Source organism: Myxocyprinus asiaticus, chromosome 7, assembly GCF_019703515.2.
Source record: "Myxocyprinus asiaticus isolate MX2 ecotype Aquarium Trade chromosome 7, UBuf_Myxa_2, whole genome shotgun sequence".
Lineage (NCBI taxonomy): Eukaryota > Metazoa > Chordata > Actinopteri > Cypriniformes > Catostomidae > Myxocyprinus > Myxocyprinus asiaticus.
This window is the reverse complement of record NC_059350.1, coordinates 10,286,819-10,399,281: the sequence shown is the minus strand read 5'-3', so window position 1 is coordinate 10,399,281 and position 112,463 is coordinate 10,286,819. Positions and strand designations below refer to the sequence as shown.

At 38.4% G+C, this 112,463-nt stretch overlaps 5 protein-coding genes and 1 long non-coding RNA gene across 12 annotated transcripts; 2 read left to right on the top strand and 4 right to left on the bottom strand.

Annotated features, from left to right (window-relative positions):
• Window positions 1-24,975: 24,975 nt before the first annotated feature.
• On the bottom strand, window positions 24,976-40,601 carry septin3 (septin 3). Of its 2 annotated transcripts, none has more exons than XM_051702435.1 (10): window positions 40,466-40,601; window positions 36,502-36,741; window positions 36,279-36,407; window positions 32,547-32,628; window positions 31,835-31,972; window positions 29,974-30,091; window positions 29,678-29,773; window positions 28,982-29,078; window positions 26,564-26,615; window positions 24,976-26,349 (listed from the first exon to the last, which is right to left on the bottom strand). In XM_051702435.1, the coding sequence occupies exons 2-10, from the start codon at window positions 36,737-36,739 to the stop codon at window positions 26,214-26,216; spliced, it is 1,086 nt and encodes a 361-aa protein (XP_051558395.1). In that variant the 5' UTR covers window positions 36,740-36,741; window positions 40,466-40,601; the 3' UTR covers window positions 24,976-26,213. The 2 variants fall into 2 exon arrangements, with proteins under 2 accessions (XP_051558395.1, XP_051558396.1); XM_051702436.1 differs by lacking the exon at window positions 40,466-40,601 and adding an exon at window positions 37,287-37,535.
• A 1,084-nt stretch (window positions 40,602-41,685) lies between these two features.
• On the bottom strand, window positions 41,686-45,092 carry LOC127444289 (uncharacterized). The gene is made up of 3 exons (XM_051703559.1): window positions 45,045-45,092; window positions 41,977-44,444; window positions 41,686-41,723 (listed from the first exon to the last, which is right to left on the bottom strand). Exons 2-3 carry the CDS (start codon window positions 43,748-43,750, stop codon window positions 41,686-41,688), a joined length of 1,812 nt encoding a protein of 603 aa, XP_051559519.1. The 5' UTR covers window positions 43,751-44,444; window positions 45,045-45,092.
• Window positions 45,093-46,652: 1,560 nt separating this feature from the next.
• On the bottom strand, window positions 46,653-48,530 carry LOC127443677 (uncharacterized). The gene is made up of 2 exons (XR_007897688.1): window positions 48,327-48,530; window positions 46,653-48,015 (listed from the first exon to the last, which is right to left on the bottom strand). It is a non-coding gene; the product is annotated as an uncharacterized LOC127443677 (long non-coding RNA).
• A 3,069-nt stretch (window positions 48,531-51,599) lies between these two features.
• LOC127444042 (serine hydrolase-like protein) lies at window positions 51,600-52,946 on the bottom strand. Of its 2 annotated transcripts, none has more exons than XR_007897756.1 (3): window positions 52,526-52,946; window positions 52,300-52,381; window positions 51,600-52,190 (listed from the first exon to the last, which is right to left on the bottom strand). XR_007897756.1 is itself a non-coding variant. In XM_051703185.1 (3 exons), the coding sequence occupies exons 1-3, from the start codon at window positions 52,730-52,732 to the stop codon at window positions 52,044-52,046; spliced, it is 339 nt and encodes a 112-aa protein (XP_051559145.1). In that variant the 5' UTR covers window positions 52,733-52,941; the 3' UTR covers window positions 51,600-52,043. The 2 variants fall into 2 exon arrangements, 1 of the variants encoding a protein (XP_051559145.1); XM_051703185.1 differs by having other exon boundaries at window positions 52,623-52,941.
• Window positions 52,947-53,493: 547 nt separating this feature from the next.
• LOC127443974 (trafficking protein particle complex subunit 5-like) lies at window positions 53,494-55,682 on the top strand. Of its 2 annotated transcripts, none has more exons than XM_051703066.1 (3): window positions 53,494-53,608; window positions 53,955-54,240; window positions 54,329-55,682. In XM_051703066.1, the coding sequence occupies exons 2-3, from the start codon at window positions 53,971-53,973 to the stop codon at window positions 54,623-54,625; spliced, it is 567 nt and encodes a 188-aa protein (XP_051559026.1). In that variant the 5' UTR covers window positions 53,494-53,608; window positions 53,955-53,970; the 3' UTR covers window positions 54,626-55,682. The 2 variants fall into 2 exon arrangements, with proteins under 2 accessions (XP_051559026.1, XP_051559027.1); XM_051703067.1 differs by having other exon boundaries at window positions 53,527-53,608; window positions 53,970-54,240.
• A 3,885-nt stretch (window positions 55,683-59,567) lies between these two features.
• LOC127443863 (mucolipin-1-like) lies at window positions 59,568-107,540 on the top strand. 4 transcript variants are annotated; one of them, XM_051702853.1, is made up of 15 exons: window positions 59,568-59,796; window positions 77,352-77,590; window positions 77,911-78,075; window positions 78,559-78,715; window positions 79,135-79,216; window positions 79,313-79,409; window positions 80,541-80,640; window positions 82,732-82,838; window positions 82,942-83,091; window positions 83,192-83,293; window positions 97,341-97,463; window positions 100,101-100,217; window positions 100,293-100,382; window positions 100,800-100,930; window positions 103,896-107,540. In XM_051702853.1, the coding sequence occupies exons 1-15, from the start codon at window positions 59,754-59,756 to the stop codon at window positions 103,930-103,932; spliced, it is 1,740 nt and encodes a 579-aa protein (XP_051558813.1). In that variant the 5' UTR covers window positions 59,568-59,753; the 3' UTR covers window positions 103,933-107,540. The 4 variants fall into 4 exon arrangements, with proteins under 4 accessions (XP_051558813.1, XP_051558812.1, XP_051558814.1 ...); XM_051702852.1 differs by having other exon boundaries at window positions 77,349-77,590; XM_051702854.1 differs by lacking the exon at window positions 59,568-59,796 and adding an exon at window positions 74,100-74,213 and having other exon boundaries at window positions 77,349-77,590.
• The last annotated feature ends 4,923 nt before the right edge of the window (window positions 107,541-112,463 follow it).

Below are 112,463 nucleotides of genomic sequence, written 5' to 3'. Positions count from 1 at the left end.
TCTGCTAATTTTTACTTTTTAATTATACAACAGCCACAAAAATATTAATGGGGAAGGCTCGCGTGATGGAGGGGGATGGGAGCTGTGAGCAGTGGGAGGAGTTTTTTGGCTCTTAGAAATTCCTTTCCTAATCGCTCTTAGAACAAACCAGTCAAAAATGTTTTTTTAAAAAAAATACAAAAAAACGTCAGGAAACCCGGAAGAGAATTTGCCATTCCTATGGGTTTTATAATGGGGTTCCCTATCGATTCAGTTCTCTTGATGGGAAATTCCTTTTCCACGATCTGGTTGAACCCCAATCTTATGATTGGCAATCATAAGATTGATTGCCCCTTTAGGTGTGCATTTGCCCTAGATAAGTGGGCCCTCAACCATAATTTCTTCAGAATTTTCTTCCTGCAAGACCGGCATCGTCTCATCTTGACTACGCATCTGGATCAGCCCTCTCTTCGCCGTCGACGGACACCCATCAGTGGATGGGATTCCCTGCAGCTGCATCAGGACGTTCTTCGTCTGACTCTCAGCGCCTACAGTGAAAGATTCACGCACCCCCTCTAGTGTTCCGGCAAAGAAGTCTCTCCGCTTCGCAGCAGCATCCAGACAGGAGCTGTATTCTTTGATATATATATATACATATATATGTATGTATACATGTAATATTCCGTCCAAGTGACGTAAAACACTATAAAAGAGCCGCTTGTGTGTACGTGTCTTTTTAAAGATGTTGTATCGCAAGTGTTACTTTGAGCAACTCGTCACTCTGTCAGACCAACATGAAAGCTGTGTTCACTGTGTTGGGTGCTTCATTCAGGAGCGGGTTTGGTTATTAGCAATAATTAATAATTAACAAAGATAATTATTAATTATTAAAATCAATAGAATATTGATTAGAATCAACATTAGCTTTTTAATCCTTTAAATCAACAATCGTCAAAGATAACTATCAAAGGGGAGTCACGTGACACCATGCAAGGAACGGACGTTTGAACGCCGAGCTCTGCGCACTTTGCTAGTTTTAATACTTTTTATGACATAAACCGGTGAGATTCAATACACTCTGTTCCATAACTGTTCTAGGAGGACAAAATGTCAAAGAATTCAAAATCCTCGGGCTCTGTAAACATTAAAATACACTTACGTGCTCAAGCTGACGCCCCCGAGCAGGCCGCAGGCCAGGGAGTCGACTTGGTCGGGGAGGTGCGGGAAATGCGGCGAGAGATGCTGAACATGTCGGCAATGCTGACGAAGGTCGTTGCTGACTTGGAGGATCTTGCTGTGATATGTCAATCGATCATCGCCATGGAGGCGAAGTTCACTGATGCGGTTACAAGAGTGGAGGTCAAGAAACGGATCGATTACCTGGAGTCATTGGAGAGGGAATTATCTGCTAATCCACTAGCAACCACTGGAGCATGTCTGGGAGAAGTTGGAGGACGTGGAAAACCGTAGCCAGTGGAATAACGTCCATATCGTTGGAATCCCGGAGGGAGTGGAGGGATAGGATATGGTGAAATTCCTGGATGGGCTCTTTCCGAATCTGCTCGATATAGCAGGCCATAAGCTGGAAATCGAGCGAGCTCACAGGGTTCCTGCTCGGCGATCTGCGGAGGGAGACAGGCCCCAATCAATTCTGGCCAAATTTCTGAGATTACCCGATAAATATCTTGTGTTATGCGAGGCAAGTAGTAAAGGAATGCTTTCTTGGAAAAACCACAGCATTTTCTTGTTCCTAGACTTTGCAAACTCGACGAGAGAAACATGATCGATTCAAGGAATGCAAGAAACTTTTACATCAACGGAAGGTCGCTTTTGCCCTGATATTCCCGGCCAAATTGAGAATAGATGCTAAGGATCTATGATGCTCATCTTGTACTCACATTGTAGCCAAGTGGACCGGCTCACTGAACATTTGCTTGACTATTTGAGGAAACTGCGTGTTTTTTTTTTTTTGTTGTGCTGGTTCCACCTAGTGGCTGGAGTTTATTTTGTAGAGTAACACACCTTCAGCACAGTTTGATGGATGAATCTACATGCTCTTTATGCTTAGTCCGCCTATCGGCTGGAGTTTATTTTGTAGAGTAACACACCTTCAGGACAGTTTTATGGATGAATCTATACGCTCTTTGTGCTTATTCCGCCTATTGGCTGGAGTTTGTTTTGTGGAGTATTTCCTGCAAAGTCATAGGTGTAAGTCATTTGCTTGTACTGACGTTGCAGCCGAGTGGGCCGGCTCACTGAACATTGGCTTGACTATTTGAAGAATCTGCATGCTTTTTTTCTGCTGGTTCCGCCTATCGGCTGGAGTTTATCTTTTAGAGTAAATAGATTATATTTGCTGTGTAATTCTGTCTCAAAAAATTTGTATAGAAACATCGGACTTGAGCAATCCGATGGCAAGGTTGTTGCGGGGGCTCTCATAGGCGTGCATGGACTGTTTGAGTTTGGAGGGATGGACGTCAGTTGGAGCTGTCGTGTGCGGGGTTAATGCGCACGTTTTTCTTTTTTCTGTTTGTTTTGTTTCGGGGGATGTTCGGGTTTTGATGGTTGCACTAATGTTGGAATGTGGTCTTTATAATCGTATTTTTGACACATGATCTATTTTTTCTTATATGTCAAAATGTCAGATGTTAATATGAGTGGATTGTCTCTGTCCACATGGAATGTGAATGGGTTGGGGCACCCCATAAAAAGAAGGAAGGTTATTTCTTTTCTTAAACGTAAGAAATATGATATAGTATTTCTTCAAGAAACACATCTCTCCCCGCAGGAAACTGAAAAATTTGGGAAGATATGGGGTGGACATGTTTTTTTTAGTGCTGGCTCAAGTAAGAGCAAGGGAGTCATTATATTGGTAAATAAACATCTACAGTTCAAATGTCTCAAACAGACTAAAGATACATTAGGAAGAGTCATTATTGTGTTGGTTGAAATTCAAGGGCAAAGGTTGATTTTGGCTAATCTTTACACACCTAACACTGATGATCAGGGCTTTTTTATAGATCTTGAAGGGATGTTGCAAGCCGTTGGCACCCCTTATGATATAATATTGGGAGGAGACTTTAATTTTTTGATGGACTCAGTCCTTGATCATAGTGAAGCAAAAGTCTGTAAACCCCCTAGAGCAACATTGATGCTTCACAGGATGTGTAAAAATCTTGGTCTTACAGATATTTGGAGACTTTTGAACCCATCTGGTAGGGACTATAAATTTTTTCATCAGTCCATAAGATTTATTCTAGAATATATATTTTTTTATATCCAAATCCCTCATTTCATCTGTTGCTGATTGCTCAATTGGAAATATCTTAGTCTCAGATCATACCCTGGTGAGTTTAGAGGTGTTGCCATACACAGAGAAAAAGAAATCATATAGTTGGCGCCTTAATGTGTCCCTTTTGCAAAATCCTGATTTCCAACAAATGTTAAAGACTGAAATCAGTGTTTCTATGGAGACCAACTGGTCCTCAGTATCCTCTGTGGGCGTGGCTTGGGAGGCACTTGAGGCAGTTCTTAGGGGTCAGTTCATACACTATGCCTCATTCATTAAAAAATCCAAAGCACAAGAACTTGTGGAGTTGGAAGGGAATATTAAAAGTGCCGAGGAAGAGCTGAAGTGCCGAATGTCGTCTGATGGCCTCAGAGAACTGACTCAATTGAAATACAGATATAATACTATTTTGTCACGGAAAGTGGAGTTTTGGTTATTCAGGGCAAGACAGTCATACTTTGAGTCAGGGGACAAAGCAGGAAAACTTTTGGCTGGATATATAAAGCAGAGAGAGTCTTTTTCTATCATTCCCTCAGTGAAATCTGCTTGTGGTGAAATATTTACCTCAGCTATTGATATTATTAATACCTTTAAAAAATTCTATCTTGATCCCTATAGTTCCACGTCTTCATCCACTGATGAAGGTATTAGGAACTTTGTGGAACCATTAGATCTCCCTAAACAAAGGAAGAAAAAAATTCTCTTGATTCTGAGATAAGCTTGGAGGAGCTTGATGAGGTAATTAAAGCCTTGCCTACTGGCAAGGCTCCCGGGCCTGAGTTTTTCAAATCTTTTGCTACAGAACTGGCTCCACTTTTGTTAGAAGTTTATACGGAATCATTAAAGAACGGAAAGCTTCCGCCAACCATGACACAAGCCCGGATCAGTCCGATTTAAAAAAAGGATAAAGATCCAAGTGAGTGTAAAAGTTACCGCCCAATTTCCCTGATCCAGTTAGATGTAAAAATTTTGTCCAAAATTCTGGCTAATCGATTAAGTAAAGTTATGACATCACTTATACATATAGATCAGGTGGGGTTTATTCGAGGCCGTAGCTCTTCTGATAACATCAGGTGGCTCATCAATATCATGTGGTCAGTGGCGAATGATCAGAATCGGGTCGCTGCCATTTCACTTGACGCTGAAAAGGCGTTTGATATGGTAGAATGGGATTATCTTTTTAAGATTTTGGAAATATACGGGTTCAGGAATACTTTTATTGGATGGATTAAGTTACTTTATAGACACCCGGTAGCAGCGGTACAAACAAATTAATTAAATTCAGATTATTTTACTCTGGATAGCGGCACCCGGCAGGGTTGCCCTCTTTCCCCATTATTGTTCTGTTTTGCCCTGGAACCATTAGCAGCTGTGATAAGAAAGGAGGATGATTATCCATGGGTGATGTCGGGAGGTGTGGCGCATAAGCTTTTGCTTTACACAGATGATATTTTATTATTCGTCTCCGACCCTACTAGATATATGCCTTGCCTCCACAGAATTATTCATTCTTTTTCTGAGTTCTCAGGATACAGAGTTAATTGGTCTAAATCCACAGCTTTGGCTCTGACAGCGTACTGCCCGGTAATGGCTTTTCAGCCAGATGCCTTCCAGTGGCCCAAACAGGGCATTAAGTATTTGGGTATTTTATTCCCAGCAACTTTGTGTGATTTAGTTAGAGTTAATATTGACCCTTTAATAAAAAGGTTTTCGAGCAATGTGGGCAGGTGGGCTTTATTACATTTATCTTTGATTGTGAAGGTTAATGTTATTAAAATGAATTGTATTCCAAAATTCAACTACCTGCTACAATCTCTCCCTATAGATGTCCTCCTCTCTTATTTCAAGCAATTTGATAGCACAGCGAAGTCCTTCAAGTTCAAGTTCTTTTATTTATATAGCACATTTAAAACAGCATCAAGGCTGACCAAAGTGCTGTACAATAAAAGTCCTTCATTTGGAATTGTAAACGTCCCAGATTACACTTCAGTAAGTTACATAGGCTGATTGACAAAGGTGGGCTAGGCCTACCCACGATTTTGTTTTATTATTATGCATTCGGTCTCAGACATTTGGCTCATTGGTCTCTTCCACATGAGAGAGCCCCTCCCTGGTTTTGTATTGCACAGGAATTCTTGCCCCTATTTCGCCATTGCTAAACCTGTCAAACTAACCAGAGAAGTTAAGTTACATCCCATTATCTCGCATTTGCATGCGGTATGAACAAAAATGTCCAGGGTGTTTAATTCAGACATTTATTTAAATGGTGCTTCAAGCATATGGCTGAACCTAAAATTATGTATTAATAAGTCCCCTTTCTGCTGGACAGAGTGGATTGTGAGGGAGGTTAATATGCTCAGTGACCTATATGAGAGTGGAGTGTTGAGATCCTTTGAAAATATGGTTTAACATTTTGGGATTCCCAGGTCTCAATTCTGTAGGTATTTACAACTGCGCCACCTGCTCTGTACTATTTTTGGGAGTAGCATAGCGCCAGATACTCTGGGAGTGGTGATTAATGCTTTTGGAAAAGATCATGAGGCATCAGTGTATTACTCCCTGCTAATTCAGAGTCTGGGGGATGGAGCTTCAACTTCTCTCAAGAGATTATGGGAGAAAGATTTAAACTTGTTATTGGAGAAGGGAGTGTGGGCTAAGATTCTATAAAACGACAAGTCTACATCTAGAGATGCAAGGGTGCGCCTTATGCAATTTAAGATCTTACATCGATTCTATTGGACCCCCTCTAGATTGTATAGGCTTGGTCTTAAAGACACACCTATCTGCTGGCGATGCCAATCAGAAGATGGGGACACAACCCATGTTTTTTGGTGGTGTTAAGATCCAAGAATTTTGGTTGAGGGTTCAGAGTTTTATGTGTGATGTATTGGGCACTGAAATGTCATTTTGCCCCAGACTCTGTATTTTAAGCGATGAGGCTGTCATTGATATAGGGGATAAATGCATAAAAAATTGGGTCCTAGCCAGTGTTATGATCGGCAGACAGGTCATCCTTAGGGGATGGAAGTCAGCTGGAGCACCCTCATTTCAGGAGTGGTGCACAGATATGGGCAGGGTAGCGACATTTGAGGAAATGTCATATAGAAGGTTAGGCAACTGGGATTTATTTAATAAGAAATGGGGCAGCTATTTGGCCTTTTTGGAAGGCTCTCGGGGAGGGGCAGTGGAAAGAGATTTATAGTTTTAAATGTGTGTGATTATTATTATTATTCTTTTTTATATATACTGTATGTGTATATACACTACTGGTCAAAAGTTTTGAAACACTTGACTGAAATGTTTCTCATGATCTTCAAAATCTTTTGATCTGAAGGCGTATGCTTAAATGTTTGAAATTATTTTTGTAGACAAAAATATAATTGTGCCACCATATCATTTTATTTCATTATAAAACTAAAATGTAATAAAAAAATAAAAATAAAAAACATTTTTTGAAATTGATGACTTGGACCAAATAATAAAGAAAAGCAGCCAATAAATGCCCAACATAGATGGGAACTCCTTCAATACTGATAAATAAAAAGCATCCCAGGGTGATACCTCAAGAAGTTGGTTGAGAAAATGTCAAGAGTACATTTCTGCAAATTCTAGGCAAAAGGTGACTACTTTGAAGATGCTAAAATATAACACAGTTTTGACTTATTTTGGATTTTGTTTAGTCACAACATAATTCCCATAGTTCCATTTATGTTATTCCATTCAGTTTTGATGGCTTTACTATTATTCTAAAATGTGAGAAAAAAATTATAATAAAGAATGAGTGTTTCAAAACTTTTGACCAGTAGTGTGTGTGTGTGTGTGTGTGTGTGTATATATATATATATATATATATATATATATATATATATATATATATATATATATATATATTGTTTTTGTGTGTGTGTGTGTGTGTGTGTGTGTTTCATTTGTTAGAATCAATAAAAATTGTTAATTGGGTACTTTAAAGTATAACAAAGTTTATTGTTGCAGTAATATCAATTAATAATCAATGCAATGCAGTTGATAAACTTCCGACTTCCAACTACAAACTAAACAGTAACATGATTAGATATGGTAACAGATAAGCCTATAATACATGAGGAAAGTATGTGTGTGTGTGCATGTGTGTGTGTGTGTTTGTGTGTGTGTGTGTGTGTGTGTGTAAGGAGAGAAGGAGGGAACAAATGACGGGCGTGGCTCTCGTGGAGAGTGCATCACGCAAGGTTTCCGGCCAGAGAATGTGGCCGGCGAATGTGGGCGGAGAGACTGGTTAATGGTGTCAGCCTGTTTAACGTGTGTCTCCGCTGGTACGATAAGTTAGGGACAAAGCTGGGCTCTATCGCCAAGTTATCTGCTCACGAAATATGTGTGTGTGGGTACGTTTGTGAGGGGTTGTGTGTGTGTGCGGTTGGTACGAGAGAGAGAGAACAGAATGACTGCACCGAAGCAATCGTGGGTGAGAAGGCAACCGTTATTTTATCACATGACACGGAATCCGTCCGCTGCAGTGGTTGGTTCTTTAATGGATAAACTCAGTGTGCCGGACTCACCTGCGATGGAGGAAATGCACAAACAGCCCAACGTGGTTGGACGACAACACAGCAAATCTCATTTGTGGTAACAGTAAGTTACATTAATACCTTGAGTATTATTAGCAGAAATGAGCGGACTCGGCGGTCCATAAACTGTACAAGCAATAGCCTTGATACACAAGAATTACACACTATAATAATCTATCTCTGCCCAGACGTAAACCTCTTACTTGAGTCGCGTGCGGACATGGGTAGGACGTGTGTTCATCTGTTGTTGGTTCCTCGAAGCTCTGGTGATGACGGGAGGCCGTTTCCTCGCTCTGTCGGTGGGCGGTACGGTGGCTGATTCTCGGATATCAGCGAAGTCAACTCGGTTGAAGAAGGAAGAGAAATGTTCTTTCTTCACTTCTGCAGGCAAATGGGTGAGACACGAATTGCTTAGTGATCTCCTTTGGATCCATTAAAGTGTTCGGTGGAACACGGAGAATTGTCGGCTCGTCCAGTGAGATGGAGATTGTATGGTCAAAGTTCAGGTACGGTATGTTACTTCCTTAGGCAATGAGGCTACACCTGGAGCAGCAGGGCTGCAACTAGATGTGGCATCATTCTGTCGCTGGAAGCAAAGCTTATAAGGATCTCCGAGGTTTCTATATTCTTGATGGCATCATGGTTGGGGGACACGTTCTGTCGTGCGTTTCATCCAATAGGAGTTGAGAGTTCAATCCTTCAGAATTTCACACATAGGTGTAAAGTGAGCAAGGCTTGATGAGATCTGTAGTCTGTTTTGTACTCCCTTTGTTTGATTTTGGTGCCATTTGTGTTATCAGGCTTCTAGTGTCCCCACAGGCCACAGTCAGGCTTTATGACTGTATGTAGGCCTGCCTTTGTCTCCTGTCTGAGTACATGAGGCCCAACATTCCCCCCTTTGGTCTGAAGAGTTGGTTGTTGTCCAGTGTCTTTAGAGCAACTGATGGGTCGAAGAGTTCCTGTAGGTTCACAGTAACCTGTGGGTTACACCATCCGTGTCTTCCTGATAGAAAAGGAAACGGTTGCACAGTCCATATAGTTCATAGATTTCACAGAGGCATAGAACTTCTAGCTAAGTCTAAATCTACATTCATCACACATAAAGACATACATTCCAAGTTATAGGTAGGCACAGCATTAACTCTAACACAATCCCTTGCTGTTTTTTTGGTCATAACACAAAATCATAGTAGAACCAGACAATGGATACTAGGACCAAAATGTTAGAGAAAAGGAAAGGAGGGTTAGAGGTTAAAAGGCTTATCCTTGGAAATGATTGGGGTTAACCTGTGGGATGGGCTCACACTAGTGTGTAAAACGTGGCTGTACGAGAAGGAGGGAGTCCAGTCTGGCCTGTAGGTTTTGAATGTACCCGTACATGGCGTGTGCAATAATTGCCGTGATGATCCAACCACTAAGGAGGAGCCAGAGGATGATCAGACTGATAGGATGTTTTTGGTAAGATGAAGATCTGCTTATGTTACTAGGAAATATAGTGGTCAAACTTGTTGGTTTAAGACTGAACTTCACTCATTTCGTCCCTTCTGCCTGAAGCTGCTGTTGAACGGTGTCATCAATGGTGAGGTTGTGACCTCTAAATGCGTCCATGATCTCAGTTTCCATCTCATGCTTGTTGATGCTGAGATGATGGAGGACAATATCATTAATGTGCACAGTGGCTCCTTGGGGAACCATTAAGAACACCGTCTTGTTTGGTAGCGTTAGTTTAGTGGCTGTATCATGGTGGACGTATGACATTTGAACTTCGGTGGCTGTTGTGTTAATGAGCCAGCAATTGCCTGCTTGCTCTACCTTTGTCTCTGTTCCTTCATCTTTGACAGACATGCTACCTTGACACTTTTGTTCAGGGGATTCAGCTGTTAGGCCGCAGAGGTAGTTAGTCACCTCTCTAACAAAGGGGTTGCTTGGACAAACCCAATGAATGTCCTTTGTCTTTGTACACATGCTTAGGTTAAGGATAAGGTAGAGTGAGGGGTCCTCATCGTGGTAGGCAAGTGTTGGTGGTGTTTTAAGGTGAATGTGTGTTTTACCTCTCTGAAAACCAACATTTCAGTACGGACTTTAGTCAGTATATATTCTGCCGTTCTATGATGGGTAGATTAAGGATGAATCCTATTCCGAGGTTCTAAGGATTTACATAGATTGGAATTGCACTGCCAATACTATATGCCAGGTGTATCTCTGAAGGTTTCACAACGGAGGTTGTAGCAGATTTAAGGATTTGTTTGACAAGGTGTAGGGAGACCAGGTAAGCTGTAATCCTTCCACCACTTGGAGTGTATGGTGACAGGATGGGTTGAGGCATGCAGCTATCCTTATGGTGCTACTGTGGTGCATCTTCTCCCCTTTGGAGTGAAAACAGCTTGAAGAGCTTAATCTGATTCCCATATGTATGGTGGTGTTTGGCTTGGTTTTGAGACCCTGATGCGGTAGGCTACTGATGAGAGCTTTCCCACTATCTCAAAGGGGCCTGACCAACTTGGTAGGAACTTTTTAGAGATTGCTGCTGGTTGGTGAACCTGAAATAGAGTACCGTTTCACCTACTTGATACTCACGGTGAGACGCTTTCCTGTCATAGTAGGCTTTGGATCCCTTGATGCTGGCTTCCACGTTCTTTTGGGCCTACATGAATGTGGTCTGAAGATGGCCAATAAACGACTTGCTTGAGGGTCTTGAGGGTGGCCTTGTAACCCCGGTGGCCTCCGACAGGGGAGTCGTGGGCTAGCATCACCCCCCTATGATCGTTGGGACAACCCAGCGAGCTGGTCCCAGGTCAGTTTGGGTATAGACCAACAAACCTTTCTCCAGTTTAAGACGCGGCTGGTCACAAAGGAGAGCATGTAGCTCCTCTGACTCACACGGTGGGGTTTGAGAGGCAGGGCTCAAAGCTAAGGATTTTTTCTACTGGCCCATTCGGGCCAGTGCTTCAGATTTTTACTGGCCCTGCCAAAATTTTCACTGGCCCCAACACAAAAATGATAAGTAGCTGTTTTTACCATCATGGCTTTAAAAATGTGTCCGAAGATAAGTATTTTTTTACATATATTATGTTTTTAAGGCAATGTCCCACAAAATTGAATCACATTTATAATTTGCAAGATATGATTTATGCCTTATGTAATCCCATATAAGTACTTTACAGATATAAATTCATAAATACATCATATTAACCTCAGCCATACTGCCATTTGCACATGAGGTTTTAAGTGAAGAGTTTTGTTGTGCAGATGATGGGTTTTCGGTCATCCGTTTAGTCATGCAACTTTTGGCCATGTGTAGTGTATTCACACACAGGATCAAAGATTTAATCACTGAGTTAAAGATGTGATTATTGGCTGAATGTAATAAACATATGAATCCCTGAGAAGAGACTTGCTACCAAATCAGTTGTGACATGTAATATACATTAGGGAGATATTAGGCCTAATCTGTGAATTAAGAGTGTGTATATAACATGAAATCAGGCAACCCAAACAAGACCAACACTGACTGATATACAAAGAACAAAAACAAAAATACCTGTACGGTCCAAAAATGAGAAATGCAACTGGTGTTTCATGAGGATGATATGAAGTAGACAGTTTTGAATATTCATCTTCACCCTGCAGCTTAACAGCTCTGATAATAATAGCCTAATAGCCATAGTGATCTTGCTTCTTTTCATATCAAACGCCATTATCATGTGGAATTATTGTTTACATTTTGAAACTAACCTAATTAAATCTATACTTACATTTTGGATATTGAGCAGCTCATGATTTCCAGGCACGTGTATAACTGGGGTTTAACAAAGTTTATTATGTTTCATTTGGCACTTCATCTCTAAAGGCAAATTAATGAGAGAAAATTAGCTTTTTTTTTACAGTGGGAATAAAACTAGCGCTCTGTCCCTTTATGAGAGCACATGCATGTTAAACAGTCTACGCTGCATGAAGAGAGATGATGATGAGACATATGCATGTAGAGACATGGATTTTCAGTCCTATAGAAAGAAACTGTTGATTTCTTGTGTTCCAATGTGTGGATTACTGCTTTTCACCAACATGTAAAAACAAAAAATGTGGGGATTTCGCACACTGTGAACACGGAATGTGCGGGGATACTTAAAATGTTGCAATAGCTGCTGCTAAGGCACTTGGAAAAGAGCAAGGACAGTGCTAGGAGAGTGCGCTCGGTGTCTGTATGCGACTGTGGCGCGTCCAGTATATTATGCGCTTGCGCACTTTTGTGAGCTAAATAGAATCGTGCTCGCTCCTCGGTTAGAATACTTGGTTCGCTTAGTGTAATTTTTGTGCTCTCTCACTTGTTGTTTTCTTGCACTAATGTTATAAATGCAGCACTGGCCCAATCGGGCAAGTGACAGTTCTAGCAACTGGCCCAAATCTCTCTCACACTGGCCCCGGGCCATCGGGCAGTCCTTATTGTCGAGCCCTGTTGAGAGGCCCCTTGTGTTGCAGGGTTTGCTACCCGCTGCTGGACGGTTTGGATGGCCGGGTCTTGCTCCTGCATGGTGATCAGATCTGCAATGCCGGGTCTCCGTCCCAGGTGCAGAGTCTGTGGGCAGGTCTGCGGGTCTTCTCGCCTTTTTTTTTTGCCTGCTGATGGGTAATTGTGTTTACCGCACATTTTTGGGTGATTGGAAGCCACTGGTCTCGGAACTCCCAGCCCATGCCCTGTTCCGCGCCTAGCTTGGCTAGGCGGTCGGCTTCGTCATTATCATCTTTGTCAGGACCGGAAGTTTGGGAATGACCTTTGACCTTGTTCCAGTACACTGTCATTTCTAAGTCGGTCACAAGTCGGTCGCAAGCCAGGAAGAGTTCAGAGTGCTTGACTTCCTTGTTTTTCGCATTCCTCATGGCGTTCTCTTTCCATGTGGGAAAGTGAGAGATAAAACTATGACGAGCATAGTTTGAGTCAGAACAGATCGTCAGTTGCTCAACAGTCAACTTGGCGGCTTGCTGGAGCGTGATGAGCACTGCTGCAATCTCCATGTACTGGCTTATCTTGTTGCCCAGTCGGTAGTTATTTTGTTAGTTGACATTGCGGTTGAACCAAACAATACCGGCTCCTGCCCGAGTCTGACTTTCTTGGTGGAATGAACAGCCATCCACATATACTCTTGGGAGGTTTGCGCAGGTATTCTAATCATAGTAACGATAATTTGATGAGAGCAGCAGAGTGGTTATAAATAAGGATTCTGGGCTCGGTTGCCCTTCGCAGTCACAGTGTTGGCATTCAGTCAGGCCCTGGCCCAAGGCCATTTTATGGTTCTGGGCGTACTTGACCTCAGTATCGTAGCCTTGCAGTGCCATCATCCAAGTGACAGTGCGGCTATTGGATACCCGCCCCTCCCTCAGCCGTTGGTTGTTAAGAAGGTGACAAATTGGTGACAAGTCCCAATGACTTCTGACCCACAATGTAGCTACAGAAGTGTTCCACAGCCCAAACGGTGGCCAGGAGGGCCTTCTCGCAATCAGAGAACTTCATCTCAACAACACTAAGAGGTTGGCTTGTGTAGGTGACGACACATTTGTCTGTGTCTTGTTTCTGTGTCAGGGCGGCTCTGAAATAGTGGGACGAGAAGCTTGCCTCGAGGTGGAACTCTTTATCCTTGTCTGGGTAGGCCAGACAGGGCACAAAGCTGAGCATGTCTTTCATCTGGTGTAAAGACTTCCTGGGGCTCTCCCCATTCTAATGTTTTTGTATTACAAAGTAGTTCCATGAGGGGTCTGGCTATCTCCACATAGTCCTCGATGAACTGTCAGGAGTAGTTGCAGACACCTGGGAAGCTTCTGAGTTCTGACAAACCTGTCGGAGCTTTGATGTCGCAGATGGCTCGAACTCTCCCAGCTTGGGGTTCGATGCCATCTGCACTCACTGTTAGACCCACGTACTCAACCTTGGTGTGGCACCACTGGCCCTTGGCTAGTCCATGTCAGATTTCGGTCAAGTGTTCCACAAAGGTCTGGTTTCTCATGAGGATGTCATCCACATAGATGAGGTTACCGTGGGCAGTGGTGTTACTCATGGCCTTTTGGAGAAAGATATTGAACTCGGCTGGGGAGTCTGAATATCCGAATGGACAATGGTTCCAGGTGTACTGGTGGTTACCAAGAGAGAAAGCCAGCTTGTACTGGTCAGCTGTGTTGACTCTCATTGTACAGAAGCCATTAGCTTGAGCGGCCACATCCACAGTAGAGAAGAAGCAGGCCCCTTTGACCTTGGCCAGTTCTTGGTCAAATGGATCATGGGCCAGTGGGAAAGTGGTACCTGCTTATTCAGAGGGCTATAGTCAATGGTGAGACACCACTTGCCGGTCGGCTTTAACACTGGCCAGAAAGGCGAGTTGTAGGTTGAGTTGCATTCCTGAATGAGTTGCTCTTGCAAAAGCTTGTCAAGGATCCCTTGGATCGACTCATAGGCAGCCTTGGGGATTTTGTACTGGGGTACAAATGTGGGTGGCACATTTGGATCAGTGGGAATGCGAATGGTGTGGAGGTCAGTGACCCCACAGTCATGGGAATCTCTCAAGAGTTTCCGAAGCACATTTCTCTGATCCTCTGTCGTTAAAGCATCTGCTTTGGCAAGCTGGTCATTGACCTCGGCCTCAAAGCTAACGTAGGGTTCCTCTGGTGAGGAACAGGTTCTGTCATCACCAGGGGTTGTGTCTCCGGGTTGAGTCACAAGAGAGTATATGACCATGTCACCTCTGGTGCCCAGGGTAGCACTGCAGATTGGTTTGCCTTGTAGCGCTTCCCATGCAGCGTCTTCACCAGTGCAGTATGCACGTGACGACCCCCGGCCCTCTATGAATGAGAGCGGTGTTGTCGTATTTGGCGGGTCTGATGATGATAATGATGCCGTGTCCCTCACAGCATCTGAGAATGGTCCATGGAGGATGTTGCAGCCTCTCCCCCCAGCGAGGGTGAGGAGCGCACACTGGCCATTGATACGAGTTACTCCGCATCATTGCGCGGGCGGTTGAGGAGCTCGGCCTTGAGTGGTCGCCTCCTGTTGAGCAGGAAAATTCTCATCTGAATGAATGATTCCTGCACACCATCCGCCGTCAAAAGACCATGGTTCGGAAAGCAGTATTGTTCTTCCCTGAGGTTCACACGGAGCTTAATGAGACCTCGCCTGTTATCCGTGCCCACTCGCATGTTTAGCGATCGCGTGGTGCGCTTCTGGGCATCTCAGAGAAAAATCAACCCACACTCCACACAAAATGCTCCTGTCTTATAAACGGTAGCTCAACACATGCGTGAAACTCGGTGCCCACCCGCACATTACGCAGTCGCGTGGCACGCATTACCGAGCATTTCTCAGTGTGTTAAAAAACGGTAGTGTGCGGTTATACATTCTGGTTCGCGGCCGCCTCGCTTCAACAGCGTTCTATCCTCCACATTACAGTGCAGGACACGTCCATTCTGCACTCTGAGGTAGTAAATCTCCTTGTGAGAGACACAATAGGGGTCATGCCCCGTATGGTGGACAGAAAGAATTTCATTCAGAGCATCTGTGACATTTGAATTGAGCCCTCTTTGGGTTCTGTACATAATGATCACGTTCCAACAGTTCTCTCTCTTATGTTTGCACCCTCATAAATCATACCTTAGTGTACTTATTAACTTTAGCTCAGGCCATTCTTGAGAATTTGCCTTGCTTCCCCATTTCACACACTGTGCACAACCGCTTCCCAATGGTGAGTGGCGCGCTATCACAATTAGTGTCAAATATAAAACGCCCTCTATCCCGTTATGTGAATGTGTGGCAAGCGCTCATGGGCATGTCAGATTGAGTGCTAAAAATTATCGAACATAGATATTCAATCCAATTCGCATGCAGACCACCTCGCTTCAACAGTGTTTTGTCCTTGACGATTCCGTCATGGGACGTGCCTGTATTATGTGCAGAAATTCACAGTCTCGCAAATGATGCAATAGAGATTGTTCCTAGCTGCCATGCCCGCAAAGGGTTTTACAGAGTCTACTCTTTCTTTCCGAAGAAAGGTGGCGAGCCTCAGCCAATTTTAAATCTGAGACACTTGAACAGCGCAATTGCAAAATGCCCAATCAGATGTTAACTCAGAAACTCAATCTTATCGCAAATCCACCCACAGGTCTGGTTTGCATCAATAGATCTAAAGGATGCGTACTTTCATATCCAAATTGTACCACATCACAGGCTGTTCTGGAGACTCGCGTTCGAAGGGATAACATATCAATTCAAAGTCCTTCCCTTCGGATTGTCTCTGGCCCCGCGCACGTTCATGAAATGTGTCAATGCGGCGCTCACCCCCTTGAAGATGAACGGCATGCACATTCTGAATTACTTCAATGATTGGCTATTACTGGCCCAATCAGAGGCACTGCTATGCGAGCAGAGGGACTTGATACTTCACCATTTGAACAGTCTGGGTCTCAGTATCAACTGGGTGAAAAGCACTTTCTCCCAGCCAACAAATCCCCTTTTGGGGGGTTTGACTCGACTCCATGAGCATGCGTGCGCACCTCACGAGCGAGTGTGTCCAGACCATTCACCAATGTCTGTCTCAGTTCAAACTGGGGAAAGCATTTCCACTGAAGTTTTTTCAGAACACCATGTACCGAGTTACGCCTGGCGTCGGGGGCACAAGGACAGCTCCAAACCTTTATCAGAAGGTTGTGATGCTGGGTCAGAATTTCAGACAAAAATGCTGACCACGGATGCGTCCAACACAGGTTGGGGCACGCTGTGCGATGGACGCCTGGCTTTCGGCACTTGGACAGTTGCAAAATGGGCATGGCACATCAACTACTTGGAAATGCTAGCCGTCTTCTTAGCAGTGAAAGCTTTCCATTCTGACATAGTGAATCATCACATTTTGATTTGGTCAGACATTATGTCAGTGCTAGCGTACATAAATCCCCAGGGCGGCACTCGATCGCTACCAATGATGAGCCTGGCGCAACACCTCCTCGTATGGAGTGCGCATCATCTCCTCTCCCTGCGCACAACTTATGTTCCAGGCCGTCTGAACTGCGGAGTGGACATGCTGTCGCACCAGGGACCAATGGGGGGGTAATGGATACTTCATCCTCAGATGGTTCTGAGGATTTGGGAATGTTCAGCAAAGCGGTAATCGACCTATTTGCCTCCGTGGAGACAGCCCACTGCTCTCTTTGATACTTTATGTCCCAAGCCCCGCTGGGAGTGGATGCCTTGGCCCACAAGTGGCTGACAAAACGCAAATATGCATTTTCTCTGGTACATCTCCACCACTCTGTCATCAGCAAAGTCCGAGAGGACAAGGAAATGGTTCTGATGGTTGTGCCAAAATGGCCCAACCGGCCATGGTTTCCGGAAATGATTAGGCAGCCCTCCATGGGAAATACTGCTGAGAAGGGATCTGCTCTCTCAAGCGCAGGGTATGATTTGGCATCCCCAGCTGGAGCTGTGGAACCTGCACCTATGGCCCATGAACAGAGCACAGTGAATGAGCCCAAACTGGCTCAGTCTGTAATGAACACCATTTTGCAGGCTAGAGCGCCGTCTACAAGACGCCTCTATGCACTAAAATGGCATGTGTTTGCGGATTGGTGCTCTTCACACAGCAAAGACCCAGTGAATTGCTCCATAACGGAGATCCTTACATTCCTTAAAGAGTGGTTGGGTGCTGGTCTTACTCCATCAACGCATAAGGTCTATGTAGCAGCCATATCGGCATTTCACGCCATAGAGGCTGGTTCCTCTATAGGCAGACATGATCTGATCATAAAGTTCCTAAGGGGAGCAAGGCGCATGAACCCCCCTCGTCCTGCTACGGTTCCAATATGGGAGTTAAATCTGGTGCTGAGGGCGCTCATGAGCCCCCTGTTCAAACCATTGGAATCCATTGAGTTATATGTGCTCGCTTTAGAGACCGCACTGCTGTTGGCCCTGGCCTCAGTCAAACGGGTTGGTGATATACAGGCACTGTCGGTTGACAGTTCATGTCTGGAATTCGGTCCGGGGCTTTCAAAAGCCACCATCAAACCCAAAAAAGGCTATGTGCCTAAGGTGTTTTCCACGCCCTTCAGGGCTCAGATAGTGCACCTACAAGCTTTCTCTTCTCCACCATCTAATTCGGATGAGGAGCAGTTAGTGCAGTTATTATGCCCTGTGCAGGCATTGCACACGTTTGTGGAATGCACTCGCCAGTTTAGACTGTCAGATTAGCTCTTCGTTTGTTATGGAGAATGCACTAAATGCATGTCCGTCTCCAAACAAAGGCTCTCTCACTGGATCGTTGATGCGATCGCCATCGCGTATGAGTCACAGGGTGTTAGATGCCATATTGGCGTAAAGGTGCATTCAACTAAAGGCATGGCTTCCTCATGGGCATGGACAAATGGTATATCCCTACAGGATATATGCTTTTTAGGAGGATGGTCTTCGCAGGACATGTCCGCAAGGCTTTATAACCTAGACGAATCCCAGCTGCTAGAAGTCACAAGTACTTCCAATAGAATATAACCTCCCTACCTCTGGTTATAAAGGGGTTCATTATTCTGCATGTATTATATGACTCATATAGATCCTCAGATTAAGATTAACTTTCTATCTGGTTTTCACCATGTGAGGTTATTCATTTTCATACACACTTGAAGACATATAAATCACCGCCTGAATGGCCCGTGACATCATATACATATTCTTCTTAGTGTTTCTAATCTGGTACATCTTAAGGTATAATGCTACATAGTGCAGCATGACGGGACTCTGTTCCCCATAGTGTTCATTGCAATGTCAAGTGAACTGAAGCAATAGGGAACATCTCCGGTTACTCATGTTCCCTGAAATGAAGGGAACAAGACATTGCAAAACATGGCCGCACTACTACTTCAGAGTTTCGAGGAACGAGTGACGCGTTCTTGTCCCTCAGAAATTATGTTTGAGCGCCCGCTTATATAGGGCAAATACGCGCCTAAAGATGCAGGGCTCAAACATCATTGCCAATCATAAGATTGGCGTTATGATACAAAGGGTTCAACTAGGTCGTGGAAAAGGAATTTCTCATAGCATTCATTGCAATATCTCGTTCCCTTCATCTCAGGGATCCGAGGTTACATGAGTAACCAGAGACGTTTTTCAACTTATGAGTAAAATAAGGTCTCGAGTAAACATTAGCTGATGATACATGGACATTTAGTTCTACAACATAAATTACACACTTTCATACCTCAAACGTGAATTTTGAAGCTGTAGTGAATTGCAAACTTTTTTTAAAAAAACACAGCGGCTTCGAAATTCTCATTTGATGTATAAAAGTGTGTAATTTATGTTGTAGAACAAAACGTCCATGTATCATCAAGTAATGTTTACTACAGACCTTATTTTTCTCATAAGTTGAAAAACCCAAGTCTAATTCGCCACGGGTTCCCTCTGGATTTTCCTATGGGTTTTTAATGTTTATGCTGTGTGAGCATAAAGCTATTAGTCTCTTGTTTTGAATAGATAAGCATATTTCCCAGATCAGTATATGGTTAACCCTCATGATTTTTCAGGAACATTTTACTAGGGCACTACAGCACTTTTAAAGGGGTCTATTGGCACCCATGGTACACACATGACCCTTTGTTCATTATGTTTTCATAATCAAAATCAGTTAAAATCAGTTGTTTTACTTTATTTATTTTTTTATTTTTCCCGACAGCAAACAATTCGAGAAGTAACTGCAATGAGTACATGTTAAAAGAGTACCCTTCCAAAAAATCTAGAGTTCTGACAAACTTGCCACAAATGTGCCACTAATTATTTTCACATGCAAATGAGCTTGCTAATTGCTGCAAATATCCACCAGAAGTTTGCAGCTCTTCACCGGTAGTGGTGAACCTGCAACAAACCTTTAGCAACAATGAAGAGTTTGCCGCAAAGCTCACTGCAGATGTGGAAAATAATGAATGGCAATTGTGCAGCAAGTTTGCCAGAACTCTAGTTTTTTATAAGAGTATACACACACAAGTTCGAATCCAGGGCATTCTGAGTGACTCCAGTCAGGCTTCCTAAGCAACCAATTGGCTCGGTTGCTAGAGTGGGTTGAGTCACGTTGGGTTAACCTCCTCGTGGTCGTTATAATGTGGTTCTCACTCTTGGTGTGGCGCATGGTGAGATGTGCGTGGATGCCACGGAGAATAGCGTGAGTCTCCACACGCGCTACGTCTCTGTGGTAACACGCTCAACAAGCCACGTGATAAGATGCACAGATTGACGGTCTCAGGCAACTGAGATTCGTCCTCCACCACCCGGATTGAGGCGAGTCACTACGCCACCACGAGGACTTAGAGTGCATTGGGAAGTGGGCATTCCAAAAATTGGGGAGAAAAGGGGAGAAAAAAAACCCAAAACCCAAAACACACACAACCCCTTGCTTCTTATGTTTTGTATAACCAGTAATCAAAATCAGTTTTAAACCATCAATATTTTGTGTAAACAGATATTGTGTTTTTTTTTCTCCCAGACAGCGAACAATAGAAGGGGAAATGGGATGACTATATAAAATGTAAGGTCAGCCATTTTGTTAACTAGTTGCATGTGAAGCATATGGTTTCCCTTGTTTGAAATGTCTTCTATCTGCAGTACCGCCATGAACTGATGGGGTTCTCCTTCAAAGATCAGAGAGACAGATGTTGGATTTTACTTACACTGGATATAAATCAATATATGAAACCAATAAATGGATATTTGCATGAACAAATAATTAAAGAATGCTATTAACCCCATATAAGAAAACTCAGAGCTCTCTTTTCGCTTAAACTCTAGAACACAACAGTTTTCACTGAACTAAGAACCTGACTTCAGAAGTGAGAGGAAGTAAAATGTGGTCTGACAAATCTGAAGGGAGAAAAAAGCTAAAATCTGATCCAAAAGTGTGGTCATTCAAGTAGACTAACTAGACCAGAGCGTAAACTAAAGAAATGTATTGTGTTAATAGGACAGACAGAGCATTTATCTCCTCCTTCTCTTACAAGCCAGCTTCTGAAACGGCACTCGGGTAGACAAGGAAGACACCCAAGAATTCAAGACTCACTTTTTTTTTGTTGGGGGGTCCAGAATTGAATACTTTGGTGCTATTTTTGTAAAATGGGGGGGTGGGGGGTATATTTGATTGGATCATAAGCATAATTTACGTGTGGGACATGTCCCTACCACTTTTTGCCTTTGCCAATTTTGTCCCCATCTCCAGTTCTTGAGCAGGAGTTTCCATTTCGTTCATGTGTGTGTGATGAGCGCTCATTGCAACTGTTTTCAGTGGCGTTGAGAGATAGCAGCCGTTGATGCTCTCTCGTGCATCGTGCCGCATTTCACACTTATTTCCAGTTAAATCGCAAAGCAAAATGCAAATAGATGTGTCCCAGCTAAATATATCCACTTAAGTGCAGATGCACTTTTCGTTTATTAAAATAAAACAACATTTTTAAAAGGTGGATTAGAACCGGAACTCTGTGAACTGGAGGCAAAATGTTTACCATGAGACAAATCAGTGATTCTGGCTGAAGTGTACTGATCCATGTATTTATCCACTGACTAACAAAATCCCAGTACTGACAATACCAGATGTACGGATCAAGTTATCAAATTAATTATGGGAAATATTTATTGGAGCTCTTATTTTGGTTATCAAGACCAACTGTATATCAAGACAGTAAGGTTACTTAAAATTATATGCACATAACCTAATTAATATTCATGAGTTTTTGCCACTTGTTATTTTTACATGCAAATGAGCTTGCGATTGCGATGAAAATAATGAGGGGCAAATTTATTTTTATTTTTTCCGGACAGCAAACACTAGAAAGGGAAATGGGATGAATATATAAAATGTAAGCATTATTTTTATTTTTTATCAAAGCATAAAGGTCAGCCATTTTGTGAACTAGCTGCATGTGAAGCATGTGGTTTCCCTTTGTTTGAAATGTCTTCTATCTGCAGTACTGCCAGCGAACGAATGGGGTGCTCCTTCAAAGACAAGAGACACATTCGATTTTACTCACACTGAAAATAAACCAATATATGAAACAAATAAATGGATATTTGCATTAAGCAAGTAATTCAAGAATGCTATTAACCCCCATATAGGAAAACCCAGTGCTCTCTTTTCGCTTAAACTCTGGAACACAACAGTTTTCACTGGACTAAGAACCTGACTTCAGAAAGTAAAATGTGGTGGGGCAAATATGAAGGGAGAAAAAAAATCAAATCTGACCCGAAAGCGTTGTAATTTAAGTAGATTTAACAAGCCCAGAGCGTAAGATTAAGAAATATATTTGTGTTGACATGACAGACAGAGCATTGGCTCCTCCTCCCCTTCTAAGCCTGCTTCTGAAACGGAACTTTGGCAGACAAGGAAGACGGTATTTGCTTAACAGTCTAAAAAATACCTACGATGGATGATGTGGTCTGAAGAAGAGTCCGTGTAGATCGATGAATCCACAATGACAGTTTATTACGGCGGTACGCGCTTTATAAAGAACATACTTAAATGAGAAACACTTCTGTGACATGATAAACAATTGGTGTTTTGGAAAAGGAACGTACATATCCCTTGGTGTTAATTTTCTAAGATGTTTTTATGAAGTCAAAACCCAGTTTTAGCGTATTTTAAGAAAGCAGAGACATCGGAGAATTCGGATAGACTGAACTGCTGCGTGTGTGAACTGAATAGAGTGGACTCAGCGCTCTGATGTTATATGCGCCACTCTGTGGAGTTTTTGAGTACTACGGCAGGTTACTTTCTTGTCATGTAGCGCCCCCTTCAGGTACAGTCTGTGAAATACTGAGAAATTGGGACCATCTTTTTCCTTTCTCAGTTACAAAGTGACAAACATACTCGTTTTTGTCCCAGAAAAGACAGTCATGGCAATTATGGCAAACATGTTTATTAAATTAAAACATAAGTATTATAATAAATAAAACATACATTATAAATAATGTTTCATAATTATTTTGTTCCAATGTGTTTGATTATTCCACACTAGCATTAAAGAGAGAGTTAACCCAAAAAGGAACATTTTCTCATCATTTACCCTCATGCCATCACAGATGTGTATGATTTTCTTTCTGCTGCAGAACACAAAGGAAGATTTTTAGAAGTATATTTCAGCTCTGTAGGTCCATACAATGCAAGAATGGTGACCAGAACTTAGAAAATCCATAAGGCACATAAAGGCAGCATAAAAGTAATCCATATGATTCCAGTGGTTTAATATACACTGCTGAGCCAAAACATTATGACCACCTGCCTAATATGCTGTTGGTACAATACTTTTTGGACCTTTAAAGTTCTGGTCACCATTCACTTGCATTGTATGAACCTACAGAGCTGAGACATTCTTCTAAAAATCTTCATATGTGTTCAGCAGAAGAAAAAAGGTCATACACATCTGGGATGGCATATGAGCCGAGGGTGAGTAAACGATAAGAGAATTTTAGTTTTTGGGTGAACTATCCCTTTAAAAAAAAAATGTGATATGAAAAAAAGAATGATTGATATACTGAGTAAAGATCAGTTTCAGATCATGTATTTAGTGGTTTCTGAAGTTTCCTACATACAGGTGCATCTCAATAAATTAGAATGTCGTGGAAAAGTTCATTTATTTCAGTAATTCAACTCAAATTGTGAAACTCGTGTATTAAATAAATTCAATGCACACAGACTGAAGTAGTTTAAGTCTTTGGTTCTTTTAATTGTGATGATTTTGGCTCACATTTAACAAAAACCCACCAATTCACTATCTCAAAAAATTAGAATATGGTGACATGCCAATCAGCTAATCAACTCAAAACACCTGCAAAGGTTTCCTGAGCCTTCAAAATGGTCTCTCAGTTTGGTTCACTAGGCTACACAATCATGGCGAAGACTGCTGATCTGACAGTTGTCCAGACGACAATCATTGATACCCTTCACAAGGAGGGTAAGCCACAAACATTCATTGCCAAAGAAGCTGGCTGTTCACAGAGTGCTGTATCCAAGCATGTTAACAGAAAGTTGAGTGGAAGGAAAGAGTGTGGAAGAAAAAGATACACAACCAACCGAGAGAACCGCAGCCTTATGATTGTCAAGCAAAATCGATTCAAGAATCTGGGTGAACTTCACAAGAAATGGACTGAGGCTGGGGTCAAGGCATCAAGAGCCACCACACACAGACATGTCAAGGAATTTGGCTACAGTTGTCGTATTCCTCTTGTCAAGCCACTCCTGAACCACAGACAACGTCAGAGGCATCTTACCTGGGCTAAGGAGAAGAAGAACTGGACTGTTGCCCAGTGGTCCAAAGTCCTCTTTTCAGATGAGAGCAAGTTTTGTATTTCATTTGGAAACCAAGGTCCTAGAGTCTGGAGGAAGGGTGGAGAAGCTCATAGCCCAAGTTGCTTGAAGTCCAGTGTTAAGTTTCCACAGTCTGTGATGATTTGGGGTGCAATGTCATCTGCTGGTGTTGGTCCATTGTGTTTTTTGAAAACCAATGTCACTGCACCCATTTACCAAGAAATTTTGGAGCACTTCAGGCTTCCTTCTGCTGACCAGCTTTTTAAAGATGCTGATTTCATTTTCCAGCAGGATTTGGCACCTGCCCACACTGCCAAAAGCACCAAAAGTCGGTTAAATGACCATGGTGTTGGTGTGCTTGACTGGCCAGCAAACTCACCAGACCTGAACCCCATAGAGAATATATGGGGTATTGTCAAGAGGAAAATGAGAAACAAGAGACCAAAAAATGCAGATGAGCTGAAGGCCACTGTCAAAGAAACCTGGGCTTCCATACCACCTCAGCAGTGCCACAAACTGATCACATCCATGCCACGCCGAATTGAGGCAGTAATTAAAGCAAAAGGAGCCCCTACCAAGTATTGAGTACATATACAGTAAATGAACATACTTTCCAGAAGGCCAACAATTCTCTAAAAATGTTTTTTTTATTGGTCTTATGATGTATTCTAATTTTTTGAGATAGTGAATTGGTGGGTTTTTGTTAAATGTGAGCCAAAATCATCACAATTAAAAGAACCAAAGACTTAAACTACTTCAGTCTGTGTGCATTGAATTTATTTAATACACGAGTTTCACAATTTGAGTTGAATTACTGAAATAAATGAACTTTTCCACGACATTCTAATTTATTGAGATGCACCTGTAGATAATGAATTAATCTGTCCAGAGATCATGTGGGAGAATGCTATGAGCTGGAATGTTGTATTTAATTGTACACACAGATGGTAACATTGGCACACATGGAAAACAAAAAGTGAAAATTAACTGCAAACTAATTATGGTTAGAAATTACTGTAACCATAGGCAGAATGATGAGAAATCTTTTGCAACTTTTGTACTCATTCACACAAGCAGACACATACACGTGGGGTGTTTATACAAAATGTGCTGAAGGAAAATCTCAAAGCCACAACTCTGATTTTTAAAAGACACTGATCATTTTAATCAGTGTTCTTTCCATTTCTTATTGAAGTGTAATTGGCCGCTGAAGTTAAGGACAGCTAAACAACACCTAAACGCATCAGCCCCTGTATATCCTAGCATGTATTTAAACTATTGTACCTGTTTTGGAATTATCTGTATGGGTATACTTCTATCATCACTTCAGAGTCCTCTGAGACTTGCTTTGGTAAGGTAAAAATAATATAGTACTACAGAATCTTGAGTATTTAAAATAACACTGCTGTACCCTTACAGGCCTTAAGAGATGAACACTTATTAAACACTTTGCATGTTCAAATGTATTGTACAACAGTTAGTTCTAGTCCTCTTATCAGACTGGACAAATGGTGCTCCAAAAGTGCTGATATTAAAGTATAACAGCACTGAGATGCTCCATTGAGAATGTCAGATTCGTGCTTTCTTGCAATGGCAAATGTGCTAAAAGTGTGCTAATTGTTATAATAAATAAGGCCCATACAGTAAGCTGAAGACTGCAGTGGCAGTGCAATCCTCCAATGTTCTGACCAATGTAAATGTTTTAAACTGCTCGAAGGTGTATAATAGATGTTCTCATGGAGGACAAAGGGAGAGGTTCAGAATCAGAAAGAGGACGTGGGCACGACTTCTGTTTAAAAATGCCTGTACACAGGACTATTTACCCTTATATGAGGCCTGTACAAGCAATCTCGCTCACTATAATCAGCAGTTTTCGCTGAAGGGAAGGCTTTTTATAAATTTGTTAAAGGTTGTGTGACAAGAGATGACGACGAGTTCCAGAAAGGGTTAAAAGGAGTACAAAGACAAAACTTCTTCATAGCATGCACAGCTTAATTATTACAAGATGAAACTTTGTAATCGTTGTCTCCTCTTTCGCCTTTACTAGCTATCTTTTGTTTTTTTGCTCATTTTTTTTCACAGGTTGCTCTCCTGTGTGTCGGTACCAGAGGAGGAGATGGGATGCAGACCTCCATTATCATTGAGCCTCTTGGCACGGTACGTCTCGTAGTGAATGTTATGAGTGACCTCCTTCAGGTCCTGGAGGTGAGACCTGAGCACATGATAACCTTTTTGTTATTAAGTCACTGATCATTTTTAGAAAAGTTAATGCTACATTATTATAACAGATTACTTATAGGAGTCATTTAGTGAATGTAAAAATTAAATTAAAACTTTAAAAAAAAATTAAAACTCTTCATATGTTAAGAGAGCAATAAACATGCCATTGATCATTGTAAAGTAACAAATACAATTTTATACATCACCTAATTAGGAAATCCCGAAGTAAGGAGAATTCGCAGTGATTTGGGTTTTCAACTACAGGGACAGAAAAAAATTACTTTGTCAGACATTATATACCACTGCAACATTCTGAACAAAATGCTGTAAAATTAGACATTCTTTGTATACAGAGCCTTTTCAGCCTCATAAAAGTGTAAAAAAAAAGAAAAAAAAAAGGGTTGTTTAGATAAGATTTTTTTACATTTTAATAATGTTCTGTATTCTATCAGGTAATATGTATGAAATAAGTGATAATGGAATTTGACAACAGGGTGGAATTAACACCAACATTTCTTTTGAAATTTCATTACATGTAGCTATTTTTTAATTGCATATATTCTCTGCTTACAAATTAATGATTGATATTTAAAAAATAAATTGCATAGATTATGCAAAATATGTTCCACTGTTGTCTAACAAGCAGTATATGATGATCAGATAAAACCACAAATCCAAATATTTGTATTGGTATTTGTGTAAATATATAACCGTAAACTAGGACTGTCAATTGATTAATTAATCACATGAGATATCCATAAATTAATCACAATTAATCGCATATCAATATTTGCTGAGAAAGGCCCCCAAATAAAGAAAATGAATTAACTGATAATAAAAAATAATTCTAAATATATAATTTATATGATATCAAGACATTATATTATTGTGGCAGACGAGGGATTAGACAATACAAAAAGGGTGTTTAGGAGTCAATATATTGATGCCTTTATTTCCATTTCATTGCAAATAAGCCTAAAACTGGCCTGCACTCCACACCAATTCATTTAACAACTGAGTTTGTCAATCTGTCTGTGGTAGACAAGGCTGTTTTCACAGGAAGTGTTTTTGCATCTGTCTGGGCTGTCTTTGTTGGTCCATGTTCACATGAGTCAGATTAACACTTTTGGAGCATCTCACTTGGGCCGTGTTGGAGTTCATTTGGTGTTTATTTTGTAATTAATAAATGTCTTACTGCTCATTGTGCAACTTATTACAAGACTACTTGGCAAATAAATAAATAAATGTATATCAAACATTGATTTGAGTTCACACAGTGATCCAAGGAGAAAAATGGCTCGTAAATAAGCAGTCTGATGCATGGGTGTGCGGTTGTCACTAAGAAATATCGGGCCGCTAGATGGTGCCAATGACCAATCAGAATTGAGTATTCCAGAGTGCCGTGTAATAAGAGTTAAAGGAATGGTTCACCCAAAATTTTTAATTCTCTCATCATTTACTCACCCTCATGCCATCCCAGATGTGTATGACTTTCTTTCTTCTGCTGAACACAAATGAAGAGTTTTAGAAGAATATCTCAGCTCATTAGGTCCATACAATGCAAGTGAATGGTGGCCAGAACTCTGAAGGTCCAAAAGCACATGAAGGCAGCATGAAAGTAATCTATTATGACTCCAGTGGTTAAATCCATATCTTCTGAAGCGATATGATAGATTTAGGTGAGAAACAGATAAATTCTTAAGTCCTTTTTTACTAAATCTCCACTTTCACATTCACTTTCACATTTTTCTTATTTTGTTTTTGGCGATTCACATTCTTTGTGCATATCGCCACCTACTGGGCAGGGAGGAGAATTTATAGTAAAAAGATTTGGATTTAACCACTAGTCATATTGAATTACTTGTATGCTGCCTTTATGTACCTACAAAGCTGAAATATTCTTCTAAAAATCTTCATTTGTGTTCAGCAGAAGAAAGTAAGTCATACACATCTGAGATGGAATGAGGGTGAGTAAATGATGAGAGAATTTTTATTTTTGGGTGAACTATTCCTTTAATAATGTCTCAACATACTAAGTGTAGTGAAACAAAACAGATAACGCTCTTTTACTATCTCTGCAGGAATACCCATAAAAAGTAGCCATATGACACACCTGCTGTGCAGCAATGGGCCAGAGTGAGACCTCTCATCTGTACTGAACAAACTGAATGCACAGCCTTTATTCAGCCTAATAGCATGGCAAAGCTTTACACGGACTGTATAACATTCCTATACACTAAAATTAAAAATTGGGTTGTTTTTTTGGGGGGGTCCTCAACCTACACCACAGAAAAGATTGTTTGATTATTCAAATTTGGGGTTTGGATCAGTTTTTCAAACACAACACAATTATGAGTTCAAAGGTTTACTGCAAGCTAATAAGCAAAAGTATATTCAAAACTATTATGGAAACTATTTAGAGTTTAATGCATTATGCCCCAGGACTTTAATTCTGTTTCAAATCAGTTATAAAAAGAAAGAACATAAGTGCAGAGTTTTATTGAAGAGTTTTAATGTTGGCTCTTTATTGATGTCCAAATAGATATGTAGATCAGGTAAAGTGGAGCGTGTGTAGTACTTACTAAATGCCACAGAGTAATACACAAATCGTTCCGCTCACTTACCCTCCACCACTCCCCAGGCTGTCTTCCTCCCCAAAACTCGTTTGCCATTGACCTGGTACTCTTTATCACTTCCTACCACAGCAAAGGGCATGGACTCCTGTAATATACAGATTTAATGGGACAAACATAATATGTTAACACATGGGCTAACACAGAGATGTAAAGAGAAAGAACAACATGCAAGACATGGCCAGTGAGAAGAGGTAAGACTGGGAGAGAAGGATGAGAGAATAAACAACAACTGGAAAAAGCACTAGATGGACAAATTAAACCAAAACTCTTTTAGAACAGCTTTATTATTAATTATAATTATAGTCACATTGAAATTACTCATAATTTGTGCCTGTATTTTGCACTGCCAACTTAGGCCACATCCACACAAATCCATTTTCCGTTTGAAAACTCAGTTTCCTAGCATCTTCTTTTTCCAAAGTATGCAGTAATAGAAATTGTCTTAGAAAGTCTCAGTTTTCAGTGGAGGAGAATGCTGTTCTAGTGTGGATGAGAGGCGTAAACGTAGCAAAATCAATGCGCTTTCTAATGAAAATGGATTAGTGTGGACGTGACCTTAAATGACCTTTCAGTCTATTATATACTTGTATATGGCTGGAATGACTATGAATGTAAACTGTAACTCATTGCATTTTGTCAGTCTTAGGTAAATGCAAGTATTCACTTATATGGCAATGCTCTTACCCTGATCTTATCATTATCACTCTTATCCTCCATGTCTTCATCGAATTCTTTCTGTGGATAACACTCAATCCCACACACTTCCAGCTCCTTCCTCACCTACAAGGAATTACGGAGAAATGTTTTCAGAACTGTGTGAGAAAACTGATTTCATATTAAATCACCATTTGAAAAATACAGACTTATCACTGACGGTAACTGTATGATATAGAATGAACACACAATCTGTTCATAATTCTACTAGAACAAGTCTGTTTATTTGTTTGTTTGTATATCTTTTTATTGTCATTCACAGTCACCCTCTGTTTGAATTCAGTTTTCTCATCCAGAGTGAGGGTGTCAGACTTGGCGATGACAGGAATGATGTTGACCACACGACTCAGATGTTTCATGAACTCAATATCCAACTGGCGAAGCCTGAGAAGGGGAAATAAGGGGGAAAGGGATAGGATTAATAGGCTGATTGGAGCTGATATTATAACAGTGACAATGGTCTTCCTGAGGTTCGCTGAGGCCTCATTTGACTATGTCAGTTCAGTCAAGCAGTCCAGCACATCAGTATAACTGGCTGAATGAGACGCACTCATGCATACTTCCATAAATTAACACAACGGCTTGTCTTAATTAACACAGCTGCAATTGCAAACATTTTTGAACTACTAGATTGTGAAATATAGATTTTCCGATGCATCGCAATCTTTTAACAATTTCGATATCAATTCTTAAATCCCAAGATCAATCTTATATATATGCAATTTTAAGACATTAATTTATGGAACAAACTGAATCTGAACATTTTTCAAAAGCTTAAATGTGACAAATTTGATGAAAAACTAATGATAAAATATAATTAGTAAAATTAATATTTTCAAATTGTACCTAGAAGGGTTGCCTAGAAGGTTCCTTTATAATTAAGAGCATTAGCTGAGAGAAAATGTCTTTTATATGTAAGCAAAATGGACATCTTAACAGAATTGTACCCATATGAATCGATATCAAATCGAATAGAGATCGGAAATTAATCGAGAGCTTGTGAATCTGTATCAATACCCAGCCCTATGAACTACTGAAAAAAATATTATTTGATTGTGATTTTGAGGTCTTATTTCTGTCCTCTACAGAAACAATTTTGTCAATTGACACAAAGACACAGTTTAGCACACCTTGCACAAAGATTTACAGCAGTAATTTAAAGTGTGTCAGTTGTAGTTACATGCAATATGTGAGCTGAATAAGAATATAATAATACTATAGTCATATATACAATTTATTTATGGAAGAATTTGATTCTGAATTCCTCACTTACCATAACTACGTGATCTATTTTATATGGCGTTTGAGCAGAAACCATGGGCGTGACATTGTTTTACAAAGTGGTGGAGACAGTTTCGGGGTGGGGTTACCGGTTATGATGTCACGAAACTCAAGAATATTAATTACATTATGACAGTTAATGTCAATTAATCTTTTACTGTTTTCATTCTTGATGACCAATTCAATAAATGTTTCACATGTTAAAGATGCTGTAAGCAGGGGGGGTTTTCATGGAAAGGTATGCAAAAAAAATGTCCTACTCCCTGAAAGATGTAAAATAAATAAGTGTCGTGAGATACCACACCAGTCTCTGTGATAGCTGTAGACTCTGTAAAGAGCAAACAAAAATGTGTCTGCGGGCCATGGTCTCTGACGCTTTCTGCCTGTCTATCGTTTTGCGCGTTCTCATAGTATTGTAGTTGCAAGGAATTAGTGAGACTTAATGCCATTTTTAATGCCATTTTCTTCATTACATTTATCAGTTGAGGGCACTATTATGCTGCTGTCCTTTTTGAGAACCTCTTACAATCGTGTCGGTCTCAATAAAGCTAATTTGGTATCTTTGGCGTGCAGGGCTTTGTAAAGAAGGGGGCATGGCTAATCCAACAGCTCAGTTTATGGAAATTCTACAATGGCTTACAGCACCTTTAAATTTGACAACTTTATCCCTATATCTGCAAATGTTATAAATAAAAAATTCGTCACTTAAACGACAAAAGCTATTTCAATATTTTGCCAAAAAATGGCCAAAGCAAAAAGTGGTAGGGACATGACCCACCCATCCCACCCATAAATGATGCCTATGGCTTAAGTTATTTAACAGTATGTGAGGTAGTCTGAACTCACGAGTGTCCGGTTGGGCATATGAAGTACAGGCAGCAGTGCACTCTGGTATCTGGGATCCGTTTTTTGCGAGCAATGTTCACTTCTTCCTTCAAAAACTTCTCATACTGTTCATTGATGTATTTGGATATAGGTTCCCAGCTATAAACACAAAGGAAAAAGGTTATTTAAGTAGATGCCAAAATAATTGCAAAAAATTCAAAGGTGTGACATTTTGAAAGCTTGTTTTTATGTTAAAGTATTCAAAATTTTGATACAGTGAATAAAACCAACACATATAGAATGGGTTTTCTCTAAAGCAATTGAGTGACGCAGAAAAACACTGTGTCCCATTACTCAGAGATCCTTGGCTTAAATCACTGGGGGTCAGTTGCCAAAACAGATTCACGATTGGCATTTTGAAAAAAATCTCATTATTGTATCAGTGTCAAGGGGAAAAGAGTGCATGTAGGTAGCAAGCAAATAAAAAGAAAATATTGCCCTTCACACCTGTACCATGTTTTTAATGCCTGCTATTAACAGCCAAAATGAAGCATACAGCTGACCTAGATTCCTTCAGTTGACGCCAATGCCAGTCCACTTTCCCTGTTCAGTGTGGGATTTGTGTTCCCAGAAGCATGTAGTGGTATTTTGGATAATCTGCACATGCCAAAATGATTGAAAAGTAATTGCCATCCTTATTTTGTCTTTAACAGAGAAATCACATAATACTCACCAATTATCATTGTTGATTTGGTCCCCAAAGCCTGGTGTGTCAACAACTGTTAACTTCATCTTCACCCCTCCTTCCTCAATCACTACAAGATCAACATTTACCAGTTACAAATCCAGGATGTTAAGATTAAAGTGATTGTGATTCTGTATAAAATACAGTTTAAAGTGTTGCATTTATAACAGAGGATAAACAGGGCTAGAGTGGTTCGGTGTCACATGATGACAATTCTGGAACAAATTTTACAGAGCTTTAAGAAATATAATATTTTCAAATGCATGTAAGGTTAAGAAACAGAGGACACAATGGCACGCAACTGAGATTAAAGAAAATGTTCATTTAAAAATAAAAAATCTGACATCATTTGTTCATCCTCATGTTGTTCCAAACCCACATTAACATCTTTCTTCTGTGGAACACAAAATCAGATATTTTGCAGAATGTCCAGGCTTCCCTTTTTCATACAATGAAAGTGATTGATCAGTCATACTGTAAAGCCCCCCCAAAAAAAGCACAGTAATATTAGTCTCATTTACGTGTGCACAGATTCAAACATGGTGCCTCAAGGCGCGTCCTACCAGGTTTGTTGCCAATGACACAATATGAGAGAACCAAAGGCGTTTAGTATCACTGACGTGGTGTTTGAACGTACACATGCACAAATCTGTAGTAGAAAGTAAGATTTTTTTACTGAAAGCTATCATATGTCTTCAGAAGACTTGGAATATATTATGGACTACTTTTATGGTGCTTTTACAATGATTTTTGTAAAAGCACCATAACGCTTGACAATTCACAATCCACTTTCATTGTGCAGAAAAGAAAAGCCTGTACTGTGACTAGGCAGGCGAGGAATGAGAGTCTAAACGCAGCTTTAATAGAACAAATTAACTCAAAATATAAGGGACCCAAACACAGGGACCCAAGCACAGAGCATCAAACAATACATGCAAAGACTGACAAAGAAAACAGGGAAAACAAGGGCTTAAATACACAAGGGAAAACAAGGAACACCTGAGGAAACAATCAGGGAATGAGAACACCTGGGGAAAAAATCAGGGAATGAGAACACCTGGGGAAAAAATCAGGGTGAACCAATCATGAAATAAAACTACAAAGGACTACAAAACTAACACAGGAATGGGGAACTAAACAAGAATTTCAACATAAAAGTCTAGACAAAAACAGGAAATACATGACATGTACATTCTCCAAAATATCTCCTTTTGTGTTCCATGACAGGAAAAAAAACTAAAACTTAGAAATCTGTTTTTGTTTTTTGTTTTTATCAGTTAATTCGCATTTTCGTTTTGACAAGATTTTTTTATTTTAAATCGAGGAACTGAGGTTTTGCATAAACATATTAGCAAACGCTATAGTTAGATATATTGTAAATCCACCAAAGGCTGAATGATAAAGAAAAAAGATGTTCATAGCACTTAGCTTGATGCTGCTCCCAATCTGATCAGCTGCACATGTGTGCATGCTCCAAATGAATGTGACTGGTTACAACATGGAGACTAATATATAAAAGACACCGGTAATATTTGCATTGCAATTGTACATTGTGACTGTAGCTTAACCTTGTCCATCATGCATTTATACACCGGATTAATCCAAACTGGCCTCGAAGTTGTGCGCATGTTGATGAACAGTCTCCTTTCTTTTCTTAAAATACCCATAATAAAGCTTTAGTTATGTGACAGTTATGGGTGCTTCATATCAAATCATATGGATAGGCTATAAATGGGACAATCAAACATCCACCGCTCCTTCTTTTACCATGATGATTCAGATAGATTCCTGCTTTGAATTATTGCTTTGTTCTGTGACGTATTTCAAGTGTATTGCATCTATAGCTAAAAATTATCATTTTGACAAACATTGCGAGTTGAATTGTAATGACAAATCATTTCATATTGCTCAGCGTGTACAGCTAGAGGGATGCTCTCTAGCTGTACACAGTGTTGACTGAAATGGTGAATGCAGATTATCAGATTTTAAAATGCAGCCCTTTGCAGTTTAGTAATTGCGTGAAGCTATATTGCATTTTCAGTCTTAATTCAATCAATCATGCAGCCTTAATAGATACCATACCAATGTTTTTGAGGTCAAAGTCTGCAGGTTTCACAGAGTTTTTTTCTATTTTTTTTCCCACCTCTATTTTTTTACGTCCGTAACGCAAGTTCAATTCCCAGTATAAACTGGGGGAAAAAACTTGTCTACACTGAAAATGTTCTGATGTCTAGACTCTATCTGCAGGGGTTTATGATTATACATACCAATTGTTTTAAATAAAATGAGTACTTTCTAGATAAACTAGATAATTTCTAGATATTGATTTCTAGATAACTTTCTAGATATAGACTTGGTTTAGAAAAAAATAAATACCTACATTGGCTAAGAAGTATTTTTTTGCCATTTTCTTATGTTATACTCTTATTTGTGAACATCTGGGTTATATGTAAAGAATTACATTTACACTTTGTTGCCACTTCCTGTGTTGAGCAGATTTTTGTGCATTTTTCTTGCACACCGTTTCCTATAATGAAAAGAACTTTGATTTCTCTAACTAGTTTGCCTTGCATTCTAATAAAGAACATGCTATTTTAATCATGTTAGAGTTACTTTTTAGTTGAGTACATTTCAAATGTGATGTTAAGTTTAAAAAAATAATTCTTGAAATTCTGCATGATTCAAAGACATCCAAGCATCACCTGTAACTGAAACACTGTCACAACAATATTACACAGTCAACACATTTCCCTTTGATGATATAACTAACCTGTTAGTGCCACCATTTGTATACTTTGGATACCATTTAGCATTACAGCTGTTCACTTACCTATGAGTATTCACCATCATGGTATTCCACAACCAGATTCCTAACTTTCCCTGGACACAACACATGCCAGTCTAGACACTGAACTGTTTTTCTCTCTTACACACAAGCACAAGCACATAGGGACACAATTATTATTAGGACCTTATCAAACTGAAACTCACTGGCTGTTAATGACACAAATGTTCTAAAATGGCTGAAAGTCAACAGTGACAAGCAAAGCTGTATTGATTATTACGTGAGCAAACACTGACTAAGTCTTTCTTAATTAGCCTATGAAATCTATTTCTGTCAAGTGAAAGGCCTGCCATTTTGAAGCAACCCATAGCAACCGTTGGTTACATACTTTTTAATCCTACTTTGAATCCTATACTAAAACTAAAACACTGTTAAAGCAATAGTCCACCCAAAATGAGAATTCTGACATCTTTTACACAACTTCTTGTCATTACAAATACATAAGATTTTCTTTCTTGTGTAGAACACAAAATAAGAAGTCTAGAAGAATTTCAGAGTTGCTCTTTTCCAAAAAATGAAAGTGAACGGAGACATAGGGGGCGCTGTTGATCTCTAACAAATGACAAACACGCACCATAAAATAGTCCATATGACTTATGCACTACTGTCCAAGTCTTCTATAGCCATATAATAGCTATGTGTGATAAACAGACCAAAATTTTAGTTGTTATTCATTGAAAATATTCCCCTGTGCTGCAGTCCACAAATCCTTGAAGATTCAGCTGAACTTCTCCTTTTGTGATCCGCTAAAGAAAGAAACTCAAAGGGGGTTGGACAACATGAGGATGAGTAGCCTAAATGATGACAGAATTTCCATTTTTGGGTAAACTATTCCTTTAGGTGTTTACAAGTTACTTGATCTCAAGACCTCTTACCATGAGAAACAGATTTAATCTCTACGGTCTTTGGAATCTTCTCATCACGACTCCAGCCCGTGCTTCTCCTGCTCACCTGTGACTTAAACAAAGTATTCACCAAAGTGGACTTCCCCAGACCACTTTGACCTGAGAGCAAAATAACAAAGAAATGGTGAAACAGATGAAGTGAATAGGAACAAACTATGAGAACAGAAACAAACTGCATTGCTCTCCCACCCACCAACCACCATGATGTTGAAATCAAAGCCCGTCTTCATGGTCTTCTTCCGCATCTGCTCGATGATGGTGTCTATCCCAATGTATCCAAGCAGTGCAGATCCTCGACCTGACCCTTGACCATCACCCCCTCCTCCCTGGGGTGAAGTCACAAAGGGGACACTGGATGGCAGTGCCACATGAGAGGGCTTGGCTGGGACGGCAGGTTTAGGTCTTACTTCAGGGGGGACAATTTCTGACATGTCTGTATGAAAGAGAGCATGATAAACTTAACCATTCAATAGATATGTATCTATGAAAGCACTGGAAACCCCCTATGTTTTGAACCAATGGCATAAATTGCAGTATAAGAAAAAGATCATAACAGATCTCAGAATAATGTGGTTCTTTTGGAAAAACAAGAAGTATACTGTATGTACTACAGTGCTCCTATTTCCCATCCTACTCCAATTTAGATGCTCCACTGAGTTGTCTGGCCATATTACTGACATATGCCACCCAAATAAGTAGCAAATACTGGAAATTAATTATTACAGAAGCCACTTAATTAATCTGGTTATTGGATTAGTCGACCTTTCCCACGCACCAAGACGCTCTTTTTAAACACCAACACAACACCAGAAGGGATATTCTTCACAAGCGTCATTGCTTATTGTTAAAGGATGGAGAGGAAACCAAGTATCGCATCCTCGGTGCATGCACACATAGCCTACTTTTCCAATTTTCACATTTAGTAATGCATTTACCGCTACGTGTTCGTAACCAAAAACAAACACGCTATCGACTTACCGATGCTGCTTCTTGTATCGATGGTAGGATATTTCGTTTTTACCTTTTTCTGCTTCGCGCCGTTTTAATCTAGCTATTTAACAATCTATCTACCAATCAAAAAATAAGTCGGCTACGAGGCAGTAGTTGCACAGACGTAAGGGAATGATCATATACCCAGGTACCTCTCTCCTCTCCCTCTCTTTCTTTCACTTTGTCTCTCTCCTTTCTGTGCACCGCTCGATGCCCTTCATTCCTTCCTCCACCCTTTTTTTCCCGTTACCAAGGAAACTAACTGGGAGACTGTGTGATGCAGCGCGCATGCTCACTGGGGTTTCGGGTCGCAGGTTGATGTAGTTTGACATTTGTGCGGCTTCTCCATATTTAACCCACACTTGTTTGTCAGAGATTGTTACAGTAGACTAATATAATATCATTAAACATAAAGAATTGCCTTCTAAATTCAGAGACATTATTATCATGCTAGCATTTGGTCTGTTCTTGTATCAATCACAAAATAAGGGTAGGCCTCCGGGTTCAGTACAAGCTAGCTCAATCATTTGTGGCATAATCAGGGTTGGGAAGTAACGGAATACATGTAACAGGATTACGTATTTAAAATACAAAATATAAGTAACTGTATTCCACTACAGTTACAATTTAAATAATTGGTAATTAGAATATAGTTACATTCTAAAAGTATTTTGATAACTGAAGAGATTACTTTGCATTTTATTGTCATTTGCTTAATTTAATATTTAGTCCTTTCAGATGGAAAGCATTTATACATACAAATTATGCAATCCAAGGACTGTTTAAACAGCGGTGAAACACTTTCTTAAGATGTGTTACATTCATACGAGTAGACAGAGAATAGGTTTGAAGTAAATCTGGCGCAGCAGAAACAGAAATAAACCTGGTGTAAATTGTTGTGTTATCACTTAGCTTTATGCTAAGCTAAAATGCTATATCTGGCCATTTTACATGCACCTGTTACCAGGCACGATCATATTTTTTTATCAAGAAAATCTACATTAGATCATAATTTTTGTTTTCACTAGTAAGAACTTTGATATCAGGGCAAAAATCGTATTCTATTGTTTTTCTGTAAAAATATCTAAAAATCCCTAAAACAAGATAAATTTGCTTTATCTTGTTTTAGAAGCCAGACTGCATAAGATATTTAGACCTTTTTCAGAGAATGTATTTTTTAATCTGAATGTAATTTGTCTTACTGTACTGGTAATTTTTTTTTTTTTTCATTTGTTATTAACTTGTTTATAGTCAAAACAAGTGAAAAAATCTACCAGTAATGAATACGTAATCCAAATTATTTAGATTACATTACTTACTTTGAATAATCTAACAGAATATGTTACAAATTACATTTTACAGCAAGTATTCTGCAATTTGTAGTGGAATACATTTTAAAAATAACCCTCCCAACCCTAGGCATAATGTTGATTTTCAAAAATAATAAAAATATTTAGCCCTCATTTATTAAGAAAAATAAATTGTGGTTATTGTAAGGCTTTTACAATGGAAGTGAAAGGGGTTGTCCATTAACATTAAAATACGTACTCATCATTTTAAAAGCATAGCCACACGATATAAACTTATAAAATTCGACGTGTTGTTAACATGATTTTAGTGTGATAAAATTGCTTACTAATCTTATCAGTGTAAACTTATATGTAATATTACAACTTCGTTGCTATTACAATGAAACCCTGTAATCCCGGTGTTAGATATAACTTTACACATATAAGATTAATAAGCGATTTTATCACACTAAAAAAAAGAAAAAAAAAAAACGGAAAGCGCAGGTTGTCCAATTTACTAAATTATATTATTTGTGATCTACACAACAAATTTGTGTTTATTTTCTAAATTTGTTTTCTTTGATTTCGATTAATATAATTCTAAAAAATGTGTACTCTCAAATTAAATTATGTAGTGTGAATGTCAGCCAATCATGTTCAACAACAGCACAAAAATTATTTTTGCTGCTTGTTAAATGTACTTAATTAAAGGTGCACTCAGTAACTTTTGTCTTTGTGTCATATTGACTTAGTGGCTTGAATGCAGCATCATATAAAATCAATAGTTTTCAGTTTTAGATGCCATTGTAGAAATTTAGTATTCACAGTCAGCCATGATTACTTTAATCAATGAGTGAAAGTGTCCAATAACAGGACTGTTACTGAGATTAAGCGAATAGTATTCGGCTGGTCATGTAAATCTAAAATAGTAGCCCCCATGTGTGGACCCTCTCCATGTAGAATAAAACAGCTTTTATAAGGTTACTGATATGACTGGAGTCTTCATTTTAATGTGAGTGGTCATGATTTCCTACATATATTGCAAAATTACAATTCATGTCTTTAGGAGTTAAACTTTTTTAATGAGGAAAAAATTACTGAGTTCACCTTTAAAAAGAACTAATGCAACACAATTCTTTAAAATTTTGTCAAAACTTAATTTCATTGCATACAATCTATTTACTTTTTAAAAAATAGATGTTTACTTAATCCTTTTGTGTTGGCTCTACATTAATCATTTTTGTTGGCATAACTGAAACTGGGCAGGGGATTTGTAGTTTCCAGCATGTTTTGCGTGGGACTTGATGGGGAGAGTAAAATGTTAAGTGTGAATTTAAGTATTATTTTATGTATTTTTGAGCAAAATGACAGCAAGATGACAAAAGAAACTCAACACTTGATAATGTTTAATGCTAAGTTATTTTGGGATTTAGATCCAATTCTGGTGAAGAGTGGAGCTTTTGCCTGTTGAGGACGGATACACAAAGAGCATGCTGTATGTTTCTTTACTTAGGAACAAATTTAACATTTAGCATGCTAATGTATGCTATTGCTAGCTAGAAGTTAGCTAACTAGCTTAACCTTATTATATAAATCAGCAAAGTGGAAAAAAGATAATGTAAATCTAAAGAAATGAATCATGGCAGGTACACATATAAAATTACTTTGAGGCTACTTAATTTGGTAATTTAAAGTAACTTTATTCTATTATGTTGAAATTACATGAACAAATTAAGTTTTCTGACAAAGAATTAATGAACTAAACCAAGAAGAAAAATTATGTTGTTGTAACTTAATTGATTCATGCTACAAGTAATATAATATGTGTAGTATGAATGTTAATTCTGCACTTTACATTTTATGTCTTAACCTACTCACATTTCACAGCTTTGTAGTCCCGTGCCTGCCTGTTTCATATGGTCTGTTTACATGTGGGGTGTTTGTGGCATTTGCGTCGCCCACTGAAGCACCGTTGAGTGTCAGTGTAGCTTTTACCTCATAACCTGATTATCTTACTGTGACAGGCCTGTACTCACTGATAAGAGAGTGTTCTCAATTCCGCATGGAATGTAACCATTCACAGTTTTTTATTTTTTATTGTGTGTATTTTGTGGTATATATTAAACACAAACATGCAGGTGACTCTAAGTCATTAATATCATATAATAGGATTAATGTCTTTATAGTTATATCTTAAATAATGAAAATCAGTGACCATTATCATATTTTTGTGGGTTGTGTCCTTAATTGTGTATAAAGCCTTTTGGGACTGTGATATCACATTCTAGTCATCAGTGTTTATGTCACATGATCCTAAAAAGTACCCATAGTAAAATTGACAGATGAGATCTCTTTAATATCTCAATTGTTTCTACTAGACAGCAATAAGATAAAATGGAGAGCAAATGGAGAGTCTGCTTCTCAGACATTTCTCCTGAGAAAAAGACCCCAGTAATCTCACATGCTTCTACTGAGCTCAGATTTACTCAGACAACAAAGTCTACAATCAGCATGCAGTTTTATGGAGAAACATCAGAGACAAAGTTGATACTTAAACGAAATATAACTGAGAACTAAATTAAGTTTTCAGAGCTATGAAAGAGCAACCTCTGAACAAACATTTTCTTCTGGGCACTTACTCTGGTTTATATATGCTGGTTGCCAACATGTTTAACTTGTGTAGATTATGGTCAATTGTGGAATTATCCCAATTAAATATTATTAAGTGCAATGCATTCATAAAAATGGTTAGACCTTCCATTCAATATATCAGTTTTATAATAAAACTAGTTTTATATTTATGATCACATGGGAAGTCGGCATGTTGCTTCCGAACATTCCAGTACCCTGCCATCAGCCCCATCATGCTGAGTTACTGACAAGCGCCATCTCCCATCATACATTTTTGCATAGTTTCAAAAATGTTTTTTTACCTTCTCCTGGGACGTGACCGGAAGCCCATTCTGTCAGCAGTGTGGGAGTCCCAGATTTTCACTCCACTGACCGTTAAGTTTAGGGTTGGGGTTTGGGGGTAGAGTTATTAAAATATGCATTGCTCTTCACTGTATTACATCCTTTCCAGCTAAAAACAGCTTACTTTACAACTCACTTTTGGTGCCCTCTGTAGGTATTTCACCTAGAAACTGGAGTACACATGCTCTTACATTCAAAAACACTTCCCGTTTGGCTACTCAGGCAGTGCTTAAAATTTCAGCAAGCACAGATCAAGTTTAGCTCAAGAAAAGTCAACCTACTGTTTCCGAATTCAGTGTGGGATCAGTCTGTAATATCATACACTCCAAATAATATCTAATATATAGGATGTGTTGTGATTTTAGACAGCTCTACATACAGTCCTTTTCCTGTAAGTAATTTGTCTTTGTACTCACCTGTAGTCACACATTCTCCAGGATGGGATTCTACCTCAGGTCCAATCCTCATCTCTGCAACTACAGATGGCTGTAATAGTAGGGGGTCTTCTTGCTCTCCTAACAGCAGGGATTTTATTTCTCGAAATGTCCCACAATCTGTAGTATTGTGCTGTTGAACTGAGTGCTCAAATACTAAATTCTTAATGCTGTCTATGCTACATTCTTGAGGCTGTTGTTGATCTACATTGAATGGACTTTGGGGCATCCATTCAGCCATGGAACTTTTGAGTATTTCAGCATTTGTTTGTGTGTTGATATGTGTGTTTTGACTGTTCGCAGAGGGTGTACAAAGCAAGACAAGGGGGTCTGGTTGAACAGCTGTGCCATGTTTCTCCTCTCCAACAAATTTCATTGGACAGTTAGTGGAAATATTTTTCTGCCAACGTGTACCTCTGTATCTCCTTGAGAATCTGGAATGTTCTGGCAAGGTTGCTTCACTTGAAGAGGAATTTGAAGAATCTGAATCTGGAAGGTTGCATTTATTTTGGGACGGATTTCTAACATCCCTTCCATTACCCCTTGTATTCTCTGATTGATTTGCGGAAGATGACGCTCTTCTCAATGCCTGAGGAGTTTTGAGGTATGTAGGTCTACTGTCAGATGTAGCATCAATTCTTTTGTTCACAGGTCTACAGATTCTGCTCAGTTGACCACGCAGAGTGGATGATCTTTGGCTCTTCAAAGGGAATTGGAAGGAGCTCATCCGGCCACATTGACCTGATGCATTATTATAATGGGATGTGTTGATGGAAGTGTCTTTCTCTGAACCTGTGAAATGAGGCTTGATCTTGGACTTAGACTCCTGGTTGTTTTTAAAGCTGGTTTGATTAATTTGGAAGGATTTAATAAACATTTCATGGTCCTTAGAACTATCATTGGTGGTGTTACTTGTAGATGAAATTGGTGAATCTAATTTGCTGTATTCCATTGGGGAACTTGTATTATCCAGTTCTTGATTTATGGTAGCCTTAGGTGATGGCAATGAAATTGTAGGTGTCAAGTGTTTGGGGATTTGGCTCAATTCTTCAGCTGAAGCTTGTGGGAGGTTCTTCATGTGGTTTTGAGATTTTACACGACTCCTCTGACACATTATGTTAGGCCTTGTTATTTGTTTGGCTGCCCCTAACAATATCTTTGAATGAATGGGCTGTTGTACTTTTTCCACAAGAGTTGGATGTCCATCCCTCTGAATATTTGGGTTCATCTCTTCACTGCTTGGCTTGCTTTTCTCAAGATGAGAAAGCTGGTTGCTAGAGTTTATAATCCTTCCTGTTTTAATCAACCCAAGCCGGATTCGGACTAGTGTAGGGTCCTGGGATTGGCGCTTCTTTTGATAGCTAGCTAGATATTGTAGTCTGTTTGCACCTTTCCCAACAGGTCTGAGGTTTTGAGGGCTTAAACTTTCAAACTTTGAATTTTTGGTAACTCCACTGAAGCAGATGTTTGAATTTAGTTTATTTAGTGTGTCCTGGTGTTGATGCCTGAGTAATTGATCCTGTCTTTGACCAGTTTGCTTTTTCTGATACCTTGTGTTAGATATGGGGATTGATCTGGCACTCCTCTCAGTGGATGAAATGGGTATGAATCTAGATATTTCACAGTCTCCTGGCCAGTTCTTAGCATGCATAGAAGGACAATGCAATGGTTTGTTTTTTTCAATAGGTACTGATGAGCATTCATTTGTTGTTGGCTCTAATTGAGAAATGGTTTTGTCTGACTTAATCTGTGGCATATTCAAGGATGTATCCACTGTATTGATGATGCTGTAGGAAACAGAATGGTAAGCAATGGATAATGGTAAGATTGGAATAACTGGATAAGGTAACACTGAAAACTAAAATAACAGTTTTTATAATATATAGTAAATGTTATAAAGTAAAATGAGATACATTCCCAATGACTGTAAAGTTCCAAAGCATGTACACTGGAAATTAGATGTATATAGAAACTTACCAGGTTGGAGCACTGTCAGTCTGGTTCTGTGCTTCCATGGTTTTCCCAGTTTGACTAAAAGAGGAAATGTGGATGGGTTTTTTGAGGATGACAGAAGAGGAAAGAGGCACAGGACAAGAGGACAGACTAGTGGGTGATGGAGATAGGTCAGTTGTAGGACAAGGAGACAAACGAACAGGAGAGTAAGATGAAATATAGTGAGAAGTTGGACTGAGACGAGAAGGAGAGGTGGATAAGGGAACTGGACATGGTGAGAGACGAGATGGAGATGACGTTAAGGGAACTGGACATGGTGAGAGACGAGACGGGGAAGAAGAAAGAGGGCTAATACATGGGGAGAGTCTTGGCAAGTAAAAAGAGGGTTGGTTGAGGGGAGACGATGGGTAAAGTCTATTTGGAGATGCAGATCCTGTAGGTAATATGTTTTCAGAAGGGTCTAGCTCCCCTTGGTTCATTGCAGTATAAGACAAAGTCTGTAGAATTTACATAAAAGTTTGAGAATGTCACAAAAAACACATATTAAAGGAATAGTTCACCTACAAATGATTGTTCTCTTATCATTTACTTAACTTTATGCCCTTGATGCATGTGTAGAGTGCGTGTACAGCACGTGTACATGTGTACATTTGGTCTATTCTCACCCAAAACCTATCCATTCACTTTAAAAGACATGTATTAAACCACACGAGTTGTATGGATTACCTTTATGCTGTCTTTATGTTCTTTTTGGAGCTTGGATGTGTTGGACCCCACTGACTTGCATAATATACAAATTCACATCATATCTCCATAAAAATATCTTTGTTTGTGTTTGTGTTCCGTTGAAAAAAGTCAGTTATTTAATTAAGTTAATTTTGGGGTGAACTATTCCTTTAAGAAGTTTAATTATTATTTTACTTCAGATTATTTACTGTTGAACTGAAATAAGAGAGATAAGGGATGCTGCAGTGGAATTTCCATTGAATACACCCACTCAAAAACTTCATGCATTATTATGTAACAATTTGTGCATTTGATTATGTAATGTTATAATGAGTACAGCAGATTATGAAATGAAATGTAATATTACTGACCTGTGAGCCTGTGATCTGTTTACTGAAGAGATAAACAAGAGAATGAAGGGGGAAGAGTGCGTCTGGAAGTAGTGGGTACTAGACTTACATTCCCTCCATTCTTCTCATCTGAAGCTCCACTGTCTCATTCACCCACTCTCTTCACTTCACACTCGCTAAATGGCAGAATTTGTTAAACTCCAACTTGAAATGGAAACATGCAGGAGAAAACTACCTCTACAGTAACTTTTCTAAACCATTTGATTTGTTTACAGTCTTGAATCATTTGTCTGCAGGGTTGGGGAGTAAAGGAATACATGTAACAGGATTATAAAATACAAAATATGTATAACTGTATTCCACTACAGTTACAATTTAAATGGTTGGTAATCAGAATACAGAATGTGTTGCATTCATATGAGCAGTCAGGGGGCGCTTTTACACTGCTATGAGTGAAATGGTGGATATGATGTCATTGAGGAAAAAGATGTGGTTGTGTACACTATGTGGGGTTTTAAAGTGGAGCAGCAGAAATAGTTGTGTAAATTCAGCTAGTTATGAACATTTAACTTTATGCTAAGCTAATGCTATTTCTAGCCCTTTTAAATGCACGTTACCAGTTTTTTTTTCTAGTAAGACCTTTAATATTAGGGCAAAGATATAGCCTACTGCAAAAATCTTATTCTTGATGAGAATCTTTGAATTGTATTCCTGTAAAAAAACAAACAAACAAAAAGAAGTATCTGCTGAAGAAGTAATCCAAAGTATTTAGAATACTTTACTGACCTTGAGTAATCTAATGGAATACGTTACAAATGACATTTTACAGCATGTATTCTGTAATCTGTAGTGGAATACATTTCAAAAGTAACCCTCCCAACCCTGTTTGTCTGTAATGTAACACAGTAATATTTACAATTGAAAAAGAGACAAAAGAGACAAAATTCTGCCAGTACAGTAAGACAAAATACACATATTAAAATACATTCTCTGAAAAACCTAAATATCTTATGCAGTGTTGTTTCTAAAACAAGATAAATCAAACTGATCTTGTTTTAAGGATTTTTAGATATTTTTACAGGAAAACAATACAAAAATTATTATCAAGAATACGATTTTTGCCCTAATATCAAAGGTCTTACTAGAAAAAAAGAATTATTATCCAACGTGAATTTTCTTCATAAAAAAATATGATCGTGCCTGGTAACGTGCATGTAAAATGGCTAGAAATAGCATTTTAGCTTAGTGTAAAGCTGACAATTTACACAAGGTTTATTTCTATTTCTTCTGCTCCAAACTTACTTCAAACTTACTTCTCTGTCTGCTCATATGAATGTAACACATCATAAGAAAGTGTTTCATTGCTGTTCAGATGCACTTTGGATCACATCATTTATATGTATAAATGTTTTCCATCTGAAAGGACTAAATATTAAATGAAATAAATGACAATAAAATGCAAATTAATCTCTTCAGTAATCAAAATACTTTTTGAATGTAACTGTATTCTAATTACCAGTGATTTAAATTGTAACTGTAGTGGAATACAGTTACTTATATTTTGTATTTTAAATGCGTAATCTCGTTACATGTACTCCGTTACTTCCCAACACTGGAGACATGCCATAATTGATGATATAATTATCTAATTTATTATGTATGTCATACAAATACATCAGTTTATCACTGTTTTAACAGTTCACCCTGAGTGAAATGGGTGTGAATCTACAAATGTCACAATCCAAAAATAATGTTGATGTCATATGGGTTGAAAATTCAGATATGTTTGGAACAAATATGACAGTTTCTTACAGATAAAAAAAACTTCACAAAATATTGAAACTTGACAATAACTAACATACTTCCAGTGTCTCAAATATCCAAATTAGCCCACTAATAATACTACTGGAAAAGTATTCATGTGTTTTCAGTCTCTCAATGTCATTGCAAAGGTTAAAACATCTACAATAGATTACACAATTTGAAAATAGTTGGTATTCTTAAAAAGGTCAAGTCTTGAATATACTTTTGAAATATGGCACTTATTTAGAGCAGAAGCTAGTAACCGTACAGATACAGATATTCCTACTACTTTTTTATGACTAATGACAAACAGCATGTTTAATAGTTTGAGTGACCAACAAAATACTTTTGAACTCACAACACATGTATTTTGTCACAGGTCTTTTCTGGATTTTTCAGGCTTTTTCTAAAATGTGACCTGGAACACAACGGTCATGACCTGGCAATGTTTCCTCTTTTCTTTTGTCCATTTTAATGTATCCTCAAACAAGCTTCAATTAAAAAAATAAAATTAAAAAAAAAGGCTAAGTTTTCCCTCAAATTTTGCCAAATATCAGCAATATGTACTCTGTTGCTGACTTGTGAGGGAGGTTAGTGTCATCCTTGGTTGTGCTTTTCCTTGGTTTAAAGAGAAATAACTGTTTGATAGTCAGATTTCCAAAGTAATAGAAGCTGATTTCATGATTGGTTTTGAAATTGTATGTGGAATACACCAAAGGCTGAATATATTACAGTGTTTAATGCTATTACAATTGTTTACCATAAAATAACTGAGTTCTGCTGTGTGTATTAACCTGATTTGCATCAATTTTGTTCATTAACAAAGTACACAGGGAGGAAATCCAATTCCAGATCATTGCATATAACAAAAAAATATATATACAGTATCAATTAAGTCAATGAATTTTGATGAAGTGGCATAAATACATGATTTAGCACAAATGTCTCATTGCAGCCTCCACACATGTCCTGTCATAACAAGGCATTGCTGTCGTCATCCCTGCAGCGTGTTTGCCTTGTGGGAGCCAGCGGCTGGTGTCTCAGTGATTTGTTGCTCCACTTGTGAGCTTCCTGTAGACCCGGCTCCAGAAAATACAGGCAGGCTCCAAAGCCAGCCAGGACAAGGATAGAGACCAGCAGATAGACAGGGACAAACCAGTCCAGAAACATCCAGGGCATGGTGTTTTCTCTAAAAAAATAAATTAAAAAAAAGACTGCTCAGAAGATAACAGAACTCAGGTGACACACACCTGTGCAATATATTGCAAGAAATATTGCATGTACAAAATTGAAATATGAGGGCACTGTCACTCTGTCTTGACAGTGTGCAAGTCTCTGGACCCAAGCCATTTTTCCTAACTGTACTTTGTGCCCCACCCCAAATTTAAAAGACCACTTTGATAGCATAATACAATACATCACTATGATCAAAATGAACTGATCTGTACTAAAGTTATAAGCAGCTTGAATCTTTCTCCACATGCACACATCTCCACATACCTGCAGTCCCTCTATGATCGTCTGTGAAATGGCAGTGTAGTTTTGGGTTTAAGTGCCAAATCAAGGCTGAGCAGACAGGATCAACTGCACAACAGCTGAAGAGCGCAGCTAATTCACTACTTGAGAAGGTTAGTGCACTAATATATGTGTATCTTATTTGATGTTGAGGAATGAGATTTTCCTTGCACCCTCTCCTCCTTTCTCTCCTTGTCAAGGCTATGCCAACCCATTCCAGTTGGGAGGGGGGGTAACCATGGAGACATCTCTGATGAAAGGGTCTGAGCAGAAGTTACATAATTTCTTCTCTGTAACCCTTTCTGCTCCAACAGTGCAGAGTAATGATGCTACAGAATCCTGGTCATGTCATCTCAAACTGGAAAATGGGAGAGATTATTGGAAACGAGGATGATTTGTGGGGAGGATGTTGTGTGTTTATAAGGTTCATAACATCTGAAATGGCCTTGTTCGAACAACCCACTACGTCATGCAAAAATAGCTTAACACGAATGATACATCCCAAAATAATACCCCTCCCTCCTTTCCTCCCTCACTTTCTCTCGCACATACACGCGTTTACTTAGCTAGCTAAATGGGGACACACCAATGACTGCTATTGTTTTTACAGCTGAAGTATGTAACTTTCAGTGTTAAAGGTGCACTCAGTAATTTTTTCCTCATTAAAAAAAGTTTAACTCCTATGACATGAATTGTAATTTTGCAATCTATGTAGGAAATCATGACCACTCACATTAAAATGAAGACTCCAGTCATATCAGTAACCTTATAAAAGCTGTTTTATTCTACATGGAGAGGGTCCACACATGGGAGCTGCCATGTTAGAATCACATGACCAGCCCAATACTACTTGCTTAATCTCAGTAACTGTCCTGTTATTGGACACTTTCAAGTAATCATGGCTGACTGTGAATACTAAATTTCCACAGTGGCATCTGAAATGGCAAACTATTGATTTTAAATTATGCTGCATCCAAGCCACTAGGTGTTAGTGTAAGCCATTCATAGATTCATTTTCTCGAAAACTGTAAACACTGTCTCTGTGTCGCTATAAAAATTCATGTGTTTGTTTTGAGAGATCCACTTAGACCCCACCCAACAACGTTGCTCAACTAGTGACGTGAGATAGGGATGGGACTATCTGACTGTTTGAACCATAGATGCCTCATTAGTCTGTTCCTTTGGGCCGCTATACTTAAGCCGTCCACCATATTGGAAAGGTCAAAGTACGTACATAAACACACAAAAGCATTTGACCGTGCATCTTCAACAGTCTTTGGCAGTTTATTTTCACAAGATTTAGTTTGTCATTAACTTTAAATAATACTAAATATTGTAGAAAATAAAAATGACTTTATACATATATTAAGCAATTAAAGCTCTTATAAATATTATTAATTATCAAAGAAACCAACAGACTGATTGCTTAAGCTTCACATTCTCACCTGTGAAAGATTATATGGTTTATGAGGACTCTCCATAGACATAACAGTTTTTATAATGTACAAACTATATTTTCTATCCCCTAACCCTACGTTCTCGCGCATGCGCATTCTGTAATGATGCTTTTGCCTTTGTTTTTTCCACTCACATCTCAGCGTATTAATGATGGAGAGCATTAAAAACTACAATAATATCAATAATATAACATTATTATTATTATTATCATTATCATGGAGTGACTGTTTGCACTAGGTGTAAATACCTGCCACACAGTGTGGCTATTTGCACTGAAATAGTCTGGTGGAAACAAAGAAATTAAGACAAACTGCACTCTCAAGTGTTGCTGCAATGGCTTAGTGCGATAAGACAGTGTGGATATGCTCTTTTTTCTATATGGATGATCTGGGTTCTTTTCCAGCTTTTGACCCAGTTTTCCCCATCCTGTTTCCTGAAGGTTGATTTCCTCACAGTGATTTGTTCAAAATGAAGGACAGAGAGTTGAGAGAAAGGTTTGATCTGGGTAAAATTAACCATGGTTTTTCTAAAGTAATATTGTAATATTGTGTGTTTTTGGGCAGAAGCCATAGTTTTAGTGCAATTAACATGGTGTTACTACAGTAATATGTTGTTAACATAGTAACCATGTTTTTGTGGTTACTATAAAATACCATAGTGGTACTATGGTTACTGTATTCAAACCATGATTAATATTGTAAGAGAAGGTTAGGATTAGGTTTAGGGGTAGAGGTTGGTGTAGCGTGTCTGTGGGACTATAAATAAACACTGCAGTGATTGTTAGTTTTAATTATGGGTGCAAGTGGTATCTTTCGGGAGCGTATCTATGTTCCCAGGGTCCTATGTTCCCCAGATTTATATGGTACATACTGAACATGGAAAAGGTTCCAACACAAACCCGTATAGATGCCTAACTCGGCCGAGTGAGGTCGGATAGGCCTCAAACTCGGGTCGTTGGTAGTCCTGGTGGTACCCGAGCGGATGATGGCAATATATCCGGCCAGGGAGCCATGGTCATGAGCTATGATAATGATTGATTAAATATATATTTATGTTCATTAATCATTCACTCTCAAATCAGTATCATGAAGTGTATGTATTTTATAGAGAAAATTTGCATTTAGATTTTTATTAAAACTTATAAATTGAACTTTGAAATTGGTTAAAAATGTCATTTTTTATTATTTGTCTATAAAAATATTTTAGAAAAATTCATAAACAAATAATGTTTATGGGAGAATGGAAACAAATTCTTAATAGATAAATATTATCCTTTTTATTTTGCTGTATTTCTGTTTCGGTAGTTACATATTTCTGAAAATATCATATTAAAACTGATTGTTCTTTTACTATTTATTTGTACCTAAGATATGGTACAATAAATATGTGGATAATGTTTTGGGTAAAAACATTTTTTTTAAATGTTTCCACCTTTGAGTTTGCACCAATTCAGTAGAATGGTTCATATACCTGAACGAACGCACGCACACACCACTGTGAGACTTTCTAGCTTGAGGAGGGCAAATACTGTACAATCTCACCACAATCACACACATTATAAAGCTGCTGGACTTCAGGATATCATGGCCACTGTCAGTTTCTCATGTAGAATTTAGCAGCACTGACCTACATAACAGCACAAGTTGAGCTTGAGACATGCAGCTTTCCACTAAGCCTAGGGAAATCAAACACACGGACATTTTCACAAAAATCTGCACATTCACAAAAGCAAGCACAGTCATATTCAGGGCCAGAAATGATGTGAAAACAAATGCACATATGCAGAGAGTCACACTGATTTATAAGTTTAATGAAGTAACTCAGAGTAACAGGACAGAACAGCATTACAGAGGACAAGGTACTGTGGATGCATTTTTTGAAGTTGAGTAAAGCACAGTATTTATAGGCAGCAGCAGCATGATATTTTGATTAGTCACTTTTTTTATTTAAGACATCACCAAGTCAGACTTAAAGCACACAAAGAAGGCAGTTTTTACACACTGAGGTGTGAGACGTGGGGTCAGTTTTTGAAACTGAGGCTTGGGCAAAATCTGTCATTGCTGAAAATAGGTGGATCTACAAAATGGAATATCTCACATTTCTGTTTTTAATATCTGCTTTTTTTATTTTATAAAATGTAAAATTGTAATATCAAAATAATTAGAGTTACAGTGTTTTGAAAATATTACAGAGAACAAACTTATAGAATTTAAGATTTATTAGGATAAAAGTAATCTGAGTGTGTTAAAATTTGGCAGACTGATTGCTGTCAGAGTCACTCTCTGTGCTGTCGGGACTGGACGACTGAAGAAAATCAGTGATAATGGGGGCCACACTCTCTGGTTTGTTGAGATGAACATGATGGTCCCCTTCTACACAAACAATAGTGCCCTGTGCAGTAGTGAGAAAGGGGAACATTGAAATCACGGATATATTTGTACATAATACTTTTCAAGACTTGCATAATGCGGCCATTTATAAGTGTGTATGTGTATCTCACTTTTTGGTCCATCCAGCCCTTCCGAAGGGCATCGGCAAATCCATCAGGTACAGGAAACACTTTATCCAGCCCCTGATCTGCCCTAATGAAAGACACACCAATCTTATCCTTTTAACTTAGGTCAAAGGTAATGAAAGCAAGACACAAATGCTTCTATTATTACATAACTACTATGAGCTGATAGTATGTGACTAATCAAACAATAATGTTCTCATCATTCTCACACCTTGCTGTGCAGTTTTTAAACCTCTTAACAGAGTGAGAATGATTTCTAGTCCAGATAGTTGATACTTGGCAATTTCTAGGGACGTAACCAAACTTACACCTTATTCATGTTGATATGACATGCACTGTGAACTTTTTCTCTCAAATGCAAAGATGACATGCACTCGAAAAAGCGATTTAAGTTTATTTTTAAATCACGTAGTGACATGGGTGAATTCAGAAACTGCTGTAGGCAGTATGATTATATTAAATTAGAAAAATATATGTAATGTCCTGATTTCCACATAAATTATATTGTTTTCGACGAACATGGTTATGTAAATCGTGTGTGGTTTAAAAGTTTTATATTTAAAAACACATCATGCACTATCATGGGCAAGGCGCATCCCGGTCATGACAGAATTTTATTTTTCAAAATATAAGTATTTAACACTGCAATGGTAATTTAGTAAAATAAGAATGCCTATCCTCCTAGAAAAATAACCTAGATTTACAAATTGAAGTCACGCGTTTTTCAAAAAACAAAAACTTATTTATACTAAATACCGTACTATATTTTGAAGTAATTTCATTAGTTTTGCCTACCTATATTTTGAAAAATGTCCGGTCACAATGTACAGCCAGAGCGCTTCTATCAAGCGACTCTACAAGTTTAGCATAAATTAGCATAACTGTTGAGGAGACAAGAGGCCATTTTTTTAATGGATGTCTATGGAGGAGATGCTTCAGTACGTTAAATAAACTGCTTTTGTGAGGAAACAGCTCATCATTTAATGAATTGACCACCAATCTTAAACATGTTTTATACTAAACACTCCTTTTGTAGAGAACTATGTGTGGAGTTTACTACGATAAAATGTATGTTTTATAAGAAAATACACGGACAATTTTGCGACAGGTTGGTGTCAGTTTATGGCTATCCACATTCATTTGTATGGTATCCGCAAAGAGTGACTTACTGTCGTAACACGCTAGTTGACCGTTACGCTTTCTACAATGATAAAAACACGGAAGATCTCTGGTATAGCCTGGGTTTGTACTAATTGCAGCTTCATGCATCCGGAACTGCAAACCAAAACATCAGGTAAACGAAGCTGAAAAATAAAATAAAAAAATCAGTTTTTTTTATTATATGTATTTGTGCCGCTATATCAGTACATTTCTGCACATGTTGTAGTAGATTTTGTACGTATATGTCGCAAAAATACATCGAGATGATCAGAAAAACCGTTAATGTAACCAGAGACCTACTAATACAAAATAAACATCAACAACGTAAATTACTGTTTAGGTTAATTTACAGTTTGTTAATGAAAAGATATGCATTCGTAAATATTCCCTGGCAGATTCTAGTATTACTTCTAGAACAAATATAGTTGGTTTTGTTTCAGGCACTGAGGGCTCATTCATTCATTCATTCATTCATTCAGATTTGGTGTGAACAGAATGGAGGTCCGCTTCACGCGAGGCAAATCTGCAATACTGGAGCGCTCGCTCACGCGTCCCAAGACGGAGGTGAACCTGAGCGCGTTCGCGTTGCTCTTTTCAGAGATGGTCCAGTATTGCCAGAGTCGCGTGTACTCGGTATCTGAGCTCCAGGCCCGGCTGGCTGACATGGGTCAAGGCGTTGGAGCCAGTCTTCTGGATGTTCTTGTGATGAGAGAGAAAAATGGAAAAAGGGAGACCAAAGTATTAAACATACTTCTCTTTATTAAGGTATTAAGGAGATAAGTGGATATAACAGACTTCATTTAATGTATATTGAAATATTTACCTCACTCAGTCTCTGCATCTTTTTCTCTAGGTAAATGTATGGAAAGCATTGTTCGGCAAGGAAGCCGACAAACTGGAACAAGCCAATGATGATGACAAAACGTACTACATCATTGAAAAGGAACCACTGATAAACACCTACATATCTGTACCTAAAGAGAATAGCACATTAAACTGTGCAGCCTTCACCGGGGGCATCGTGGAGGCAATCCTAACCCACAGCGGCTTCCCGGCCAAAGTTACTGTTCACTGGCATAAGGGGACCACACTTATGATTAAGTTTGACGAGGCAGTGATTGCTCGTGATAAAGCTCTTGATGGCAGATAAATATATTGTTGAGCAAGTCAGGGTTAAGTTTCAAGTTTTACCCTTTTTGACTTGTCTATAGTCTGTCCATGGCCCCGTTTTCATAATGATGTTACAAAATAGACTTTATGGTAGGGATATTACCACAGAATGCATGAAGATCATTATTTAAATTATTATTATTATTATTTTTACACAAGTACCATACCAACATGTTAATAAATTGTAATTAATAATAAATGTAATGGTATTGAATAGAATGTTATGTTTGAGTCCTAGTCGAGTCGTTGACATGAGTATCAAGGGTGCATATGCATGTTATTACACTGACATTGTGTGGGAAAACATTTACCTTTAAGTTGCCCCAGTACATCTCAAAGTTAATAGAGTTGTGCGAGTAGGAAAAAAACTTTTATCTGTACTGGCAGAGGTTCAGGTGATCATGGATCTAAGCAGAGAAGTATCCAGTCAAGACCATAGTTTCAGTACAATAGATGGTGAATGACATCACACGTACATCACCCAGACGTCTATTTGAAGTGTGTGTTTACATCTGGAAGACATATTTTTTGGGTTGTTTCAATATGTCTATAAGACGTTTCCTCTCGGATGTCAATAAGGCATTCAGCAGATGCCTTTGAGACATTTATGTTGGTAATTCTTATCTTTTTAAGATGTTTAGCAGATGTTAATTAGATTCTGATGCTTTCCAGATGAAAAGATCTAAAACAGACATCTCTGGGACGTATGTGAGCTATCTGGGCTGGGGGATTAAACTTTTTTATTGTATTATTTTTTTCTTTGGCATTATAAATTATTACATTTATTATTTTATTGTTATTTGCTCATTTTTGTATTTTCTGATTGGTTGTTCTACATTTGTGTAAATGTTGAGGAATGGTTAGTTTGTACATTTGAAAAGTTCCTTCCATCTTTCATCCTTTGTAAATTGTTAGAGGAGGTGGGGAAATACTGTTCCTTACAAACCATGGTAACCATATGATAACTAGCATTTCTGTCACAAGTTTCTACAGTTATTGTTTATACTTGGAAATTATAATAAATTAAATGTCCTCTGGGAAGAAGCTTTCAGTAATTTTTTATAAAACTTACACCAAGTTTACCAAATGTTAATGCTGTAACAATAACTAATGTATTTTGGTGGAAAGTGTGGTTATGCATAACATTAATCTTCAGTCAGTCCCATTCAGTAAGTGTAATATATCACGATCTTTGCTAGTGGCTGTAACACCTGCACTTGATTTCCCGTAGATTGTGTTATATTTCTCATGCTGTAAAAATCATAATGTATTCTTCATTATAGACCTGGGGCCGGATTCACGAAAATGTTCTTAAGAAAAAAATTAAGAAAGTTTCTAAGATAAATTATAAGAGGTAAGAACGTTCCAATGTAAAATCACATTGCTACATAAACATTGTGACTTCAGACTCAACATGAAAAATCCAGTAAATTAATTAAACATCTTACCTTTTAGGATTTAAGACAACTGTGAGGTTATCCTAACTTTAAGATGTTATTTACAACGATTTTTAAGAAGAAAAAAATCGAGAATTTGAATGCTTATTAATTCTTTAAAAATGCAATATATTTACTGTACTAAAGCATAAAATTATCATAATATGTTAGCAGAGATTTAGGATACATGGTAAATTGAAATACTGGCTTCTCTGAAAACAATGCTACAGCCAGTATATTCTACTTTGAAATGTCCGTTCCGGGACGGAATTTCTGTTTGTGTTTTGGCCTGTGGGATCCCACTCACTGCCCATTTCCCAACAGTATTTCGACACCCCGGATTGCCAAATTTGAAACAAGTTAGCTGGCGAACACAGCGCTGCAGTCATGGAAGCCAGCAATACATCTAGCTAACACTGACAAGAGTTATAAAAAATCCACATTATAATTCGCAAATAAAAAAAAAAATGCAGAACGCGCCACAAAACGGCACAGCGATATGCAGAAAGGGACAGCAATCTAATCACATCTAATTTTCCACATCTCATGTAGTCTGGAGTTTTTTGTCAACGGAAATTTCTTGGAAAAATATTTTTTCAATATTTCGTCAGCAGAACGATCCAAAAACAATTAACAACTGTACAACCCATTGAAAAGACGGCAAGTCTATCTCACACAGTCTCGTTGCCATTCCTGTCAAAAATCAAAGATGGCGCTGCTGTGAAGAAGATCTAGTCGGCTCTGCGGAACAAACAAACAAACAAAACAGTTAAACCAGCCAACCAGCTTAGGCTAGTTTGTTCGTTCTTTCTTTTTCCAGCAGGGATATGTTGTCACTCAGTGTGCACATTTCCCTAAGCTCATCTGAATCACACTGAATAATAAAAAAGCTTATAATATGCTGCAGTATCACATATCACTCATTGTGAGTAACATACAACTAACTCTATGTATAATTAATAATTTTCTTTATTTATCACACATTATACATTTGCACATATACAGTAAAATTCTTCTTTTTTTCACATATCCCAGCTAGGCTGGGGTCAGAGTGCAGGGCATGATACGGCGCCCCTGGAGCAGATAGGGTCAAGGGCCTTGCTCAAGGGCCCAACAGTGGCATCTTGGCGGTGCTGGGGCTTGAACCCCCGACCTTCTGATCAGTAACCCAGAGCCTTAACCGCTGAGCTACCACTGCCCCAAAATGTTTGTAATATCCACAAGCATCCCTTTCCATGATTGTACAAAAACACTCAGCAGCATCAGAGCAGAGACTATTTAGTAGAGATGAGCCACTTCTGTTAAAATGAATGGGAGAAATCCAACCAGAGCTTCCCTTCTAATAGAGATAACAAGCGTAGCATAAAACAGGGTGTTTTTTTTTTTATTGGATGTCTATGAAGGAGATGCTTCAGTGTGCTGAATAAACTGCTTTTGTTTGGAAACATCTCATTACTTAATGAATTGACCACTTGTCCGCTAATCTTCAACATGTTTTACACTTAAACATCCTTTCAGAATGAACTATGTATGGAGTTTACTACGATAAAATTGCTGTTTTACAAGAGAAGACACGGACAATTTTGCGACAGGCAGGCGTCAGTTTACGGCTCTCCCCATTCATTTGTATGGTATCCGTTAATGGTGATTTATGGTTAAATCAGACCGTAATCTGCCTACAGGTAAAAGCATAGATATCACTTATACAGTATATCCACAGTTTTCTTGAGCAACCACTGGGTGGCGCTATGATGAATCTAATTGACTGTTTTGTATTTCTGGTCTCAAGACGCCAAGTAAAAACGGCCAAAACGAGCGATCCAGAGAAGAACAACAACCATTTAAGTGTTACTTGGTGTAAAAATGTATTTCAGGCTCAACTTGTGCCATTGTTGGCTGTCATAACAACTCAGAATAATTAATGATATCAATGTAACTTATCTCTGACCATCGCTTCATATCATCTATACACTAAGGTGAGGCAATGTCAATAAAAAAAACAGTCATCTCGACTCTGAAGTATCGGCATGATTCTTGACAATCTTTTACAAGTGTAATACTTTAAATATTACATTACCCGCTAAGAATATACGCCGATGCGAGTGAAAACAATGGAGACCGGAAACTGAAAACAGTCGAATCGTGGAACACTTCCGAGTTCAGGAAAAAGGTGGATATAGAACTGGATCGCTGACGCAATGTTAAATGGCCAGCAGGAGGTGAAGCCACCGGAAGTGTTCAAGTGGCCATCTTGGTGTGCCCAAACTGTCATACAGCAGCAATGACTGACAGGAGAAAACACTGCCATTTCACCGTCTCTGAAATCCGGATACGACAGTTGCATTTCGCCCTCTATTGACATTCATGTTTAATGTTTAATTAGCTCGTTATGGACAATATTTGTTACGAGGGAGAAGATATCGACGAATCTGTCCGTAAGTTGTAATTTAAGTATGAAAAGCTGTAATATTTGCTTGTTTTGGGGTGACAACATATCTGTTTGCCTTAGAGGGTCCTTAAAAAAAGTCAAACAGGGATTTTTCATACTGAAGTGCTCGCTGTTGTCATACATGGATACATGTCATAAATTATGTGTTCGTTTGTCATTTAAACCTAGCATATCAGTTGAATTTTAACCAGCTTTGCTTGTCTCCCTCCCTGCGCGCGTGATAGAGGGAGAGAGAGCGCGCATTCTTATTCAAGTGACCACAAGAACAAGGCACTTCTTCAAGAAAACATAAAACAAGTAACTCTAAACAAACACTTCGATGTTCACAATCAATAAGTCTGAAAATGTCTGTTTGTAACTTATTTACATTCAGCTGATCTGTTCGCCGATGAAGTTTGTTAGAGGTGGATACTTTTTGATATAGATACACATAACTCGCTCGGGCTTTTAAGAAACAGGAAAAATTCACTACTTTAAATAAATAAATAATTACATGTGTAGAACGTTTGCGTTGTAGGGATGTACATGCAGATTTCAGATATAAAATCGGTGATTGAATGACTAATGTTTACGCACTGAAATGAGATGATTTACTATTAAGTTAATAGGGAAATTGGAACGTTTGGGCATAGCAATATGGCGGCGCAGTGGCTTCACTGATATGACGTCATTAGCAATCCAATAGGGCAAAAGAGCCAATCAGCTATACAATCTATTAGCTATACAAGCCGGGAAATTACGTTGTTTTTTTTTTGTTTTTTTTTTTGCGTAATCTGAGGTAAAGAAGCACAATTTATGATATCAGATCAGATCAGATTTTACTGCTGATTTGAACTATGTTATTTGATCATAATCTTGACCAACCGATTTGGAGATTTCGGTCTTTCCCCATTCAAGTAGATAGGAGCTGTACTTGTATGCCGCTTGTTTACATAGAAAAAAGCTACCCAGCCTGCCCGAGAGCGTTCCAAAGAGGGCCGCCGAGTGGACTGACTTGCTAAAAAGAGTCTGTCACATGATTTAGTCACATGATCGCACATGCTCAGGAAACTAAGTGCCGCTCATGAGTGGATGCCTGTAAACATGCAGTAACCGGAGGGCATCCGTTATAGAACCATAGTTAGGCAGAAAGCCGGTTTCAAACATTAGGATATTTCTAGTGCTGTGAATTAAACTACGATTTTAATGCCGACGGACTCTCCTAGTGAGTTTAAAACGCTGACATGGCCGCAGTGGACGCGAATAAAGCCAATCACGTTTCTTCTGGTGAGTTATTGACTCTCTTTGCACTGTACACGACTTGACGCGATAAACAAGAAATCTTCCAATATAATCAACGATGCTGATTATAAACCTTATTACGGAAGTGTTGAGTGCGTCGCAACAACATCTATAGTCCTGGGTTTTGTACGACACAGTAATAAATATGGTATTTTATTAACTTTTATTATTTTCAAGTTATTTGTTAGTTTATTTAGATTATGTATTTGTTTGTGTTGTGGAAAAAGTGCTAAGGATGTCCAAGCATATTGGGTGTCAAAGACAAGAGGAATGAGGTTACAGTATCTAATGGGCTCTGGAGTTTCTTTGAGGATCATTGTGGTTGCTGTAGGATCCAGACCATTTTAGTACTGTTTCTAAGTCGAACTGTAAAAGAAACCCCCTCAACAGAGTCCAAAGCCAACCTAAGCAAGTCAGCATTGTTTTAAAATAGTGGTCACTTTAGTCAATATGGTCACTATTTACAGTCTGTTTCACATATGCTGTTCACTGACAGTGCTCCTTTAGGTTGCAGTGCAGATTTTGGGGTGTTTGGATGTTTCAGTATCAGCATTACATCACAAGGTGTGGTAGACTGCTGTGTTATTAAATTATTTTTGTATCTGACGTGTTTTGAAATGTTTGCTTATGTTCTTCCCCTTGTGTTCTTTTGACCTTAATCCCTGTTATAAAAAGACTGACTTTGTGTTTATGAACTCCTAAAGCCTTTATACTTGGAAATCATAGCGTGACTAGGCAATTTCTCATAAAACGAATCTTTAAAGGGGTCATAAAGTTATTTTAATATGTTCCTTGAGAATGACTTATAATATTAGTAAAACTGTTTTGTTTTGTTTTTGCATTAAATAACAATCATATATTTGTAAAACTTGATAATTGTCCACCCTCATTTTGACCCTCTGTCAGAAACATTGGGTTTTGGTTCCGCTTCTCCTTTAAGACTTGACAGTTAACACCCACTCTTATGATTGGCTCTCTGCTCTTGACTGACCTGCTTTATTCTTGCCATTTCAATATTTACTGCATTGTGACATCACAATGTGGAAAGTAGCGAACGAGTCGTTTTGGCAGCTTGGTTTCAACAAATGCTATTTTTGCAGTGAGGAGGAAGTAGGGCTGTCACAATTATGAATATTTGGCTGATGATTAATTGTCAAACAAATAATTTTGACTATGACAATTAAAGGTGCTGTAAGCGTTTTTTTTTTTTTTTGCAAAAACGGTTAGTACTCCCTGAAAGATATCACTGAAATAAGTGTCCTGAGATATCTCACCTGTCTCTGTGACATCACTAGACTCTGTAAACAGCAAATAAAAATGTGTCTGTGGGCCGCAGACAATGACGCTTTCGACCTGTCAATCATTTTGCTCATTCTCATAGTATTGTAGTTGCAGCGAATTACTGAGGCTTACTGCCATTTTTAAGCCATGTTGTTCATAACAGTTGTCAGTTGAGGGTGCTATTTTACTACTGTTGTTTTTATCAGCCATTTCTGCATGATGTCAGTCTCAATAAAGATTTGTTGTTTTTGGAGTGCAAGGGGTGCTTCTCATTTCCTAAATTGTGCATCCTTGTTTCCTCGCTCCTCCTTCCTTGAGCCCATGACCCGGAAACCGATCAAAGTCGGCCATCATGAAGGATGTATCAATTCTCTAAATGCACCACGAGGTGGCAAGGACAGAGGACGGAGGAAGCTTAGCGAGGAAACGGGAGCATCCTATGCAGATTACTTTTTTTTTCGAAACACCTTACGCACGTATTAATTCTCCTCCCCCTTCACATCTGACACAATATTTTTTATTCATGTATCACCTTTGCAGTTTAAATAAACCATAATTGACAAACTTCAACAGTGCATCTTAAATAATTTGGATTTATTATGAAAATATAAATGAATCAAGTTTCAGCAATCTAACGGCAAGCGCACCGAGGTAATGCAGCTGCGCAAAAACACGCTCTGAAGTGATGCATGAGTGAGTAGGACATTTCCTTTCACAAATCCGTCTGGCTTTTGATTCCTTTATACTTTTGATTTCATTTCCTTTGATCCTTTCCTCATTTCCTAAGAGGATGAAGCTAGGAAGCAAGGAAAGGATACAAGGATGCACAATTTTAGAATATTAGATATTTGTCTGTTTTAAGACTCTCACGAATATGATGATTAATTGTCGGTTTTAGGGCTTTCACGATTATGATGATTAATTGTCATGCTTTTGTCTTGGGTGTATGATAGCCCTTTTCCACTAAAATTGCGATCCTGTGAGCCTGTGCTTGGCTGGTTCACGGCAGGGCAATCTGGAGCCTATCGTAATCGGACACGCTTTTCTTCTGACTTGAAATCCGAACGTGGACGTTAAGGGTTATGTGGCTACATGGTATTCTTACATGACTACCTCAAACATAAACAAACATGGCGTGTCACTGTGTTTGTGTACAACTTTTACTTCTGTTTTTGAGGACATATTTAAACAAAGATAAATGCAACCCAACGTTATTATATTGCTCAACAAGATTGCCAGATATGACATCTACACGCAAAACGACAGGTAACGAAATTACAATATTTTGTATGAATTTTTTTAATGGGGCTTAACAGTGGAATCGTTATTCAAATTGATGTAGCAGATGGTTATATTTGGATTTTTTCCATAGTATATAATATTATGTTTACGACTTGATTGAGGATCCCACCGATTTACTTTACTGATTGCCGCGATCTTCCTAACTAAGTGACTAACTGGTCAAAAAGGCCCTTACTGAACAAAACAATGCACAAAATAAGATGAGAAGTGTACGGAAAGCTAATAAATTTGGCAAATCTAATAAATTACTTAGATCAGCTACAGAGGACATCCAACACCGGCATGCATCATTTCTTGCTGTATCTCCTCATAGACACTTGTTTTTCCTTTGGGATCTCGCTATTTATCTCTTATCTCGGATGTCCGTAGAAGATGATTTCACATGTAGAGTGCTCATTTCATCCGTGTTTCCCCAAAGCTTTTGATGTCTGAAATTTTTGTGCTAATTGGTTCTTGCGTAGAGACCAGCAAGCTTTTGGGAACGGCCTTTTCTTTGGTGGAAACACACGGCGGCGGAACATTTCAGAATTCGCAATTGCCCAGGAACCCAAACCGTGTTGGTGGAAAAGGGCTATGTGCTTCATAAAACCTCTATCCTCTGTGTCACTGCGTGTCATTAACATTTCGTGTATGAACCCACAACGACAAATAACATTTGCTATTACACAATCGTTACATTTAAGTGAAACTGGAGTGCTTTGCATTCACTAAAATCCTTGTTTATATTTTCCTGTGAGTTTAGCATGAATCTCGCAGATGGCGTGCATCACAGTGCCCCAAGTCCGGTTCAGAAGCAGGTTAATCTTCACGCGCTCTTCAGGAGCTGCACTCAGTGCGGTCCACAGTGTGGCTCAGTGAGACGGTTGGAGTTCAATTGAATGAAGCCCTCAAACATGCCATTCATTCCCTTATTTGGACAGTAAAATGTGAATGGAATTTAAAGTGCACAATAATCGCGGTTTTGTCAAATAACCACAGTTAGATCAAATAACCGCAATCAGACTATCCTTTAATAATCGCGACAGGCCTAGGAGAAAGTTTTGAGTTTTGAAACTTACAGTATGTTTTTATAGTACAATGACCTCTTAAATGTCAAAAGATGTCATGACCACTTTAATCCAATTACAGTACTTGAACTACATTTGCCACCTGTTTTCACTTTCATTTCACTTAAATTATATCGGCCATAAAAAACAAGTTTCTCAAAAATCTCTGAGAATTTGAGAATTGTAGAATAATCCAGAATTAGCCTATAGATTAGATGTAGGCTTTATTTATTATTATTATTGTTATGTATTACTCTTTTATACTATAGCATTGTTGAATTCTTGGTTCTGATTGGCTGGCAGAACCATTCAAGGACCTGTTGCATAGTCTGATTAATTATGACTATGAAGTGGCTCCAGGTTTGTGAACCAAATTCTGTCTAAACTAATTGGTGGCGTAAGGAGGTAATTCTACACGAGCATTTCAGGGACTAAAAATGTCTGAGATAAACACGTTACTGTATATAGACATGTACATGTAGAAACCTCAATATAAACAAAATGTCTCACTCCAGGAATGCACACCTGAGGTGTCATGTAGAGGCCTGAACTCCCGCGGGATCCGACACAGCAGCATGCGGTGCAAGACAAGTTTTGCTTGGTAAGTGCGGGTGCGGGCGGTAAGACACTCGTGTGTGCGGGTTGTGGGAGAATAAAATTATTCGCGGGACTCCTGTAAAATAGAAATATAAAAAAATGTAAAAATAATTTGTTATTCATCTGTTGCACAAGAGTACCACACAACAACAACAAAAAAAAATGACTTACAGGCGCAAGGACGGTGGCTTATTCGTAACTCTTTCTGGCTTGCTCCATATTTAAGACATTGGAGACAGAAATTTGTATGTAGTATTTAAAGACACCTAAAATAAAGTGTGACCTCACTTAATACAAACCTTATTTTAATCTTCAAAATACAACATGTTTAATATAAATACATAAATGTATGTAATCTTGATGTACTGCAAATAAGTTCACAAATACATTCCAATTCTCTTTCAATTATTATTTAAATTTAAAAGAAATATCCAAAACAGCATCTGGGGCTTGACTTATACACTTGACTTAACTAAATTGCTTTTGTCAATGTTAGCAATTTGCATACAAGCAAACCTATAGTTATATTTAACTGAGAATAATATTGATAATATCAGCTATCATCCTATGTTAAAAGAGCTACTCTAAACAGAAGACATTAAAAAATACAATTCATATAACTTAATTCATGAAGTTAGATGTAGTTTTATATCTTTGCAGTTGGTAGGCCTACTGTCTTCAGCCTAAATAACTGCTATTGACTAAACCTGAGTAGTCTACCTGGGTCAGAGAACATTCAGGTGCGGACTGCAGCTGCCTCAAGCCTGAGGATGTTTTTACTGATGCTTCATCCTTTTTTTCAGCTGACGATGTCTGTGGTGTTTGTGTTTGCTTTCTAAAAATCTGTCTGATTCCACCCCTGGAGTTCGCTAGTTCGAATCCCAGGGCGTGTTGAGTGACTCCAGCCAGGTCTTCTAAGCAACAAGATTGGCCCGGTTGCTAGGGAGGGTAGAGTCACATGGGGTAACCTCCTCGTGATCGCTATAATGTGGTTCGTCCTCGGTGGGGCACGTGGTGAGTTGAGCGTGGTTGCCACACGTGCTATGTCTCCGTGGCAACGCGCTCAACAAGCCACGTGATAAGATGTGTGGGTTGACGATCTCAGACGCGGAGGCAAATGGGATTCGTCCTCCGCCACCCGGACTGAGGCGAATCACTACGCGACCACGAGGACTTAAAAGCACATTGGGAATTGGGCATTCCAAATTGGGAGAAAAAGGGGAAATCATATCAGAAATCAGAGGAGCAGGCAGAAGCAAATCCACGCATACCTTTACCTGCAGGCTTTTGCAGGCTGGAGCGGGACAAAACGTGAAAGTTGCGAACAGGAGAAGATAAGATATATTTTTGCGGGAGCGGGACATAATCTCGTGAGAGCGGGTGGGAGTAGGACTGAAATACCTGTCCCGTGCAGGTCTCTAGTGTCATGACCCCTCCATTTTTCATCATGGCTGCATTACAACCTCGGGTGTGCGTTTATTTACACTAATTCAATGGTCTGATGTCAGTTAATCTTACTTAATTGTGTGTCCTTACTTTTATTTTGATTCTGAGGAAAATGTACCTGTTTCTTTGTATTTGCGTGTGGCTGTGTGTGTGAGGTCCAGGGCAGACTGGCAAACCTTGATGTCATCTTTGATATAAGGTTATAATAACATGCTGGTAGTCATACCCTTGACTTATTGTGACAGCAAGAACGTGTGAGGAGCCAATGCATGCCTGTGCTCAGAAAATAAGACTACCTGTAAAACTGGATAGATGAGATATTTCTGCATATGATTGATTGACGCTATCACTTTTAGTCACACTTCAATTCTCGTGAGCAACTTCAGACACCCGTATCCTCTGCAATTTTGCTGTCAAAATTCCTATCACTCCAGTAGACTGCATAAAAATTGTTCTTGTTATACAGTAACAAAACACAATGTGTTTTGAGGCAAGATTCCAGTAACTCTGCTCTGACAGACAGGCACACAGATCTGCATGATTGTTTTGATTAGAGAGGCCAGCAACAGTCAGCAGGTAGAAATTCTCTTAGTCTTCCCCATATTTGCTTATTAAATGGAGTCATAGATAAATGTTCAAGAAAATAAAGAATTTGAAAAAAATCAAGCCATCAGCTTGCTTAATCTGACTGTATATTACAGGAACTTGGAAAACAGAAACATTATGAGTATATTAAGTTAATCTGTCTGTACTTGTACTGTGCTATTCTGTAATAAAATTGTGCTTAGTGATATATTTCCCATTTGTTGGCCAGCAGACTCAGTGATCATTAATCTAATTTAAGTGGCTGACCCACTTACTTTTGTCTTATGTATTTCACTTTCCTTTTAGTCCAGATTAGTTGCTATTAATGAGGCATGAAAAATGGTGTTCCACTATATTTCCATATATTCCATTACATATGTAGGCGTGTACAGTGTTTCCCACCAGATTTTGTGAGATTGTGGTGGGTGGACCTTGGACCCTTTAGGGGGTCCGGGGGCATGCTCTCCTGTAAGAAAATTTTGTACATTTTAAAGCGAAATGCATCAATCTGGTGCACTTTGAGAGCAAAATTAAGAGGCTAGATCTATGAAGAACTTTGTGCTCTTGTAAACAATTTTGTGCTCTAGTAGTAATTGAATCAAACCCATTGGTTGATTGGTCGATATCGATATGAATGGTGATGACACGGCAAAAAAGTCAAACCCACAAAGAATAGTAAACGAGAAGGAGTTTAATGCAGTTCAAAAACTGAACTCAAACTACTCTAACCTACTGCCCCTTTCTGACTGACTGGGAGCGAGAGATGCTTTGCCGAAGCAACGGTGCAAAACACAACATTAGAGATCTTTTATGTTATTATGAAAAGTGTACAAATATGTTTGGTTCATTATGAAACCTTGGCGGGACAAATTAGACCTGCCACAGTCTAGGTAATTAATGGGAAATACTGTGTGAAGCTGTGGTTTATCTAGTCATAATTCACTCCAAATGAAATATCTGCCATATTTTTGGCAGTGTAGTGTTTGCCCTAGAATTTTTTCAGCATCGGTGCTGTTGTGCGCGTGTCCACGTGTCTGTGCAGGAATAGCTTAAAACAACCTTAGAGTCATTATAGATTGTCATGTGTTTATTTACTGGGGGCTTTTGACATTTGAAGGTCTCTGGAAGCCCAGATGGCTGTAGTAATAACAAATAATGAAATTCCTCAATGCAGAAAATTACTTGTGTTATTTGTTATTAAACATAAAAATGGGGGGCGATTCTAGGATATCAATCTTAGGGGGGGCTCAGCCCCCAATGACACTATAAGATGTACGCATTTAATGTATTCCACTTTGTTGCATAGATGGTGTTTTGTTTTTTAAACTGTGTTTTTACATCGTTTAAGCTATCCAGCAAAAAATGTAATCAGAATATTGTCATTTTCTTAATAAACATCTAAGAAGTTTATAAAAATAACTGAAATCGCTTAAAGAATATTGACAAACCATATATTATTGTAACTGTCTGGTTATTGGCAGTATGTTGCATCTGTTCTAATCATTCCTTTTTGTTTTCCATCTATTAACAAAAATGGTAAACTATGAACTAATCATTTTACAACTTCTATAGCTTAAAGTTATATCAAACACCATGAAAACCTATTTCTACAATAAATGTCACTTTTATTTAGTGGAGTGAATTAACTGTAGATGATGTTTCTCTGACCATTTTCAAATGATATACCTCCTCCTCTCCTTCAGTCGGTCAACAGATCCTGATCCTTGCTTGTTCAGTGAAGCGGCGTATTTGTTCAGTGGGTCAAATCAATGATATGCTCATTCACAGTCCGCACTCGAATGCTATTAGCTTGTGTCTTTACAGGCATAATAAGCCAGTCTCGCACTTCAAACTAGAGCTTGTTGGCTTCAAAAGGGAGATGTCAGTGAATGAGAAAAATGAGTCCGTGTATGGAGGTGAGCAAGAATGGTTAGTTTAAAAAGACTTGTTTTGTTCACGAACGAAACATCACTACTGTGCACATTGTAGAAGGCGTGCAGCTGACTGGGGCTAGCAAGCCATACATTGCGCCAAGAATATTAATGAACCATTCAATGGTTTTTGAAATTTCAGTAGTGGCCCTCATAATTTAGCAGTGGCAGTGTGCCGCTCCTAAATGCATATAGGGGAAACACTGCAGAGCATTGCCTTACACCTGTAGGCTAATTGAGATAACTGACATTGTGGGGGAGCTACTCCATTAATAACACAGGACTGACTCATTTACTCAGGCCTTTAATAAACAATTGTGATAAACGGTAATATCTGTGGCACATAGAAACCACCACATCTGGTTATAAGTCATATTTCCAGTAGTTTTAGTGCAGTTATTATACAGATTGTTGGAAAACTTCACTGTAGATTCTAGTAAGGTTTCAACACGATACGATCTTATATTGTGATTCTCTTAGCCAGCGATCAGATGTTTGCTGATACCTCAAAGTCTGTCACAATGTGTATTAGATTTGATTCGATTCAGGGGCCTGCGATCAGTATTACGATATAATGTGCCTATTTTACACAATTACATTTATCATCTCACAAATGCAACCAAAATATAATTTGAATATTTTATTGAGCTCTATGAAAAGTGCAAATCCAATATCCACATTGGGACATCCACAACAAAATAAGGAACTTCAGTTAAAAATAATACAGAAAAATAAATTATGTAGTCATATACATGTGATCATCAGTCGTATGATGACAGCTCATTGCCTTGTGGAATGAGGTAAACTACAGTGACAATTTGTCATCTCTACAACAGTCAAGCAAGTCTTTCAATTCAAAGTACTTGCATACTCACGACAGGAGAGTATGTGCTATTCGTAGTTTTTTCTTGGATACAACCTCCACAGATGTATTGAAAATTCTCATACAGTGTAATAATAATAATTCCTTACATTTATATAGCTTTTCTAGGCACTCAGAGTGCTTTACATAGTATAGGGAGAACCTCCTCAACCACCACCAGTGTGCAGCATCCACCTGGATGATGCGACGTCAGCCATAGTGTGCCAGAGCGCCCACCACACACTAGCTATTGGTGGAGAGCAGAGTAGAATGATGTAGCCAATTCAGGGATGGAGATTATTAGGAGGCCATGATAGATAAGGGCCAATGGGGGGAATTTGGCCAGGACACTGGGGTTATACCCCTACTCTTTATGAGAAATGCCCTGGTATTTTTCCCCTTTTTCTCCCAATTCCCAATTCGCTCTAAGTCCTTGTGGTCGCGTAGTGATTCGCGTCAGTCCGGATGGCGGAGGACGAATCCCAGTTGCCTCCGCATCTGAGACGTCAACCCGTGCATCTTATCACGTGGCTTGTTGAGCGCGTTGCCACAGAGACATAGCGCGTGTGGAGACTTCACGCCTCAACTCACCACGCACCCCACCAAGAACGAACCGCATTATAGCGACCACGAGGAGGTTACCTCATGTGACTCTACCCTCCCTAGCAACCGGGCCAATTTGGTTGCTTAGGAGACCTGGCTGGAGTCACTCAGCATGCCCTGGGATTCGAACTAGCAAACTCCAGGGGTGATAGCCAGCATCTTTACCACTGAGCTACCCAGGCTCCCACCCTGGGATTTTTTTAATGACCACAGAGAGTCAGGACCTCGATTTAACATCTCATACGAAAGATGGGGCTTTTTTGCAGTATAGTGTCCCCGTCACTATACTGGGGTATTAGGACCCACACAGACCACAGGGTGACCACCCCTGCTGGCCTCCCTAATACAACTTCCAGCAGCAACTTTAGTTTTCCCCAGGAGGTCTCCCATCCAGGTACTGGCCAGGCTCAATCCTGCTTAGCTTTAGTGGGCAACCAGGCAAGAGCTGCAGGGTGATATGGCTGCTACGTGCTGTGGTGTACAGTAATAAATGTTAGTAAGGGTGTTTATGTGAAGATGTGAAAAGTCTTGTAATTGATATTGGGGTGGGGCAGGTGGTTTCTCTTTCCCTCATCAGCACTTTTCAGAATATCGGGACTGTATAGACGTGTGACATGGTTGAAATGTTCCATAGTGCTTCTAAAATAGAAAATTCATAGGAAGAATTCAAATGGGTTTCATGCGCCATGACATCGAGGGAAGCCCAATTTAATCACGCATTTGAACCACTCTGCGCTATTCTGTCACCGGAGCTCGCAGCCCTGTTGATGTTCGCGCACAGATAGATCACTTCAATCACTCCACGCACATCCGTGTCCCACATGAGATGCATATTTAGCACTTATAAAACAAGACGAATATTATAACTTTGCTGCAAATCCTGACGGAAATGTGTGTGTGGACATGGCTGGCATGAGAATGTCAAAATAAAGGTGCATTTAAAAATTATACATTGATGTTTACGCATTGAATCCATGACATGTGCCGACGATTAGTTAATTAGGACAGCTGTAATTACAGCTTGTAATCTTGCGTCTGTTAATTACGGAGCCCTAATTTTTGCTTGCAAGTCGAGCGTTAATAACAGTAGCTTAATAAAAGCTGTTTTATTCTACATGGAGGGGGTCCCCTCATGGGAGCTGCCATGTTTGGATCACATGACCAGCCAAATACTATTTGCTTAATCTCAGTAACTGCACTTTTATTGGGCAATTTCACTCATGAATTAAATTAGGGTTGACATTTTGTAATGCAAACTTGAAAAGAAGATGACTGTATAGAGACGGTCTTTTCTCTATCTTCTGACATAATTACTAAATGCATTTGTGCTAAAATGTATTTATTGACGATCAATAAAATTAATCATTCAAATGATTAACTAAAAAAAAAAAACGATTGTATGTTAACTAACATCATTAGATTAAATTAATCATGCCAGACAGTGAATACTATTGAAAATATTTTGCTATTTGAATGATGCATCCACGCCCCTAGGCGTCAGTGTAAGTCCAAGATGACACAACAAAAAATTATGCAGTGCACCTTTAATGGTTAATGAGCATTGAGACCAAACTGTGAGAAGTCCAACATTTATGCACAAGCCAACCATGTCACTTCAAGACATGCCATTGACAAGTGCACAATGATTTGATACTAAGCTAACCAATCTCTCGCTGTCTGCTCATAGGTCAGATTCACACCCTCACATTCTTTTGTTGTATTTTCGGAGAGGTCTTTGACAACCCATCCAGACAGGGCCTCAAAACCTTTAGAACATTCCTCAAGTGCGTTCACTTCACTTTGTACAAGAGAACTCTCATTAGCTCTTAAGTTTCGGGTCATATGTGTATAGACTATCTTTGATTCACTAAAGTAGAATGAAGTTCATGTCCTGAGGCTCTAGCTAAGGCAACTTTACCTCCCTTTTCAGTTTTTATTTTTATTTTTATTTTTTATCTTTCTAACTTGTACTTCTGACATAAGTTCACCTGGAGTTTGGGCTGTTGATTGGAGAGATATGAAAGGTATGCGTAATCCAATACCAAATGTCTTTGCATCTGTAGACATTTTCGTTTGTTGAGCTGCCATCAGGACATCCAAGGCTTGTACACTAGCAGTCAGAAATGTCCAAATCCCCAACACCTCTCATTCTTGATTATTATGATTTTCCACATTTTAGAATAATAGTAAAATCCTGAAAAGAAAGTATAGAAATTATGCTGTGTAGAGCATGCACAATTTATATTTGGTTACACTAATTTCAAGCATTTAAGCATAAGCCATTAGGTTTCGGAAGGAAATTGGTACTTTAATTCACCATAGTGGCATTCAACTGATCACAAAGTATAGTCAGGACTAGGCCTGTCACGATAACTACTTTTGTTGGATGATACATTTTCCCAGAAATAATTGCGATAAACGATATTATTGTCATTTTGTGCCACTGATATTATTATAATATAATAGCATAATAATGCAAGTACACTCTTTCAAAGAGCAATTAACTTTTAATTCTTAAGAATATTCGAACATTGGGATTGGAATGTCAAAAAAAATTTAATATCCTAAATAAAACATAAATAAAATAAAACCACACAAACAAAACAATTAATAAAATGGACTATCAGGCTCCGTTAACAAAAATTAAAATAATTCATTCCTTGAAAGGGAATATACTGCCAATCCAGTTTCTCAATGGTTAGGACCTTTGTTAACAAAAAGTGCAAAGTAACATATTAGCAATAAGTTAGATATAAGTAACAAGGAGAACAGGATGGGATGGTTATGTTTTAGATGAGCTTTTAGGTTAGTTGCAGGGCTCGACATTAAGCATTGTGATGTGCTTGTCCTTCGGACAAGTAAATTGGTCATTCACTTGTCCAAGTAAAAAAAGTTACTTGTCCGGAAAGAGAAATTTTTTTTTGTTTTTTTGTGTGTTTTCTAAAATTAGCAGTAAAAATGGCTGTTTAATGTTAACAAAATGCATTAAAATTCGAACGAATCCTTAGAAAGTACCCTGTTTATTTAATACTGTATGTGGGTCATTGACAAATAACATAAATGTGAACTTTTATTAAGATTGAAGATTTATCAACATATGAAAATTAATCAACAATCCCACACCTTTACACTTAACATGTCCCCTCTAGAAACATGTCTTCCATCCCTGAAAAAATATAGAGACATTTGGCATGTCCCAGCAGGATATCAAATGTCAGATGGAACCCACCAAAAAAATCATAATATTCATGACATAAAAATTTATAGTATTTGTTAAAATTACTTTTACCTACACACATTTTTATTTTTTTTTATTTAATTAATAAAATAAAAAAATAAAAATAAAAAAATGAATCAGGTGTAAAGAAAATATGATACTACTTTTTAGTTTATGGTTGTACTACCTGACATTTTAGTTATTAAATAAAAAATTTGGATGTGTTCAAAATGTTTGGTATGTTCAAAACCACATGAAACCAATATAAATATAGTATAGTATTACTTGCAGTTCTAAGAATTTTTTTATTTTTATTTTTTAGATTATGTAGATTTTCCATTTTCATTATGGAGAACCTTATTTTTGACTGACCCATGTATTTTAAATACAGATAATATATTTTCATTTTATGTATATTGTTAATATTATAGTGTTTATATTACCATTTTTATGTTTGTATATTATTACATATTAAAATTGATTGATTCACATGGCAGAGAATATCTGTATAGGTCAGAAAGAGCTCCAGAGAGATTGAGATGAGAGATGTAACAAGTGTTTAAACGTTTCTCTTCATCCTGCAGCAGGTAGCATTACACAAAGCATTTTTGCTACTTCTGCAGTTCTTGTCAGAGGTGTGGTATTATGACTTATGATAGAGCACCATGATATGAAAGGCTGCAAACCTGGATCGTTCCGACGTTATGTGCTTGCAACGTTGACAGCTTTTTGTTTATAAATAGGTGCGATAGTTTTATTGCATCACTCTCTGAACATAGGTGCAGTACAGTGACATTCACATGTCGAAAAAAATGCATCCACTTCGCGCTTACACCAAATTCAACAAGCGTTGCTGCACGAGAGTGAGAGAGAAGGATGCGCAAAACAGATTTCCTATATTCGTACAGATTCTGGAATTAATACAAAGACAATACTCAGAATCCCGTGCGGAATTTCAGGCACTGTAGATTATTTTCAACAGCAGGATATAATTTCTTTAATAAGTGATACAGGCATATGCTAAATCACAAATAAACCTGGTATTTAAAAAAAAAAAATTTAAGGTTCAGTCAGGCAACTTTGACTTGCCCTTGCAAAAATCCGCTTGTCCTGGACAAGCATTAATGTTGAGCCCGGAGTTGCATTGCCACTTTTCGTTGCCACTGTTTTCAAACAAAGTCGACATACTGGCTCGTTCATGTTAATGGGCTCTCCTCTCATTCGGCTGAAAGCCAAAATGTTTCCACACAGGAGCTGTGGAATACGGCTTTGAAACCAAGTCCATTTGGACTTATTCTTCCAAACTTTTTGGCTGGAATTATGCAGTCATCGGGAAAAACACCTATTTAAAACACCTATTATTCTCGAGTAACACATAATCTTCACCTGTCGCTGTCCGCTCTGTCCGCTCTGTGTGTGTGTGTGTGTGTGTGTGTGTGTGTGTGTGTGTGTGTGTGTGGAGGAGCTGCCTGAGCCCAGCCTTTGACACAGAGAGCAGACGAGAGGACCGAAGCAGCGCGACTGGCTAAAATGTTGGTGACATTCATTCTTATGTAAACAAACATGCATGTAAACACAATGGGCAATATCGAGGTCAGCAAAAATTATCAAGGTCATGTCCGAATAACGTAATTATCATGACAGGCCTAGTCAGGACATTACTGATGTAAAAAAAACAGCACCATCGCTATTTGAAAAAAGTAATTTTTGACCAAATCTAGACAGGCCCCATTTCCAGCAGCCATCTTATTCTTGAGTAATCATGCTAAATTGCTAATTTGGTACTAGAAAAATCACTTGCTATTATATCAAACACAGCTGAAAGCTATTTGGTTCATTAAATGAAACATTATCTTTGTGTTTGTTTTTGAGTTGCCACAGTATGCAATAGATTGGCATGTCTTAAAGTAAATATTTGGCCAAAAATGGCAAAAAAGAAACTGCTTTCTCTAGAAACTTGTCAGTCAATCATTGTTTTGAGGAATGAAGGCTATACAATGCTATATATATATATATATATATATATATATATATATATATATATATATATATATATATATACACAGAATCAACATTTAACCCCACTATTACCCCTACCAATCCTCAACCCCACCCTGTCCCTCAACAACATCCCTGTGGTCACAAATGATTATAGACACACACACACACACACACACAAATATGATAGCCACACAGATTTAAAACTAAACCTCTCTCACAATCCACTCTGACCAGCAGAAAGGGGACTTATTAATACGTAATTTGGGGTTCAGCCATATGCTGGAGGCAACATTTAAATAAATGTCCGAATTAAACACTCTGGACACTTTTGTCCATACCGCATGCAAATGCAAGATAACGGGGTGTAACTTAACTTTTCTGATTAGTTTGATAGAAAGGCTTTGTGAAATGTGATCTGGGATGTTCACCATTCCAAATGAAGGACTTTGCTATGCTATTAAATTGCTTGAAATAAGAGAGGGGGACATCTACAGGGAAAGACTGTAGCAGGTAGTTGAATTTTGGAATACAATTCATTTTAATAACATTAACCTTCCCAATCATCGATATATGTAATGAAGCCCACCTGCCCACATCGCTCGAATAACTTTTTATTAAAGGATCAATATTGACTAACTAAATCACACAAACTTGCTGGGAATAAAATGCCCAAATACTTAATGCCCTGTTTGGGCCACTGGAAGATGCCCGGCTAAAAAGCCGTTACCAGGCAGTACGCTGTCAGAGCCAAAGCTTCGGATTTAGACCAATTGACTCTGTACCCTGAGAACTTAGAAAAGGAATTAATGATTCTGTGGAGGCAAGGCATAGATCTAGTAGGGTCGGAGACGAATAATAAAATATCATCTGTGTAAAGCAAAAGTTTATGCTCCACACCTCCCGCCACCACCCCTGGAAAATCATCCTCCTTCCTTATGGCGGCTGCTAATGGTTCCAGGGCAAGACAGAACAATAATGGGGAAAGAGGGCAACCCTGCCTGTCGAGTGCCCCTATCCAGAGTAAAATAATCTGAATTTAATCCATTTGTTTGTACCGCCGCTACTGGGTGTCTATAAAGCAACTTAATCCATCCAATAAAAGTATTCCCGAACCCGTATATTTCCAAAATCTTAAAAAGTTAATCTCAGTTTACCATATCAAACACCTCTTCGGGGTCAAGTGAGATGACAGCGACCGGGGTCTGGTCATTTGCCACTGACCACATGATATTGATGAAATGCCTAATGTTATCAGAAGAGCTGGCCCTGAATAAACCCCGCCTGATCAATTTGTATAAGAGCTGTCATAACTTTACTTAATCCGTTAGCTAAAATGTATGTCAATATTTTTACGTGGAGGATTTTTTGATGAGAAATCTTTGAAGTAGTTTAAGAAGTTCTGAACATTTTTTTTCAAATTGTAATAGTAATTTTTCACGTTATTTATGTCCTGACTATACATTGTGATCAGCTGAATGCCACTTTGGTGAATAAACGTACCAATTTCTTTCCATAAGAGCAAAATCTGTGCATTATTCCAAACTTTTGGCCGCCAGTGTAAGTTCAGTAAAATGTGTCTAAATTTGATTGGTAGTGTAATTGTTCTAAGCAATCAGTGCTATTTAGTAGTTTAATTCAAAAAGTTCTAATAATAGTGTTCTATATTCACAACCACTTAATGGCCTTTTAAGGCCAGTTCACACTGCTCCAACAAACACCAACAAACTTGCGTTTTGCTTGTTGATGATCACTTTTTAAGAAGATGCCTGACAATGAAGAGGTTGCAGATGAAGCCAAATATGCGCAATTTAATATGCAAATATACTGTATATGCTGGATTGATTAAATATGTTTAGTATGTATTTAATGTGAAATAATGCTATAACTTAGGGATGCACCGATATGAAAATGTTTGGCCGATACCGATTTTAACAAAAATCTATTGGCAGAGACCAATGCCGATACCGATATTTTGCCACTTACCTTATTTTGTCAATAGATCACTGTTTTGCCTAGGAATTATGTTTTAAAAATGTAAACAAAATTGGTTTTCTTACAATAAATAATTTCCATTGAACATGGTTTGGATCTGTTGAACACATGACAGGCCAAAATTTTAAAGGGAGCCACAATGCTGGATTTGAACGCAGCAATGGTACGGGATGAAGTCAGATTATGTCAGAGTTTATTGGAAAATCATACCAGACTACTCAAACATTCCAAGACCTGACAAACAACAGTTGAACATGTCCATCAGTGGAAACAGACGTCAACGAATGGCAACAAACGCAACAGGGTGAACACACTGATCTGACAAAACCCAACAACTGTTAGATGGTGGTGTTTGTTGGCGTCTGTTGGCGTCTGTTGGCGTCTGTTGGTGTTTGTTGGGGCAGTGTGAACTGGCCTAAGTCAAAGACCTGTTGCAAATAATTCTAAACTCTGTCCAGGTAATCTAAACATGGACTTCAGCTGATGCAACAATTTGAATCAAATTAACAAGTGGTGTTTTAATGGAGTGCAAGTACCACAAAAGAAAAGCTGTCTGTGTGAATGTAATTGGAAGTCTGGTATCAGTGGCTGCTTATCAGGTTTTCCTACAAATCCAATTTACATTGTAATGCATCCCTTTGGTACTATCTTTACCTCCTCTGTTTTCCTTTCAGAAGAGGATAGACTACTGTTTCCAGTGACTCAGTATGGTTCGAATGACTGCAAGGATGAATATAGCAACCCCAGATCGACCCCGTTAACAGATGGCTGGATACGTGCAGACCAGGAAGAAGAAGCATTGCGCAGGAAGTTAAAATATTTCTTCATGAGCCCCTGTGAAAAGTACCAGGCCAAAGGAAGAAAACCTTTTAAACTGGTTCTGCAAATACTGAAGATTGTTCTAGTAACTGTACAGGTATTTGAGCAGATTTTTCTAGAATCTTTTTTGGTTTGTCATTGTAGAGTTTTGTTAATTAGAGCTTTTTGTAGTAAACCAACAGCTCACAAGCCTTTTGCAGAAGTTTAAAACAGTGTTGAGTCTAAAGTCTCACTTTAGCCACAAAATAACTCTTTAGCAGCTATGATGTGTCCACCACTCTGAATGAAGAGCAAGTAATCAGAATTTACCTTCAGTCTCACACTCTTGTGTCACACAGTTGTAGCTAGTTTTAGGGGCCAGAGTACACTTAATCTCGCACTATGTCTTATGCTCTCTCTCGCATCCCTTGTCTCTAGCTGGTGCTTTTTGGTTTAAGCAATGAGATGGTGGTGACGTTTAAGGAGGAGAACACAGCCTCATTTAAACACCTCTTCCTGAAAGACTATGATGGTTCAGATGACGTGCTTGCGGTTTACACACAGAGTGATGTTTATGATCATATTTTCTACACAGTAGAACAGGTAATGTCTAATTTTGAGGAAAACATACACTCACTGTCCTGAGGTAGTGTCTTTTACTGAAATGATCCCAGTCCCTTGAAGACCCAATATGTCCATTTTGTACATATAAATACAGATTTCCCACCATACTGCTGGTATTAAACTCTATTATACAGTGCAGTATTTTACTATAAATCTATTCATTACTTATCTTTGGACAGTGGCTCATAACAGAAGTCTGCTTATGTTTGTCTTTGGAAACCAGTCTCGTAGATCTATTTGCTTATTTTGTTTTGTTGTTAAACTGTGTATTTTTGCTAAGAAATGATTGGCGTGAAGCTTTTTTGTACCCATCTGGCATTATTTTACAGTTGTCAAAACACTTAACACTTTATTCCTTATACATTTAGCACTTATTTAAGTAGTCAAATTTTAAAAGATTTTTAAAATCTTTTATATTCTTTCTCTTCATCCCTTCCGTGTTGCTTTTCACATGTCTTTCAGTATCTGGCTTTGCCGGAGACGACAGTGGGCCGCTATGCATATGTGTACGGTGTTGGTGTGAATGGGAGTGCGCTCTCTCTGTGTCAACAGTATTATAAAAAGGGCCGGATTGACCCAGCTAACGACACCTTCATCATTGACCCACATGTGGTCACAGGTGACTGGTTATCTGCCTTTCCTACCAGTTTGTCCCTGTTTCTAGTTCAACAATTGTTTTTAACCACAAATGATTATTCAGAGAATCAAGAGAAAAGTTGGAAACATTGGGCACACAGAATCAAGGAAAGGATTTGAGTTGAAATTGAATAGTTGTTTACTAACACTAACACAAAATGACCTTATAAGACATCATTTTTTATCTCACATCCTCTTTTGCACCTATTTTTCCTTCTGTTTTTTGTGTCTCAGTTCCCCGTCACTGATTGAACCACAGGAATCACTTTCTTTTGTAATTCTAAAAGAGAAATCTGTTTACCAAACTTGTCTCCTTATAACCACTACAGCACAGCTGGTGGGAGGCTTGCGGTCAAGTCTTTCTCATGGAAGACTAATACATTTCTCTCTTCTTGCTTGTAGACTGTATTGGTGTGAACCCTTTGTCCACTCCCACAGCAGGTCTGGGTGGTGATTACAGGAATTGGACCCTTAAGTTTCACAAGTAAGTTCAACAGGACTTTTATTGCGTAACATCTATAGCAGTTTCTTGTATTTCAATAATAATTTAATATTCTTATATTAACACATTCTCCCTCAGGCTCATTAATGTCACCATACAGTTTCAGCTGAAGGCCATAAATCTTCAGACCATCATACACAATGAAATTCCAGACTGTTACACTTTCTTCATCACGGTGAGTTGGCACGTAGAATGCCATTGTTGCTCAGAAAAAATGCATAAAACCCTCCAAAAATCTAGACTGAACAATTAACAGAAACTTGATATGGAAAAGCATCAGCATACGTGTGACATGGAAGGAAAATATATAATCTTGTATATACACTGCCTGGCCAAAATAAGTCGCCGTAATGGCTATGATCTGGGGTTGCTTCAGTTGGTTAGGTCTATGCTCAGCAACATTATGCAGCAACAAAATGAAGTCAGCTGAGTACCTGAATGTACTGAATGACCAGATTATCCCATCAATGGATTCTTTTCTTCCCTGACAGCACAGGCATATTCCAGGACGTCAGTGCCAAAATTCATCTGGCTCAAATTGTGAAAAAGTTGTTCAGAGAGCATGAGGAATAATTTTCACACATGAATTGACCACCACAGAGTCCTGACCTTAACTTCATTGAAGTTTTTGGGATGTGCTGGAGAAGACTTTACGGAGTGGTTCGACTAAATACCGTCAATACCGCCTTTAGCTTTGATTATGGTGCACATTCGTCATGGCATTCTTTCGACAACCTTATGCAACATCACAACATTTATTTCTGTCCAGAGTTGCATTAATTTTTGGCCGAGATCTGGTATTGATGACGGGAGAGTCAAACCACTCCGTAAAGTCTTCATTTTTTTTTGGCCAGGCAGTGTAGAAACATCTGTTTTATAAAATGTTTGTTAATATATTGGAAAATGGTGTGTGTGTGTGTGTGTGTGTGTGTGTAAGTATGTATGTATATGTGTATATATACACATGCACACATACATAATTTTCCAATATATTAACAAACATTTTATAAAACAGATGTTTCTATATACAAGATATACATAAATTCATACATAGATAATTGTATATTTTTATAAAGAATAATGTAATTATATACAAATTAAAATTATGAATAGAATTGTATATAAAAAATGTCATTAAATATTAGATATTCTATATGTTTCTATATATTTTATATATCATTAATTAAATACAGTGTAACTACCATAAATATAAGGTTAGTGTTGTAGGTAGTGTTAGTAGGTTGGTACATCACTAATTATAGTATATATGCATGTATGTATGCCATTTTTCCTATTTTGTGCTCAGATTTTGCTGGATAACAAAGCCCACAGTGGTAAAGTTAAGATCAGTCTGGATAATCAGGCCTCCATTAAGGAATGTACAGACCCAAGTGTGTCTGGACACGGTAAGGCTCAACTTTTTAAATTCCTTTTTCTTTTCAGATCAGGGCCAAGTGAAAAAAGTATTCACAAAGATTTTCATCTTGCAAATTGGAGTTCTCCAAAGAGGTCCTAGTTAGGAGTTTTTGCTTTAAATCGTCCACAGTGATTGGTAAACAGGAAACCGCTATTTGTCAGCGAAGACAAACGATATAAAATGAGATAGATAGATAGAATTTTTTTTTTGGTTGATGAACCTTTCTTCATCCTGTGTTGATGCAATGAAAACGAGCTTATATCCCATCTACAGCATCAAAATAACGAGTAGCCCAGCGATGGCCGTGATTGCGCCCTTTTTTGCAGTGAGCGCGCATCAGCAGGAAAAAACATGCTATGAATTGTTGGATGATGTGCGGTCTGGAGAGGGCATATATAGTTTGATAGATGATTCTGCTGACGAATGACAGAAATTCCCAATTCATCAACACTACACGGTTTCATTTTGCCTATGGACAGGGAGCGCATAGTTGTCAAAACCTTTATCTCCGGTGTAATTGGGTTGTTTCGGTTTGTGGGAGTGGTACCTGCATCTCTAACTATGTTTAAAATAATGAAAACACCATTGCGACTTTTTTTAAAGTTCTATGTTAACATTATAATATTATATTAATAAAATACATTGACTCGATTGTGATTCAAGCGATACCATTTTAAACGGTCAATGTCATAATAATATTAGTGCTGTCAGTCGATTACATTTTTTTAAAATTGCGATTTAATCGCATACATTTTTTGTAGTGAATCGCAGATTTTGAAAGTGCTCAAATTTGGCACTATGTATTCTTTTCCTGTCAAAATGCATTTATTTTCATCTTAAGAAAGAAAACAAAACAATATGTAACAATATAATGCTTATTTAACATTTTCCAAACAAAGCCTTCCACAGTACAAAGATAGAATTGCACTAAAATAGCACCGATTTAAGTAACATTAAACATAAAGTCTAAGTGGGAGTTTGACTCATTGAAAGAACTAGTCTCCACATAAGTTGCATTTTCATTGCAATGTGCATTCAATTTCTTAAACTCTCATCCTCCACAGTATTAATCTGCCAGTAGACTGTGGTTATCCGCTTTGTTACAGCAATCGTGAAGCTGCGTTCATGATTTGCATCAGGGTGGCAACGCCAGCGGTGCTATGAAATCCATATGAAGAGCGCTTGTAAACAAAAACCTCTCATTCTGCATTTTGGTGATTATTTAAGATTTGATGTGCTTCTGTGGTAATTAAAATACACCTTACAAATGCAGAAAAATACTTGATTTTTATCTGGGTTTGTTTTGTACATCAAATAGTGTTAGGAGCTCCTTCTTAATTTGATCATGGAAGCGCTGATGTGTGTGTGTGCAGAGATTATTTACTGAGATAACAACCTCTGCGGCTCTATCATAGGAGAGAGCGTAACGGTCAATTAGTGTGTTTACCATAGAATGTCTTGTGCTATTTTATGTTAGGCTTGTAGACTCCACTAGGTAGAAGGGCTCTTGTGTGTATTGAGTAGTGTGCATCAGTGTAATGACTCCGGGCGGACACATTACAAAGGTTCCGCCCTTCAAACCAGTGTTTATGCTGTATTAACAGTAAATCACGTTAATCGCGATTTAAGAAAAATACAAAAATAACGCGTTAAACTTTTTTCACTAATCACATGCGTTAACACGTTAATTTTGACAGCTCTAATTCTAATACATTGTTTTTGAATGTGGATTGACCGCATTAGCCATGCTTCGTATCATTTGTGAGTCACTCTTAAGAATTTAGAAGTCCTCAGGACGAATTCTAAGCTGTCGTGGGTTTAGGAGCTAATTTTAGTGTTAAAATGCTTCATAAATTACACTTAGATGAAATATACAAGTCCTAAATTTAGGAGTGACACTCCCCTAATGTTTAAGATTTGCTCCTAAATTTCTGCGTTAGAAGCTACTTTTAGCCTTAAGATTTTTTGTGAATACGGGCCCAGATTTACTGTATTGTTTACATAGTGGAAATTCACTATATTTCTTGTACTCATATTTGTTATATACTCACTGTCCGTCAACCTGTTTCTCACTCTCCAGCTGATAGCTATGTTCGTGTGTGGTTTGATGGGGCTGTCGCAGTTGTGTGTGCTTTTTCTCTGGTCCTCTGTGGTCGCTCTATCATCAGAGGCATTATCCTTCAAAATGTAAGATATCAAACAAATTCACATTAACATGCAAACTTATTTATTTTAACACAAGAACAATGGCTCACAATGTCTAATATTCTATCTTTCTGTTTCTTTTCAGGAGTTTTTGAAGTACTTTAAGAGCTCTCTGAAACGTGCTGTCTGTTGGGGAGACAGAATGGAGTTTATTAATGGATGGTATATTCTGCTCATTATTAGTGATGTTCTCACTATCACGGGCTCCATCATCAAGATTGGCATTGAGCAAAAGGTCAGTCAAGCGTTTAAGCTGAAATCCCTTAAAGTTTATATAATTGGAGGGGACCAAACAATCATGTCCTGATATTTCATGACTGTGTTTTAACCCTCAGAGCCTCTCGTCCTACGATGAATGTGGGATCCTCTTGGGCACATCAACGTTATTGGTTTGGGTTGGAGTTATTCGCTACCTCACCTTCTTTCAGAAGTACAATGTGAGATCAATCAATCACGTTTATTTCTATAGCACATTTAAAACAACACATGTTGACCAAAGTGCTTTGTACAAGAGAGAAAAAAAACACAATAACAAGACTAACTGTGGTTACACACACTAGGCACACTTATGGGCAAGGGAGAAAAGATGAGTCTTCAAATGAGATTTAAAAACATCAGTTGTGGCACAAGATCTAATATGAAGAGGCAAACTATTCCAAGTTGCCCCAACAGAGAAGGCACAATCTCCTTTAGATTTTGGACAGAACTTGGGGATGCTTAAGAGTAGACTCTGTGATGATGTCCTGAAAGTCGCACTGAAGTGCCTTGACGAGCGCTGTTCGATTCACTGTTTTGACGTAGATCCTACTGAAATAGGAACTGGGGGGACATGTCGAACGACTCGTCCCATTTTTAAAAATAGCCAATAGGCTTTAGTGTACAGCCACACGCACACACTCACACACCTTTCCACCGTGCTGCTCATGTCAGAGTTGCATACTGGGAAAACTTCAGAAGCGATCTCAATACCGGACAGCTTTTCAAAAGTTCTATCAACAGTACTACATAACCAGCCCACAAACGCACACAGCACATCGCGGTCTTTGTTAACGATGAGGCGGGAGCCATTGTGCCAGTACAGATGAATGAGAAACAAGCGAGTAAAAAACAATATATAAATTTTTTTTTATCACAATACACATAATGAATAAAAAATATTTACTTGAACTGTACATCCAAGAAATCTCCGGCTGCACCAAAAAATATCAATAAACATCAGCCTATTGTCCTCGCAACACAAACGCGAATTCTCTGATATTCCTCCTCCTTCGACGTGTAAAAATTCAAGCCAGCGGGCACACAACCAGGGAAGTTTGGGGATAGGGAAGATGATTTGGGGAGGGGAGTAACATAAATTACTCTTTTTCACCATGTTGTTTGCTAATAGAGCTGTTCAGCTGTGATGTCAATTTGTAGACAAACCTGGAAGTCTAATTCGCCATGGGTTCCCTCTTGATTTTCCTATGGAGTTTTTGAACTTATGTGTAAAATAAGGTCTGTGATAAACATTACTTGACGATACATGGACGTTTGTTCTACAACATAAATTACACACAGTCATACCTTAAACGTGAATTTTGAAGCCACTGTGCATATTTAAAAAAAGTATGTAATTCTGTATGGCTTCAAAATTCACGTTTGATGTATGACTGTGTGTAAACATCCACATATCATAATGTTTACCACAGACCTTATTTTACACATAAGTTCAAAAACCCCATCATAAAAACCCATAGGAACCCATGGTGAATTCTCTTAAGGGTTTTTGGACTACAACCTGAACAGCTCTATTGCTGCTATCACTTCATGTGAATGACAGGTGGCTGGAGGGGAGGGGAGGGGTTGAAACTCCTATGGCTATTGGTCAAACTTATTGTGGCAGGACTTCAGCAGAGAAGAGAATTTGTTGTGAGTAGGGGGCAAGTTGTTATATTTGATTAAAGATTAAGAGGGCAAACCATTTTTTTTAAAATAACGTGCACAGATAAATCATTTATAATAAAAACAGCAACATCCAATTAGAATTCATGGTGACTTTAAAGGTGTAGAAGACTAATATTGATGGAGTTCAGCAATGTAATGAGGTGCCAAACCATGCAGACCCTTAAAAACAAATAATAAAACCTTGTACTGAATTCTTTGTTTAACTGGGAGCCAGTGGAGAGATGCCATCACAGGTGAAACACACCAATGTACACGCAAACACACTGACAGTGTTTTCATTAAATTGTTGCAGTCAAACAATTACATTCTTGAAATGCTGCAGATATGACATTTCTAGATTTTGTACTTCAATTGGTTGAAAATGGACTTAAGATGTTTAAAATTCCTGCCAAGCTAGAGTCATTCTGCATATTTGCAGAAGTTTCCCTTTTTCTTATCCAAGCGGCCAATCCTAAAACAGATTAAATATAATTGCAATTTTATAACTATAGTTCGAAGGAGAGTATTCTTGATAAATGATAGCCTGCTCTGAATGTGTTCCTATTCTTCTTTTTTTTTTTTAAAGGGATAGTTCACCCAAAAATGAAAATTATAATTTACTCCCCCTCATGCCATCCCAGATGTGCATGACTTTCATCTACTGAACACAAACAAAGACTTTTATAGGAATATATCAGCTCTGTAGGTCCATACAATGCAGGGGAATAGTGGCCAGAATTTTGAAGATCCAAAAAGCACATAAAGGCAGCATAAAAGTCTTTATGAAACATGGATTTAAACACTGGAGTTGTATGGATTACTTTTAGACTGCCTTTATGTGCTTTTTTTGGACCTTCAGTATTCTGGTCACCATTCACCTGCATTGAATGGACCTACAGAGCTGAGATATTCTTCTAAAAATCTTCATTTGTGTTCAGCAGAAGAAAGTAAGTCATACACATCTGGAATGGCATGAGGGTGAATAAATTAATCGGAATCAGAATGAGCTTTATTATCAAGTATGCTTACACAAGGAATTTGTCATGGTGACAGAAGCTTCCACTGCAAGAGAATGCAATATATACATACATACAAACATATACATTTAAACATATATATAGTTTACATACACTTAGGTTGAAGTCATTAAAACTCTTTTTTTTTTTAACCACTCCACAGATTTCATATTTGCAAACTATAGTTTTGGCAAGTCGTTTAGGACATCTACTTTATGCATGACATGAGTAATATTTCCAACAATTGTTTCACTTTTAATTGACTGTATTACAATTCCAGTTGGTCAAGTTTACATACACTAAGTTAACTGTGCCTTTAAGCAGCTTGGAAAATTCCAGAAAATGATGTGAATTTTGTAGACAATTAGCCAATTAGCTTCTGATAGGAGGTGTACTGAATTGGAAGTGTACCTGTGGATGTATTTTAAGGCCTACCTTCAAACTCAGTGCCTCTTTGCTTGACATCTTGGGAAAATCAAAAGAAATCAGCCAAGACCTCAGGAAAAAAATTGTGGACCTCCACAAGTCTGGTTCATCTTTGGGAGCAATTTCCAAATGCCTGAAGGTACCACGTTCATCTGTACAAACAGTAGTATACAAGTATAAACACCATGGGACCACGCAGCCATCATACCGCTCAGGAAGGAGACGCATTCTGTTTCCTGGAGATGAACGTAGTTTGGTGCGAAAAGTGCAAATCAATCCCAGAACTACAGCAAAGGATCTTGTGAAGTTGCTGTAGGTAATTTCGTGGCTTCTGCCACCTCTGTGCTCAAAGTCTTGGGGTTTTGATGCCAGAAGATAGACTTTATTATCAGAGATAGCAAAGCCGAGTCAGTCTGCAGAGCAACTCCTGCATTTTGGGTTAGTACCCATTTTTATACATATGATCTACCAAGGCATGGCTAATATATTCCATATGTGTCACTGGACACCAATGTGGAGAGGCCTCACTATATTTTCTTTAGCGTGAACACAGGAGACTCAGTTTACCATATGCGAGGGGCCCCACATTCCATTCCAAGACAGACCTCTCCACAAACACACATTAAGATGCATGCTTTGACCATCAGAAATAATTGTAGAATAAAATGGCTATATTTACATTGATCAAACTTGGTTAATTTATATTCAACTTTATAAAAATATTTTACATTATCCCCCCTCTGGGACTTACATAAGTCCCACCTTCACTGTCTTTACTCAGAGTGCAGTTTCATAATTCAGTCGCCTTAGTTATGCTATCTAGTGACTAAGTTAAGTCACACAGCTTCACTACCAATGACCAAATTATGCAACCGCACTCCGGTGGAGATTTCAGAACCAAACATCTCCATTTAAGTTTGATTAAGAATGGAGTAAAAGATTCTGTTCCCTTATACTTTGATTCAATAATTGAAACATATAAGCATGTTATAAGCATGAGTGTGCAACTGGTTCAGCCTTGCCCGTGGTTGTCACAGTTATGTAGCGGATATCAAACATAAAACAAAATATTCATCATAATATTACGAGTTCTTTTTTGTAGTGTAGATCTCTTCAACCCAGATACTTTGCACATCGTAGAGGGTCACCCTTTGGGGAGAGGTTAGGCTAGCACTTACACCCAGGGTGTGGCTCATCTTTATTCATCTTCTTCGTCTTCATTTGAGATACTTGAATCCTCATCCAATGTTTGTGAATCCCAATTTGGTTTATAAACCAATCCTGATAATATACACTTTGGTTACCCTCTAAAATCACTTTCCCATTATCTTGACATCTTAGCATTTCCATTTGCTTAACCGTGGCTTTGATAACTAGTGACCTCAATAAAGGAAGTACACAACAAAACAATAGCTCTCCTATCATTATTGCAATTCCCAAAAAACATTCCTAATTTAGCAAACCATGCTCCCCATGCTCCTAACTTTAGATCAAACCAATCCCACATTTGATTATCTCTTCCAGCATTTGCTTTAACTTCGGTTCTTACGTTTTTTTAATTTAATCTTGACTTCACTAAATGTTCCTCCCGGAGCAGTATTATTTGGTATAAGAGTACAACATTGATCTCCAAACATAACACATACACCCCCTTTGTCTGCAAATAACCAATTAAGAGCCTGCCTATTTTGCCACGTCATTCTACTTGTTTCATGAACTTGTCCTAATGCAGATAAAGCATCATCAGTGTAATTAATAAATCTCTGTTGACTATAGTAAATATAATTGATCCATTCTCTGTTTTTATTTTGTGTAATCCAAATGAATATTGATTCAAACCTTTCTTTAACCCTGGGTTGACCAATTGAGTCTATAAACACATTAGGGTCTGTTTTATAAGCTCTCTTAGTTCTATTCCTATCTTCCTTCATGAATTGTCCTAATTCCCACTGTGCCATGGTAATTTCGTGAATCAATCATACTCTAACACATATCCCTTTCCATCCTAGTGGTAAGGAGGCCATAAGTTGTTCTTTTCCACAGACCCAAAAGAAGTCTGCCACCACTATTGTCTGAACTCTATTGAAGGTAATGCTGTAGTTTGATTTTCACATTCTTCTGGATATATTTTCATTCCCTTACAGGCTCTTACAGGTATATTTGATTGCCAAGCATTTGTTTTGTCTAAGTACCAAATAGTAGCACATCTTCCCTTGAATTCTCCCAAATCATGAGTTCCTTCAGGCTTACTATAGCACTCATACTCTTGGCTATAATCTATGTTGTACCATTTTGGGATTTCTACCTTCTTTTCTTTTAATATTTTCTTTTATATCCCCATATCTACACCAGCCTCCCCAATGTGGTTTATTAAATTGATCCTTAAGGATATAATTACCCAAAAAAGCCAAACACTCAGCTGAGCAATAGGGTCTAAAATGCTTTTTTAGATGACATAAGTTCTATTAAATTCAGCACATTTTCGGTAGTCATGTGGATTTGGAACTACTATTACCTTGTTTAAGGGTGATTTGGAACAAAGTAGGCAATTTTCCATACCTGTCTCTCTTGCTGTAAACTTTGCCCATTCGTACCATTCATTATTTTGTGCTGTTTCCCATAAAATATCTAATTTGCTAACTTTCTCATTACTATTGATATCATTATCAATGTTTCTACATTGTTTTGATATCTTTTGTTCTTTATTCAATTCTTGTTCTGTTGGGGTTATTATTGAGTTGTTACTGGGTCTTACCGAGGACTGAAAAATCAATTGTAGGGAAGTCTGGTTGAAATTTTGAGCAGTGGTGTTGGCTGTAGCTTGGGCTTGTAGTAGATAAGCTTGGGTGGTATTGATTGTGGCTTTAGCTTGTAGTATCAGATGCAGTAGATGTGTGATGATCATCAGACATGCTATTGGACTCATTCCTTCCACTCTCTTGATTCTTTATGCTTTGCTCAGCTGTTTGTGCATCTCTTTCTGAGCTTTTGCCATTCTACACTCTTTCATCCTGTGTCTCTGGTCTCTCCTCACTTTCTTCCGTATTGTCTGTTTCAAGTCTCTCTTCTTCTCTTTCCTTCCTTACTCTGGGAACTCTTGTGCAGTGGTTTAGATGATACCAGGTGGTGCTTCCTTCCACTTTTACTGCTGTTGGAGTAGCTGTCACCACTTTGTAGGGTTCCCCTCTCCTGGGCTCATTCCACTTTCTCCTGAATACCCTCAAATATACTTGGTCACCTGGGATGACTGGACAAGATGTCTCTGTCTCCTCTTTGGGCTCTTTTCTCTTTTCCTGTAAATAGATAGCTTTATGTATTGCAGTTAGTTTCTTCATATAAGACCTAAGTTCCATTTGCAATTGCTCTAGAGGGGGTCCTTTGTAGGGACCTCTGCAATATGGCACAGGCATGGGTCGACCCGTAAGCATCTCATGTGGTGTTAAGTGCGTGCTTCTGTTAGTTTGCATGCGATAGCTCATTAGTGCAAGAGGTAAAGCATCAGTCCAGTTAAGTTTAGCACTTTCACATATTTTGTTAAGTTTGGCCTTGAGGGTACCATTTACCCTTTCTACCATCCCTTGTGATTGTGGGTGATAAACACACCCTAGTCTCTGTTTTATTCTCAATTCTACAGTTTTTTGAATGAATGCTGATCCCTTATCTGAATTTATGATGGTATTCCAAATCTCAGTTCAGCTGGATTAACTGTATTACATCACTTAATGGTAACATCTGGATACGTAAGTATTGATGAATATGCTAGAATGCGGGCTTGAGTCAGACCAAATGTTCCTTGTTCTAGTAACTCCACAATTTTGTGATGCATATAAATGGTTACTGGGTATCCCATGGTTAATGTAGATGCTTTCTCGTATGTGTAATATACTGCTGCAAGGCCTTGTTGGTAACATGGTGGGTAACCTTGTGCTACGTTGTCCAGCTTAGTGCTATAGTAAGCTATGGGTTGTTTTTTTCCTACCACTGCAGGTCTCTTGCATCAGTACAGCTGATGCAAAACCATCAGCTCTGTTTGCCACATACAGGTGAAATGGTATAGTGTAGTCGGGATTACAGAGGGCAGGTGCTCTTTGTAGTTCTTTCTTTATAGACTCAAATGCTAGCAACGCATCTGTATTCCATTTTAGTGGAGTACTTACATTTTGCAGTCCTGCTTGTTTCATGATTTCTCTCAGAGAAGCTGTTTTTACTGCATATTCCTCTATCCAATCAGAACTGAAGCCAGTCATTCCTAGGAAAGTCGTCATCTGTCCTACTGTTTGTGGCAGTGGTGTTTTACTTAAGCCTTCTAATTGATTTGGTGCTATAGCTTTTGTGCCATATGAGATCAATCGTCCTAAATATTCAACCTGCGGCTGGTAATACTGTAGTTTTGTTTTGGATGCCTTGTGACCTCCTTGAGCTAATTTAGTAAGTACTTTAATAGAATCTCTATGACATTGTTCCAATGATGTGGAACAAATCATCAGATCATCTACATACTGCAGCAGAGTACTGTCTATCATTAGGTCTTCTAAATCAGCCTTGAGAACCTGATTGAATATATGTGGTGAGTGTTTAAATCCCTGTGGCATTCTGGTATAGGTATACTGTTTACCAGCATATGTGAATGCAAACAAGTGTCTACTTTCCTCTGCCACTGGAACACTGAAAAAGGCGGAGCATAAATCAATCACAGTAAAGTATTTGGCATCAGGAGGGACATTTGTCAGCAGTGTGTGCGGGTTTGGAACATCAGCTGGCCAATCCTCTATTATATCATTGATTGCTCGTAAGTCATGAACAAGGCGCCATTTAGATTTGTTTGCTTTGATCACAGGCAAAATTGGAGTATTACAGTAACTGTTTGTTTCCATTAATAATACTGCTTTCACTAGGCCTTCAATAGTGTCTTTTATTCCCATTTCAACCTCAGGCCGCAAAGGGTACTGCGAATTGCTTGGCAGGCGTGCACCTGGCTTAAGCTGTATTCTTATTGGGCTGGCTGAATTTACCAGTCCTACATCTGTGTCATGCTGAGACCATAACACGGTACCTGACACTCCACTTCCTTAAACAGTTCAGCAATAGTCTCTACCAGTTTGGGTGTTGTTATAATCTGCATTTGTATTTTTTTTTATTAATAACTACTTCCTGAGGAGTACCCATCAATATAGTCTCACACAAAATTTTTGTGTAATTTTTGTCAGTAGAATGAAAAATCAATGGATTTACTGTTGGTTCCCATTGGCACTGTTTAGCCTTTTTCATCATTGGCCCTAAATCTTTTGCTTTCCAATTTTCCCCTACATATAAGGATACATATGGAGCAGAATCTGCTACATTAAACCAATATTTTACAAATTCAGTTATATTCAAAGCTGCTCCTTGTTTGCCTATTATGATGTATTGCAAGGTCATTTCGATTTTTGTCCTTCAGTACCTTCCTGCCATTTCTTTTCTATTTTTGCATCACTCTCAGGATCAAATATCATCGTGCAGTGAAATTCTGATTTTGGCAACTGTGCTTCAGGAATCTGTGCTTCAATAAACTTTCCCCATTTATTAATTGTCTGTCTCACATCATTTTCTCTCTGTCCTATCCAGTACACAATTGCTCTTGGCTCAGAAATCATCATTTGAGTTCTTATTCCCTGTAAGTCTATATACACTCCCTCTGGAGAACACCAAATTTGAAGCCCCAATTTACATAATGCATCTCTCCCTAACAAATTAACAGGTGTCTGATTTGATACCAGGATAGGTGTGGTTGCACTTTTGTTTTTAGTTTGTAGACAAACTGGAGCAGTCATAGGAATTAGCTGCATTTGTCCTGAGAATCCTATTGTCTTTGCAAATTTTCCAGACAAGGGGAGATGTGAGGCATAATTTGAATTTACACACGTCTAAACTGCTCCTGTGTCTACTAGCATGGGTGTGGTTTTTCCCTCTATTTTAACCTGCAGCATAGATTCTTGATCAGCATTGGTTGTTAAAATTGGAAGCTGACGCACCCCTGTAGGATTCTCTGGGCATCCCTAATATCCTTGATTTGGACCTCCCCAAGGGTTTACTGGGCCTTGAGATGGACCTCGAAATGGCTGTTGCCAACTCCCCCCCCCCTTCCACCCCCAGGTGGCTGTTGCCATGGATTTATGGGGCAATCTCTCCATTTATGTCCAGGCTGTTCACATCCCCAGCACACTCTGGGAGGAAAATTATTAGGCCTGCCTCTTCTTCTCTGTCCCTCTTGTGATGGTTTTCTTTTCCATCCCATCGTCCCCGGCTGTTGAGCATAGACATTGACGGTGGGTGCAGGGATTTGGTGTGTATTTGTAGGGATTGCTGTAGGTGGATTTAGCTGGATAGTTGGTGCTGGATCAATTACAGGAGCCATTACTGTCATTTGCTCTGATTCTTCTTTCTTTACTGTAGCTTGAATCTTTTTCTTATGCTTATGTGTTAGTTCTTCAAGTTGTAACTGAGTCAGTTTTCTCTGTAGCTCTTTCTCTTGGTTCTTAAGCTTCTGTTCATTTTTTCTGTATTGCTCCACTGCATGAGTCACATGGTCACAAAATTCCTTGTGTGTTTTGGAGGTTAAACCGTCCACGTCCTCCAGCTTGCTCTTTATAGCTTGTGGCATGGCATCTATCACAGCACTTCTAAACAATGTAGCCATTAATGGGACTGCTTCTGGATTCCCTTCAGTTTCTTGCTTCCATCTTTTCAGTTGTCTCTGGACATATGTGATTGGTTTTTCTGTTTCCCCCAGCTGTTCCCCCTTTAATGCCTTAGGGTCCACTCTGGTTGGATATTCAGCACGCATTGCCTGCCACACAGCTGGACGGTATGCATCAAAAACAGTTCCATCCATGTATGAAGAGTCCACAACTCTGTCCAGATCAGATGCTTGAAGGATTTCTTCCATCTTTGCTCCTCCTACAATTTTTGCCAGGAGTGCTTTAATGTCCCCCACAGCTAAAAGTCTGCCCATTGTTTGTTCTTCATACTCTCTAATCCACTTCCCAGCCCCCTCGTGGATATCAGAGAGGTGAGAGACCAGACCCTCAAGGTCCTGTGTAGCCCAAGGCACATACTGTCCCTGCGTACCTTTAATTAAAATGGGGAGTTGCTGTGCCAATGGTCTAAGCCTTCCTCTTTCTCTTCCCTGTGCCCACCTTCCTCCATCAAATGATGATGACTCTTCGCTTTCTCTCTCCCTACTGTCCAATAGTCTACTTCTATTTCTCACCTTATCTGTGTCTTGTATTCATTTTTCTGTTTCTCTAATGTTCTTATCTATTTGTGTTTCTATTACTTGCACTTCTGCTTCAATCTCCTCTTGTTCTCTTCACACTTGCCCTAACAGTTCTTCTTCACATACCTTTTCATACTGTACTTTTTTCTAACGCTGTCCGTGTCTGTTCATAACAATCTAAAGGCAAGTTTCTCTCACTTTTTCTGTCCTGTTTCTTCTTCGGTCTCATCCCTATTTGTTTTTCTTTTTCCAGCTCCACATGACCCTCCATCTGCATTTCTCCTAAAACTTCTACAGTTCCATTGAGTATTGGGAACTGACCTTCTGAGGGCACATATGGAGGTGGTTTAACAAGGACCTCTTCTCTTTTTCTGCATCCTTCAGTATTTTTCTTATTGTCTTATATTTTTCAGATAATTTTCTCCTTTTTGAACAGTGCTAGCACTTCTCTCTCTTTTTCCCTTTTTGTTTCTCTCTTTTTATTTTTTTTACTCTTATCTTTTAGTTTAATAAAAAAAAATTATCAATGTTTCCATTTCATTGCACAACGCTACATCAAATGTCCCTTCCTTTGGCCATTTTGTCATCATATCTTTGGTTCTCTTTTGCCATTTGTTTGAAAGCTTATCTATAAGTTCTTTACACAATGGATATTTTAATCCTAATATGTCCACAGGAGTGGCAGCCATGATTTTTCTTATAATACAACAAACCCTATCTTTAGGAAAAATGTATCAATGTATCAATTTTTGTACAATTTTTATTTTTCAAATAGTATGGTCTTCCAAAAGAAATTAAATTATTTTCATTTATTTATAAACCAATTTCCCTTATTTTCTTCTATAACTTGCACTTTAATTGTAATAATTATACCACATACGTGTACAAATTTCCTATATATTGTCAATTTACTTTTAGGATCACTCTGTTTCCAAATAGTGCCAAACCACAATAACAGCTACTTTTTCTTAGATAAACTGAATTCTTTATTTCTTTCAGTTATTTTTACTTGGCATACCAAGAATGAAAAATTATTTTATCACCCTTCATTTAGATAAATCATTACATTTAGAGGATGAACGTATATCTTACTATTTTAATTTATTTCCTACTACAATAATCTGTAAAGCCAATATCTTGAAACAATTTTTCTAATTTCTTTCACCTTCACTTTTTAATACACAGCATTCATACAAGTCCCTTTATTATTTTGTGGGGTTCAAATTCTCATACATACCTATTTTCATACATACTTGTCCCGTTTTTTTGGGCTCATACTCATTCTTTGTCCTTTTATTATTTAAGGCTTATTCTCTCATGCTTTGCCCCTTTTATTGCCCCTTATTCTCTCATCCACTCCTCTCAAGTGTGACAATAACTGTGCCCCTCTGATTAGTCACACTCACGCAACGGTCCAGGAGGCACCCACTGTCCACAAGATACAGAGTTTATTTTCTCATACAGCCACAGTCACAGATATACTCACACAGACAATTACACATACACTTTTTACAAACACAAGGCCTTTATGAACACAGAGCTCTCAAACAATACAATACAATTCTAAAATGCAACTATTCTACCACCTCTCTTAGGTGACCTACCAAACAGCCCTACTCACCGATTCACTTCCTCGACATGACAAAAAGCATATTTAGTAAGATTTTTGCCTACCCATTTTGACCTCTGTGATTCACTTCCTCAACACAACAGAGCGCTATCCGCAGGACTTTTACACATACACTTTTCCTATTCTACACTTCCTGTCAGTTCTGCTCTCACTGATACACTTCCTCAGCACAGTGAAAAGCAATGCCCTGCAAGATTTTTGCCTACCCTGCTTCTTTAAACTTTATCTGCTTTCATTTACAGCTATCCATCAAAGACCCCTTAACAGTAAAAACAGATCATTGCATGCAATTATTTATTCTGGACTCAAAACCCTTTTATTCTTTTTGCTCTTTAAATTTGGCAAAGCTTTTTGAGTGTCCTTACCACCACGGGCAAACTCTGGCAAGCAACACAAACTAATTATATAACCAAAAAATGCTCACTATTTGTGTTGCCTGTCCAGCCAGCCCACCGTGATCTTCCACTCTTCTGCTTCTTCCAGCCCCATGTTGGGAGCCAATTTTTCGTGGTTTCTGCCGCCTCTGTGTTCAAAGTCTTGGGGTTTTGATGCCAGATGATAAGACTTTATTTTCAGAGATAGCAAAGCCGAGTCAGTCTGCAGAGCAAGGTACCCGTTTTTATAGATATGATCTACCAAGGCATGGCTAATATATTCCATATGTGTCACTGGACACCACTGTGGAGAGGCCTCACTATATTTTCTTTAGCATTAACACAGGAGATTCAGTTTACAATATGCGAGGGGCCCCACATTCCATTCCAAGACAGACCTCTCCACAAACATACATTAAGATACATGCTTTGACCTTCAGAAATAATTGTAGAATAAAATGGCTATATTTACATTGATTATACTTGATTAATTTATATTCAACTTTATAAAAATATTTTACAGTAACAGGTAGACAAGTATCTATATCCACAGTAAAATGAGTCCTATATCGGTATAACTTGAAAGGCTACTCAGCAAGGAAGAAGCCAATGCTCCAAAACTGCCATAAAAAGCCAGACTACAGTTTGCAAGTGCACATGGGGACAAATATCTTACTTTTTGGAGAAATTTCCTTTGGTCTGATGAAACAAAAATGGAACTTTTTGGCCATAATGACCATCGTTGTGTTTGGAGGAAAAAGGGTGAGGCTTGCAAGCCGAAGAACACCATCCCAACCGTGAAGCATGGGGGTGGCAGCATCATGTTGTGGGGGTGCTTTGCTGCAGGAGGGACTGGTGCACTTCACAAAATAGATGGCATCATGAGGAAGGAAAATTATGTGGATATATTGAAGCAACATCTCAAGACATCAGCCATGAAGTTAAAGCTTGGTCACAAATGGGTCTTCCAAATGCACAATGACCCCAAGCATACCTCCAAAGTTGTGGCAAAATGGCATAAGGACAACAAAGTCATGCTATTGGAGTAGCCATCACAAGGCCCTGACCTAAATCTGATAGAAAATTTGTGGGGAGAACTGAAAAAGCATGTGCGAGCAAGGAGGCCTACAAACCTGACTCAGTTATACCAGTTCTGTCTGGAGGAATGGGCCAGAATTCCAGCAACTTATTGTGAGAAGCTTGTGGAAGGCTACCCAAATCGTTTGACCCAAGTTAAACAATAAAATAAAATAAAATAAAATAAATAAGATATAACAGATAAAAAAGAGAGAAATATACAGTAGTGCAATAATGTTGTTAGAATATTTTATTTACAGATATAAAGTTACGTGCAGGTGATGTATTATATTGAAGAAGAGGTAGGATATGTTAAAGAATGTAAATGAAATATGGATATAAGTAGGAATGGATGGATTGAATATTGCACATGGTTGTATTGACCAAAGGAAAGAATTTGGGGGCAATTTTAACTGTTCATGTGGTGGATGGCCTGAGGGAAAAAAACTGTTCCTGTGTCTGGCTATTCTGGTGCTCAGTGCTCTGTAGCGCCAGCCAGAGGGCAACATTTCGAGGAAGTGTGCTGGGTGAATGGGGTCAAGAGTGATTTTACCAGCCCTTTTCATCACTCTTGAGATGATGAGAGAATTTTCATTTTTGTGTGAACTATTCCTTTAAAGATTGTTGTTGCATTATTCACTTTATCACTGAACATTACCTAAAATGTGAGCTCATCTCTCGAGGACGTCACTACAACATACGTTCAAACTTAGTTAAAAACTAGCAAGATGTTATTTTGTAAGTTGTGGTATTTGTATTTTATATGGTGTTTTCCTTCCTCAGATTCTCATTGTCACATTAAGAGCTGCATTCCCCAATGTGATCCGCTTTTGTTGCTGTGTAGCGGTGATCTACCTCGGCTATTGCTTCTGTGGGTGGATTGTGCTGGGACCCTATCATGTTAAGGTATGCAGATCAAGCCTGATTGGTGGAGAGTGTGATTGACAGAAACTTTTTCTTGTTCAGCACTTCCTTTACAAAAAAAGGACCATGGCAGTACCATAATACAGTGATGGAGATCGTATGGTAATACTATGAGATATACTGAAATATGCTATGATACTGTATGATTACTTAATGATTGCCATGCACCATGGCTTTTACAAAAAAAATAAAAAAATAAATAAAAATACTTTTTGTACTTTTGCAAATAACCAACAAAAATGTACAGTGGCTATTTAAAGTGTTATTCACCTCTGAATTTATAGTCTGTTTTTTTTATTAATTCAGTAATATTAATTTTCATTTTACCTTTTTAACATTATAGGCTACTTTGTGTTTAAGAGTGTAAATATATACCTTTCCCACTGAGAACGTGAATCATTGTGAGCCAAAAGTGTCATAAGCACCACAAAATGACCACGGTTGCTTCAGTAATTGTTTTTTCTTCTCTCATTTGCTTTTATGACACTATCGGTTAGGGTTATGTTTAGCTTTAAGGTATTGTGTATTTAAAACTCGATTGAGCATTTACTTTAAAGGAGTAGTTCACCTAAAAATGAAAAATCTCTCATTATACACTTACCCTGATGCCATCCCAGATGTGTATGATTTTTAGAAGAAGATAGAGTTCTGTCAGGTCTTTATAATGGAAATACACGGGTGCCAGCATTTTGATGGTCCAAAAGTCATATTTAGGCAGCAATAAAGTAATCCACACGTCTCCAGTCGATCAGTGAATGTCTTCTGAAGTGAATCGATACATTTGTGTCAAAAATAAATAGATAATTAAAACGTCATTAACTTTGAAAAAGCGCTTCCTGCCAGCAACTGACGTATCGCGTAGCTGTCGCGTGACGTAAGCGCGTGGGCAAGTTCACGCGAGAATTCTGAAGCGTCGCATATTTACAACAGAAGAACGAACGTCACCCTAGAGTTTGGCCATATCAAACAGCATCAGAGCCCTGGATGGAAGCGCCAATTTAAAGTTAAAAACTTACATAAACCTTTCATTGATTGACTGGAGTCGCATGGACTACTTTAATGCTGCCTACATGTGACTTTTGGACCATCAAAGTGCTGGCACCCATGTACTTCCATTATAAGGACCTCACAGAAATCTATCTTCTTCTAAAAATCTTCAATTGTGTTCTGCTGAAGAAAGACAGTCATACACATCTGGGATGGCATTAGGGTAAGTGAATAGTGAGAGAATTTTAATTTTTGGGTGAACTATTACTTTAAAAACCTCACCTTTTTGGGAGAACATTTAATTCACTTTTAGCACCACATAGTGGACAGTTCACCTCGAAACTGCCACAATACACGTCAAGAACATTGTAATATCATTTTGCAAAATGTAGCCAGAGAAGTCCAAGAGGGGTTCAAAATATTTTAAGTAGGTATTTCCCAATACCATTTTTCAGACAACATAATAACAATACTTCCTTTTCGGTACTCGCGATACGATACCTGTTTTTTTCTTTCTTTTTTTTTTTTTTTTTTTTTTTTTCTAAATTCCATATCAACAGTTTATTTAAATTTTATCAGCAAAATGGTGTCTAAATAAATGAATTCATTAAAACTGTAATCAAATGAAAATAGAACATTTTGGGGGTGGGGGGGTGCACTACGAGGACTTAGAGCACACTGGGAATTGGGCATGCCAAATTGGAGAGAAAAAAAAAAGAAAATAGAACATTCAATTTTCAACATAATATTGTAGTAATTTTATCAAATGAAGTGCTTTTATACAAAATCTCATAGTACAATCCAAAATACAACAATGGAGTTATTTTTGTCAAACAAAGTGCTGCACAACAGGGCATCACTGATGTGAGATGTTGCTTAAATATAAAAAAAGAAAAATTACTGTTGATTTTAGTAGTAGTAGTAGTAGTATTAGTAAGAGTAGTAATAGTATTACAGTGAATATTACATAAGTATATACAGAGTGATATATTTATACTTTTTTTTTTTTTTTTTGGAGTGAAGTCCTTTCTGTTTTTGTGTGTTTTTGACTGTAGCTTCTCACCTGAGGAAAAGCAGGTCGTGATTTAACTAGAATATGTATAAATATGTAGTCTGCATGTGTTGCATACTACATATTGAATTAGCTATCTGCTCGCTGTCATTTGCTATAAACAGAACGCGCAATTCTCATGATGGTGTTTTAGAGCTCCTTGGTATGAGCAGTCGGCTTTACATATAAATTCAAACATTCTTAAAAAAAAAAAAAAAAAGATCTATTCACTTTGAAGCGTGCAGCACATGTAAACTATATCTCATTAGATCGCAGCCTTTGCAGTTTAATTATCACACTAGGACATAACGTGATTTTAATTTGTGCACAGAATATTTACGCATGACATTCGTACGTCAGATGGTATCGTTTTTTTTATATTGGAGCATTTTTTTCGAGCACTTGTCAAAAGTACATGAGTGCAGTATCGGACCCGAATCTGATATCAGTATCGGTATTGGGACATCCATAATTTTAAGACACTGTAAAACATATGGTTTAAGAGTAAGTTTTGCCAGCCAATCACACATCTTCTCTACCTAGAGTTGTCTATAGAGTGTTCTGTGTTTTTGTTCCCTCAGTTCCGCTCTCTGTCTCTGGTGTCCGAGTGTCTGTTCTCTCTGATCAATGGAGATGACATGTTTGTGACCTTCAGTGGCATGCAAGAAAGCAGCATGCTCGTTTGGGTCTTCAGTCAGGTGAGTTTAACACACGCCTACACACACAGGTACGTACATTCAGTATTATACTAAAGACACTTTGTTCTTTTGCAGGTTTACCTGTACACGTTCATTTCTCTGTTTATTTACATGGTGCTCTCGCTCTTTATCGCGCTCATCACTGGAGCTTATGAGACCATCAAGGTAAGAGAAAGGGGTTGTGGTAGATGTAAAGATAGAAATGAAAAACATGTTTTTGTTCCCATGTTTTTGTGAACTAGCATTTAAATCATTTTAATCTTTATCTATTTTTATTAGGATTGTTATAAATTGTTAGTTGTTTTTGTTTTCTAGTTAAATTTGATTCAAGGTGAAGGCTAATGATTATATATATTACAGTAATTCAACAGAAAATGTTATTTGGAAAAAGAGAAAAACAAGTATGCACTGAAGAAAATGAAAAATTACATATCAGAAATGACAGTCTTTTACCTGACAAAATACAACAGAGATTTGTCAATTGTTTTCAGTTTTGAGTACCAATAAATCAAACAAAGTTGGATTTTTATATATGTAAAAATGGGGATGTTTGTATCATGATATCCTTTCATTTCCTTTCAGCATCAAATTCAGGAACCCATCCATATCACTGACCTGCACGCATTCATCGCTGAGTGCACGGACACGCCTTGCTCTGGAAAGTTCCGTGGAATTGAGACCTCCCCGTGCTCTTTCTTCTGCTGTTGTGACAGGTCTGTCACCTTGGAAACAAAGAAAATGCCTCATACTATCAGATCTAAAGGACCCTTTTCACACTTCCGGGTTTTGGAACACGGAAGTAAACGACTGCAGGGTAAACTTTGATAGCCGTGAATGGGAGACCATGGAAAATATGATTTTTGCTCCAACTTCGAAAGAAAAACACCACTGTCACGTTTCCACAACTTTCCAGTTGAGAAAAATAGAGAGCGGTGGATTATGAAATTCAGAAGAGAGAAGATGGCAAATTTGCTGTCACTCTCTCAGCAGCTGTATTAAAAACCTCACTGCATCTGTGGTAACTCGTTTTTTAAAACTAATTCAAGAGTAATATAACAAATAATGTTAATGTATAATGTAATACATTTATAATGTATTATGTTATAAATTTTACACTAAATAATTTTTAAAAGTTTGCTTGATTCATGCTGCTAAATAAGGTGGAAACATGTCATCACAGTCTGTGAAAAGGGTCCATAATAGTTTTGTTGAAACTGAAAGGTCAGAATTTTAAGCATTGCGAATGACTTAATCGAATTAAATATGATAGAAAAGTATTTAAAGTTGTTGATTATAAGTAAAGAAGTTAGTGGTTTGAAAGTGTAGGGAGGCCGACTCATTTGCAGTGCATGATGGGAGTAGGCGGTCACTGCAGAGCTTCTTTGGCATACATTGTTGGCCGCAATTCTTGGTGGAACGTTTCTCTTCAGGATCATGGGTAGTGTAGTTCTTCACCAGAAATTCCGGTATTAAACATTGTTTTTTAAATACAAATTTTAATAACAAGAAATTATAGCTTTAACAGAGGCACATGGTAGGTATGTCTTTAACGTTTATTGTTAAAAATCAGTTCCCCTATGAAAAAATTTATGTAATTTTTACTTCCAGAATCAGACTGCTGCACTCTATTGGCACAAACCAAATTTCAGAAAATAAGAATGGTTTCCAAACATGTTTTCCCAGCCTGGTCCATGGCAACATTTTTGCTAAACAAAATTGCATGCCTAATTACAGGTTTGGCTGCAGTTTCTAAGTGAAATGTCCAGTGGGGGGCGCCAAAAGTGAATGAAATGGTATCGAAATTAGACAAGGTTTTTAAAGGGTCACAGCACCCTCATTTCAGCATAATCGAGCTCTCACCACATTTTTAAATTATGCGCTCAGAGTGGGCGTGATCAGTAGCGGAGTGAGGGGAGAAGGGGGCGTGAACTCAACAACTATCTGATCCAGTCACTCAGCTTTATTTTAATAATGCAGTTAACAGCATCAAACATTCTCACAATTGCTCGTAACAGAATGCACAAATTATACTCTGTTTTGTAAGCTCACAAAACATTAATCACACTGGGAATTTTATATCTGTAATTTAATACGCAAATAAATGCCAAGCCGTGTGCTCTGTATCGAAAATATGTTAACGTTTTTTACACTTAAATAACTTTTGAGACTTATTCCAAGACGATGATTTACAAATATATGTGCTTAGATCGGTTAACACTCTTACATTAGGGATGGATGGATGCCGTTTGTGTCTGGGACAATCAATGCAAACCGTGTCTTTAACGAGTCCCAGTCAGAGACATCGCACATTACAGCATATCTGAAAAACTCACATTAATAAATGCGTGCTGCGCGAACATTTAAAAGGTGTTGCCTTTGACTGAAAGACTGTCCTGTCCCTCTGTCAGCAACATGGGTGGGAAATCACATCACAGTACTATCAACTCTCTTAACTGACTGATGGCGCTTGAGAGTTTGAATTGCTGAATGGCAACGACTCACTTGTCAAAGAGTAAAGGCCACGCCTTCTCATGAATAATATCAAGAACACCCGTGACGTAGATTTGCTGAAATTCAATGGAAAGCCTAAACCACGGACGTCACGACCTGTGACGTTGACTCGATGCTCATTTCAAACCCTGAAGATGAAAATATCCAGAAAAATCCCTAAATTAACCCGTTTCCTCTTGAAATTAAAAATAATGAATGTTGACATTCTCTGCCCTTGTGTGCAAGACATATATACCTGTTAACATCTCAAAAAATGTGTTGTGGTGTTTGATGACCCTTTAAGGTGAATATTAGATGGAGGTTTTAATGAGAAAAATGTACCTCCCTATCCTAAAACTTTAACCTAAACCCAACCAATAGTGTTTTAAAAGCAAATGAGAGGTAGACACTAAACAGGCATCCTTAACCAATGCCTAAACCTAACTGAAAGAATCCAAAAACAAAAGGAGAAAGGAAGGCACATTTTCTGAAAGCAACCACGTCATTTCTTGTCACTTTTATGACATTCGTCTCACGTGTCCACTTGCGTGCTCCGCTGGTCTCGAGCCGTGGTCTTCCGAGTCCAAAGTCCAACACTCTATCAGGTGAGCTATTGCGGAAGTTAATCACGTTGGATTAATTGTGTAAATGTTGGTGAGTCTTTAATACAAGCATTCAAATGTATAATTTTTTAAATGATGCTTTAGAGTAAAAGTGTTTTATGTCATAACATAGAAGTGTGTGAGCAATAGAGCAAAAAATAAGTGTTTATAAAGTCATCAGTCATTGTAGTCGTGACTTGTGTGAAAGTGAATAAAACGCACAGTTGTTGTAGCACCTCTAGTGTTAATTTCACCAGGAAACTGCAGCAAAACAGAATTCGGCACGAAAGAAGACAGTTTGTAAAAATGTTGTTATAGTAATGTTCATTCTATGAGACTAGGTTGGGATTTCCACACAAAAGTACCATCACCACTCAAGGCTGTCTACTCGAGCCACACTCAAACAAACCGAGTACCATTGTGTTTATACTCTTTAAAATCGACCTCATGAACCACGTGGCTTACTTATAGTTATTTCTATACATTACACTGGGATAGGAGAAAGTATAAAAAAAAAAAAAACATAATTTACCTTTAAATGTATCTGAAGACTGTTAGCTTGTAATCTGTTTGTCTAACCCTGCAGAACCACCACATATGAGGACATCCTCCTTGTTAACTAGTGAAGTCATGAGGCTTGAAGCCTGACGACACCTTCCTCTGCTGGTCACATTACAGTACTGCAACAGGACAGAAGCCAATGGTAAAATGAGGGAAGCTCCAGACAGAAGACCCAAAAAGTCACAGCCACTTAACTTTGGGCCTTAAGTGGAGGAGCACATATAAGATTTTAGTTAAACCACAATCTGAAACATTTTAGTTTTACCTTAACTTGTTTTTAGTTTTATTTCAACTTAAATCCAGTTTGCTTGATGCCCCAGTACTCTCTTAATATATGCTGGAAATACCACAGGATAGAGAATACAAGAAACTGCACACAGGCAAATGTTGTGTATAGTAATAATTCCCTAAATATTGATTCCACATGTCCATTGTGTGTGTGCGGTAGTGTGCAAGTGGGTCATAACTCTCAAATACTCTGAGAGACACTGCCGTGCGAGTCGTCAAAGAAACATTTGCTGCTCATTCTCTTTTACATGTTTGCTAAATGTCAAGTGAATTGTAACTAACATCTAGTAATGTGTAATGTCTGCATCTCACCTAAATCAGATGTTTCCAGCAGAGACCAAATTGCTTTTGGCTTGCCAAAGAATTTATCAGGTGTAAAACTTAAGGTAAAGTTTAGGTATTGTGGCTGGTTCCAGGCATGGGTAACGTAAGTACCGAACCATGCACAAATTACGTGATTCAAACATCTTTGGTAATGTTGAATATTTTCAGCACTTGAGCAAAACTAGCTCTCCCTGGAGTCATTCATAAGAGTTATTGTCTTATAGTGACCCTTATAGTACCCTTATTTATGATAAAAATGTATGTTCTGCAAGTATATGCCTCAAAACTGGAATTTTTAATGTTAATGCCTAAATAATCTCATGATGTCTCAGATGGCTTTTATTTGTAGTGTAATTAATACCTCATTGTTGGATGTGATGTTAAGTATGATGATATTCATGTTTTTTGATGAAGTGAATTTTAGGCAGATTGATGCATTATTTTACAGCTATTAACCAGTGTAATTGAATCACTCACTTTGCACACAATAATGTTGTTTTATAAATGACATTAGAGATCTAATATTTCATAAAGAATACAAAATGTACAATTTCCCATTTTTTTTTAGCTTTATTTTAAAACTCTTTGCATTTGTATTGATCCAAGAACACTGGTAAAAGATTAAGGGTGCAGTGCTCATATTAGAACAATAGAGCTTATCAAAGGAATATTCTGGGTTCCATACAAGTTAAGCTCAATCGACAGCATTTGTGGCATAATATTGATCACCACAAACATTAATTTTGACTTACCCCTTCTTTTCTTAAAATAAAGAAAAAATATGGGTTCCAGTGAGGCACTTACAATGGAAGTGAATGGGGCCAATCCGTTAATGTTAAAATTAACTTTTTCAAAAGCATAACCACAAGACGTAAACAAAATGTGTGTTAACATGATTTTAGTGTGATAAAATCACTTACTTTTTCTGTGTAACGTTATAGCCATGAAGATGTAATGTCAACAAACCCTAAAATGGCTGTAAAAATGATTTAAACAACTTAACAGCTCAAATAATACACAAGTTTTAACAGAAGAATTTGTGTAATTGCTTTTATAAAATTTATAAGCTTCACATTTCTGCTTTTAAACCCTCCAAATATTGGCCCGATTCACTTCCATTTTAAGTGCCTCACTGAAACATTATCAAATTTTGTATTTATTTTTTAAGAAATTATTTTTAGAGGTAATCAACATTATGCCACAAATGCTGTTGATTGCCACAAATGAACTTGTATTGAACCAGGAATATTCCTTTAAGAGTGCTTGACCCATATAATGCGTATAGCATCACTTAAGGGGACAAACAAGCCTAATTTTATGTTCTACAATATACTTGACTGATAAGAGAAGTGTATTGATATTATTTAAATTCTGGCGCTTGATGCAAGCCATTTACACAACCACAGAGCAAGTGGGACCAGTCATGTTAAGTAATGTGGAGATCTCTTTGGTCATATAACATGTTTCTATTGTTATTATTATTATAATTCCACCATGTTGTTTTAATGTATAATTCAGTCATGTTCTAGAGTAATGTTTCATTTACACTGATCAGCCACAACATTAAAACCACTGACAGGTGAAGTGAATAACATTATTATCTCATTACAATGACACCTGTCAAGGGGTGGGATATATTAGGCAGCAAGTGAACAGTCACTTCTTGAATTTCACATGTTGGAAGCAGGAAAAATGCGCAAGCATAAGGATCTGAGCGACTTTGACAAGGGCCAAATTGTGATGGCTTGATGAGTGGGTCAGAGCATCTCCAAAACGGCAGGTCTTGTGGGGTGTTCCCGGTATGCAGTGGTTAGTACCTACCAGAAGTGGTCCAAGGAAGGATAACCAGTGAACTGGCGACAGGGTCATGGGGTCCAAGGATCATTGATGCGTGTGGGGAGCGAAGGCTAGCCAATCTGATCCGATCCCACAGAAGAGCTACTGTAGCACAGACTGCTGAAACTTAATGCTGGCCATAATAGAAAGGTGTCAGAACACACAGTGCATCTCAGCTTGCTGTGAATGGGGCTGTGTAGCCGCAGACTGGTCAGAGTGCCCATGCTGACCCCTGTCCACTGCCAAAAACGCCTACTATGTGTACATGAGCGTCAGAACTAGATCATGGAGCAATGGAAGAAGGTGGCCTGGTCTGATTAATCACGTTTTCTTTTAGATTATGTGGATGGCTGGGTGCGTGTGCGTCGTTTACCTGAGGAAGAGATGGCAGCAGGATGCACCATGGGAAGAAGGCAGGCCGGCGGAGGCAGTGTGATGCTCTAGCCAATGTTCTGCTGGGAAACCTTGGGTCCTGGAATTCATGTGGATGTTACTTTGACACGTACCACCTACCTAAAGATTGTTGCAGGCCACGTACACCCCTTCATGGCAATGGTATTTCCTGATGGCAGTGGCCTCTTTCAGCAGGATAATGCTGCAAAATTGTTCAGGAATGGTTTGAGGAACATGACAAATTGTTCAAGGTGTTGACTTGGCCTCCAAATTCCCCAGATCTCAATCCAATTGAGCATCTATGGGAGTGCTGGACCAGCAAGTCCGATCCATGGAGGCCCCACCTCGCAACTTACAGGATTTAAAGGATCTGCTGCTAATGTCTTGGTGCCAGATACCACTGGACACCTTTTTGGTGGCATGAGGGGGACCTACACGATGTTAGGCAGGTGGTTTTTAAGTTTGTGGCTGATTGGTGTATATTGTGTTGTCTCTTTTGCTTTTCTGTTTTGAATTAATTTAAAGCACACAATCAGTAAATGGAGCACACTTTCTAAAACCTTTAAGACTTTCTTGTACTAACAGAGGAAGCTATACAAATTGTTAAAAAGATGCCACATTATCACACTCAGGGCTGATGGTATGTTAACCAAATCCATAAATCCCTATTTCAGATGTGCATCTGATTTATTTCATTTTATTTCGTGAATTGTAATTGAAACTGCTAAAAAGGACCTATTCAAATACTTTTTGTTAACCAAGGTGGTGAAATTGTGTACAAGAATGTACTGTTTACTATTTAGACCTTAAAACTGGAAGGTTTTTCTGATCTTGTCTGTTTGTTTTTTATCTTTTTTTAATAGTGTCATTGCACATTTTTCTGAATCTGTCAGTCATGTGTTTATCACAATTTTGATATGTATTAGGTTATTCAATAGAGAGATTTTCTAAAGTCTTTTTTGGTTATTGTTCCAGAATATAATAAATTAGACATTTAAAAAAAATGATAATAATGACTATACATGCATTTACACTGCCTGGCCAAAAAAAAAAAAAAAGACATGCTCTAATATTTTGTTAGTCCGCCTTTAGCTTTATTGTGCACATTTGTTGTGGCATTGTTTAGACAACCTTATGCAACGTCACAACATTTATTTCCATACAGAGTTGCATTAATTTTTGGCAGAGATCTTGTATTGATGACGGGAGGGTCGAACCACTCTGCAAAGTCTTCTCCAGCACATCCCAAAGACTTTCAATGAGGTTAAGGTCAGAACTCTGTGGTGGCCAGTTCATGTGTGAAAATGACTCCTTATGCTCCCTGAACCACTCTTTCACAATTTGAGCCCGATGAATCTTGGCATTGTCGCCCTGGAATATGCCTGTGCCGTCAGGGAAGAACAAATCCATTGATGGGTTAACCTGGTCATTCAGTACATTCAGGTAGTCAGCTGACTTCATTTTATTGCCATAAAGTTGCTGAGCCTTGAACTGACCAATTGAAGAAACCCCAGATCATAACACTGCCTCCAGAGGCTTGTGGACACTATTCTTGATGGGTGCATTGCTTCATGCGCTTCCCTACATTACCTTTTTCCATTGCTCCGCAGTCCAATCTTTATGCTCCCTAGCAAACTGAAGTTGTTTTTTTCTGATTAGCCTTACTAACAAGTGGCTTTCTTGTGGCCACAGCTGTTTAGTCCCAATCTGTAAGTTCTCGTTGCATTGTGCATGTGGAAATGCTCTTACTTTCACTATAAACATTGCCATGAGTTCTACTGTCATTTTTTTACGATATGACTTCAAGCATTTTAGTGATTCACGATCAAGATTTTTTTTCAACCACATTTCTTCTGTGAAGCTGACAGTTCACCACTATCCTTCCTGGTTTTAATAATACGTTGGAGAGTTTTTAAACCCAATTCCAGTGATTTCAGCAATCTGCTTAGTTGTTTTCTTTGCTTGATGCAGGCCAATAATTTGCCCCTTCTGAAACACAGTAAAATATTTTCCACGACCACGGGATACGTCTTCCGACATGGTTAAGAAATGAGAAGCTACATACTGAATCAGTTAGGGTTAAAAGAATTGTTGCCAGCTGAAACATATTAATCACTGCAATAATGATCCAATCATAGGCTCTTAACCCTTGTGCAACCTTCAAAAACCCATTAAAACTGCAATATTTGATCTCAGTGCCATTAATGCATAAATCATGAATTCTATGCTATTATACTTTCATTCTGGAGCCCTGGCTTAAAATATAAATATTTTCCACCTGATGGCGTCATTTTTCTCATGTTTAGCCTATGGAGTAAATACATGCTTTTTTCTTATTTTCTGTTTGCTGTATTATAGAGCACTGCAGGCCAATTAAATAAATGATGCCACTAAACTTTTGTGGGTGTGTTGGGGTGGAGGTCTGTGTGTGTGTGTAAAAAAGCAACAGTGGCATTATATAAACAAACTGGCTTTTAAAGGGTTAAAATCCTGAAAATGAATGAATATTTGGTAGTTATGATCAGGACTGATGTTGGTTAAAAAAATTTACTAACTGAAAGTGGAAAATAATATAAATATATTATTATGCCAGTTTTTTGACAGACATTTTTGTCCTCTAAGGAACTCTGAGTAAATTTTTTTAATTGATGCACAAGGGTTAAGTATCTGCTTATTTAAATCCAAAAGGAGCCTTTCTTTTTTTTTTTTTTTTTTTTTTTTTTGACAGGCAGTGTATTGCTTATTGTCTCATTTGACCACTAGGTGGTATATTAAGAGCATTATTTACAAATACTGCTATTTCACAAATCTCAACCCTTTCAAGTTCAATGTCTCTGGCACCTGTTATGGAATTCACTTCCAAAATGGATTTTAAAAAAAGGAATTTTATTTCTAGAGATTTAGCAGACTGTGTATGTGAATGTGGGGCGGGAGTTTCTTGGCATGTATGCATGAGTAGCTGGTTTAATTAGGTGCACTAACCATTGCTTTAGTCAGGGTACATGCTGTTATCTGAGACTGCTATCTGAAACCACCACAGAACGAGATTGTGCACACACTGTTCAAACAGAGCACACAACTGTATAAACCCTCTCAGGTTCTGAGCTCAGATCTGTGACCATTCAAAACAACAAACAATTCTATGAAGGCTTGCTTTACTTTTCACAAACTGACCTGACTGCAGTTGAATGAAGTGGCAGTATGAATATGTGCCACACCCAGGTGTTCAAACAGCATTAACAGGAAGAGATTTATTTCAACCAACTCAATAAGTCCATTGTGATAATATACAAAAAGAAAGATTCAAGAGCAGCCTTACACGCATTATAGAATAATCTTCTAAAATATTAACAGGCAGACTTAATTCTGTCTAGATCAAAGGAATATTCATGGTTCAATACAAGTTAAGATCAATCAACAGCATTTGTGGCATAAAAATGAATTTTGACTTGTCCCTCTTAAAAAATAAAAAAAAGCCAAAAATGTGGGTTACAGTGAGGTACTTACAGTGAAAGTTAATAGGTAAGTTAATAAGGAGATTCAGTAATATGGGTGCTGTGTGATTAGCTTGGCCCACAGGTTAAAATTCAGTATTTGGATATGAAAGGGCCTTAAAGCTGATCGTAAATAAGAACTATGTCCTGTGAGTTTAGACAAGCAGTGCAATGTAGTACACAGTAAGCACAGCTGCAGGCCTATGAGAATCACTTAAGATACCGCCCACACTGATGGTGAGAGGAAAGAGAGTGCATTCTGTGTCTTCTTTTATGAAGCTTTCTCTTTGACATGAACTCCATAATCAATGTTTTTATCTCTCTCGGACTCTCTTATGCACATATACATCCATACACAGAAATCAAGAAGTCGGCACCATTTGTCCATTGTTGACCCTTAATACACTATATTGCCAAAAGTATTCGCTCATCTGCCTTTAGACGCATATGAACTTAAGTGACATCCCATTCTTAATCCATAGGGTTTAATATGACATCGGCCCACCCTTTGCAGCTATAACAGCTTCAACTCTTCTGGGAAGGCTTTCCACAAGGTTTAGGAGTGTGTTTATGGGAATTTTTGACCATTCTTCCAGAAGCGCATTTGTGAGGTCAGACACTGATGTTGGACGAGAAGGCCTGGCTCGCAGTCTTCGCTCTAATTCATCCCAAAGGTGCTCTATCGGGTTGAGGTCAGGACTCTGTGCAGGCCAGTCAAGTTCTTCCACACCAAACTCGCTCATCCATGTCTTTATGGACCTTGCTTTGTGCACTGGTGCGCAGTCATGTTGGAACAGGAAGGGGCCATCCCCAAACTGTTCCCACAAAGTTGGGAGCATGGAATTGTCCAAAATCTCTTGGTATGCTGAAGCATTCAGAGTTCCTTTCACTGGAACTAAGGGGCCAAGCCCAGCTCCTGAAAAACAACCCCACACCATAATCCCCCCTCCACCAAACTTCACATTTGGCACAATGCAGTCAGACAAGTACCGTTCTCCTGGCAACCGCCAAACCCAGACTTGTCCATTGCCAGATGGAGAAGCGTAATTCGTCACTCCAGAGAACGCATCTCCCCTGCTCTAGAGTCCAGTGGCAGCGTGCTTTACACCACTGCATCCGATGCTTTGCATTGCACTTGGTGATGTATGGCTTGGATGCAGCTGCTCGGCCATGGAAACCCATTCCATGAAGCTCTCTATGCACTGTTCTTGAGCTAATCTGAAGGCCACATGAACTTTGGAGGTCTGTAGCGATTGACTCTGCAGAAAGTTGGCGACCTCTGCGCACTATGCGCCTCAGCATCCGCTGACCCCGCTCTGTCATTTTACGTGGCCTACCACTTCGTGGCTGAGTTGCTGTCATTCCCAATCGCTTCCACTTTGTTATAATACCACTGACAGTTGACTGTGGAATATTTAGTAGCGAGGAAATTTCACGACTGGAATTGTTGCACAGGTGGCATCCTATCACAGTACCACGCTGGAATTCACTGAGCTCCTGAGAGTGGCCCATTCTTTCACAAATGTTTGTAGAAGCAGTCTGCATGCCTAGATGCTTCATTTTATACACCTGTGGCCATGGAAGTGATTGGAACACCTGAATTCAATTATTTGGATGGGTGAGCGAGTACTTTTGGCAATATAGTGTATGTCTAACAGAATGAATTTAGCTGTCATACTGCTTGTATGACTGATTTTCTCTGCCTAAATGCTGCTTTTAGTCCCAGACTGCCTCGTATTTATATTTGATTAAACTACCTTAAAAAGCTAACTAAACATGAACACAGTTAAAGGAATATTCCAGGTAAAATAGAAGCAAGGCTCAATCGACAACCTTTGGCATAATGTTGATCACCACCATAATGAATTTAGACTCCTCTCTGTTTTTCTTTAAACGAAAGCAAACATTGAGGTTACAGTGAGGCACTTACAATGGAATGGGTTTAAAGGCACAGAAAAGGATTTTATCACACTAATATCATGTTAACACATTGTTTGTCTTGTGGCTAAACTTTTGAAACAGTGAGTATTTTAATGTTTACAGGTTTGCCCTATTCACTTCCATTGTAGTGGAATTTCCTTTTTTTTTTTTTTTTCTTAAAAAAGAAGCAAAAATCGAGGTTACAGTGAGGCACTTACAATGGAAGTGAATGGGGCCAATTTTTTGAGGGTTTAAATGCAGAAATGTGAAGCTTATAATTTTATATATGCACTTACATGAATTCTTCCGTTAAAACTCACGTATTATTTGAGCTGTAA

Excerpts from the sequence above, each read along its gene's own strand:
- LOC127444042 (XM_051703185.1), bottom strand. The coding sequence starts at position 52,732 with ATGTCACTACGTGATTTAAAAATAAACTTAAATCGCTTTTTCGAGTGC. Across the intron at positions 52,382-52,622 it reads CATATCAACATGAATAAGGT|GGCAGATCAGGGGCTGGATA; the intron begins GTAAGTTTGGTT and ends GTCTTTCATTAG. Across the intron at positions 52,191-52,299 it reads AGGGCTGGATGGACCAAAAA|GGCACTATTGTTTGTGTAGA; the intron begins GTGAGATACACA and ends ACTACTGCACAG.
- septin3 (XM_051702435.1), bottom strand. The coding sequence starts at position 36,739 with ATGTCAGAAATTGTCCCCCCTGAAGTAAGACCTAAACCTGCCGTCCCA. Across the intron at positions 29,774-29,973 it reads AAACTGAATTCAAACAGAGG|GTGAGGAAGGAGCTGGAAGT; the intron begins GTGACTGTGAAT and ends AATTCCTTGTAG. Across the intron at positions 29,079-29,677 it reads GTGATAATGATAAGATCAGG|GAGTCCATGCCCTTTGCTGT; the intron begins GTAAGAGCATTG and ends TGTATATTACAG.
- LOC127443974 (XM_051703066.1), top strand. The coding sequence starts at position 53,971 with ATGGAGGTCCGCTTCACGCGAGGCAAATCTGCAATACTGGAGCGCTCG. Across the intron at positions 54,241-54,328 it reads ACATACTTCTCTTTATTAAG|GTAAATGTATGGAAAGCATT; the intron begins GTATTAAGGAGA and ends CTTTTTCTCTAG.
- LOC127443863 (XM_051702852.1), top strand. The coding sequence starts at position 59,754 with ATGGCCGCAGTGGACGCGAATAAAGCCAATCACGTTTCTTCTG. Across the intron at positions 79,410-80,540 it reads GTTACACTTTCTTCATCACG|ATTTTGCTGGATAACAAAGC; the intron begins GTGAGTTGGCAC and ends TTTTGTGCTCAG. Across the intron at positions 83,092-83,191 it reads AGATTGGCATTGAGCAAAAG|AGCCTCTCGTCCTACGATGA; the intron begins GTCAGTCAAGCG and ends TTTAACCCTCAG.
- LOC127444289 (XM_051703559.1), bottom strand. The coding sequence starts at position 43,750 with ATGCCACAGATTAAGTCAGACAAAACCATTTCTCAATTAGAGCCAACA. Across the intron at positions 41,724-41,976 it reads TGGAGAATGTGTGACTACAG|GTGAAATACCTACAGAGGGC; the intron begins GTGAGTACAAAG and ends TCCAGTTTCTAG.